The following is a 144179-nucleotide window of genomic DNA, read 5'->3' as shown; positions in this document are numbered from 1 at the left end:
ATGCACGGACTCGCCCAGCAGACTAATCAATGTAACCAGCCACAGGTGGTGGCCAGTGCAGGTGTGACTCTTTTTTTCATTTCAGAGTGGCGGTGAAGCAGGGGGATAGAGGGAATAGAGACAGAGAACGCTAGAGAGTGAGGACACCAACGTCAGGTCGGTGGGAGCAGGGAACGCTGAACGCAAGAGGCTGCAGGCCTCATCCACCACTGAAGTTTGGGCCTGCCACTTCGGCTTCTGGGAGCGGAGGATCCAGAGACACCAAATCCTTGGGAGAGACCTGGGCTGGGTTTATCTTTTAATTGTTTTATTATAATAAATCATGTGTACATTGTCTGTAGGACTCGTGTTTTTTTAACTCGACTCACCCTGATTTTTAACTAAGAACCTGTGTTTGGTTTTTTTAGAGTCCTAGCCTCACAAACCTAAGTGGCGTTGTCAGCTTCTTAACTAAACATCTTTTTAATCAATTCTAACTATTTTACACTCCTATTAACCCCCCGCTACACACGTACATTTCTCTTGAGCTGGCTGATTTCTTCATTCGCTCTCCTCAGCTGATCTTCTGACTCCAACAGTTTTTCATTGGTCCCGTCGGCTGCTTTTCTGCTGTTCTCCAGCTGACAGAGAGACAGACAGACAGACATTTCACATAATATTCTGGTAAAATAACTTGTGACTTAAAAACAAACCTAAATTAAAAAAGGTAAGCAAATGAACCTGGGTCTGTAGCTTTTTCACTTCTTCTTCAGTTTCCTTTCTTTTCTTCTCCTCCTCCTTGAACTTGTTCTCCCACTGGAGGGAAACAGAGATCAGATTTAGTTTTATTCAGTACTCAGGATGTAAACTGAGCTCTGATTGGCTGAAGGTTTATTATCTGTTAATAATGTGTCATATATGTGCTTGTGTTTGCTTTGAGCACATTCATACTGTAAATATATCATGTGAATACAAGCTGTAACAATCAGAGCTGTTCTTAACTGATGGATTTAAAGTGTGAGCAACAAATGAATGTCATATAAAGACGATACACAAAGATTGATGAGGGAGGAAACATGAAGCTCAGTGATTCTGATCACCTGATCATTCAGCTCTGTCAGACACAAAGTGTAAACTCTACAGGAGGACTACAGGAGCACTTTTCACTACAGGAAACAGCTTTAACATGTTCATGCTGCTTCTTCATTCTCATCACAACTATATCAGAAGTTTAAAGTCGTTATTCAATTAAATGAGCTAAAATAAAATAAAGTCATAAATATGAGATTTTAGACAAAAAACAGTGAAATGGTGGAAAATCTTCAGTTGAAACAAAAATCATCATCAATAAGAGACAAACCTCTGTTATCTTGTCCTGCAGCTTCTGTCGCTCTTCCTCACTCCTCTTCTTCTCCTCTGTGAGCTCGTTGACTTCAGCTTTCAGACCATCAACCTGAGAGTAGAGAGAAGATCCAGACAGAAGACGAGAGAGCGTCTCTCTTATTAAAGGATGTCAGTCAGAATCAACAATAAGACAGGCCAGGACGCTCATTTGACTTCAAGTAGAACAGAGAGGTGAAATAGTGATGGTGATGAAAAGCAGCAGCAGTTTGTAGATGAATCACAGTCTCAGTTGTGTGTGATTAAAGTGATCAGTGATCAGCAGAACATGTTCCAGTTGTTAGTGTGCAGCAGATCATCTCCTGAGGGAAATATCTGTCTCTGTGTTCACCAGTTAGTCTCTAACTGTGTCTGTCTGCTGTTTGCTGCTGAGCAGGTGGTGAACAGTGGCTCTTTATGCATTCTGCTCTGAAACTGCTGAAAACTACATCTGATATTGTTGTATTGTTGATAATATTGTGGTGTTGGTGTAAAGTAACTTGTGATTGTAAAGATGTAATGTATGGTCATGGATCAGTAGTGAGAATGTGTGGATCAACACAGGAGGAGCAGCTCCTCAGGTCCAGACTCTGCTGTCCACTTCATCTGAAGGAGAACAATCCTTCCTCTGAGGACAACAATGTCAACATGTTGTCCACAGAAGACAGACGCTTTGAAAGAGGAGGGAAACAATCCATCTGTGTCCAACTGGAACATGTCTTTAATCAGAGGAGGTGGCCTCAGACATTACTGATCACCCACCTACAATGCTGTACTGAGTTCTCTCCCCACACAGTTGAACAGCCATTCACACCTGGGCTCACCTAGAACTACAAACCCACATGAAGACCAAGGCCCCGTTCACACCGCAAGTCTTAATGCTCAATTCAGATTTTTTGCTCAGATCCGGTTTTTTGTTTGGCTGTTCACATTACCTTTTAAAATGTGGCCTATATCAGATTCCAGTGTGAACTGTTTGCGGTTTCGAACTGACACGCATGCGCAAAAGAGCAATAACAATGACATCAGATGCAGCATGCTGTTGCACTAAAGTTGGTGAGGTTATGGAGGAAGCAAGCATTTTTGTATTTATTTCAAAATGTTTGTGTAATGGCAGCCATAACATTAATGAGCAGGTGCTGAGGAGGAGAAGAATGAAGAGAAAGAGAGCAAAATTGGCTATTTTGGCCTTTTGCTGGGTATGGCTGCAAATTCACTACAGAAGTCTGTGTGGATGCGGAGACGAAGCCAGGAGTGGTGGGAATGTGATGTGAAAATCTTCACAGAGATGCTGTTTTTTGAACATTTTCGGGTGTCGAGGGCAACTTTTGATTATCTCTGTCAGTGCCTCTCCTCAAGACTCCTACGGCAGGACACTCAGTTTAGGCAACCCATCTCCGTGCGGAAACATGTAGGAGTTGGGCTGTATTGGCTGGCAATGGGGATCAGTTACCACACAATGGGTAACCTGTTAAATTTTACTGTCTGTACTCGCTGGCGCATAATTGTGACAAATGTCGATGTAGATTGACGTAAAAATCGCATCAAATCCGCCTTGGTTGTTCACACTGCGGCCGCATTGAAAACAATCAGACCTGGGTCTGATTCAGGACCACATACTGAAGTGGTCTAAGTCTGATTTGAAAAAATCAGATATGGGCAAGATTTGAGTGTTCACACTACTTCTGAAGAAGTTTGACCTGGTCACTTGACCCCCGAAAAAAATCAGATTTGGGCCACTTTTGCCTGCAGTCTGAACAGGGTCCAAGTTGGGTCAAAAACCCACAAGTGGCCCTAACAACTCTGAAAGTCAGAGCTCACATGTTTCCTCAGTAGTGAACACAGTGTGTTTGTGTGTGTGTGTGTAAGTGATGGGGTCAGTTTTACATGTTGTGTTACTTTGTTTGTTTTGATTGTGATTTGTTATGTCGCATGTTGTGTTTTGTGTTTTTACAGTTTTTTGATTTGCATGTAGTTCTTTTTACAAACTGACCCTGAACTATGCACGGACTCGCCCAGCAGACTAATCAATGTAACCAGCCACAGGTGGTGGCCAGTGCAGGTGTGACTCTTTTTTTCATTTCAGAGTGGCGGTGAAGCAGGGGGATAGAGGGAATAGAGACAGAGAACGCTAGAGAGTGAGGACACCAACGTCAGGTCGGTGGGAGCAGGGAACGCTGAACGCAAGAGGCTGCAGGCCTCATCCACCACTGAAGTTTGGGCCTGCCACTTCGGCTTCTGGGAGCGGAGGATCCAGAGACACCAAATCCTTGGGAGAGACCTGGGCTGGGTTTATCTTTTAATTGTTTTATTATGATAAATCATGTGTACATTGTCTGTAGGACTCGTGTTTTTTTAACTCGACTCACCCTGATTTTTAACTAAGAACCTGTGTTTGTTTTTCTTAGAGTCCTAGCCTCACAAACCTAAGTGGCGTTGTCAGCTTCTTAACTAAACATTTTTTTAATCATTTTTACCTATTTTACATTCTTATTAACCACCCGCGTCACACGTACATTTCTCTTGAGCTGGCTGGTTTCTTCATTCACTCTCCTCAGCTGATCATCTGACTCCAACAGTTTTTCATTGGTCCCGTCGGCTGCTTTTCTGCTGTTCTCCAGCTGACAGAGAGACAGACAGACAGACAGACGGACAGACAGAAATTTCACATAATATTCTGGTCTTGATGTAAAATAACTTCTGACTTAAAAACACACCTAAATTAAAAAAAAAAAAAGGTAAAGAAATGAACCTCAGTCTGTAGCTTCTTCACTTCTTTCCCTCTTTTCTTCTCCTCCTCCTTGAACTTTTTCTCCCACTGGAGGGAAACAGAGATCAGATTTAGTTTTATTCAGTACTCAGGATGTAAACTGAGCTCTGATTGGCTGAAGGTTTATTATCTGTTAATAATGTGTCATATATGTGCTTGTGTTTGCTTTGAGCACATTCATACTGTAAATATATCATGTGAATACAAGCTGTAACAATCAGAGCTGTTCTTAACTGAAATATCTGTCTCTGTGTTCACCAGTTAGTCTCTAACTGTGTCTGTCTGCTGTTTGCTGCTGAGCAGGTGGTGAACAGTGGCTCTTTATACATTCTGCTCTGAAACTGATGAAAACTACATCTGATATTGTTGTATTGTTGATAATATTGTGGTGTTGGTGTAAAGTAACTTGTGATTGTAAAGATGTAATGTATGGTCATGGATCAGTAGTGAGAATGTGTGGATCAACACAGGAGGAGCAGCTCCTCAGGTCCAGACTCTGCTGTCCACTTCATCTGAAGGAGAACAATCCTTCCTCTGAGGACAACAATGTCAACATGTTGTCCACAGAAGACAGACGCTTTGAAAGAGGAGGGAAACAATCCATCTGTGTCCAACTGGAGCCACCAGTGATAATGTGTAACTATATGTTAATGTGCACACAATGAATTACACCTTCAATCCTCCTCAAGAGTAAAACAAACAAACATAAAAAAGTAAAATAAAACTATTTTCTTTCTTTAGTTTGGTCCTGATCTTAAACATTCTGGTTTTGGACTTCACTCCTGCTTTGGACACGACCTGATTTATCTGCACTCCTGTTGTGATATTTGTCTTTTCACTTTTTATTATAAACTGAACAAATATTAAAGCTGTGAGACATTTCAGAAGTGAGGACTTGATATTCATTATATTTTTTACACAATCAGTCCAATGTAAAGCTCTGATTAATTCTGCAAAAAAATAAAATATCTCTATTGTAGTTTTCCGTGGTACATTCATAGTGATTAAATTAAAGTGATTAACCTGGTCAGTCTTCTCCTGCAGCTCCTGGTTCTTCCTCTGAACTTCTTCCTCTCTCCTCTGCTTCTCCTCCTGGAGCTGAGTGAAGACACAGTGTTTCATTAAGACAACAAGGAAACACAACAACAGTGACAGACAGGGGCGGTTCTGGAGGGGGGCAACAGGGGCCAGTGCCCCCGTAACTCTGAGTCTGGACCCCCCTGTGGCCCCCCTGACAGGGAGTCTGCATCAATAATACAATGACAGATTTCTTGCAATGATTTTGTTCTGAAGGGAAAGGCAGAAATAAAGTGTCTCAGCAGTTTACTACACAATCAAAATTGCTGAAATTGTAAACACTGCTATGTCTGAATGAGGGATTTATCCTTTTTTCTGGGTTGTCTGTGCCCCCTAACAAAAAAGCCGGCCCCAACCTGGCCCCCCTATTAAAACTGGTCTAGAACCACCACTGGTGACAGACGGACAGCTTTGTACAGTTACACACTGGTGTTCATCAGAACCAGCAGATAGAAACACTCAGTGATGAAAACCATCATGGTCTCATTTTGACAGATCTGAAGGAGGATTAAAATAAATCAGGTAGGAGGGTGAAAATAAAAGTTCTGTGAAGAATATAAATCCAAACCTCCCTCATCTTCTTCTGCAGCTCCCCCTTGAACCTCTTCTTGGTAACAAGCGGCCACTTGGGTTGAAAGAGAAGAACAGATAAAAATTAATGACAGAGTAGAGATGTTCTTTGTTTTCTTAAAAATGGCTTTTTATGTATACTATCACACAAGCAATATCTGTTTTTTATGAATCTATTTTTCTTCAGTATTATTTTAATCATCTGATTTTATTTGGTTTGACCAGTAAAACAGCCAGTGAACCAGCTCCATGAAGCTTTTTACTCTCTGCTCTTTGTGTGACCAAGAATCTTTGAACTGAACTGAACAAAATGATTCAGGTGAACTGTGATTTTCTCTCTACAGCAGTCCAGCACACTCAAAACTGGACTTTCACATATTGACTGTGAATCCTCTTTACTGGACCAAAACCATCAGAGACACAGCAACTCACTTCACTCTGTTCTTTCAGCTATGAATATAACACAGGTAGAGATATTTGGAAGTTGAATGTTGTGTTATAGTTTGAGAGAGTCTGCAGTGATTCATACTGGTGACAGGAAACACATTTTTTCATTTCAGGTCTTATTTTTGTCTTCAGCCATTTCAAGACCCCTGACACCAAAAGATGTACAAGAGAATAAGAAATTCAAATTCTCCAGGGGACAATTTCTTAAATTTTTTCCCCTGGATTTTCTGTCTTATCTCTTTATTTTTATTTTTTAAATTTCTATTCTCCACTGGTTAACTTTCATCCTAATCCCTCTGTCTGCCTGAAGTGTGGCTTCTTAAACAGGGAAACGAGGCTCTGTATTAAAATATGACCAAATATACTGAATGTCTGATTGTCCCACCATCAATTAAAGCTGTCATAGTTGCTGCAGATCCTGTTTCTGGATGTAAATATATTGTATCCCCCTTACTTATAACTGTGTTTTTCCGCCTATTGCTTTTTATTTTTGCTTGCCTTTTCCCTTGTACAACACCTCCATTGGCTTCCTTACCTTTGTCATGAGCACCTCACCATCTTGGTTCATCTCTCCTATATCAGTTTCATCCCTGTGGCTCCTCTTGGTTTCTGAGTACAAATAAAGTCAGTAAGATTAAAACATAAAAGACATTTACTTGACTTGGGAATGTTTCACAGCAAAAGAGGCTGTCAGTCTAAAATCATGTTATAAAGAAAAGACTTGTGGCAATTTGACTGATTGAATTGAATAAAGACAAACTACCATTTATCAGCACTGTAACCAGTGGAATATGAATATGTTGTTCAAAATAAAGATAATAACAAGACAATAACACAAATCACATTCACTTTCCCACATAAAACTTGTGGAGCTTGACATTGACAAATAAATATAGTCAACTTGTGACTTACTGGTTTTCTTTTGTCTCCACACATAAAAGCCAAGAATCAGAATAACCAGGATGCAAACAGCCAAACTAACAGACAAACCAGCTGTGGTAGAAGAAGAACTGGACTGAACCGCAAAGAAATCATCTGAAATGATAAAACACAGAATAACATGACAGTTTAAGAAAATGGGACTTCAGATATTTGAAACTAAAAGAGTGATCACATCATGAAAGTAATAACGTGTACCTGGAACATGTATGAGTGTCTCTCTGATCTGGTTGGTGCTGTTCTGTTGGACTCTACAGGTGAAGCTGTTGCTGTGTCTCTTCTCCACAGTCACTCTGCTGCTGACAGTATAGAGGTCATCAGGACCTCTGACTGTCTCTGTAGGTCCAGCAGAGAGGAGGTTTCCCTCACCGTCCAGCCAGAACACCTCAGGTTCTGGATACCAGCCTGAAGACTTACACTGTAGAACCACTCTGCTGCTGTTTTTGGTTTTCTGGACAACAGGTGAGGAGGCAGCACCTGAAGACCAGACAAGAACAACCTACAGTCACATTTATGTCCTCGTGTTCATAGTTACAATGATGGCAGCAACAGAGGAAGTCAGGTGACGTGACAGAGACACATTTAAACCAAGTCTGAAGCTTCCATTAGTTTCTCAAAAGATGCTGATTGGTTCATCTGCTGTGTGTTTGGCCACCAGCACACAGCTTGAAGCCAGGTGATCTCCGAAACACATCAGCCGCTCAGGGTAGCCACCATCAACCATCTGTAGTAGTTTTTATATTGAAAATTCAGCAAGAGCAAGACATCTCCTCTCACCTACAACGAGCTGAACAACATGGTCTTTGTCCAGAGCTGGAATGAAACATCTGTATCGTCCCTCGTCAGATATTCTCACTCTGGGGAGTTTCAGTGAAATGTTTCCGCGCTTCAGTTCCTCAGTGAACACTGATGTTCTTCCCTCGTACAGTGGATGTTTTTTACTCTCTAGTTCCACTCCATCACGCCACACATAGACAAAACTGGGCTCCAGGTCGGGTCTCGTCCACTCCACTGTCATACCAAAAGCATCCATGACAGGGTCCAGGAAGCTCTGCAGAACGACGTCCTTACCGACTGTTGCCACGATTGGCCGAGTCGGACCGATGACATGAGTCTGACCTGGAAAGAAAACAGGCTTTTTATTTTAATTTCTGCAGCAAATGCAGATTACACTTGTTTAAGGGGGCAACATCAGAAATGTTTAATTCACCTCTACATGAGTGTATCAGGACGAGGAGCACCAGGACAGTGAAGGCACCAAACTGAAAGTTCAGGGCCGGACTGAGTCTCACATGAATCATCCTGGCGTTCTGAAAATAGAAATAAAACAAAAGGAAATGTTTATCAGAATGACGACACAGAAACAGTTTTAATTCACATGAATGATCCGGCTTTTCAACAGCTAAAACAAATTCATCGAACACCTGTTTTGTCAGGTTGATACTAACTTTCCTACTTTAATAAGTTTTACTTATTCATATGTTGCTTGTGCTTTTAACTTTGTGCTGTCATATATTGTTGTATTGTTGTTTTGCGACAAATCAGACTTAATCATCATCGGCCCCAAATCCCTCATCAAACACACACAAACAACTACTGCCTCACCACAGACACCACCACCCTCTCCACCTCCCCACACAGTCGCAACCTCGGAGTCATTTTTGACAACAATCTCTCTTTTCAACAACACATAAATCAAATCACCAAAACTGCTTCCACCTCAAAAACACAGCCCGTCTCCGTCCATCACTCTCCTTCTCTGCTACAGAAACCCTGATCCACACCTTCATCACTTCCAGAATTGACTACTGCAACAGCATCCTCTTTGGCACACCATCCAAACTCCTCAATAAACTTCAATACGTCCAGAACTCTGCTGCCCGCCTGCTCACCCACACCCACACCCGTGACCACATCACCCCTGTCCTCCAGAAGCTCCACTGGCTCCCCATCCCTCAGTGGATTCAATTCAAAATACTCCTCCTCACTCACAAAGCCCTCCACAACCAAGCACCCCCCTACCTTACCAATCTGCTCCACCGCCATAACCCGTCCCGCACCCTCCGTTCCTCCGATGCAAATTTCCTCACTCCACCTCACAGAACTAAGCACTGAACCCGGGGTGACAGAGCCTTCTCAGTTGCTGCCCCCTCCCTCTGGAAGTCCCTCCTCAAACACATCAGAGACTGTACAGAACTCAATACTTTCAAAACACTCACCAAAACTCACCGCTTTAATGTATAACCTGTTTCTTTACTTTCTATTTTACATGTGTTGTTTTTATACTTCTGTTTTAACCTGTAAAGTTTCTTTGAGTACCTGAAAAGCGTTATATAAAATAAATGTATTATTATTGTTGTTTACTGTCAACTGTGTTATTAGTGTTTTGTTGTGTTGTTTCTTATCTGTTGTCATCTTTATGTTCCTATTCTGTTTATTTGTTCTGCGTTGTGTTCGTTTCTTTGTTTGTTGTCACATTTTTGCACCTCATCTGTTGAAGTTGTGCTCTCGACATCACTGAGAAGGAGGCTCAATGATTTTACGAGATTTAGATAAAGGTTGGGTGAATGAATGACATTTGCTTTTAGATATCACTATTATGGTTCTAATTGTCCTTTATTGCTTTTATTCTTTTATTGATTCCTATTATTCATTTATTTATTTGTTCCCTCTTTTCCTTTTTTTCTCTGATCATTCCTGTTGTGTCACTGTTATTCCTGTCCCTTGTAGTTAATCATATTGAGTTTTTGTGTTTATACATTTTCTGTTCTGCCTTCTTGTTTTAACTTCACCTCAGACGACTCTTCCTTGTGTTAGTCTTGTCTTGACTACTGTTTATTCTGTAATATTGTCTTCCTTCCTCTGTTCCAAAAAATATAGAAATAAAGTTTATTATTCAAAGTAAACAACAGAGGGGTTTAATAACGTTTTCATTGTTCTTCTAATAACATTTAAAACCCTCAGCTTCGGGTTTCACATCACAATCATCAGCTGTCTGATATTAATATCCATAACCCTCCTCAGTGTGTAACAGCTGACCTGCAGCGCCCTCTGCTGGTCGTTCACTCACACGTCACCTTCATGTCAGCAGGTGAATTCAACTGGAACGAGGCTGGTGTGTGAATCCAAACACACTGAGTAATTTGATGCCCTAGGCAGATCTTAGCCAGCGCCCTCCTGCATCGCAGTCAGTTTCACAATCAATTTTCATACCCTCACAGAAACTGCATGTATGTATTCAAGATTTTATTTCTTTTAAAAATATCACACCAAATAAAAACTGAGGAAAGAAACAAGTGATGAAAATACAATATAAATAAGACATTGTGCAAACATATTATCTCTCAGCCTCAGAGTGTCGTCTCTCACTTATCTATTGTCAGCCGCTTTGCAAAACAACCTCCAACTCCTTCCATGTTGCCATGTGGGTATTGTGCTCCTGACTATCTTCATGAACCTTCAGCTAGTGACTTGCATTGTTCCAGTCCTTTAGTCCTTCATTATTAAGTCTGTATTCTTTTGGAGAAAACATTTGGCAGCAGAAGCAGTGCAAGCTGTCATTTCTGTTTGAATACATCAGCCAGCTTCTTTTGATTTGTTCAGCATTGACTGAGACTCTGTTACAAAAGTCATGTTGACACTCTCCCATCTTTGTTTTTGGGAAATGTGTAACTGCTTTTTTATTTGAACTGGTCCTCTGTGAACTAACTCTCATCTCAGGTCTGTTGGTGCCTTTAGTCCTGATGCTGTGTCACTGGGCTGCTGCTGGTGAAATATGTTAAAGTGCATCTGAAGAGAGAATAGAAGTATATGTGACCACTGCATGTTATATATTAATTCATTTAAAAAACTAAAAAACCCGAAAAACAGACGCTTGGAGTGTGCTATACATAGACTAATATGAATGATATGGGAAAGCTAAGGTGTGGAATATTAACAGTAATAGACTTTAACTGCATTTTAACACAGATGTAAACTTTAACAAACAAACAACACAATAAACCAAAGGTTTAGAACTAAGTTACCCTATTACAGAGGGGAAAAAACTAATGGAAAACTAATAGCATTTAACTGACTTACAAGCAGGAAAGACACCTGTAATAACACCTGAACAGGTCTAATGTTAACTTTCCAAAAGTCCCTGATGAATTGAAGGTGGACTAACATTAACACATTGACTCAGCTATGTATTGATTATTAAACGATGCTGCTATCGTCCGAAGTAAGCTAGCAAGCTAACACTCTGCTCCCACAACGATGTAGTTAACCTTTAAACTATTCATTTCCTTACGCTTCATCACATTGACGTGACTGTACCTGTATCTTCTTCACGTCTTCCTCTTCTTTCCTTTTTTTCCTTCACTGGGTGGCAGATGCTTTCAGTCTTTTGGACCTTGTGGTTTGGACCTACAGTATCATTAATCTCTCTGGGTCTTGGGGTCTCTGTCCGGTCAGATTCAGGCAGCTCGCCTCTCGACCCGCCCCCCTCACAGAGGACAGGTACAGACCCCGCCCCCCTCACAGAGGACAGGTACAGACCCCGCCCCCCTCACAGACGACAGGTACAGTGCACTGAGCCAGGAACCAGAAAAAAGGCTTCTGCGTAATTTAATAGTCTTTGCTATGACGTTATGTTGTGTGCTTATACAAAATAACAGTACTATTGGCACTGGTAATTATTATTTTTTTTTTATATATCACCTCCCCCCCCCCCCCCCCCCCCCCCCCGTTTTCGGCGCCCCCCTTGGATGACGGCGCCCGCATTTGCATATCGCCTATGCGCAGGACCGGCTCTGAATCCAAACGTGACTTTGACTTTACTGTCCAACACTTGTACAGTTAGATAAAAAAACAAAAAAAAAAAACAGAATCACTCAGAGTCCTTCACTGCGTCTTTTCACTCAGTCTCACTTCACTTTCACTTTCACTTTCGATCGTGACACATCACATCATCACAGCATCACTGGCACAATATCACAATATCGCATGAACAGATGTGATACCACATCACATTCATCATGTGAGTAAAAGGTGAAGATGAAAGTGATCTTACCTGCAGCCTCTGAACACATACAGTACTCAGTGTGTAACCATGAAAACGTGTCCACACCTGTTTGTCCCCTGCAGGACTCACTGCACTGTGTGAACGGAGGGGAGGTGGGGAGGGGCTCTGATCTGTGGTCAGCTGATAGAAACGAGTCAGTGTTGCTTTAAGAACACATGATCAGGATGTTCACTGTGTTCATGTGATTAATGTGAGGAAACAAGAGCAGCTTCAACACAGCAGATCACAGAGAGAGAGACTTCTGATATCACACTGTAATGTCGTCAGTGATGATTTATGAAACATCTGAGAGATTCTTCTTCTTCTTCTTCTTTTTCTTCTTCTTTCTTCCTCTACAAACAGCGCCGTCGCTCCCACCACGTGCAACTGATGGGGCACTGAAAACATCATTATGAAAAATCCTCATAGTCATAATAATTTTAATGCCGATATTATTTCACTATATATTACGCACATTTTAGGCATGTATATCACAAAACAGGCAGAACAGCAGATATATATAATTAATAAAAAAGTAAAGATGGTGCCCCCCCAATAAAAAAAACCACACACACTCATGTTCCCAGCTCCCTGTGGGTGCCCCTCCTCTATCTCAGGGGTCTGTTGGATTGCACCTGACTAAGTTTGACAGCAGCTTCTTTGGAAATGGCCCCGAAAACACAGCAGGAGCAGAGACAAGAAAGAAGAAGCTGTGAGATGATGTCCGCGCATCACTTGCTGGTAAGTCCATGTTTAATCATTCATGTGCTGCTAATGTGATGGTTTTCCCAGCATACACCTCAAACTGGCTGACGTTATTGTGACGTTAGCAAACTCAAATATATTAGAACTTATGGTCAGGCTAAATTGAGATTTTACTGTTAAACATTAACTATGCATTTTACAAGTGACTGACGCCAGCCAGCTGTTACTTTACTTTAGATATTGAGCAGTACTTTATGGTTTATTTTGACGTGACAGTGGTCAATACTTTCCCAGTAACAGTTAGCAGTCAGTGCACAAGGTAGGCTAAGAATTCCTCTCGCTTCAGATCATTTGTTACTGTGTAGCACACGGGTGCAGATCCTGGGGGGAACACGTCAATTTCTGAGAAACATGAAGTGTCCCTGTGAGGGACCAGCGCGGTCTCCCCACGAAAAGGGGATCAGGGCAAGCCAGACTCAGATGGTGGAAGTGGAAAACAGAGCCAGCAAGCGTCAAGTGCCAAAAAAAACCAGGCTTTTTATTTTACCCAAAAATAACCCAGTAAACAAACATACATACATACATACTTTGAGGACAACGTCAGGCAAACCAAAAATGGCCGGAACATAGCCTCACACCAGGCTACTTCCACTCAGAGCCCCAGAGAGCTGAATGAAGCTCCTTTAAATATGGCAGCCTGCTAAGCCCAATTGGGGCAAACCATCAATGAGGGGGAACACCAAAACCATAGTGGTCCACCCCTGACCTTATATACATAAATATATCCCACAACAATCAATACCAAATCCCCTTGTGACACAGACAATATTTCACCTGACAAACAACAATCTCTGCATAATGATCACACAAGCCAATATACAATAACAAAACAAACACCCCTGAGCGACATGGGCTATGCCCCCCTTGCCCCTCGCTCGATAAAGACCGCCCCTGCAGCGGCGCGCGCTTCCGCCGAGGAGCAGTGGATCCAGACCGGGAGTGGAGGTGAATATGCTGAGTGTATGTGAATGGATGCAGGACCAGAGTTTTTACCAGTGAACAGATGAAGTGCGGGACGAGTAGTGGGTACCTCACTACACGGCAGGATGATAGAGAAGAGTGAAAAACTGTCACAGGTGAGTTGTAGGTGTGATGAATGCGAGCCGCAGCGCACTGCGTTCCCGACGCCGGTCCTGACTCACGCCACATACGATAACCCCACGCGGCCCAATACACACATATCATTACCGTACACATCAACATAACATTCTCAAAGAGCCCTTCGCATCATATGCGGGAGTGTGTGCGGGTGTAGGAGTGTGCGTGTATGTGTGTACAAAGGTCCGAGAAAAGTCTCTCTTCGCTCCCTCGTGGGCCACGCCACACATCGGCGTTTCCCCCGAGGAGACCGTGAGAAGGGGGGGGGGGGGGTGCTCACCTTCTCACAGTCCCCCCCCAATAGAAATACCATAAAGTATTCAAAATTGAACAAATGTATTTTTAGACTTCACCTTCCTCACATTTTAGATTCACTTCAAAGAAGAAATGATTGAAATGGTCAAACAAATAATGCTTGACAGATATATTTCTGACTATCTCTGCTCTCCTCCACTACAATGCAAATGAATGGGTAGTTTCTTACATTATCTTATATGTTACATATTGTGCTCTTAGAACTGTTTTTTTTTTATAACTGTTTACCAGCATAACTGGCATTGTAAAAACAATGAGGACTTACTTATGAACGAAATTACTTAAATCATTACACACTGTCCCTTTAAAATTATGATTTACTAATATAACAGTTAACCTCTCCGCACCCACCCGCCCGCCGACGGGCGATTTCAGATAAATGACTGTATGTCTACACTGCGCAGTGACGTATCCCGCTTCAACTTTCATCAATATGGACATACTATACGTCGTTAGAAAGGGGAGAATCTCCGCAATTCATTCATCCAGTTGATTTTGCAGAAATCATGAGCACCAAACCATAAATCATTGATATTCACCAGCATGGTAAACGTGAGACACAAGAAACACACGGCGACTCCCTACCTTTGAAGCGGCCGTAAAGCCATAATATGTGTCCATTCCTCAATTATCTATATTCCAGTTGTCCGTAAGAATCCACTGATCAAAAGCATAAAAATGGTTTTTCATAAAATTATTCCAGCTTGTGAATATCGTCCTGTAAAGTCCATTTGTTTACCGTCTGCCAACTATGTCCGGCAAATAAAGTTCATACTTTACCGGCCGCACCGAAATGTTTTCTAGTTCCTGTATGGTGATGTTGGGTATGCTTGTTTTCATCACTTTGCTGGCTACAAAATAAAAGTGTCCCCATCTTTTTCTGTTCAGTTTTCACCCCAGCAGAGCCCCTGAAGTAGATTGAGCGCTGCCTGTTTGAAGGACCAATAGACTTTGTTTACTGTTTTTCGCTGCCTTAGTATAGGAATAGCGTATTGGCTATCGACATGTCAATCACTCAGGCTTCTAGCCAATTATTTTACCTTTCTAATGAGGGCAGGCGTGCCCAGGTCAGGTATTTATGAGCCGAGGGGTTTCCGTGCGTCTGGCGACTTGTGGGCGGATTTTACGCAGCAGACGCATGGTGAAGAGACGCAGCAGACGCATGGTGAAGAGACGCAGCAAACATTTACATTTCTTCGTCGGCATTTTCATAGTTTACAATGGCGAAAGCCAGGAAGAAATCCAAATATATCCGAGAAGATGACCAGGAATGGACTATAGCATCATCTGATGAGAGTCAAGACAGTGAGTATGACTCTGAGAGAGAGGAGATGTTCGCTCAGGGACTTGACGACATCTTAGATCGGTGAGTAACGTTATCTTTGATCATGTTTTATTTATTTATTTAGCCATGAGTGAAATTTGAATGAAAGTTAGTGGGTGGGGTTTTTTTTATGATTACAGTGAACAGTACAGTATACATTAGCATGTCACAAATGATGCTAAATGGTTAGCGCCCCAGGGCCTAATTAGCCTTGCTAAGCCTAGCAAACTAGCTAGCTACTCAACTACTCAACTAAAGTTATGTAATCCTTGTAATCCTATTCTATAATGTCAGGGTTTTCCCTGCCATTATACGGCTTAGGCACCGTCCCCAGACGGTGGAACAGCGGCGCTATACCGCTAGGTCAGCGGCGCTATACTCCGCGCGTGACGGTGACGAGCGTCCGTCCGTCCCCCGGCTGACGGCGATGAGCGTCCGTCCGTCCCCCGGCTGACGGAGTTGGTGACCGTCTGTCCGTGTCTCTTCCCCCCCCCCCCCGGACAGACGTCGACGAGCGTTCGCGAGCGCACCCCCCCCCCCCCACGGACAGACGGTGCGCTGGGGTTTCTGGGGAGAACCCTGAATGTAATTCATTTTGGCCCTCTAATTCCCTTTTATTTAGATGTTTTTTTTATCAAGCTTGTAAACAAATTGAACTAGATCTTTTTCACTGACCAGACACTGGGAATATTCCCCCAATTCAATTATTCTGTTTATGTACAGTTATTTCCCTGAAGTTTCTGTGTAATATTTATAATATCATATCCGTGTTTATTTGTTTCCTATGTAAATAACACCCCATTGAAATGCATTTATATATTCTGTCATTATATTTGGTAACATTTGTGCATTGCATTGTGTTTTGTAGGTCACAGTCTGACAGTGACGTGGATTGGGAGCCTCAAAGTAGGACACTCAGAAGCCAAACCCCATCTCCTGCTGAGGGTGGTCGGCAGAAGCGGCAACGATCCTCCTCTGCATCCACCAGTGCTACCTCCCCCGCTGCATCTTTCACTGCCCCCTCTGGCTCAGGGGACGCTGCAGCTTCTACACCAACTGCTGGACGTTCCCGTGCTGCCAGACGTGCCCGGGGGAGGGGCAGAAGAGGAGGATCCTCCAGAGCACCTAGCTCCCACACGGAGGAACAACAGTGGCATGATGTGGGGGATGACGACGTTGAGCCTGCTCAAGTTGCCTTCATGCCGGTGAGACAGCCCGGACCACAGCAGGAGACCAGAGTGGCAACCAGTCCACTGCAGTTTTTCAGACTGTTTTTCACCGACGCAGTGCTTGGGACTTTGATGGCAAACACTAATGCCTATGGAGCAAAGAGGCATGAAGGGAAAAAAGAGGTCTGGCATAACATTGGCGTAGATGACATTTTTTCTTACCTTGCCATGGTAATATACATGGGGATGGTCAAGTGCCCTACGCTGGTGGATTACTGGAAAGGGTCCCGCCTCTATAGCCTTCCATTCCCCCCCTCTGTGATGTCCCGAAATAAATTTCTCAGGATTTCTCGTGCTCTCCACATGAGTGACATCACAGCAGATGAGGAGAATACAGCTAAGAGGGGGACACAAGCTTATGACCGCCTGGGCAAGATCAAGCCCCTTTACAGCCAAATTGTCAAAGCCTGCAAAGCCCACTTCCAGCCAGAGCAACACATTGCAATTGATGAAAGGATGGTTGCATCAAAGGCCAGAATCTCCATAAAGCAGTACATCAGGAACAAGCCCACTAAGTGGGGATACAAACTGTTTGTTTTGGCAGATTCTGGGACTGGCTACACGTGGAATTTTTTTGTTTATGAGGGGAAGTCACCTAGCGCTGGAAAGGGACTGAGCTATGACTCTGTCATGTACCTCATGGACTTTGATTCCCTTGGTACAGGTTATCAGCTTTATGTTGATAACTTTTACACAAGCTCCCAACTTTTTCTGGACCTGCTAAAGAAGAAGACAGGGGCTTGTGGTACCATCCGCACAAACCGGGTTGGTTTCCCCAAGACCACCATCAATGACTTCACCAGGGGCACTCCTCGGGGGACAATCAAGTGGATCAGGGACAGCGAACTCCTTTTTGTGAAATGGATGGACACTAGAGAGGTTGTCATGTGTTCCACCATTCACAAGGCATTCACTGGTGATACAACCCGAAGGAGAGTGAAGACAGCTGGACAGTGGGCGGCGATCGATGTCCCCATTCCAGCACCGGTCAAGGACTATAACCAGCACATGGGGGGGGTTGACCTGTCGGATGCACTCATTGGGTACTACAGTGCCACACACAAGACAATGAAATGGTACAAGACATTGTTCTATCACTTTTTGGACATTGCGGTTGTGAACGCTCACATCCTGTACCAGCAGTGTCAGAGGGGGCAGTCCATGACGCAGAAGGAGTTCCGCCAGGCCCTTATTGAGGAGCTTGCAGACCAAGGACCTGCGTCAACGTCCCAGCCATCCACCTCAAGTTGCACTGCACCCCCAAACCCAGCAGCATCCCACAAGCCGCATTATTTCAAAGAGGGGCATAATGTGGCTAAGCGGGATGCAGGCAGTGTCGGCAGACGCCTTTGCACGCTCTGCCACAAAAAAACACCCGTTGGCTGTTCTACATGTGGTGTTCCCTTGTGTTTTGTTGCCACAAGGGACTGTTACAATGAGTGGCACACAAAACATGGGTTGTAGAATGGCCCACAATGTCCACTTACGTCAGTTATGCCCATGTACAGTTGTATATACTTCATTTTTGTAGATTATTTTGTTTTTTATACATTTCCCTCTACTTTTGCAGGGTTCTCCCCAGACGGTGGAACAGCGGCGCTGCGCCGCTATACTCCGCGCGACGGTGACGAGCGTCCGTCTGTCCCCCGGTTGACGGCTAGGAGCTCCCGGCTGACGGCGATGAGCGTCCATCCGTCCCCCAGCTGACGAAGTTGATGACCGTCTGTCCGTCCGTCCGTGTCTTCCCCCCGGGACTGACGTTGACGAGCGTTCGTTATACATACAGTAATAGTGTATTGATGGATAATAAAATCCTTATTTGAAATTCAGTTCAGTATAGTCTGTCATTTTTGTATAATGGTAACTATTCTGTAGTGTCTTGTCACATGACAATATCTCAATATGGCCACCTAGAAGTGTGTGGAAACCCCTCCAACCACCCATCAAATGAATGTGTGAATAAATTATGTTTTGAATCATGGAGAAAGGTTTTATAGTCACCAAAATGCTTCAGTAATGTTTCCAGTGTCACAGAAGTGAGTAACAGCATTTGGCACAATTTGGCCATTTGGAGACGTTTTGGAGAGGTTCGTGGACGCCAGTGACACCACAAACTAAAACCTCCATAACTCCCATAAGGGTAGGTCTAGCAGTCTAAAATTTCACCCAGGTGTAGTTGACAAGATGAGGAAGGTATGTGCTATATTGCCATATGCCTTACATAAAGCACATCCTAGTTATTGTTATTCAAATATGACCTATTATTTTCGAAGACAAAAAAAATGTTTTAGAGCCATGTTTGAACTGATGTCATTTTGGTTGTGTGTATGGTACATGCTAAATAAACATATTCACAGAAACTAGAGGTTGTCAGCTTTCAAATGGCGTATCATACATCCATCTCGGACTTGTAGTTCTTGTGTTATCAGCTTTTCCATTTGGGTATGCTAAATAGGTGAAGTTACTGAAAATAGGTGGGTGCGAACAGGTTAAGTAGGCAGTGACATGCGCTGTTTGCTGTTTAGGACAAATAAACAAGAAAGTTAAGTACAATAAATGATTCCCTGTGCAGTACTTTTTGAATGATATGGCGAGCCTCTATGAAGTTGTGATTTATGGTGGCATGATATGAGTTGCATGCGGGCAAATTGTGTCTCCCCCAATCCTGACATCGGATCTGCACCCCTGGTGTAGCGTGTGATTTATAGTCTTTAGCCAGACATTCAGCAAAGTTTACCTAGCATAGTGTCATTTGAGAACGCATATTTTCACCTTTGCAATGCATAACAAACCCACCACCATCTTTAGGATTGTCATTCAGTAGGATTCAGCAGAATGTAGGCTACAGTCTCTCACACACATCAGGTGAGGTGTCAGATGTGCAGTGGGACAGAAAATGTCTCTTGATGATGTGAAGTCTGAAGAAGTCAGACTTTTAGTGTTACTGCTACAGCTAGCTTAGCTACAGCTGAATTGACAGAAGCTACATGACAAAATGAACTGGTGTTTCAACTGCATTTATGTCAGGATGCAACAGCATGGACGACATCTGACGGTGAAATAGAAACATGTTTTGTAGTAGACAAAATGCTCTCATAACCATATTTAAGTTGTATTCAGATAAATGGTCAAATAATCTTTAAGATAGTCTTGTGTAAGGTGTATCATTTTGCTGTTATTCCTGCAGGTAAGATATGAATATAAACATTCATTATGAATGATATAAAGCAAACATCCATCCATCCATCCATTTTCATCCGCTTATCCGGGGCCGGGTCGCGGGGGCAGCTGCCTGAGCAGGGACACCCAGACTTCCCTCTCCCCGGATACTGCCTCCAGCTCTTCCGGGAGGACCCCAAGGCGTTCCCAGGCCAGCTGGGCGACATAGTCACACCAGCGTGTCCTGGGTCTTCCTCGGGGTCTCCTCCCGGAGGGACATGCCAGGAACACCTCCCGAGGGAGGCGTCCCGGGGGCATCCGAAACAGATGCCCGAGCCACCTCAGCTGGCTCCTCTCGATGTGGAGGAGCAGCGGCTCTACTCTGAGCTCCTCCCGGGTGACAGAGCTCTTCACCCTATCTCTAAGGGAGCGCCCTGCCACCCTGCGGAGGAAACTCATTTCGGCCGCTTGTATCCGGGATCTTATTCTTTCGGTCATGACCCAAAGTTCATGGCCATAGGTGAGGGTCGGAACGTAGATTGACTGGTAAATCGAGAGCTTCGCCTTTCGGCTCAGCTCTCTCTTCACCACGACGGACCGATACAAAGACCGCATTACTGCGGCCGCTGCACCGATCCGTCTGTCAATCTCACGCTCCATCCTTCCCTCACTCGTGAACAAGACCCCAAGATACTTAAACTCCTCCACTTGAGGCAGGAACTCTCCTCCCACCTGGAGGGAGCAGGCCACCTTTTTCCGGTCGAGAACCATGGCCTCGGATTTGGAGGTGCTGATTCTCATCCCAGCCGCTTCGCACTCGGCTGCAAACCGCCCCAGGACATGCTGGAGGTCCCGGCTCGAAGGAGCCAACAAGACCACATCATCCGCGAAAAGCAGAGATGAGATCCATTGGCTCCCGAACCAGATCCCCTCCGGCCCGTGGCTGCGCCTAGAAATTCTGTCCATAAAAGTAATGAACAGAACCGGTGACAAAGGGCAGCCCTGCCGGAGTCCAACATGTACTGGGAACAGGTCTGACTTACTGCCGGCAATGCGAACCAAGCTCCTGCTCCGGCAGTACAGGGACCGTACGGCCCTTAACAGAGGGCCCCCGACCCCGTACTCCCGGAGCACCCCCCACAGTATGCCACGAGGGACACGGTCGAATGCCTTCTCCAAGTCCACAAAACACATGTGGACTGGTTGGGCAAACTCCCATGAACCCTCGAGCACCCTGCGGAGGGTATAGAGCTGGTCCAGTGTTCCACGGCCAGGACGAAAACCGCATTGTTCCTCCTGGATCCGAGGTTCGACTATCGGCCGAATTCTCCTCTCCAGTACCCTGGAATAGACTTTCCCGGGGAGGCTGAGGAGTGTGATCCCCCGATAGTTGGAACACACCCTCCGGTCCCCCTTTTTAAATAGGGGGACCACCACCCCGGTCTGCCAGTCAAGAGGCACTGTCCCCGACTGCCACGCGATGCTGCAGAGACGTGTCAGCCAAGACAGCCCCACAACATCCAGAGACTTGAGGTACTCAGGGCGGATCTCATCCACCCCCGGTGCTTTGCCACTGAGGAGCTTACGGACTACCTCAGTGACTTCGGCTTGGGTGATGGATGGGTCAACCTCTGAGTCCCCAGCCTCTGCTTCCTCTATGGAAGGCGTGTCAGCGGGATTGAGGAGATCCTCGAAGTATTCCTTCCACCGCCCGACGATGTCCCCAGTTGAGGTCAACAGCTCCCCACCTCCACTGTAAACAGTGTTGGTGGAGGACTGCTTCCCCCTCCTGAGGCGCCGGATGGTTTGCCAGAATTTCTTCGAGGCCGACCGGTAGTCCTCCTCCATGGCCTCCCCGAACTCTTCCCAGACCCGAGTTTTTGCTTCCGAGACTGCCCGTGCTGCCGCACGCTTGGCCTGCCGGTACCCGTCAGCTGCCTCAGGAGTCCCCCGGGCCAGCCAGGCCCGGTAGGACTCCTTCTTCAGCTTGACAGCAACCCTTACTTCCGGGGTCCACCACCGGGTTCGGGGATTGCCGCCGCGACAGGCACCGGAGACCTTACGGCCACAGCTCCGGACAGCCGCGTCAACAATGGAGGTGGAGAACATGGTCCATTCGGACTCAATGTCCCCAGCCTCCCTCGGGATCTGGTCAAAGCTCTCCCGGAGGTGGGAGTTAAAGATCTCCCTGGCAGAGGGTTCTGCCAGACGTTCCCAGCAGACCCTCACGATACGTTTGGGTCTGCCAGGTCTGTCCAGCTTCCTCCCCCGCCAGCGGATCCAACTCACCACCAGGTGGTGATCAGTTGACAGCTCAGCCCCTCTCTTCACCCGAGTGTCCAAGACATACGGCCGGAGGTCAGATGACACGACCACAAAGTCGATCATTGATCTCCGGCCTAGGGTGTCCTGGTGCCACGTGCACATATGGACACCCTTATGCTTGAACATGGTGTTTGTTATGGACAAACTGTGACTAGCACAGAAGTCCAGTAACAAAACACCACTCGGGTTCAGATCGGGGAGGCCGTTCCTCCCAATCACACCCCTCCAGGTAACACTGTCATCGCCCACGTGGGCGTTGAAGTCCCCCAGGAGAACGACGGAGTCCCCGGTTGGAGCACTCTCCAGTACCCCTCCCAGGGACTCCAAGAAGGCCGGGTACTCTGCACCGCTGTTCGGCCCATAAGCCGAGACAACGGTGAGAGTCCTATCCCCGACCCGAAGGCGCAGGGAAACGACCCTCTCGTTCACCGGGGAGAACTCCAACACATGGCGGCTGAGCTGGGGGGCTATAAGCAAGCCCACACCAGCTCGCCGCCTCTCGCCGCGGGCAACTCCAGAGTAGAAGAGAGTCCAGCCTCTCTCAAGGAGTTGGGTTCCAGAGCCCAGGCTGTGCGTGGAGGCGAGCCCGACTATTTCTAGCCGGTACCGCTCAACCTCCCGCACCAGCTCAGGCTCTTTCCCCCCCAGTGAGGTGACATTCCATGTCCCCATGGCTAGAGTCACCATCCGGGGATTGGGCCGCCGGGGCCCCCGCCCACGACCGCCACCCATATCCCTCTGCACCGGCCCCTTCTGAACCCTCCCGCGAGTGGTGAGCCCACGGGAGGGCGGGCCCACGTTGCTCGTTCGGGCTGCGCCCGGCCGGGTCCCGTGGGCAGAGACCCGGCCACCAGGCGCTCGCCTGCGAGCCCCAACCCCAGGCCTGGCTCCAGGGTGGGGCCCCGGTGACGCCGATCCGGGCGACGTGCACGTCCTTGGTCTTGTTATATTCATCAGGGGCGAGTGAACCGATCTTAGTCTGACCCGTCACCTAGGACCTGTTTGCCTTGGGAGACCCTACCAGGGGCATTAAGCCCCGGACAACATAGCTCCTAGGATCATTCGGGTGCTCAAACCCCTCCACCACGATAAGGTGCCGGTTCAAGGAGGAGTACCGGTTCAAGGAGGAGCTAAAGCAAACATTATTGCAATATTGCAACTCCATCTATTATGCTTTTTATGTTAGATTTATCAAATAGTTGATGGACAAGTAATAAAGGGGCAGAGCTGCTTGGCTGCAGGCTTTGTAAATGTTTATAACTGTTTTCGGTATAAGATTCTTTGTTTTAATATTTTGTCTCTTTCTACACTGATCCTTTTTCTTCGTGTTTCTAAATGAATGCAGGGTCAGTGCTGAGATAGTACAAGGAAGAGCAGGTGGCCAAGAGGAAGATACAGATGATGAGCAACCATCTACAAGCAGTTCAGGCACACATCAACTCCAGCTGGCCAGCAGGTCTGTAGAATCCACAACAGTACCAAGCTCTGATCAACCACCTCAACCAGCAGTTTAGGGACAGACACACAGCAGAGAACCACCTCTGAAAGCACAAGTCCTGTCATTGAGAGTCCATCAGCAGGTGGCAATGTAGAGACCTGTATGACCTGTTCTGTGTTCTGTGTTTACAAAGCTGATTTTCCTTTTCGATTTATTGTTCTTGAGTGTTACATTGTGATGCTGCTAATGTGTTATTGGTATTGAGTTATATGTTTGGCAGTAAAAAGTTAAACTGGCAAAAACAAATCATAAAGGAGTTATGCTTAGGGCACCAACATGGCTAACAGCAGCACTGTCTACAAACACTCTGCTCTGATGAAAACTTGTACATAAGAGTCAATCTGGTATTAAATGTACTTCAGTATAAAGTAGACAACACCTATATTTACATGTTTATTATCAGACACAATGTTCAGCTGTTTTCTGATTATTAGCATTTCAATAACATGTATTAACACGTTAATAGGACCATTAGATATGAAATATGGAGCAACGTGTCACATGAACATGAGAATCAAATGTGAATGTAGATCGTTAAAGATCATGTAATGTACAGCAGCTCTGAGAGAGTATAGAGTAGTAGTAGAGTTATAAAGTATATTTATTCATATACACACAAACATTGACATGTGTAATGATGTAATATAATGTGAAATAACTTGAGATAGTTTGAAAGTACAGTTGATGGCACATGACATTATAGAAACAGCGTAAAACGGCTCAATATCAAATATTAGCAGTAAAAAAAATAAAAAGTAGAAGTCAGCTGTGATGTTTGTGTCTTTACCAAGATGGATATTAAACTACAGACGAGAATTAGAGTTCTGACTTTTTCAGAAACCTAAAAACCAAACGGTACCATGACAGCAGCAGCACTGACACAACAGACAGGACTGTTTAACAGCAACACAACTCAAACACAACACATGCAGTCCAGAGTTCAGTCAGAGTCAGACCATGATCACACTGACAAACTGACAAATGTCCACAACTAAACATCTACTGCACTTTACATCCATCTTAATTCTGATTCTTCTGCATCTCCAGCTCCTTTAATTTCATAATTAGAGGACTTCTTTTTCATCTTATTGTTACGTAATCAGTCATTTCAATTAAAAGTCACTGACACATACATTTCCAAATTGAATTGAAGCTTCCTGATGATCAGTTTGTTAGTCAATCTCAGTGTGGAGATTTCTTTCTGAAAAACTGCAACAATGAGAAGTTATTTCAGTGCATCTGCAGCAGCACGGTGGTCAGTATACATGCTGCAGGTGAAGCTACACTGATGATCTGTGGCTCTCCCTCCACACAGGAAATAGCACTTTGTTGTATTGTATGATCCACTAAAAGAATATATAGACTGTTAGCCAGTGACTCCTAAAACAACATATATTGGATTAAAGCATAGCTGCTGCAGGTGTACCATCATTTAATGCTCGGAGACTGATTAGGCTAATAAAATCCTTTAGTTTTGGTTCAAATCACTGCATTACTTATTACTTACTTATATATGATTTCAGTTATGAATGCACCTACATTACATGCATAAACACATAACTTTGCTATGTCAGTAATATATCCATCCCTGAGCTCCTGTGTTGACTTTCCGACTCTTTATACAACATTGCCTGATGTAATAATGACCACAGCCACTGGAGGTTGACCTCAAAGAAGAAATGTCAATATGGTTCGTAATAAGCTGCTTTCAATGTACATGGTTGTTTTTGTGGTGAGGACAGGCTGCTTCATTCACTTATTTCATTCTTTAACCATTTTAAAATATGTGATTTTATCAAAAAGATTTTATGTCATTTTTGCTTTTCAATTTTCAGGTTTATTTTTACTTTTGGCTTTTGGGTTACATTTACATTTATGTTTCACTCATGGTTTTAATGCTCCTCAGGTGTCTTTAATATCTAAATCTGAAAACACACAGAATCATCTTCAGAATCAACAGAACAATTAGTGACAATTAGTCTCCACACAGCGAACTGCAGACTATACAAAGAATTAAAAAATACAACCGTAAATACAAAATATTTTAATTTATGTAAAAACATACATTGAAAAATATGTTATATCTCATTATGCAGAAAAATGCATCAGGTCACTCTAAATTGAAAAGTTGAATTACAAACAATGTAAAACATAAAAAACTTGAATGACATACGTTACTGGCCCGAATATAGGAGGACCCTGATTATAAGACGACCCCTCTCTTCAAGACTAATCTTCAGAAAAAGACTCTGATAACCAGGAATTTGTTTCTCAATAACAAACTCACATACTCCCCTGTCAATCTCTTGGAAGCGGCCGCTTAGAGAACCACAAACCACTTTTCTCTTACTGTCAGCGTTGTCAGACAGTCGTTTTGGACCCACCATCTTCGGACGTTACATTCCGTAACTCCATATTTCTTGGCTGGCTGACAGTTGTTTGGCGCCTCCGCTGCATTGATCACCATTATATTAAAATTAGCATCATAGTTCTGCCTCAGATGTCTGTTAACTTTCCCCACTTTTGATCCACTTTGCCACCAAGACAACTATAAGCATGTGTCAACGGTTAGACCCTGATTATAAGACGACCCCACTTTTTCCACATAATTTTAATCGAAAAAAACCTTGTCCTATATTCGGATCAATATGGTAATTACTGTAAATGTATATTTGTGTTTCAGGACATGAAGTTTTAATATAAATATTAAGTCCAGTAAAAAAAAAGCTCAAACATTTCACATTTTTAATATATATTCAATATTTGAGATTTCACAATGCAATAAGAAAGGCTGTGTCAGGGATATGTTCGCAGGGTTGTCTGCATGTATATGCTGCACATAAAACAACACAGGAGGGACAAACAGAACAACTACTATCAGATAACCACACAGTTTAATATAAGTGCAGTTGGATTCTCTCAGCAACAAGGTTGTCCTCCTGCAGATCTTTCCTTGAAGTCATGATGTCCATGAATGTGGCTGCTGAAGTCTTCCTGCACCGAGGGAAAGAAAACACACCGTTATTCAAAAGTAGCCACTTAATACCACACATGCTATATGCAACTTCATCTCAGATGTATCCAGTTAACAGACAGGTGGACCATGATGTTTGAGTTGGGGGCTGCAACGGTAACTGGTATTGACAACAGTAATGTTCAAAAGATGAATCACTGATATTTTGTTAATAACATTCTGATGATAGTATAACCCAGCTACTCTCTCTTGATGGTAGGTGGCAGCAAAGCACCTTAACACTGGTTGCTGACCGCCATGCAACAGAAAAAGAAGACAAATCTAACAGTGCTGCACAAAATCATGCTGAAACAACATTTATGGTTACATAGACTCTCTCCACCTCCATACACTGACAGAACAAATGATGTTCATCTGACAAAACAAAACAAAACACACAATTAATTACACTGAGATCAATGTGACTGAGAACTTTTTTTCCTTCTAAAGTTTTTTTTATCTACATTTCCATATATTGTGATAATATAGTTTCAAAAGAAAGTGAAATGAAAGCAGCTAAATCAATAAACAATGTTTCAGATATAAAATAAGGAATAAATAGAGAGAACCTCAGTATCATGTTCCATCTGCAGGCTTCTTCACATCTTTCTCAGCATCCTCCTTGAACTTCTCTGAGCTGGAAAAGAGAGATGAACAGAGATGAACAGAGACAACATAAGAGACATTTTGTTTTTCCAGGGCTTCATTTAGTGAAAGCAACAACCTGCTCTGAATGAAAACTAAGTTCTGATTGGCTGGAGGTTGTTATTTATCAACTTTTAATGTGCAAATAGTTTGGCTCAGCTTTAACTTGTTTGCTCGGAGCACATTCATACTGTAAATATAAAAAGTACATTGAAAAGATCTTATTTTTACAATATTAATGTTAGAAAGACATTCCCTGTTACACTTGTTGCAGCTACAGTGGAACTTTAGTCCAGTTTCAGATATTTGGTGTCTCAGATTTGCCCTCATGGTTTGATCATCTGAGTAAAATGTAAAAAGATGAACCTCATCACCTCTCTCTCATTAAGACAATGTGATCAGTACATTAACATCTGAACGAGTTCTCAGCAGTGATGGACTGGATGATGTGAAAGTCTGTTCATGCACAGATAGTTTGGTTCATGTTTTGGATCAGTTCACCTTCAGTGGATTTATAATGAGAACACTGTTGAGTGATAATGAGATTGTTGGTCTTCTTTCTTTCTTGTTCTGCAGCTTCTGTTGCTCCTCTGTCAGCTTCTTGCCATCAGCTAGTTTATCAGGTGGATCAGTGATCAGCAGAACATGTTCCAGTTGTTAGTGTGCAGCAGATCATCTCCTGGGGGTGAACAGTGGCTCTTTATACATTCTGCTCTTAAACTGCTGAAAACTACATCTGATATTGTTGTATTGTTGATAATATTCTGCTGTTGGTGGAAAATAACTACAAACATTTTAAAATCATGATAAAAATAAAGAAATGAACCTCAGTCTGTAGCTTCTTCACTTCTTCTTCAGCTCTCTCTCTTTTCTTCTCCTCCTCCTTGAACTTGTTCTCCCACTGGAGGGAAACAGAGATCAAATTTAGTTTTATTCAGTACTCAGGATGTAAACTGAGCTCTGATTGGCTGAAGGTTTATTATCTGTTAATAATGTGTCATATATATGCTTGTGTTTGCTTTGAGCACATTCATACTGTAATCTCTGATCAGAGTCTAATAAATGTTCAGATGTCTTTCAGCTATTGGTTACAGTGGAGTCCACCATGTCAACCAATTTGCTTTTCAAATTTTAGGCTTGCTTCTAGTATTAACTGTTGAGATACATTTATGTTTCAATCATGGTTTTAATCATCCACAGATGTGAGTTAACAAATTAACTTCATTAATAACATTAATGTGTTATTTGTCTTTTCATGTTGTTCTTGTCTAAATGTAAGTGATTTGATGCACTCTGGTGTGCTGAATGATTGGTTACAGTAACAAAAGTCTGGCCACACAGCAAACATATCAAAGAATGTACAAATGCCATAATACAAACATAATGTGAACATATCTTCTTTATTCGCACTGTTACATTTTCCCAGAGAGAAAAACTTAAAGGACAGGGGTCGCAGGTCAGGACACTAACAAAACAATGCACAAATACAAATAGAAAACATATTTGGAATTTGTTATTTCTTAGCTGTCTTATTTCTCAAAGCAAACAAACATTGTGAAAGATGCACATCAGCTTCTTGAGAGAAATCAACTATTGATTTTGTCTCCACAGTTCTGAAAAAGTAATGTTCTAAAGTGACAGTGTGAACTGCATCACAAATACAAAACAGAATAACAAAAATATCTTCACTGTCAAGAAAAGAAACAACAGCTGTAAACATTTGTGTGTCGTCGCACTTAAAATTACACAAAATGTGAATATTCAGTCCAGTCAGCTGCATCATGTCACATTTTAATTTTACATTTTATATATCAGAATGAAATTTTTGTCTTAATGAACAATGTTTTTTCTTTTTTAAAATATATATTTGTTACAACTTAAAACCAGCATTCCTTTATTGTCCCAGAAACGGGGAAATGTGTTTGCCACAGCAGCCAAAGGTCAGAATATTACAAAAAAACAATAACAATAGTAAAACATAGTAAAAGTATCAAACAATATAATTAAAAAGGTAAAAAAATAGAATAGACAACTCGTAGTGTTTGTAGGACCCAAAAGTGGTCAACGATGCATGCTGGAGTTGAGTGCAAAGAGTTTTTGTGTACTTCCCAAGTTATTTACAGTTGAGTCAGATACTTTGACTGGAAACCTGCAGTTTGTCTTCAGAGCTCCAGGTCCTTCAACACCAGGTCAGCAGGAGGCTTATTCCTGTTGTTTGTCCTGCAGGAGGGAAATTCATTGTCAGATTTCTAGATTTCACCATTATGTATGTAAGCAGAGTAAAATAGTCTATGGTTCCTCATTTACCTTTAAACAAACAAACAAACAAACATATTCTAAAACTTAAAGAGAACCTCGGTTTTGTGCTCATTCTTGAAGGTCTCTAGAGTTTTCTCCCTTTCCGACCGCTCCTCCTGCAGTTTCTTCTCCCACTAAGAGGAAAAAGAGTGATCAAGAGAAACAAGATGAGAGACATTATGTCATAGTTAGTCAGTAATTTAGTTCACATAGTATCCTGGTCTGAAGTTCTGATTGGCTGCAGGTTGTGAGGTTGTGTATTACTGTTTAATGTGCACATAGTGTGGCTCAGGTTAACCCTGTTTGCTGTGTGAAGACATTTATACTGTAAATATATAAAAACAACTGAACTGATGACATCAACATGTAATTAGAAAATAAGACCATTCAACTAAAACATGATGTATAATAAGTCATTCATGTCAGAAGGATTCCACAAAACAGTGTTTACCATGAAAAAGTCCATCAACAAAGTCTGATCTTTATCATCTTCATGTTATCAATAGATTCAACATGAAACTGTTTGTTTTACAGAGATCAGTTTGATCATCTGGTTCTACATGACCAGTATGAAGAAGATACAACAAGTCTGATGAGGGAGGAAACATGAAGCTCAGTGATTCTGATCACCTGATCATTCAGTTCTCTCTGAGCTTCCTCTGACTTCTTCTTCTCATCCTGGAGCTTCTCTTCCAGCTGGAATGGAGGAGAGATGAACTACAATACACTACAATGAACATCTTTATGTGTATATGTTGTTTAAAAAAAGACAAATATTCGATTTTAAGCTAAAAACCAAGAAATTAGTCAAAAATCTTCAGTGGAAACAAAAGTCTTTATCAATAACAGACAAACCTGTTTTATGTTGGTCTGTAGCTTCTGTTGCTTTTCCTCACTCCTCTTCTTCTCCTCTGTGAGGATTTTGACTTTATCTTTCTCATGCTCAACCTGAGAGTAGAGAGAAGATCCAGACAGAAGAAGAGAGAGCGTCTCTCTTATTAAAGGATGTCAGTCAGAATCAACAATAAGACAGGACAGGACGCTCATTTGACTTCAAGTAGAACAGAGAGGTGAAATAGTGATGGTGATGAAAAGCAGCAGCAGTTTGTAGATGAATCACAGTCTCAGTTGTGTGTGATTAAAGTGATCAGTGATCAGCAGAGAGTTCAGTCAGTCTGTCTCACTGTTCTTCCTCATTCACATCAACTGACTGAAGAGTTTCTCTAACAACACTTGATGAGCTTTACACATTATTACTGTGTGTTGCTTCTTTACCCACAACGTCTCTGAAGCTCTGCAGCAGAACATCAACACTGTTAAAACATCGACCACGCGCACAGGAAGTGTTTAAGGGACGATATTAAAACGGTCAAAAGTACAAATATTAAAATCATTGTGACAATATGGAACTAAATAGCTAGCTAGTAACTAAAAGCAAAGTAAACAAATCCCAAAGGCTTCAAATTATTTTAGTTTATAATTAATTGAAAATACTTTGATACTTCATACATTTAAACAATCTTCAGAAATAAAAGCAGTACTGGTGAGACGTAACGTTGGCTATATGCAGCTAAGTCACAGGCAGTGGATGTCAATCAATCTTTCAGTATACATGCCTGTATCACACTAATAATAAATATGAAAACAATAATCTCAATTACATATTTTAATCAAAATATTATTTGTTATTATACCATGGTCTGGGGGAATACTTGATTCTGATTCAAATCAAATCAAATCAACCTTTATTTATATGGCGCTTTTCATACAGAAAAGTATCATAAAGTGCCTTACAGAAATGTACAGACAGCAGAAAAAGAGAAACATCAAATGAAATCAGGAGAAGAAAATTAAAAGAACCCAACCCTCCCACCCCCACGGTCATGCACAGAGACATACACACTCATACACACACTCACACATACGCAGACACCAGCTGTCACTACAGAGACATGGCTTGGCAGCGAGACCTGATTGGCTGCAGGATGTCCATTAATCCCTGATATAAGTAGTTCCAGTCAAAGTGTCTGTTCACTGCTCTAAATTAATGCTTTAGCTGGCGTGTCATGTATTCACATGACAAAAATCTGAATATTTTATTTCCAACAGTGAGTGCAGCCCGTCAGTCCTTCGGTGCCTTATCCTCTGAACACCACAGGGTGGCGACAGTAACATACACGCTGCAGAAAGTTCACTTCCCCTCTAAACTTACTGATACGAAACTTTCTGAGTGAATAATCTCACATCCCGTTCTCTGTTCAGCTCTCTACTTCAGGCTGCTGCCACAGTAACGTTACACACGGCCGATCATTTGTTCTTAAATACTTGATATTGATTTGGGGACAATGACATGTCTGTTTAGCTAGCTAGCCTTATTAGCTAGCATACTGTCGAACTATATTTACTGGTTGTCAATCGTACGCAATGTTATTAACATCGAATAGACAAGTCGTATCTATGATCCGTCCTATTCACTGGAGGAGTGAATGTTTCTGTTGCATAAAAACCTTACGGGAGGGTAATGATTGTTCCAGGTATTAGTCAAACTCTCAGGCAATACCAGGGAAACTTAGTTATGGCTTGTAAACAACGTAATATTTTGATTGCAAAACGCATGAAAATATAAATCAATGGTATTAATTTGTTTCTTTGGCAAGTAACCATGGTACAAGCTAGATAATGCCATTCGAGGCGTCCATAATCAGGAATTAATGGACGACGCGGAGGCCTTAGAACCGTCCAATGCGCAGCGCACACCTCGAATGGCATTATCCCTCACTTACAGGATACACATTGTATTTTGATATTTGTCTGTTCACTTTTATCATGAACTGAACAAATATTAAAGCTGTGAGACATTTAAGAAGTGAGGACAAACGAGGCTGGAGTCAAATCAGAGTAACATGTGGAAGAGACAAAGAGTTGAGTGGACAAGTCATCTGAATTCAAGTCAATAATGATCACATTCACCTCTTTGATCTTGGACTCCAGCTGATCCTTCAGCATCCTCACTTTGCTCTGAGCTTTCTCTTTATCTTGTCTCTCCTTCTTGATCATTTTCATTTCATCTTTCTTTTTCATCTGGGAGTTAAAGAGAGACATGGAGAAAGACTAGATCAGAGACACAATCAGTCCAATGTAAAGCTCTGATCCATTCTGCATTTGAATTTAAAGAGGAACATTAGTGTGTTTAACTGGTAGTTTGGTAGTTTTATGAAAAATACAATGTTTTTAGTGTTGTTTTCTGTGGTACATTCATAGTGATTAAATAAAATTTTGAGCTAAACTGAACAAAATAATTCAGGTGAACTGTGATTTTCACTCAACAGCAGTCCTGCACACTCAAAACTGTAGATACCACAATTCAGTTCACTCTGTTCTTATAACTATCAATATAACAATTTTGTGTTATATAGGTTATCTCTTCTCTTCTTTACTATTGTTAAATCTCCACTGATCTAATTTTATCCTCTGTCCTCTGTCGAGGATACGAGCATACGAGGCTCTGTATAACATATGACCAAATATACTGAATGTCTGATTGTCCCAATATCAAGTAAAATTTGCGCTGTCATAGTTGCTGCAGATCCTGTTTCTCTATACAAATATATTGTATCCCCATTGCTTAAAACTGTGTTTCCGACTATTGCTTTTTATTTACTTGTTTGCCTTTTTCACTGGTACAATACCTTCATTGGCTTCTCTTCCTCTTTTGTGAGCACTTCACCCTTTTGTTTCTTCTCTGCTAAAGAAATAAAAGTCAGTAAATTTAAAGCATAAAAGACATTCACTTGATTTGGGAGTGTTCCACGGCAAATGAGGCAGTCAGTCTAAAATCATGTTATAAAGTAAAGACTTTTGGTAATTTGACTGATTGAATTAAACATAGGCGAGCCACCATTCAATCAGCACAATAACCAGTGTAATATGGATATGTTGTTCAAAAGAAAGATAATTTAACAAAAATCACATCACTTTTCCACATGAAACTTGTGTAGCTTGACATTGACAAATAATATAGTCAACTTGTGACTTACTGCTTTTCTTTTGTCTCCTTACATAAAGGCCAAGAATCAGAATAACCAGGATGCAAACAGCCAAAGTAACAGCCAAAACAACTGTAGTAGAAGAAGAACTGGACAGCACCTCAAAGAAATCCTCTGAAATGATAAAACACAGAATAACATGGCAGTTATAGAAAATGGGACTTCAGATATTTGACACTTAAACAGTGATCACATCATGAAAGTAGCAATGTTTACCTGAAATAAAGATGAGTGTCTCTCTGGTCTGGTTGATGTGGTTCTGTTGGACTCTACAGATGAAGCTGTTGCTGTGTCTCTTCTCCACAGTCACTCTGCTGCTGACAGTATAGAGGTCATCAGGACCTCTGACTGTCTCTGTAGATCCAGCAGAGAGGAGGTTTCCCTCACCATCCAGCCAGAACACCTCAGGTTCTGGATACCAGCTGTTAGAGTCACAGTTTAAAATCACCTCTCCTTTGTTTCTGTCAATCCCTGATAGACTGATGACAGGTACTGATGAAGTATGTAATGCTGATCAAAAGGAGAAGTTTAAAACAGTGGTATGAGTTGAAGGAAAACATTGTTACTTTGGACAAAAATTTACAATGTTGAAACTATTGTCAATAAAATACACACAATTACATTTTTTTTTAAATGTGCAGATTTGTGAAGCTGTTAATTTGAAAGTGTCCTCTTTTATTTTCCTTATCACACTTACCAACAACAAGCCTAACGGAAGACTTTTTATTCATTAGCGGAATGTCACACACATATGTTCCCTGATCAGAAAGTTGTACTTTGGACAGCTTCAGTGAAATGTTTCCTTGCTTCAGTTCATCAGAAAACAGTGATGTCCTTCCTTTGTAGGATGGATTCTTTATATTTACTAGGTCCTGACCAGAACGCCTCACATGGACAAATCTCTGGCCCAGGTCAGGTCTGGTCCACTCTATCGTCTCTGCATTAACGTCCATCGCAGGTTTTAGGTGACATGGCAAAATGATATCATCACCAATTCCTGCCAGTATTGACTGAGGTGGACCAATTAACTGAGAATGACCTGGAAAGAAATAGATGTGTTTATTAATTCCTACAGTAGGAGACAGTTTTCTAAGAATATTTGCCTGAAAAGTAAATTAAAGGTGCAGTATCAGTCATAGCAGAGACTGAATCATCAGTAAGATCACAGTTCTTCCAGATTTATGCACATTTTACCATCAGTTACCAGTCTTTTATTCAATGCAATGCAGCTTTGATAAACACATGCAGGTAACCAAATAACTCAACGTCATCATTTTAAAATTTTAGTTCAGCTTGTCTTTTGTTTCTGTAACCTACCTTCTGGGAGTCCTATGATTGGGTCCTTTGTCGTAGACCTTAATATGAACTGAACAGTCAGAGCCCATCAGACTCTTAGCAGTCTGAGACTTTCAGGAGGAGCTATACAACTTGTGTTATACTCTTAAACTGAGGTGTCAAAGAAGCCACGGTTAAAATGTTCTTTACCTGAGTCATCATGATAGCCTCCAATCTAGTAGATCTGAGTCTACCTCCCAGACAGTGAATCACCACCTAGCGCCCTGGTAGGCTAGCCACCAGCCAACTAGCCTCCTACCTGCTACAGCACCTCAGTCTGCCAGCCACTGGCTTGATGCAATAGAATCTAACAGTTGCATCCAGCCACTTGGCCAGTTAGAAAACACAGTTCCTTTCCTGGTCCTGCTCTGAAACCACCTCTAGGGAAACCCTCCAGAAGGAACTGTTGATCCCCAAAACATCTGTCCAGCTCCTGCTCTTGTTTTCTTGTCTGCTCCCGGTTAACTGTCAGTAACCCAGATGACTCATGCTCTTGATTACCCATTGGACATCCAGTTAACTATCCCTACCGACTTTCAGCTGGTCGCCTCTGAGTCACAGCGACCACAGTTGGCAGATCTCCAGCTGCCCGCCTCCTAATCTGCTGAACATTGATTGCCTTTGGCTCCCCTGCCAACATCGGCTTCCTGACCTGCTGCCCTGCCACCGGCCTCCTGTTCTCAATCCATGTCATCAGACCCCAGCGTTGGTCCCTCCACATTTCAGCTAACCTGCCAGCTTCCTTAGTCTACTCAGCTACATGATCACCCTCCAGAGTGTCTTTGCCCTTTGGCCCTGCCACCCAGTTGCCCTTCAGAGATCATCACTCAGTCCTGCTCTGCAGCTCCTGGGCAGTGTGAACGAGAACTCTGGTTCCTCTTCTTCCAGAGATCTCGAGTTGCCCCCATTTTCCAGCTGTTGGGCAGTCTGTCTGATTGTAGACTTAAAAATGGGCTTTGAACTAAATTCAGTTACCCAGAATTCCTATGCTACTATTGGTCAGGATGACAGACCCCCCACTGACCAGATAGGGTTAGAAACTCCAGTGAAATACACAGTCAAAGTAACAGGAAGCAAGTTAGCACCAAGTTGCTATCCCTGCACAGTGTGGTGCCCTGAGGTGATCTGATATGAATTGAATCTTATAATTTATCCTAATTAATAATTATCCCTGCTAATCATTAATAATTTTTGATAGCCAAATATAACCCAAAACGCATATTAATGTTGCATGAAGTATTGCACATGGTGCCCTATGTGAGGCAATGTACCGTTGGCAATCATAACTGTGCAATATTCATTTCACCATAATTTGAGATTTACATCTGGTCAGAAGTCTTTACATTGAACCCCACTAGTCTACTGCAGGATTAGACATAGATTTGTAACTACTAACAGTTGCACTGTGGTGAGAATTGATACAATAATCGAATTTGTAACCCATTTGATGAACCAAAATCTTTTAAATTATTAACTGCTACGTTGAGCTATTTGCTATTGTCGTATAAATTCAAGTTGAAAGTGTTGGAATTGTAAGAATTTCAGTCAAGCATTCGAATATCTCATATATGATGCATTTTAGTTAAGCTGTCAGCATTTGTTGACTAAGTGTTACCTACCTACTTCTTCTAATTGGTCACTTTATTGGATTGAGGGTCCATCTATCCAACAGGAGAAAGAGGAGTGACCTATCTCCACTCCATCAGTAATAGCTCATCTTCGGTATATTACTTAACTCCGCTGATGCGCGATTTAGAACTTACAGCCTAAAGTTGACAGTATTGTCTCTTCATGCTTATATGGAAACGTATATATTAAGTCAGCTCCGAACCTCTGGCATTAGAGATAAATTCACTTTTATTGCTCCGTAGGGGCCTCATGCCCTAGCTACAACGCACATACAGAGCTGATTAATGGCTCTTGGGGCCCCTGGACATGTAAACACCACACCAGCCACATTTCTTACTTCACCATAATGAAGAACAAACTGTCGCTGTTAAATCTTAGCTCGGAATGTGAAACTGTGCAGACACCTCATGTTAAATAAAACATTTTTTAACCAACATGCTGTCTATTTAATATTGTGAAACAGTGAATGTTGGCCAACCTTTACTCCATCAAGGACTCTAAAACCCTTTGACCATTATAGCTGCTATGGTGATTTTGGTTGTAGTTATTAAGTTAATCATTAATCTGAGCTACAAACTGACAGCTTAGTACTTTTGTGTGGGACTGATTTGGTGAATTGGCTCTATTCCCTCTGTCGAGGGTGGTGTCCTGAGGTGATCTGATGAAAATTGGATCTTATTATTGATCATAATTAATAATTATTATTTATAATTATAATTATTATTATTTTCATTCATTATTATTCATAGCCTAATTTCACCTTAAATGCCTTATTAATGTGACATGAAGCACTACAGTGCTTCACTGAAACAATAGCATTGATTTTGCCTGCAGTGTTTGAATAATTGAAATGCCAGTCAAAGCACTGAACTGCACACTTTACATTTAATGATTAGCTCAATGATCTTACCTCTACAAAAGTGTGTCAGGAGCAGATTTAAAACCAAAACACTGAGCAGGGGTCCAAGCAGTGAAAGAAAGCACAGTCTGTAGATCTGGTGAACCATCCTGCAGCTCTGAAAATGGACCAAGGATACAGTGTTTGAAAAGAAATGCTTTTGAATAGTTATTAAGGTTAAAGAAGTCATTCAGCCATTCATGAGCAGACGTAAAAGGCACACGCCACCTATAAAGTATTCAATCTCCCTTAAGGTGAAGAACTTGTGAGAAAAATGTAAATGATAACACATTTTAAATGTTGAATTCAAAGCAGCACAGATGTCTTGTGTCCTATATCATTGTAGCAATATTATGATTGGGTTGCGTAGGAAAAAAGCACAGAAAATCCTGACATGTTTCTCTCTATAAAGCTACAGTTGGCTCATGTCCTCGTCTCTAAATGGGTTGACAAAATACAGATCAATTGACTCATAGGCTATACATTTAACCACATTACTCTCTTGTAAGCTACATGTGTGGTCTAAATACAGGGCTAGTTTCATTCTAAAAGGGGATAGCGTCTTTCAAAATAGATGTTAAAATATGTAGAACAAGCAAATGTCAATAAAGAAGACGCCATACCTGTAGTATGATGTGTCGGTTACTTCCCCAGACTGCGCGACTGAAGTCTGTAAATCATTTATTAATTCTGTGTTATCAACTAGAAATTGATTAGATTTAATTCAAAACATAATCAACAAATCAACAAGTAAAGTTAATTACATTTCAGATGTATTTATTATAACATTGATTATATTGTATTTATTAATGTATCAGTTAACTTTAAACACAGTATTGTGATTCTGTCTGGTTTCAGTTTGAGTGTCTTTTCAACACACAACTGACCTTTAAGCCTGTTGCCAGGCAACTAATGGCTTGTATAAAACATTGCAGCTGTAAACAAAGAGACCAGGAGAGATAACACTGTTCTTCGGATGGGAGTGGTCATGAGAAATGTGTTAGGTCTATTATCTTCCTGTAGGGGGCAGAACAGGTCTTCTTTGTCAGGTTCAAATTGATTAGATGCTGACTGAAGACTAGCGGCACACACATCCAATTTTAAACTATGTGATGTTAATGCTGACTGTAAAAGCTCTTTATGAAAGTGTTTTTAACTGCATTTTACCTGCAAGCAAAATGTTGGATTGTCTTTCAGCTTTATGTTCTGGTTAGGCACAGCCATTTTTACAATCACCTACTGACAAAATATGTGGCACGGCTTATTTAAAGAAATTGACTTGTGGAGAGATTCACCTACCAGTGCATTATGTATCTGTCCAGAGTGCACAATCAAGCTACCAGTTATGTTGCATCAATGAGTAGTCAACAAGAAACTACTGGCAAGAGGTAAAGGTTGAAGACATGCATGTCTGTCAAGATTCTCAGCCATCACTGTCATTGTATAACCAGTACAAAAACAAAGACTTATGGACGTCCCTTTGCAGTTCATGGCTGGATTCCTTACCCCTACGTCACAAGGCTGCACCACACTGCTGTATGTTAAAGCCACACTGACTTCAGCTTCTATATCAACATCAGAAATAAAGTGAACAGGAAGTGGAAGTTGTCATCTGCGTAACACATGAGCTGTAGTTCAGTCTTATGTTCAGACAGCAGCAAGACACCATGGAGGCTGCAGCGCTCTGCTTCAGACTGTGTGAGTACTGAATCTCATTTTTTTCTGTTTCTGTGTATACAGTATACTGTACAAACTAAAAAAGTATATGGTTGACATAGATTTTGTTTTCTTTGTGTATACAGTAATGCTTGTATTCATTCTGCTGGACACACATGTTCAGAATGGAGGTAAGCAGAATCGAGACGATGCTAAAGATACTGAGGTATCTGGATGGCAACACATTCTGATTTTTGAGTTTACTTAGTGTAGATTGAATGATGACTAATTGTTTCTCCTCATGTGAGTGTAGGAGTGCAGACAGAGTGAGGCTCACAGCTCCAGGGGTCCTAAAGTAGTTTTTCAACTGGTGAAGGCTAAAGGTTAGCAGACGGCAGGCCATCATAAAGTACTAAAACCTAAGGTTGGCCCCGCCAAATGGTGGGAGATGCCCAAACGTTTATGTTCCCATAGAGGGATGGGGAACCCATTTGGGTCATTTTGGGGACAAGACCTACAGTTGACCGCAGCCAGGCCAGATGAGTTATGGGAGAAGAGTAGGGGAACAGGTCAACTCCTCTTTTAGTCTATTGGATAATATACCAAAATGACCAATTAGAAGAAGTGGGTGCATACCAGAAAAGGGTCTCTAAAGGCAGATGCAGGGAGAGAAGAGAAAAGGGTGGCACTTGATAGAACTCCTTAGATCAAGGGCTGATTAGATTTCTGATCGGGCAGAGGGAGAAGCATTTTGGCATTGCTTTTTCCAGATATTTGATAATATCAGAACGCGGCCGCTTCTGAATTGGACTCAAGGTGCTAGATTCTGTTTTAATAAAGATTGCTCCATCATTCCACCCAGCATTGCCTCTGCAGAATTCTTTTATGATCAAACTACATGCCGACACCTTTGAGGAGAGAAGCCCAGAAACTACAATACACATGACAAGCTGATCAAGATCAAGAACATTCTTATTCAGATTCAAATTCTGTCACAAGGTGCATATTAGTCTTGATTTGTCCTGTAATGTATGTTCCTTTTGTAACTTATTCTACTGTCTCTCATTGTCAGATGCAGCTTTTCGTATTGTGTCAAACCGACTGCAGGTCTATGAATACGAGTCCGTCTTTTTTCACTGTGAGGGTCTTGATGGCTCCACTCATTTGAGAGGCATCAGGAACACTGAGGAGTTTATTAAGGTCTGTGATGAAAAGATGTCAGCACTGTTTTGCACTATTCAAAGAGCCTATCCAACAGACAGTGGAGAATACTGGTGTGAGACTGAAGGAGGAGAGAGGAGCAACCATGTCAACATCACTGTCACAGGTATGTTTAAAGCACTTAAATCCATGAGATCATCTCTTTAAATGTTAAAGACAATTTGGGGAGAGCTAGAAGTAAACTGTATTTTCATCAAATTTCAGAAAATGCTACAAATCTTTTGTTTTCCAGCTGGTTCTGTGATCCTGGAGAGTCCTGTCCGCCCTGTGATGGAGGGCAACAATGTGACTCTGAGCTGCAGAGACAAGGTGACCTCTTCCAACCTCACAGCTGAATTCTATAAAGAAGGCGTCCATATTGGGAGCACTTTTACAGGAAAGATGATCATCCACAGTGTCTCAAAGTCTGATGAAGGACAGTACAAGTGTAAGACAGTTGGAGGTGGAGAATCACCAGAGAGCTGGTTGGCTGTCAGAGGTAAAACATGATGCAGTTTAAAGTTAAAGTAGCTAAAATTAGATTAAAATATTGTAGCATGTCTGCAATCTTTCCATCGACTAATTTTTGATAAGGAAAATCAGAGCAAAAACAAACAGCCAAACAGAGTTTCATTTTGTCTTTGCAGCTCTTCACAGTGAGACGTGCCCCTTCTCACATCACTCCTTCTACCTTCTCCTCGTCTTAAGGACTGTTTTCACCATTTTGATGTTGCCTCTGCTGCTGCTGGTGGGACTGCTTCACTGTGGGAAACTCAGAGATACACAGCAGTAACTAAAACTTGTAAAGGACTGATAAATGACCACCACAAAATGTCTTGGAAGCTTGTTTAGTCATTGCAATCCACTGTCAGGCTTTGGTTTTGACACAGTCTCCAAGATTGTTTAACATTTCATCTTCATGTTTTTTTTCCCTTCTACTACAGTTTAAGTTTGGTGTTTAGCTTCTCTGTGCTACGTGTTCAGTCTTGCAGTGGCTGTTTGACTTTCTCACACTTAGACAAGGTTTAAAAACCACAGAGGTACTGACTGACTGATGCATCATCTATTTTTAAAGAGCCTCATGTCAGTTCTCACAGTCAGTAAATGTTCTGTGTTCTGTTTTAGAGTCACAGATGCTGGTGATAATTTGAGCTCCTCAGACACAAACCACACGAGAAAATGTCTGTGTGTCTGTAGACGAGGCGTTCAGGAGGCTCAGTGAAGCTTAAAGGTGAGATGTGTCTCGAATATATATAAGGAAATATAAAGTTAGCCTGTTTAAATATTCATATTAAACCATCTGCTGTGTTACTGCATCAACCATGTTTGTGTTTAGTTTGTTAGTCCCAAAATAGCAGAACACACTGAACTAATAAACTGAAATAATACAGTAAGATGTAACAGGAAGGTAAATGTAGCGAGAGAACAGAGACTTTAGAGACGTAGAGAACGTTGTCATCATTTAGAGTTGTATTTTTCAACTGTTTTCTTTGTTAAAGTTAATTCAATTTCAGAATGAAATGTTGAGCATTAATACTGAAGTGGTTCCTCAATAGGAGGTACACAAAGCCATGTTTTACAAAATAAAGTCAGGAAACTTCCAATAAGAGTTCTGGTCAGTTATTGTGAAGTCAGTGACTGTTTGTCTCAAAATAAGGACATTAGGATAAAAACAGGAACATGAATATTTACCTATTTTTTATTTCTTTTCTTCAGGACTTGGTAATATATAACTGTGGTAGCTTCAGTTTGTTCAATATCTCCATATAGTTCAGGAGAGAATCAGGCAACATATTATTGTTTGAGCTTTACATTTATCATGATTTCTGAATTTGAATCTTAGCGCACCATAAAATCCACTGATGTCTATTAAAAAGAAGCAGCAGCCATCCTTCCACTCAATCTTATCAAAATATCTTCTTAATATTAATAAAGATTAGATAATACACAGATATTGTTTTGTTGAGCAGAAAGTGTGTAAATAAAAAAAGATGTGGCGATCATCAATAACTCATCAAAGAACACAATATGAAAAAATAGAAAAAAACAACACACAGTTAAAACTTCCTTTTACATAACTATCCTATATACATTTCTGTTGTTAAATAAAGTTTAATGTAAATATTTAGTATGGAGGAAATAATGCTGTGACCTCTGGAATCATTATTATCTTTCAGGGGTTATAAACTGAGTTGTATTGAATCGCTCCAGTGTCGCTGATGAGGGAAACCTGCACTGTGTCTGCAGGATTCCAGGACGTCAGCTCCTCCAACACCAGGTCAACGGGACAACGCAGGCTCCGATAATCATGGCACACCACCTGTTAAATGCAAAGTTCACAAACATATGAATTATTATTATTATTATTATTATTATGATTTCCACAAGTTTACTTTATTTCAAATAAAACACAACAGTAGTGAAAGACAGGAAGAGAAAAGTGGAAATTTTATTTATCAAGAAATCAGGAAATGCTCACATTGAAGACTTGTCCAGCTTTGAGGTTGAACGGTTTCCTATATGTGTGTATGATGGGTTTATTGTTGTTGACCTGTATCTTTAAGACCCAGCCTCCCAGCTGTTGGTCCTGCAGGAGGGAAATTGATTGTCAGATGGAGGAAGAGAAAGAAAGACGAGGATAACAAATGAATGTGAGCGAGTGTTAAATCTCTCGTGTTTGTAAATGATTACATTTCACTCTTTATGTGAACATGAGAACATGGATTCATGTTGGTTTGAACACATGTGAAATATTCCTCATACACTTGGTTACAATATTGTTACATCTTATATAAAACTCAATTTTTTTATACACACACATGAACAACTTTACCTCAGTGGATGCGTTTCTGAGCTGGATATGTTTGTCTTGTGGGTCGACCTTAAAGACAACTGCAGGTTCTGTGGTTGAGTTCTGACTGAGCGAGCTGCTGTTCTGTTTCTTGGAGACAACACACATAGATCAGTCATTAAAGAGCAATCAACTTGTATCAATATGTTGCTCATATCCCTGTGTGTGTGTGTGTGTGTGTGTGTGTCCATGAGTCTCAGAACTTCCTCTCAGATTTCTCCAGACAACAAACAGACAGATGGATGTTGATCTTGCAGCAGGAATTGACGGACTGACAGAACTGTGCTGACACACACTTGTTTTTTTCCGTCTGTCATATTACATCAATTTCACAAAAGTTAGGATGCTGTGTAAAACATACAAATTGTTTTAACATATTCTCAGAAAATAGTAAAAAACTAATATATTTAATGTTTCTATTGATTTTAGTACATACATGCTTATTCTGAATTGTTCAAATGTTTCAGACATGTGGGACAGTCATCAAAAGACTGTGAAAATTGTGTTATTCACAGGTGAACAGGTTCATTGTAACAGGTCAGAGGATCATGATTACGAAAGGAGCATCCTACAAAGGCTCAGTCATTCACAAGAAAGGATGGACTGAGGACAAATTCAGGACCGTCCACACCTGTTCATCTGGAAACAGCAAGAACTGATGCAGAGACTCCACGTCTCAGTGGACCAACGGTGTAACTTCATCATTCATGTTTGTGGTAGAACAGTGAGAGACTTCATGTTTTGACTTGTGACTGTCAACGAATTAGACTTATAGAGTGCTTATGAACAGAGAGTGATACATTGCCCGTGTGTGTGTGTACTTGTTTATTTAGCTTGCCGACCTTTTCATTTTGTCGTCCAGGTGAAGGAGAACCTCCATCACTTTCATTGGTTTTCTTGCTCTGTCTGTCAGCTGCTTGTTTTAATTCCTCCAACTAACAGACAGACAAACAGATATTGACTTCAACAGTTATCTGATCATCTTTTCTTTCTCATCATTTGTTTATTACTTTCCTGGGTTTATTCTCTCCCAGCTGATGAACAACAGTGAAGGTACTTCACCTTTTATGTTCTGGTTCTGATCTTAAACACATGTGGTTCTGTTTTGTTTCTAACTCCCTGCTGTAACATGATCTGCTGTGTTTGCACACATTTATATTTCATTTCATTGAGGCATGAAAGGGAACATAACATCAGTCACAAACAGGGTCCGACAGGTTATACAAGCATGTATATTAGAAACATGTGACGAACAATGTAATGAAAACCATCAAGTTCTACTTTAGAGGCTGATTTGTACGTTGCGCTCTGACTTTAAAGTCAGAACAAAAAAAAAAAAATTCACATGTGGCCCTAATCCTCTTCCGTAGATTTGAACAGGGACTTTTAGATTTTTTTTTTGTGGAGAACACAAAGACAAACCTCTGTGATCTTCTTCTGCAGCTTCTCCTGGAACTTCTGCCTCAAAATGAACGGCCACTGTGACTGAACCATGAGACGGGTTAGTGACAAGTAAAGAAATACTGTTTTCTGAAGAAGTCTTGTATTACTGCAAGCATATTGAAGCATGTAGTATGTGTTTTTGATGTTATTGTGTTTGCCATAAATTATTGTTGGTATTTTTATTCTATGCTTGTAACTTTGTTTAGAAATGCTGTATAAATATACATTTGTCTTCTCCTTCTTCCATTAATAATAATGGAATTAATAATGTGACTATACATGCCACAACATGAACTATCAGGAGCATCTCACTGTCTGATTTGTGTGGATTTTGTATTCTAAGTACACTGCGAACATTCAGTCTGTTCAGTGCTGCATAGTTTTTACTTTGTAAGGTTATCTTGGAAAGTTTCTATCTTTATCAGGAAACCTCAGAGTGTATGAATTGTAATCTTATATGAGGACTTACCAGAAAGACAGACTGGATTGGACCAGACTGGACCTGACTGGTTCTGTTTCTTCCAAACTTTGAAGGAAGAGAGAGAAAAAGAGAGACATGTTGTGATTAAAGCTGGAGAACATTCAGTCTGTCCTGCAGCAGCTCTTCATCTGTCAGTGATCACACAGACAGCTCTGTGATTTAAACACAGTGCTGTGTGATTTTACACAATTAGTTTATTTTCTACTCCAGGAAACCACAGTGTGAACACATTGTAATTCTACATGACAGCTTACCCAGGAGGAGGAAGAAGACTGGAATGGACCAGCTGATCTTCTTTCTGCTTGTGAAGGAAGAGAGATCTAAAGAGAGACATGTGTTTAAGGATCGTTGTATTGTAGGGGTGGCTTTAGCTCAGTGGGTAGAGCGGGTCGTCTAGTGATTGGAAGGTCACTGGTTCAAATCCTGGCTGGTAGTGTCCTTGAGCAAGATACTGATGATGGCGCCTTGCATGGCAGCCTCTGCCATCAGTGTATGAATGTGTGTGTGAATGGGTGAATGTGGCATGTAATGCACTTTAAGTAGACTGGAAATGCGCTATAAAATGCAAGACCATTTACCATCTTATGGTGCGTTCCAGTTGTACTCTGGATTTCCGAGCTCTGAGTCGGAACTTTCAACTGGAACGAACCCGAGGTCAGATTTCTGACTCGGAAAGTCGGACATTCAACACAACCCCCGAGTTGACATTTAAAGATGGCTGCCCCGGTAGTAAACAGTCAACTGCTGATGTTACATTGAGAAAAATTTAAATCTACATATGATTGATAAAATTGCAGTTGTTAAGAGCACTCGCCAGTTATTTACTGTTGACCGATCAAACGTTGATCAATACTTTTGTAAACAATGAAATACGTAGAAAGAAAAAAAAAAAGAAAAAATGTGATACCTTCCGCACCTTTGTCTTTCCTCTTCATCCACCGTGTTTGCAGGTTGCAGAAGGACCGTATATTTGTCCAGAAGTCGTTTATATTCAGACAAGGCAAGCGCGACAATAACTTTCTCTTAAATGTGGCCATTTTGTTTCCTCTTCCGTTTTTGGCCGTTGGCTACTTTTTTCCCCGACTTTGTAACTGAAAAGCTGATAACTCGGGTGTGACGTCATTTCCAGCTCTGACTTCCGAGGTAAATGGAATGCAGCATTAAAGAGAAACTCTCGCCAAAATGCAACCTAGGCTTTTTTTGTGTGAATGTAAATGAGTCAAACCTTTGTGTAAAAGGTAGAGGCACTTTTAAGATTTACTGTATTTTTGTTTTCGGGTCAAGCTTATTTTTATTGGGAGTGCTACGGGCACTTTTACTTTTACCGGCCTCCATATTACGTTGCATTCTGAGATCGACACTTCTCGGCTGCCATGATGGCAGCGAGTAAAACAAGCTACTGCTGAGATGAGTTGTTCAAAAACTTGAACAATGTTCTCAATGCTCGTGTTCATGTGTAGAGACCCTGGTGATACTACGAGAAAAGTTTCATGTTGCCCATAGCACTCCCACTTAAAATGAGCTTGACCCAAAAACGAAAATAAGGTCAATCTTAAAAGTGCCTCTTCCGTTGTAATTATGCTTTTACACAAAGGTTTGACTCATATACATTCACAAAAAAAAGCCTCAGCTTGCATTTTGGCGAGAGTTTCACTTTAATAATAATGTGTTTATTACTTCAACCATTAAAAACGACTTCACAGGTTCTCTGTGGAGTTTATATCTCTTGTTGCACAATGGAGCTGTTTTCTATAAGAAAGTCCTTGTTTAGTTTCAATTATCTGTTGATATCTGAATAATCTATTCACTTATAGCTGCACTGCCACTGCATTACAACTGGTTTCAAGCCTAAAAAATTCAAAGCCACTTGAATCTTGAAATCTTAAAAGAATTGATGTCCGCTGCTTGTAAAGACGAGTTAGTAGTGAAGTGAAGATGAGAGCTGTGACCAGCAGCAGCAGCAGACTGAATGAAGATCTGACCTGAGGTCAGTCTGAATCAGCTCTGAAGGTTTCCTTTGGAGATAAAGTCCAGAGCAGACTCAGTCAGTGACTACGAGTCTTTAACTGAACTGAACAAAATGATGAGAATCAGCAAAGTGATTCATGATTTCCACCTCTACAGAGAAGCAGCACACTCACAACTGGACTGTCACACACCGACTCTTCCTCCTGATTAGACACAAATCTACAGAAAGGTTAAGTTACAAACATGAACCTCAAATATGTCGGACTCCAGATCCTCCATCAGGGACTTCAGGCCGATCTCCATCTTCTGAATCTCCTCCTGGAGCTGATGGACTTCAGCCTGCTGCTTTTCAAACTGGAATAAAAGTAGATACACCATATATTTACTGAACTAGTTTGAAGTCAACATTAATAAAAGTGTTGATGTAACTTCTATGAATCTATTTTATCATTTATTGTATTCCCAGCAGACACTGCCCTCCTACAACAGCATCAGTCCTCTCAGCAAGTGTCCCAGAACACAGTGAGGAGACAAGGAGCCCTCTAGAGGCCAGAGGAGGTAAGACAGGAGCAAAGGAGGAACTCAGCTCATGTTAGGGAAAAGTTCTCTGTCAGTGAACAAACGTTTGTTTTAGTCCTGATCTTAAACACATGTGCTTCTAGTTTGTGGCTGAGAAATTCAATGAAATGTATATTTTGAAAAAAGGCGGCCCAGGACAAACAACGTCAAACAACAAATAAAAAAAACAAAGCTTATCATTTTATTTTCTTCCCAAACTATGAAGGGCCGTTAAATTACCTCATCACAGGATAGTTAATGATATTGCTGAGTGAATGACATGTGAGCTAATTGTTTCTATGGATCAAAGAGAATTAAAAAGAGCCTTTGTAAAGTTGTACCTAAAGTTTTTAGTGAGAAACATAAAAAGGTCCGACTATACAACACCTGCTTTTACCAGTGTGTCCACTCAACAGACCTCCAGGAGCAGAAGCTGTTTTAATGTTAATAATAAAGTAACGTTGGAAGTGGAGTTACATCGACCTGTTTCACCTCCTCTCAGCTCAGAGTCAACAATCGAGTGAATCACAGTGATGTGATTAGTTTACAATGAAGTCACAGTGGACGGATCATAAAACAGCAGCAGGAGTCTTACTGACAGAACAGATGATAGATGTGTGCGTCAGGTTCGTCCACTTTGATGGAGACGAACTGAAAGGACTCATCATCCACTGTTTGTTTTCCTCTCAGTAACGAGACAAATCCATGATCGGCAACAACGTAATATAATTGTTTGCCCGACTGACAATAGTGTTTCACATCTTAATACCTGAAAATATATAGATTTGCTGATTTCATGCCGTTAATTTAACAGTCTCGTTACAATTTGTATTGACAGCCTCATTAACAGACCAGAAACATCAGAGCAGATACAATACAAAAGGTCAAAAGATGAACCTCCTTGTTGTTGGACTGCAGTTTCTCTGTCAGTGACTTCAGGTTGGTCTCCTTCTTCTGAATCTCCTCCTGCAGCTGCTGGACTTCAACTTCTTTCTTTTGAAAAAGATTAAAGCGAAAATGAGGAACAATTTATATTGATTGAATTAGTTTGAAGTCAACACTAATAAAAGTGTTGATGTAACTTGTATGACTGTATTTTATCATTCATTTTATTCCCAGCAGACACTGTCCTCCTACAACAGCATCAGTCCTCTCAGCAAGTGTCCCAGAACACAGTGAGGAGACAAGGAGCCCTCTAGAGGCCAGAAGAGGTAAGACAGGAGCAAAGGAGGAAGTCCTGCTTCTAGTTCAGATCTTCTCTCCTGCTTCTTCTATGACACTTGTTTGGTGATTTTCATTTTACGTTTTCTAATAAACATGAATTCATGAATCAAACATGGAAGCTGAAAAACTTTGGAGCAGAAAATGTGCAGCAGTGACACATTTAAGGACAAACATGTTGGATACAGATCAGTGTGTGTGGGTTGAGTAGACATATCAATTCTGTTGTTAATAATATACATTTCTTGTTCTTCACTTCGTTTAATATGCTGTAAATGCAAACATAAAAATAAACCATCAGAGACTTTGAGAAGGAAAAAACATGCCTTGATGAAAAGACGTAGAAAATAAGAAACTACAGCTGAACACATTCACAGAGATTACATTAAAGTGATTAACCTGGTGAGTCTTGCTCTGCAGCTCCTTCTTCAGAAGGTCTTTGTCAGCTTTATCCCTCCTGTCGTGTTCCTCCTGGAGCTGAGATAACAGACATGGTCTTTCTGTCAGGCAGGGGGTTATGGGAAGACTATGGAAAGGGGAAGGTGGACCCAAATGCAGTAACACACGAGAGGCAAGGCGTGGGGAAACAAAAGGCGAGCTTTTATTTAACAAAAGCTGAATTTCACAAAAACCAAGGGAGTCAAAAGGCAAAGTAGCAAATGAAAGCAAGGCAAAATAGCAGCCAAAAACAGGCAGACAAAGTACAAACCAAAAAGCACAAAATTCAAATCAAAAGGCAAAATGCAAAACTCAAATCCAAAAACACATACCGTGGGGAAACAAGGAACAGACAGGAGCAGGCACATGAACTGGAGCATGGACGAGACAGAGGCTGACAATTACAATGACCAGACAAGGAGTGAAGGGAACACAGAGACTAAATACACAGACACTGATGACAAGACGAGGGACAGGTGAGGTGGACCAACAGGTGAGGTAACGAAGGGGAGGAGCACATGAGAACATGAAGGGAACCAAGCAATAGACAGAGGGAGCCAGAGGGAACATAGGAAAATACACAGGAGAACTTAAAGGACACATGAGGGCATGGGAAAACAAGACACAAGACAAGATAAAAGACATAAAACCAGAGTCATGACACTTTCATTGAGACATGTAAGAGAACATGACAACTGAGACTGAAAAACAATGTTGGACAAGTTACACATTCATATATGTGAGAAACATGATGGAAATAATGAAAACCATCATGTTCTACTTTAGTTGGAGGCTGATTTAAAGAAGCAGGTCGGTGGCTGTAAATAAATCTTTAGTGGAGAACACAAAGACAAACCTCTGTGATCTTCTTCTGCAGCTTCTCCTGGAACTTCTGTCTCAACATTTCTGGCCACTTTAAGTGAAACAGAAAGAAGAAAGAGAGATTAGAGAGCAGACCAGAGAGTTACTCTTTAAAAAACAAACATAATTCTATTAAAGCAAACGCATTCCCAATATGCAACATGTGCTTTTAATTATCATTACTGTGATTACCATGAATCCATGTTGTTTTGTTTTTAATTCTGCTTCTAAAGTCTCCTGAAGTCAGTATTGTTCAGTGCTGCACAGTTCAGCTGTGTGACTTCATCTTTTGTATTTACTCTGCTCAATCTTTTATTTTCTATATCAGGAAACATGTGAGCATATTAAAAGCAATCCTACATGATAACTTACCAGAGGGGTGGGGGACTTGGTGGAAGGGATGTGTTTTTTTCGATCCTGTGAAGAAAGAAAGAGATGAAGAGAGACATGTTATCAAAGATAGTTCAGTGATTTATCATGTCAACCAGTAAAAACGTCATGTAAAGGCTCTGTTGAATTTAGAGCTCTCGTTGCACCAATGAGCTGTTTTCTATAAGAAGTCTCTGGGCTCTATCTTAACGATCTGAAACGCAAGTATCATACGAAAAACACAAGTAGCTTTGTGGGCGGATCTCAGGCGCTGTTGCTACCTTGCCGGCGGGATAAATGACTCTTGCGCCTGACGCAAATCTAAAATGGGTTGGTCTGAAGTAGCTACATTAGTCATAGGTGTGGTTTGGGCGTAACGTGCAATTAACCAATCAGAGCGTCATCTCACATTCCCTTTAAAAGCAGGCGCGCTTGTTCCGTGGCGGATTGCTATTATAATGGCGAATTTGCCAGGCGCACGCCAGGAGCGGTTCACAGTCGAGGAGACCGATGTTCTCGTCAGGGCCGTAAAAGACCGAGAAGTGGCATTGTATGGGGATGAGAGAAATCCATCCAAATTAGCTTTGGTTAAACGGGCGTGGGAGGAAATTACCACAATTGTTTCTAAAGTTGGCATCCCCAGGACATCGCACCTGTGCCGCAAGAGCTACAACGACGTCAGAAGTCGGGGGAAGTCCAAGCTTGCTGGCAACAATCGGACACGCTGTATAACTGGAGGTGGATCTGCCTCTACTCAGGACCTGACACCAGCAGAGGACATCACTGCGTCACCCAACCCAATACACCAGCTGTCCAACCCCAAGGTACACTTACAAATCAAGTTCACATACATAGAGATTTCTTGTGAAAATCTTTTTAATCATTATTGACATGAAATAAATATAACACAGCCATACAATAAATCAAAACAATGTAGCGCAGTTTCACAGGAAGAAGACCCTGGCCTCAGGAACAGTGCGCATGGGCCAGCTGAGGAGGTAGCAGTGCAAACACCAAGTCGCAGCAGAGGATCCAGACCGACTACATGCAGTGGCAGCATTGTCAGACTGGAGGACCACCCATTCCTGCAGCTCCAGCAAACCGAGTTTGACATGCAGGAGCGGGAGCTGTCCGGGATGCGGCAAAGTATTAATGCCCGTCTTGACCGGCTGGCGATGTTGCTGCGGCCTCTCAGGCGCATCGCCTCAAGTCTGGAGAGGATTGCTGCAGCCATGGAGCGTGGGCCTCCCCTGACTCCATCTCCATCCGCCCACTCCACTAGGAGCACATTGCGCCTTGCCACTCCTGGACCCTCACGGCTACGGCGGGCGCGTCGCATATCAGAGGGAAAAATAATTAGTTCTTCTGCTTAAATCTTTTCAACTTTTCATTTTCCGTTTGTATTTTTTATTTTTTGTTTATTTACGAACAGTTTGCTTTTTATTTTTCAGTTTGACAAAAATGTAAATAAAGAAATGCCACAAAGACATACTTTCCGATGTTTTGGGCTCACTCTCACTGAATCACAAGGTCATGAATGCATGGTGATATTTTTGCAATGTAGTCCAACATTAGACTGAGATTACTTTGCTTACCTCACTATAGATGATGCAGCTCTTCTGTCAAATAAGCTCTCCTCTCCTGTGCTGCTGCTGGGGTATTTGGGTTAAATGGCATCGGCACATGCAGTTCAACATCACATCTCCTGAAGTCCTGTAATATTTCCTCATTCATGTCATCAACACATCCACGATTCATGGAAATGTGTAAAACACAACATGCCACAAAGAATGCTGCGACTCTTTGAGGACTGTACTGTAAACTGCCTCCTGACTTATCCAAACACCTGAAGCGCATTTCCAGTATGCTGAATGTTCGTTCAATTACACTACGTGTTTCTGTGTGTTTTCGATTATATAGCATTTCACGCACTGTTGCTGGCATAATAAATGGTGTCATCAGCCATGTCTTTAACGGATAGCTGTTGTCCCCTAACAGCCATCCATCCAAGGGGGGATTCCCCTCGAAGATGGCAGGAATGGCAGAGTTTGCCAGTATGATGAGTCGTGGATTGAACCAGGGTAATTCGCAAAGACATGGGTGATTTTACAAGTAGCTTCGCAAATTACTTGTATATTAGTAATATATATGATATATATCAGTGTGTTTTCTGATTGGGCACATAGATACACATGGGTGCAGTCTATAACACAAAGGACACCAGGGAACCCACAATTCGCCAAAACGCCTGCTTCGTTCTTTCCTGGCTGTGAGGTGTGACAGGGAATTATTCCCCAGCATGTCGGACTAGACCTGATGTAACTGCGTGTATAGCCGAACTTATGGCAGATTGCAAAATGCCTCCAATGGTGCTAAGGGGGTGCTGGAACAACCCAGACGTATAGAAATACAGCGCCGCTGTAACTTTCACTGCAACAGGGAGGGCATAGGGACAGGGTGCATCAGTCCCCAGTTCATCTCCCAGGACATGGCAGATATCTGTCACAGTCTGTCGGGTCAGGCGTAGCTTACGCCTACATTCCTCCTCACTGAGGGAGAGATTGGTCTGTCTGGGCCGGTAGACCCTCTCCCTTCCGCGTCTAATTCTTTGTCCTAAGACGTACTCCATCTCACTGTGCAATAGAGAAAAATGTGAGCAAGCGCAACTTAACTGGTAAGTTGAAGAGTAAGGTTTTTAATGAACTTAGATGATGGTAAAGGTGATTTCGCAGTCCTCAGAATTTTGTTTCCTGGTTTCTGACGAACAACCCACTTTTTCAGGTGTCATTATATACCTATGTGTCTTGCGACTATTGGTCAAACAGGTCAGTTTGATCCATCATTACTACAATAAGCCTGAATATTTTGGGTAACTGTGTATGCTAGATTTATGCCTATTTTTTCACATCTTCATAGACACCACAATGATTTCCCTCCTGTGGTAGTATTTTTCCTTGTAATTATGTGTGGTTTGCAAAAATGGGAACTGCTTCCTTGTAGATGAGAGAAGCAAAGTGTATGCACGTTGAGCACATGCTACATTATGGCCAAGCATGCGCCCTTAAAAAAGCATCTGAATAAGCACCACTGACTTTAGTCTAGGTTTTTTCTGGTCTGTTGCAGAATTGTTTTCTGAAGCAGCAAAATAGCACCAGTGAAGGTTTGCGCTGGAACACGCCTCCTCTTTTCGCTGCACCGCCCCCAGGAGCGCAAATTCATTCCCTAATTTAAGGACGTACATCTGTGGAGGGAAAATTCCAATGTGCGCCGAATGCAAAATAGGAATTATACAAGCGCCAGTGTACAAAGTCAATTGTGCTTAGTGCAAGAGCCCTCCTTGAGTTGTTGCTGTCGCGTCTGTTCAGAATGAATTATCTGTGCATTTATGCATAATGAAATCTAATTTGGTCACACTTTGAGTACATTACAACTGGTTTATTACCTTAAGAAATACAAAGTCACTGAACATTTTAAATCTATATCCAGTGCTTGTAAAGAGCAGTTAGTAGGGAAGTGAACATGAGAGCTCTGACCAGCAGCAGACTGAATGAAGATCTGACCTGAGGTCAGACTGAATCAGCTCTGAAGGTTTCCTTTTGGAGATAAAGTCCAGAGCAGACTCAGTCAGTGACTACGAGTCTTTAACTGAACTGAACAAAATGATGAGAATCAGCAAAGTGATTCATGATTTCCAACTTGAGGTGTTTGCACACTTACACATTCAGAGCTAACTTTAATAGTGATAGTTGTTTTCCCTTACTGTGAGGTAAGAGAGATGGCAGATGTGATGTTTACATATCTAGGGGCCCTGGAGCCATTAAACAGCTCTCTGTGTGTGTGCATCGGAGGTTAGCTGGAGGACAGGCTCATATGGAGCAATACAACTGAATTTATCTCTTATGATAGTTGTTTAGAGCTAACTTAAGATATACATTTCGATATAAGCGTGAAGAGACAATCCGGTCCATTTCAGGCTGTAAGTTCCAAGAAGTGACCTCAGCGGAAGTTAGATAATGTATAGGACGAGGCAGACTAACTTCTCTTTCTACTATTGGATAGATGGACCCTCAATCCACCAAAGTGACCAGTTGGAATAAGTGGGACGATGTAGTGTTAGATTTTAAAAAGGAGAAGGGTGGTGGTACTTCGTAGATTTCCAAGATCGAAGGCGATAGGATTTCTGTTAGAGCAGAGGGCAAAGCATTGACCAGAACTTTGTCAGAAATTTGAGGAACCCGGGTAGCAGCCGTGCCTGGACGGATGCTGGCAATGATTACTGATTACATAGATTACTCTAACATTCCACCATCCTTGCCTCCGCAGAATCATTTATCAACATACTACACACCGACACCTTTGATGAAGAAAGCCCAGAAACTACCACCTCTACAGAGAAGCAGCACACTCACAACTGGACTGTCACACACTGACTCTTCCTCCTGATTAGACACAAATCTACAGGAAGGTGAAGTTACAAACATGAACCTCCAATGTGTCGGACTGCAGATCCTCCATCAGGGTCTGCAGGTCAGTCTCCATCTTCTGAATCTGCTCCTGGAGCTGCTGGACTTCAGCTTGCTGCTTTTCAAACTGGGATTAAAGCAAAGAGAGACAATTTATATTTACTGAACTAGAAGCTCAACTCTGCATTTAGTCAGAATTCTGCTTTATGAATTCAGATTGTCTCTGCTGCTCTGATCAAAGAGTTCAGAGCTGCACAAGTTAACTGTTAATGAATCTGATGAAGAAAGTACATGAACAACCAGCAGAGATTCTGCCTGTCTGTCTGTCTTTCCCAAATTAGTGAAAAACCACACAATGACACATGATAAAGACAAACATCATGAGTACCTCTGGTCTGATTCCTGCAGCCTGTCCCTTGTTCAGATCCTTTGTCTGCACTGTTTCATGTGTCATGAGCTGCTGTCTTTCTGTTTCTTCTCCAGTTCCACACTGATCTTTACTTTTGCGACATTTAGAGCGGTCTGCCTTCATTCCTGTAAATAAAATAAAATAAAATACCTTTCTTGAATTTCAGGAAGGTGTCAAAGCATATAAGACATTTTAGACTACAATCAGGTAATGGGTCATAAATGTCCTGTAAGATACTGAAAGTATTTTCCTATCATTATTCTGTATAAAACCTGTCAGACATGTACAAAGACCTTTGATTAATTTCTGACTTACTGAATATGATTTGTCTCCACTTCCACACAAAACAGCCAAGAATCAGAATAACCAGGATGCAAACAACCAAACTAACAACCAAACCAACTGTGGTAGAATAAGAACTGGACTGAACCTCAAAGAAATCATCTGAAATGATAAAACACAGAATAACATGGCAGTTATAGAAAACTGGACCTCAGCTATTTGAAGGCAAAACAGTGATCACATCATTAAAGTAATAATTTTACCTGGAACATGTATGTGTGTCTCTCTGGTCTGGTTGCTGTGGTTCTGTTGGACTCTACAGGTGAAGCTGTTGCTGTGTCTCCTCTCCACAGTCACTCTGCTGCTGACAGTATAGAGGTCATCAGGACCTCTGACTGTCTCTGTAGGTCCAGCAGAGACGAGGTTTCCCTCACCGTCCAGCCAGAACACCTCAGGTTCTGGATACCAGCTGTTAGAGTCACAGTTTAAAATCACCCCTCCTCTGTTTCTGTCAATCCCTGATATACTGATGAGAGGTACTGATGCAGTATGTAATGCTGAGCAAAAAGAGAAGGAAAGGAAGGAAAAGGAAAACATTGATAAACATTGGAGAAAAAATTAACAATATTCATATTATTATCAATACAATGAAACATCATTAAACGATTTGTAAAATGTGCACATTTGTAAAGCATCCGCTTTTATTTTCCTTATCACACATATTGTATTTGGAATCTAAATCATGTCGTTCACATCAACAGCTACTGTATTTGACAACTTACCAACAACAAGCCTAACAGAGGACTTTTTATTCATAAGCGGAATGTCACACACGTATGTTCCCTGATCAGAAAGTTGTACTTTGCACAGTTTCAGTGAAATGTTTCCTTGCTTCAGTTCACCAGGAAACAGTGATGTTCTTCCTTTGTAGGATGGATTCTTTATATTTACGAGGTCCTGACCAGAACGCCTCACATGGACAAATCTCTGCTCCAGGTCAGGTCTGGTCCACTCTATCGTCTCTGCATTAACGTCCATCGCAGGTTTTAGGTGACATGGCAAAATGATCTCATCGCCAATTCCTGTCAGTATTGACCCAGGTTGACCAATTAAGTGAGACTGACCTGGAAAGAAATAGATGTCTTTATCAATTCCAACAGTAGGAGACAGTTTCCAAGAATGTTTGTCTTAAAAGTAAATTAAAAGTGATGTACCAATCATAGCAGTTTTCCATAAATCAATAGTAAAGTGAGTGGGGGAGACATTTTGGCTGGGACTGAATCATCAGTGAGCTCTTCCAGATAGAGGGAAATTTTACAATCGGTGACCAGTTGTTGCAATGCAGCATAAATAAACACATGCAAGGAACCAAATAACTCCATCCGTCATGGTTTTAGAATGTTTGCTCAGCTTACTTTTTACTTCTATAACCGACCAACTCTTTGTGAAAGTGTCCTTTGTCATAAACCTTGATGTGAACAGACCATTCAGGGCCCAGCAGACTCTGAGGAGTCTGAGACTCTGAGAAGGAGTGATATAACGTGTGTTAAACTCTTACAGATATTTAGGGAGATTATAAAAGAGACTGCCACAAAGTGTACAAGGAGATGGCACTGGGAATGGCACACAGGGAAGTGTTGAAGAAACAAAGGTTAACATTGTTTTTGCCTGAGTCAGCATGATAGCCTCCAATGCAGTAGTGCAGTAGTCTACCTACCAGACAGCTATTTCCCCTCTAGCTCCCTAGTAAGCTAGCCACCAGCATTCTAGCCTCCTACCTAATACCGCTCCTCAGTCTGCTAACCACTGTGTAGATGCAGTGGAATCCAACACAAGCATCCAGCCAGTTTGCCAGTTAGAAACTACAGAGGCAACCAGTTCCTTTCCTGGCCCTGGAACCACCTTTAGGGAAACCTCAAGAAGGAATTGTTGAGACACCTGCCCAGCTCCTCCTCTTCACGACTTGTCTGCTCCCTGTCAACCATCAGTAACCCAAATGACTCATTCTCCCGATTACTAATTGGATTTCCAGGTAACCGTCCCTACCGACTTCCAGCTTGAAGTCCCTGAATCACAGCAACCACAGTAGACAGCCCCTGGCAACACCCAGAAAGATCTCCACTTTCCCGCCTTCTGATCTGCCCAACAGCAATCTCCTTTTCCTGGGTTCCAGCAGGCTCTTGCTCCCCTGACTCCGCTGACTCCACTGCCAACATTCCAGCCATTCCAGCTTCCTTATCTGCTGACCTGTCACAGGCCTCCTGTCTTCAAGCCTAGTCACCAGTCCCTGGCATGGTTTTTAGCTAACCTGCCAGCCTCCACAGTCTACTCAGCAACAAAATCAGCCTCCAGACCATCTTTGCTTTGGCCCTGCCTCTCAGATGCCACTCAGAGATCTCCATCTTGTTCCTGCTCTGCGGCTCCTGGGCAATCTGACCAAGAACGTAAGTTCCGCCAAATTTCAGCTGTTGATTGGTCTGCCTGATTTTTCTCTGTGCCTGACTTTCGCTTCTACAACCTACCTGCCCTGAGTTTTGCCTGTGGGTCCTTTTTTAAAACTTAACACTATCATTAACACTATCTCATATCATTTGCAACGGCAAAAACATGTTTAATTACAAAGTAATTTGCCCCTTTGTGCTGTTGGGACCCACAGATGAAATCATTCATTGTGTTTTTCAAATTAGACTGAACTCAGTTTATGTTTTTTTTCACATGTGATATCAGTGAGCGCATGAAGTGAACACCACCATTGTTTCTTTGTGCTCCCCTTTCAGTGAAACAAGTGGCGATCCACCATCTTGGACCTGAGTCCAACCCTCGATCACCCATCTTGTAGTTCCTTTTCATCAGCCATTTTGTTTGTGGTTTTCCTTTGTCCAAACTTGAACCCTAGCCATCATTTTCCTTTTGTTCTTCCACATACACACACATACACACGCACACACAAACGTGTTTTAATCTTTGTGTTAAGTAAAATACTTTTGAGTCTTCATGCTGTCTATTTGATATTGTACAAGAGAGAATGTTTGTAACGTCTACTCTGTCAAAGACTCAAAGATCGTTTGACAATTACTAGCTGTTATGGTAATTTTTGTCATAGGTATTAAGTTATTTATCAATCAGAGTAACAAACTGACTGTTTAGTACTCTTTTATGAGACTGATTTGGTGAATTGGCTTCTTTCCCTTCATCATGGGTGTTGCCCTGAGGTGATCTCATGAAAATTGGATCTTATTACTTCAATAATTATCCCTTATAATCATTAATAATTATTGACAGCCAAATGTAACCTAAAACTCACTTAATGTTGCATGAAGCACTGCATATGGTGCCCAACGTGAGGCGATGCAATGTGCAATGTTAATATCAGCATAATTTGGCCAGTGCTAAAATTTGAGATTCACATCCTGAACCCTTTAGCCAAAAGTGTTTACATTTACCCCACTAGTCTACAACAGGGAGTAGACACTGATTTGGACTTACAACCAGTTACACTATGGTAAGAATTGATTTATCATTCAAATGTATAACCCATTTAATTAACCAAAATCTTTTAGGTTATTGACTGCAGTTCAAGCCATTTGTTATTGTTGCTATAGACTCAAGTTGAATGTGCTCTGTAGAAATTGCAAGAATTTCTACACCTGTATATAGTACTTGTTAGTACGGTACTAGTTAGATTGTGTGTTTTCGTCTTTGTGTTAAAAAAACACTTTTTGAACTCTCATGCTGTCTATTTAAAATCGTAAAGAGTGAATTTTACCAACCTCTACACTGCCAAGGACTCCAAAACAACTCCTGTGACCATTACAGCTGTTATGGTAATATTGGTTGTAGTTATTAAGTGAGTTATAACTCAGAGTGACATATTGACAGTTTAGTACCATTTTGTACTGATTGGTGAATTGGCTATATTTTTCCTTCTTTAAGCGTGGTGCCCTGAGGCGATCTAATGTAAATTGGGGCTTATTATTTATCAGAATCAATAGTTATTCATGATAACCATTAATTATTATTATTGATAAATTTAACCCGATACTCTCATTAATGTTGCATGAAGCACTAAAATGATTCATCGAATCAATGGTATTATTTTTTTTTTCAGAAGAAAAATAATGGTTAATTCAATGGTCGTACCTTTACAAGAGTGTGTCAGGAGCAGAATTAAAACCCAAAAACTGAGCAGGGGTCTGAGCAGTAAAAGAAAGGACAGTCTGTAGATCTGGTGAGGCATCCTGCAGCTCTGAAAATGGACCAAGGATATGGTGTTTGAAAAAAAATGCTTTTGAATGGCTGAATAGGTAAAATTAGTAATTCAGCCATTCATGAGCAGGCATAAAGGAACAGGCCACCTATTAAGTATTTCATCTCTGTGAAGTTGAAGAACTTGTGAGGCAGATTTAAATGATAACAAATTTTAAATGTTGAAATCAAAGTAGCAGCGGCTGAGATGGCCTGTATCCTATACTGATGTAGTAATGTTTTTCTGGTGTTGTGTATGAAAAAAAAGAAATAGCACACAAAATCTTGGCAATTTTCTTTCTATCAAACTATCAAAATAAATGTGTGGACATATATGAAATCATACTTGTTACACCTTTCAACATAGATGGCCCATGTCCTCATCTCTATGTAAGGAACTAAGTAATCCAAACGCTATACATTTAACTACATTTCTCGTTTATAAACTACATACAGGTCTGATTTCATTCTAGAAAGTGACAGTGTATCTAAAATAGAGATTGAAATATGTAGAACAAGCAAACATAAATAAAGAAGAAGACATACCCGTAGTATGGTGTGTTGATTACTTCCCAAAGCTGTGTGATGAGAGTCTGTAAATCATTGATAGATTGTGACCCTGATTCATTCCAGGTTATCAACTACAAATTGATGCATTTGATTGAATTCAACCAGAATCAACAAATTAACAAGCAAAGTCAGCTATATTTCAGATTTACATATGAGCACCATGGCTGAGATGATGTATTTATTAATACATATTAATAGGTTAATCAGTTAACTTTACACACAGGATTGTGATTCTGTCGGGTTTCACTTTGAGTTTCACATCACTGAACTTTGAGCCTGTTGCCAGGCAACTGAAGGCTTGTATAAAACATTACAGCTGTAAACAAAAAGCTCAGGAGAGATAACACTGTTCTTTGGATGTCTTGTCAACTTGTCAAAATGGGGGTGTCATGAGGACTGCTTACTGTAGGGGGCATTACAGGTCTTCTTTATCAGGTTCACATTGATTAGATGCTGATTGAAGACAAGCAGCATACACATCCAATTTTAAACTATGTGATGTTAATGCTGACTGTAAAAGCTCTTCACAAAAGAGTTTGTAACTGCAAGCAAAATGTTAGATTGTCTTTCAGCTTTATGTTCTGGTTAGACACAGCCATTTTCATCAACGACTGACAAAATATGTGTCACTGCTTATTTAAAGCCCCTGTACGGAGTTTTTAACTGGATATAGAAAAGTCTCTGGTTTCTGCTGATGTGTCTCTGTTACCTACAACAGCAAATGAGCCCATCAGCGTGAAGATACGCTTTTTCTAAGTAGTCTAATTCTATACCTCTGAAAGGCATTGGTCGGGTCGGACCACTGACAAAACGATTTACGGCAGTCAGACCGGAACTGACGACATTCAGGATACGGCATAGCTGTTTTGTTGCGACGCTAGCCAGTGCTAACCGAGCTAAAACTTTTGTCATGGCTGATAATGAGACAAAGAAAAGAAAAAGAATTCGAACCGAAGACCAACGAAAGGCCAAGAGGGAATCCGATCGAGCTAGGGCTAGAACACGGATAAACATTGGCGATTCCTTCAAGAGATGGAGAGAGTTGCAGGGCTTGAAGGGAGGGTCGGATCCAGAATTTGCCCGATTCCTCCTCGACAGGTTTGTAAATTTTATTTCATTTATGAAATGTAATGCGGGACGTAGTTTACAGCAATACGTGAATTTATGTTGTTACAACAAAGCTGGCTAACGTTACCACTGGATTAGCTCTAGATACTACACTCGTGAAAACGACAACAAACGTCTTAGATCACGCATCCATTTCAGCTGTGTGTATGCCTCAGCCCTGCCGACCTGCAACGATGCATCGGTAATATCCTCTGTCATTATAAATGATTCAGTCTCTTACTTAGAACAAAACATCCATCACAATCAATGTGACTTTGCTGTAACGCTAGCTCTGTAGCACCGTGGGTAATATATATAGCTGGGAAATTGCAGTGCAACAGCAGCATTACTTTGTTTCACCGGCGGCATATTATATTAAGTAGAAATACAAATAGACACATTACCTCGTCCATATGCACGCTGCAGATAGCTGCTAAAAAAAAAAAAAGAAAAAGTTTTCAAAGCAAGTCCCGTCGTCTTTCCGACGTTTCCAAAACAAATCTACACGCGCCGGCCAGACAAACGCCTTCACGACAGTGGGCGCTAGAGCTCATGGGAAATGCAGTCTCCATTCCGGCAAAACACTACCGCTTTCGTCCAGCGGGGCCGCCAAAATCAACACTAAATGAAAAGTCTGTACAGGGGCTTTAAAGAAATTCACTGGAGGAGAAATAAACCTACCATTACATATTGTATCTGTCCCGTATGCACGTCATGCTTCAAGTTATGTTGCATCAATGATCAAACTACTCACAGGAGGTAAAGGTTGACAATCTTCATGGCTTAGCCATCACGTCATCGTAGAACCAGTACAAAAACAAAGACTTATGGACGTCCCTTTGCAGTTCATGGTTGGATTCCTTACAACTTCGTCATGGGGCTGGACTACACTGCTATATGTTGAAGACTGAGTTCAGCTTCTATATCAACATCAGAAATATAGTGAACAGGAAGAGGAAATTGTCATCTGCGTAACACTTGAGCTGTAGTTCAGTCTGATATTCAGACAGCAGCAAGACAACATGGAGGCTGCAGCTCTCTGCATCAGACTGTGTGAGTACTGACTTTCAGGTTTCTTGTTTCTGTGTATATACAGTATACTGTACAAAGTAAATAAGTATATGGTTGACATAGATTTTGTTTTCTTTGTGTATCCAGTAATGTTTGTATTCATTCTGCTGGACACACACGTTCAGAACGGAGGTAAGCAGAATTGAGACAAAGCTAAATATACACATAACAAGCTGATCAAAATCAAGAACATTCACAATTACATTCATATTCTGTCACAAGGTGCAGATTGGTATTGATTTGTCCTGTAATGTATGTTTCCTTTTGTAACTTATTCTGCTGTCTCTCTGTGTCAGATGCAGCTTTTCGTATCGTGTCAAACCGACTGCAGGTCTATGAATACGAGTCCGTCTTTTTTCACTGTGAGGGTCTTGATGGCTCCACTCAGTTGAAAGGCATCAGGAACACAGAGGAGTTCATTAGGGTGTGCGATGAAAAGATGTCAGTACTGTTTTGCACTATTCAAAGAGCCTATCCAACAGACAGTGGAGAATACTGGTGTGAGACTGAAGGAGGAGAGAGGAGCAACCATGTCAACATCACTGTCACAGGTATGTTTAAAGCACTTAAATCCATGAGATCATCTCTTTAAATGTTAAAGACAATTTGGGGAGAGTTAGAAGTAAATTGTACTTCATCAAATTTCAGAACATGCTACAAATCTTTTGTTTTCCAGCTGGTTCTGTGATCCTGGAGAGTCCTGTCCGCCCTGTGACGGAGGGCAACAATGTGACTCTGAGCTGCAGAAACAAGACGACCTCTTCCAACCTCACAGCTGAATTCTATAAAGAAGGGGTCCATATTGGGAGCACTTTTACAGGAAAGATGATCATCCACAGTGTCTCCAAGTCTGATGAAGGACGGTACAAGTGTAAGACAGTTGGAGGTGGAGAATCACCAGAGAGCTGGTTGGCTGTCAGAGGTAAAACATGACGCAGTTCAATGTTAAAGTAGCTAAAATTGGATTAAGATGTTGTAGTGTGTCTGCAATCTTTCCATCGACTAATTTTTGATAAGGAAAATCAGAGCAAAAAAAACAACAGCCCAATAGAGATTCATTTTGTCTTTGCAGCTCTTCACAGAGAGACGTGTCCCTTCTCACATCACTCATTCTACCTTCTTCTCGTCTTAAGGACTGCTTTCACCATTTTGATGTTGCCTCTGCTGCTGCTTGTGGGACTGCTTCACTGTGGGAAACTCAGAGATACACAGCAGTAACTCAAACTTGTAGTTTGTTTAGTTGCTTAGTTGCTTGTTTAGTCATTGCAATCCACTGTCATGCTTTGGTTTTGATACAATCACCAAGATTGTTTAACATTTCATCTTCATGTTTTTGAATTTTACTATAGTTTAAGTTTGGTGTTTAGCTTCTCTGTGCTACGTGTTCAGTCTTGCAGTGGCTGTTTGACTTTCTCACACTCAGACAAAGTTTAAAAACCACAGAGGTACTGACTGACTGATGCATCGACTATTTTTAAAGAGCCTCATGTCAGTTCTCTCAGTCAGTAAATGTTTTTCTGTGTTCTGTTTTAGAGTCACAGATGCTGGTGATAATTTGAGCTCCTCAGACACAAACCACACGAGAAAATGTCTGTATGTCTGTAGACGAGGCCTTCAGGAGGCTCAGTGGACACAACTAATAGTTTATGGTTTGAGAAGCTTAAAGGTCAGATGTGTCTCGAATGTATATAAGGAAACATAAAGTTAGCCTGTTTAAATATTCACATTAAACCATCTGCTGTGTTACTGTGTCAACCATGTTCGTGTTTTGTTTGTTAGTCCCAAAATAGCAGAACAAACTGAACTAATAAACTGAAATAATACAGTAAGATGTAACAGGAAGGTAAATGTAGTGAGAGAACAGAGACTTTAGAGACGTAGAAAATGTTATAATTATTTTGAGTTGTATTTTTCAACTGTTTTCTTTGTTAAAGTTAATTCAGTTTCAGAATGAAATGTTGAGCATTAATACTGAAGTGGTTCCTCAGTAGGAAGAACACAAAGCCATGTTTTACAAAATAAAGTCAGCAAACTTCCAATAAGAGTTCTGGTCAGTTATTGATTGGGAAGTCAGTGACTGTTTGTCTCAAAATAAGGACATTAGGATAAAAACAGGAACATGAATATTTCCGTATTTTTTTTCTTTTCTTCAGGACTTTACTAATATATAACTGTGGTAGCTTCAGTTTGTTGAATATCTCCATATAATTCAGGAGAGAATCAGGCCAATCAACATGCTATTGTGTGAACGTTACCTTCATCATGATTTCTGAATTTGAATCCTGGTGCACCATAAAATCCACTGATGTTCACTGACATTTATGATTGTTCTCTAAAAAGGAGCAGCGGCCATCCTTCCACTCTACTTTATTAAAATATATTTCTTAGTGTCAATAAAGTTCAGATAATACACAGAATCATATTTGTCTTGTTGAGCAGAAAATGTGTAAATAAAAACAGATGTGGTGATCATCAACAAATCATCAAAGAACACAATATGAGTCAGAGCAAATAGAAAAAACATAACTGACGTTGACAGTCTGGTAAAAAATCCAACATGACTGACCGAATTCTAAACAGACTGAATTACAAATGTGAAACACAATAATAAAACATATCTTTACTGTACTGTGTGTGTGTGTGTGCGTCCGTGCGTCCATGCCTGCGTGTGTGTGTTTCCTCTCAGATTTCTCCAGACAACAAACAGACAGATGGATGTTGATCTTGCAGCAGGAAGTGACAGACTGACAGAACCTGAACTGTTTCACTGCTGACTCAAACACACGTTGGTTTTTCTGTCTGTCATATAACACTCATTCCAAAAAGTTAGGATGCCATGTAAAACATAACTTGTTTTAACATATACTCCAAAAAACGTTAAATCTTAATCTTTCAATTGATTTCTGTACACCATGCTTATTCTGAATTGTTCAAATGTTTCAGACATGTTGGGACAGGAGCAACAAAGACCCTGAAAGTTGTTAAATGCTCCAAAAACTCCAGTTTGGATCCTTCACAGGTGAACAGGCTCATTGTAAAAGGTGAGAGGATCATGATTGGGTATGAAAGGAGCATTCTACAAAGGATCAGTCATTTACAAGAAGGATGGACTGAGGTTTGAAAGCATCTTGAGGACAACATTCAGGACCGTCCACATCTGTTCTTAGAGCAATAAGTGATGCAGGAACTATGCATTTATTTTTCAAAAATGAGACTTAATTTTTTCACTTGAGACTGTCAAATAATTAGTTATAGAGTGCTGGTAAGAACTGACAGTGGCCCATTGTGTGCAGACTTGTTTCTTTCTAACTTGCAGATCTTTTCCGTTTGCACAAAATGAGGAGAAAGGACAGCTTGGAACATTTTTTCAGGTGAACAAACTATGAGATGGCTGAAAACAAATCGATAATAATAATAATAATAATAATAATAATGCATTTTATTTGAAGGCGCCTTTCAAAGCACTCAAGGACACCGCATATAACAACAACAGTACAACATTGGACAAATTAGTGTAAATGCCAATAAATAAGTAAGAAGATGCAATTACATAGTGCCAGGAGCTCTGCACAAAATTCAGATTCCGCAGTCCTCACCATACAGGAAGTCAACCGGGCCGGGTTAGGCAGGGTTGAGCTTCCGGGGGAAGAATAGTGCAATAGAGAATAGGCAAGAGTGTGTGTAGGATTCAGACTCCGCAATGTGTTGATGAAAAGATCTGGAAAAGAAGAAACTACAGCTGAACACATTCACAGAGATTCAACTAAAGTGATTAACCTGGTCAGTCTTGTCCTGCAGTTCCTTCTTCAGAACTTCTCTCTCAGCTACATCCCTCCTGTCGTGTTCTTTCTGGAGCTGAGATAACAGACATGGTCTTACACTGAGACATGTAAGAGAACATGTCTCAACTGTGACTGACAAACAAGGTTGGATAAGTTAAATAAGGATATATATCAGAGACATCTGATAAATAATGTAATGAAAACCATCATGTTCTACATCACTCCAGTTCTTAGATCTTTACACTGGCTTCCTGTCTATCAAAGAATAGATTTCAAAGTCCTGTTGTTGGTTTATAAAGCATTGAATGGTTTCGGGCCAAAATACATTTCTGATCTGCTGCCGTGTTATGAACATCCAGACCTCTGAGATCGTCAGGTACCGGTCTGCTTTCAGTCCCCAGAGTCAGAAGTAAACATGGAGAAGCAGCTTTCAGTTACTATGCACCACATATTTGGAACAAACTCCCTGAAAATTGCAGGTCTGCTCCAACACTCACCTCTTTTAAATCAAGACTTAAAACATTTCTTTTTGCCACTGCTTTTAACTGAAGTCTTTGAACTGCATTATTACTCTGAGTTTTTTTTGTTTTTTGTTTTTTTTTATAATGCAATTTTTAATGTCTTTTAAATGAAATGTTTGTCTTTTAATGTAATTTGTGTGTGCCTGTAAAGCACTTTGAGTTGCCTTGTGTCTGAATTGTGCTATACAAATAAACTTGCCTTGCCTTGCCTTGCCTTTAGTTAGAGGCTGATTTAAAGAAGCAGGTAGGTGGTTGTAAAGATTTTTAGAGTTAAGTTAACACAAAGACAAACCTCTGTGATCTTCTTCTGCAGCTTCTCCTGCAACTGAATCAACATTTCTGGCCACTTTAAGTGAAACAGAAAGAAGAAAGAGAGATTAGAGAGCAGACCAGAGAGTTACTCTTTAAAAAAACAAACATTATTTTTTATTAATTAACTGTTTCTAAAGTCTCCTGAAGTCAGTGTTGTTCAGTGCTGCACAGTTCTGTCTGTCTAAGATTGTTTTGTGTTCAGTCTCTTATTTTCTATAACAGTTAACCTCAGAGTTTCTACAGAACATCACAACTTACCAGAGAGGAAGAAGACTGGACTGGAACAGACTGGTTACTGTGAAACTGGGAAGGAAGAGATGAAGAAAGGCATGTTGTTATTAAAGATAGTTCAGTGATTTATTATGACCATTATTCAGTCAGTAAAATTGTGATTTAAAGGCTCTGTGGAGTTTAGAGCTCTCGTAGCATCATGGAGCTGTTTCTCTATAAGAAGTCTCTGTGTCGTTGAGTTGCTGTCTCAGTTCTCTGTTCAGAGTGAATTATCTGTGCATGTGATCTAATTTGGTTACACTCAGCGTACATTGCAATTGGTTGAATACCTAAATAAATACAAAGCCACAGAACATTTTAAATGTCCGGTGCTTGTAAAGAGCAGTTAGTAGTGAAGTGAAGATGAGAGCTGTGACCAGCAGCAGCAGACTGAATGAAGATCTGACCTGAGGTCAGTCTGAATCAGCTCTGAAGGTTTCCTTTGGAGATAAAGTCCAGAGCAGACTCAGTCAGTGACTACGAGTCTTTAACTGTCAAAGCAACATGCGGAAAATGTTTTCAGAATATTATTAAGGCCTACAATCCTAAAACATTTTTCTAAAATGTTCCTGTTATGTGATATGTTAACAAAGGAAGGAAGTTTTAGTTGTAACATTCTCGGGATGTTTTGGGGGTGTCGGTGAGGTAACATATTGTAGAATGTTCTTCTGTAAAACATTCCGAGAATGTTACATGAAAACAAAGAAAGGACATTCTGAAGCAACATTTAGAAAATGTTTTCAGAATGTTATTAGTTTTACATTATTATTGCTGCCAAAAAGTTAAGTTTTGTCACGATTCCGGATTTGGTGTTGTGTTTTGTTTGAGTTTTCATGCCTCTTGTGCCTTAAAGTTCCCTGTTCTTTTCCTGTGGTCTGCCCTCTGTCTCCCTCTGTCTGTCTGCCTTGTTCCCTCCTGGTCTGCTCCTCTGTGCTCCTCCCCTTCGTTAACCCACCTGGCCTCCTCCCTCCTCTCTCTCCTCACCTGTTCCTCGTCTGGTAATCAGTGTCTGTGTATTTAGTCTGTGTGTTTCCTTCACTCCCTGTCCGGTCATTGTTTGTCTTGCGCTTGGGTCGTCTGCCCCTGCTCACGCCTGTTCCTGTCTCTGTTCCCGTCTCTGTTCCCGTCTCTGTTCCCGTCTCTGTTCCCGTCGGCTTCCCATTCCCTCTGGTATGTGATTTTGCATTTTGCATTCTGATTTGAACTTTGGTTTTTATTTGTACTTTGCCCTTTTTTCCTTTGCACTTTGTTTCACTGTTCAGTTGCTACTTTGTTCTTTCCTCCCTGTTTTGTCTGTTTTGGGTTCGCATTCAGCTTTAGAATAAAGCTAGCTTTTTGTTCATTACTGCTCTTGCCTCTTGTCCCCTGATTTACTGCGTTTGGGTCTAACCCCTTTCCCCTGAGTATCCCCGTTTACCCCAGAACCTGACAAGTTTAAAGTTTAGGCTTAAAGTGCACATATCTGGGGGCCAGTTTTTGTTGATTTCTTTGTCTTTTTGGTTCTAGCAGAATGTCTAGTGGAGAAAGTGCAATTGAAAAAACGTAACCCTAACCCTTGTTTTACCTAAAAGAATATAAATAAATAATTCTGCTGAAGACTTTTGAATATTGATATCAAACTTTTACATGTGTTAATAGTCCAATTCCAATAGTTAAGGAAATGATCATTGATCCTACAGAGGTAATTTTTGTCTTAGAAGTGGGAATGTTGACATAATGTTCTAATGTTTAAATATTTTAATGAAAAGTTACTGCAAAACATTAATAGGTTTTTTTTTTTTTTTTTTTTTTTTCTCAAAGCAACTCTAAAATAGTATCATTCCAAGAACATTAAAAAACTTTAATCTAAAAATGTTTTAAGAACATTTTAAGAAGGTTATCACTAAACATTTTTGTAATGTTTTTAGAGAACATTATCCTCGAACATTCTGGGAACTTAAAACTTCCCGCTGAGAACGTTTTCAAGAACATTCTAGTTAACCTGCTCAAAACATTTTTAGAACAATAAATTGCTAGCTGGGATGACTTTAAGTCATGTGTGTGTGACTAGTTGTCACAGGTAGCGGATGTCAATCAATCTTTCAGTATACTCAATGAAATGTGTCTCTGATGCACATTACAGAGAAAAGATCCACACTTCAAGTTCCCTTTGTGGTAGCATGGTGATAAAGAAAGTCCAATAACGGAAAAGAACTAAATGTTCAGTATTGAGATCATTTCTTTAAAGTCTGATTCCCTCTAACATCAGATTCTTACCGTAACATTAAAATTGTTCCTCTTCTGTGCAGGATTTGAATATATTTTCAATGTGACGCGGTGCTCACTCAACAATATGTTAATGTGCACACACATTAATTACACCATAATTATAATACAATGTATATATTCCATATCAGCCAATCAACCTCAGTTAATAGCTAAATGTATTTTTGTTTTTTTTATTCTCCCTAAACAACAAACAAAAAACAAAAGCAAACACATACAAAAGTGAATAATATTGTGATATTTGTCTTTTCACTTTTTATCATAAACTAAACAAATATTAAAGCTGTGAGACATTTAAGAAGTGAGGACAAACGAGGCTGGAGACAAATCAGAGTAACTTGTGGAAGAGACAAAGAGTTGAGTGGACAAGTCATCTGAATTCATAAAGTTAATGATCACATTCACCTCTTTGTTCTTGGACTCCAGCTGATCCTTCAGCATCCTCACTTCACTCTGAGCTTCCTCTTTATCTCGTCTCTCCTGTTGGAGCTTCCTGATGGTTTCATCTGGGTGTTCCTCCATCTAGTTAAAGAGACATGGTATTAAATTTTTTTTTTACACATTCAGTCTAATGTAAAGCTCTGATTCATTCTGCAAAAATTAAAAAAACATCTATTGTAGTTTTCTGTGGTGCATGATTAAATGAAAGTGATTAACCTTGTCAGTCTTATCCTGAAGTTCCTGGTTCTTCCTCTGAACTTCTTCCTCTCTCCTCTTCTTCTCCTCCTGGAGTTGAGTGAAGACACAGTGTTTCATTAAGACAACAAGGAAACACAGCAACAGTGACAGACAGACAGACAGACAGCTTTGTACAGTTACACACTGGTGTTCATCAGAACCAGCAGATAGAAACACTCAGTGATGAAAACCCTCATGGTCTCATTTTGGAGGAGTCAGACTTGAAGGAGGATTAAAATGAATCAGGTAGGAGATTGAAAATAAAGGTTCTGTGAAGAATACAAATCCAAACCTCCCTGTTCTTCTGCTGCTCCTCCTCCAGGATCTGAACTCTGTTCTCAGCTTCCTCTCTCCTCTGTAGCTCCTCCTTTAACTTCTGCTTCTCCTCCTTTAACTTCTGCTGCTTAAAACGCTGCCACTTGGACTGAAAGAGAAGAACATATAAGAACTAATGACAAGAGAGTAGAGAATTTCTTTGTTTTCTTAAAAATGGCTTCTTCTGAATGGCTTCACATTTCATACATGCAATATCTGTTTTTTTTTTTTTTTTTTTTTTATAAATGTATTTCACTTTAGTATTTTACTCATCTGATTTTATTTGGTTTGACCAGTAAAACTGACGGAATGAAAACCAGGTTGTCTCCTGCTTTCATTCTGCTGAATCTCTGATTTACTACATGAAGAAACTACAGAGAGAATAAATTGTTCTTCTGCATTACAGCTTACCCAAGAGGAGGAAGGCTGTCTGGAAGTTGTTGACAGGGTGTAAAAACCAAGAGATGCATTCTTTGACACTCCCCTCATTAACCTTGACTCTGTTTTTCTTTGTAGAGGGTTCTGCTATGAGAAACAGATGGATCCCCTTGTGTCTCATATGCAGTATATACTAACCATGCCATAGATGAAAGTGATAAAACTTCAAAATGACCTGTCTGCTTAGGCAGCTGAATTATTTGCAATAACTCATGTTTTTATTCTAGGGACCGGGAAGGATAACACAGTACATACTGACTCTCAATATGCATTTAATGTGTCATGATTTAAAACACATTATGGAAAAAAAACCGACTTTTTCTTACTTCAACAGGAAAACCTACTGCTCATAGAAGTCTAATCATTAATTATGATTTTCAGTTGTTTGTACCAGATTTAGAAGACACAGATCAATAATATCATCACTTGAATAAAACCACATGAGTCTCTCCACCGAGTGGTGACATAAAAATACAGCATAGATATTGTAAAAGTATTTGATGCAACTTTTGGTCTTTGTCTGACAAAGAATCAAATCAAATCATTAATGTCTTGAGCCTCTTCAACCTGTTCTTTAGTTGACTTGGTTGTGAAAGTGACTTGGACTCAGTCAGAGAAGCTGAACTGACAACGAACAAGAACGAGGCTGCAAACAAGTGTTTAGAGGAAAAGATGAAAAAACAGAAACCTCTTTGGTTTTGGTGTCTAGTTCCTTCTCTTCAGTCTCCAGCTGCTGCTTCAGATTCTCCACTTCAATTTCAGCTTCCTTCTTCTGCTGTTTTGCCTTTTCGAAACTCTGTATCATAAAACATGTGACTGAACGTACAATACTACTGTATGATACAAATGGTAAAGAAAATGAAGCCTTGTTTTTATACTAAACAAGTGAGAAGTCTCAGCTCTGCATTTAGTCAGAATTCTCTTTATAAATTCAGATTGTCTCTGCTGCTCTGATCAAAGAGTTCAGAGCTGCACAAGTTAACTGTTAATGAATCTGATGAAGAAACACATTAACAACCTGCAGAGAGTCTGTCTGTCTGTCTACCTGTCTGTCTCAGCATTGATCTCACAGTCTAGTTATAAAGTCACTGAGGGATCATTTTTGGTATAATTATATCACAATAACTGACTGTTATTTTTATATGAGGACACATCCGTTGTTGTGTTTAAATCATGCACACTTACCCAAGATAACCGAGAATGTTTGGCTAGTTCAGCTTCTAATGTCTTCACCTGTGAGAGAAGATAAAGTGAGACATGAGAACAACATTGAAGCTTATGAATAATTATACAACATGACAGTTAATGTAAGTACAACAAGTATCTGTATACAGTCAGCTACGTTCAATATGCTGCATGTTAATAAGTTAATAAGGTCACATTGTGTACTTGAACTATCAATCAGAATAAAACGGATGCAGATAAAGAGATGAACCTCTGTGTTCTTGTTTTCCAGATGTTCCTTCAGTCTCTTCATGTTCTCCTCCTTCTTCTTCTCTTCATCCAGCTGCTGCAGATCAGATTGTTTCTTTCTAATCTGGAGGGGCAGAGAGAAGGTTGAGAGACACAATGACAGACATGTTCAGTTCTGAGTTGCAGAGTCCATCAGCACTGCCATCGACCAGAATAAGCACTTGCGACCACCAAGGCATGAAATTTCATTCATGCGAGCTGAAGAACAACTACCCTCCCAACCCAAAGCCAAAACAGGCCTCCTGGGAGCAGCGAAGGACTGGCAGCTAAGGGTGGACCTGGGAAAACAGCTTCGATTCCCTGAAAACATCACGGAAACCAGCCTTAGACCAGACATCGTCCTGCTCTCAGAGTCATCCGAGCAAGTCATTTTGTTGGAGCTAACGGTGCCCTGGGAGGAGAGGATGGAGGAAGCCAGTGAGAGGAAGAGAGAGAAGGCCAGCAACCTGACCTGCATCTTCTGTGAGGAAGAACCCAAACCCAGCTACAAAAAGTCCCAGAGAAACATACCCCCAGGGGAGCCTGAGAGGGGGGGAGAATGAGCACCCCACACGGATGGACAGCCAGGCAACGACCCATGCAAACGGACAACCGACAACGAACGCCGTATGTATATGCGGCAAGAGCTGCAAGAACTCACGGCAAGAGCTCACGGGGTCTGAAGATCCCCCAGACAAAGATGGGATGTTTGGTGAATGCGCAGCCAGAGCAGCGCTCAAGGAACAGCCTCAAAGAGACGCATGAGGAACCAGGCCGGGAATCAACCCACAGTGCCCAGAACCCCCATGCTCCAGAGGATCTTGGTGAGACGCAGGAGGTACCCCACAGAGCCCAGAACCTCCATGCTCAAGATACCCAAGTGCCAGGCATTCTACAACACCAATGACGGGTTAAGTGGCCTCCAGCCAGCAAAGAGAGCAATTGGCGGCAATTTGATGACGATGTTGACGGTATCCTGGAAGCTACCATGATGGGAGAGGCAGACAGGAAACTCCAAACAATGGCAACCATGATCATCAGCATCGCCACTGAAAGGTTTGGTTTAGTAGAGAAGCGGGCTGCCACAAACCAGTACTCCAAATCTCGTGGCCTGTATAAAATATGTGAGACATTTACAAAGAACATGTCATTCTCTGACTTACTGAATATGTTTTGTCTCCACACAAAAAAAGCCAAGAATCAGAATAACCAGGATGCAAACAGCCAAACTAACAGCCAAACCAACTGTGGTAGAAGAAGAACTGGACAGAACCTCAAAGAAATCATCTGAAATGATAAAACACAGAATAACATGACAGTTATACAAAACTGGACCTGCTGTTTGACACTAAAACATCACATCACAAATTTAATAATTTCCTACCTGGAACATGTATCTTTGTCTCTCTGCTCTGGTTGATGTGGTTCTGTTGGACTCTACAGGTGAAGCTGTTGCTGTGTCTCTTCTCCACAGTCACTCTGCTGCTGACAGTATAGAGGTCATCAGTACCTCTGACTGTCTCTGTAGGTCCAGCAGAGAGGAGGTTTCCCTCACCGTCCAGCCAGAACACCTCAGGTTCTGGATACCAGCCTGAAGATGCACACTGGAGAACCACTGCTCCTTTGTTTAGGTCCAGCCCAGATAGACTGATGACCAGTGAGGAAGCAGCACCTGATGATGAACAAAGGTAAAAGTTTATAACAAGTGTCAGTAATACAATCACCAATAGCTAAACATTTGCACAAATCTAAATGTACAACTGTAAATCTAATAACTGAATGTGATGAAACATGTAATCACAGTATCTTTGCCTTTATAATGATTTTCTTTGGACCACTCAGTCTCTCTGACCTTCAGTTTGCTGTTCCTCACCAGCAGATCAGTCTCTAACATGGAACATTGGCTCTTACAACTAACTAACAGTTGATCATGGAGCTGCATGAAGTCAAGTCAGGCACATGAAAACCAGGTGTATGATGTGATACGAGCATACAGAACATCATCTGTGAGAGGAAAACCATCTTTGCTCCACGAGCACGCGGCTGTGAGGAGCACTGGCTTGACCTTTGTGTGTGTGACTGCTGAACACTCACTTATGTTCACAGTCTACGTTCATGAATTTTACTTAAGTCTCTGGAGGGCGCTACAGAATCGACAGCGACTGATATCTTTCCTTTGACTGTCAGTATGAATGTTGAACATAATCTTTGATTGGTTGTTTGTATTTAACTGAAATAGTGGAAGGTGATTACTGCCTCAGTTGCCTCAGAGGACATCACCTTTCAAAAGTTTGCTACCGGCCTTGTATTTTTAAAGTTAGCTTAAACTAGCTGGCTAACCCTCAATGTTAAACACAAATAACTTCAAGGGAAGAGAGACATGGCTTAACACAGCCCTGGTACCATGAGGCGTGTCCTGTTGTCCGAAGCATCATCAGATTTATGTTCAAATATCCACATATATATCGTATCACATGAGCTCGTAAATGGTTAACAGTAAAGCTGATTCACACACCTGCATAAACACTAAATACAGAACCTAATGCAGCCAGTTTGACGATTTATCTGAATTTATCATGATCACATGTCAGCCTGATTGACATGTGGCACTATGTGAGGTACAGGTGGGAACAAAAGATGACACTGATTGGTTTAATTGACATGAGTTTGTACTTCGTGTCTCACTAGATGTCTGGAGTATTCGATTATTAAGTGTTCACTCACCCACAATGAGCTCAATGACAGATCCCGTGTCCAGTTTTGGAATGTAACACTGGTATCTTCCTTCATCAGAAATTTTCACTTTGGACAGTTTCAGTGAAACGTTTCCGTGCTTCAGTTCATCAATGGACACTGATGTTCGTCCTTTGTATGATGGATGTTTGGATTGTAGGAGTTCCTGACCGGAACGCCTCACGTGGACAAATATATCATTCAGGTCAGGTCTTGTCCAATCCAACGTCATGGCAACAACATCAGCCTCAGGTTTCAGGTGACAGGACAAAATGATTTCATCACCAACTGTTGCTACTATTGGCTGAGATGGAACAATTAACTGAGACTGACTTGGAAATAAACACATAAGGTTATTCATTCATGCAGTCTGGACGAGTTAAATTCTCCTCCACCGTATTGTACTCATAGCTGCAGATCCTCAATCTGAAACAAGTTGAAGGTAGATGAAGGACATTAAACAGAAGCCTGGATGAGAGAGAGGTTAGCTGAAGCATCAGCATCACAATTTTATTATATTACCTGGAAAATTAGCATAATATTTCTCCTAGAACCAAAGTGTTCAATAAGCATTAACTTATCCCCACACAGAGGCCTTTTCATGCAAACCTTCAGTCTCTGATAATTCTTTATACGCCCACAATCAATTTAGCTGGTGGCGTTATTCTCTCCTCCAGAGGAAAAGTATTAAAATGATTAAGTACAAAGCCCAAAAGGTCTTTCCAGTATTTTCACCTACTATTAAGTATATTGATATGATTTGTTTTTGTGTTCAATTAAATATATCAAACTCATACATTGAGAGTGCATTAGTGTGTGAGTTACCTGAACATGAGTGTGACAGGAGAAGATGGAAGAACAAAACACTGAGGCGTCTTCTGGGAGAAAAAATGACACAGACTAGTTAGACATTAACATTTCTTTGGAATCTGTATATATATATATATAATATACATTTACAAAATAACTGCTACATCAAAAAGTAATTCCTTAACAAACTAAATAAAATTGTCAAAAGTAAAATTGTTATTCTAAGCAAAGAGGGTCTTCCACAGTCAATACATGGATTGAAGGTTTCTGAGGGGGCAGTGCAAGAAACTCAGAAAATCAGTCGTATCAAAAGCACGATGAGGCAGAGCCAAAGTGACCACACCATCAGAAGATCAATAAATCAAGTTGACTTCACTGAGAGTTAGAAAAGCAGCTTCATCACAGATACATAATTTGCTATATAAATAACACAATAACTAATCAGCAAAAGAAGACTGTCTGTAGTGTCTCAGAGGACGAGGAGTAGTTTCTAAACGACTTCTCAGGATGGAAACAAGGAACAACTATTTGAAAAATACCAGAATGTTATAGTGGATGATACAAAAAAGTAATATTTAATGACTAATCCGAGTTCTAGATTTGTGTCAGTAACAGAAGGGTGAATGTTAGGAGACGGACATGAGAGAGAATGATACCACAGAGATTCACACCCACAGTGGAACATGGTGGTGAGAATACTCAAGTCTGGGGCTGTTTTTAGCACAAAATTGACCCCAGCCTTATCAAAAAGAGCACAATTCTATTCTTCAGGGAGACACGTTACACCCTACTAGAGCTGTAACGGATGGATGCCTCCGCGAAGTCCATTAATTCCTGATAATGGACACCTCGAAGGGCATTATCCCGCTTATACCATGGTTACTTGCCAAAGAAAAGAAATTCAGACCATTCATTTATATTTTCATGTGTATTACAATCAAAATATAAAGTTTTTGACAAGCCATAACTAAGTTTCCCTGGTAACGCCTGAGGGTTTGACTAATACCTGGAACAATCATTACTTTCCTGTAAGATTCTTATACAACAGAGACGTCGTTCACTCCTCCAGCAAACAGGACGGATCATAGATACGACTTGGCAACGGGAGATATTCTATTCCGCTCAGCGATGAGCCAGAAAGCTAACGCTATGCTAGCGAGATACAAAGTCAATAACATTGCATACGGTTTACAAACAGTAAATATAATTTAAGAGTATGCTAGCTAACAAGACCAGTTAGCTAACCAGTAATGTCACTGTCCCCAAATCACTATCAAGATCTTCACGAACAAATGACCGGCCGTCTGTAATATTACTGTGGCCGCAGCCTGAAGCAGAAAGCTGAACAGTGAACGAGATGTGAGATTATTTGCAAATCAGCAAGTTTAGAGGGGAAGTGTACTTTCTGCAGCTTGTGTGTTACAGTCGCCACCCTGTGGTGTTCAGAGGATAAGACACTGAAGGACTGACAGACTGCACTCAGTGTTGGAAATAACATATTCAGATTGGACAAGCCAGCTAGCGCATTGATTTACAGCAGTGAACAAACAATTTGACTGGAACTACTTTATAGGTGTCCGTATATCAGGGGTTGATGGCCACCCTACAGCCAATCAGAATCGAGTATTTCCCCAGACCATTGTATACGTAAGGGATAATGCCTGATGAGGTGTCCATAAACAGGAGTTAATGGACGACGCGGAGGCCTAAGAACCGTCCGACGTGGTTGCCTCCGCATAAGAATCTTACGGGAGAGTAATGAGTTCCAGGTATTAGTCAAACCCTCAGGCGTTACCAGGGAAACAAAGTTATGGCTTGTGAAAAACTTTATATTTTGATTGTAAAACGCATGACAATGTGAATTAATGGTCCAAATTTCTTTTCTTTGGCAAGTGACCAAAGAAAAGAAACTTTCTTTTCTGCGAGTCGGACGGTTCTTAGGCCTCCGCGTCATCCATTAACTCCTGTTTATGGACACCTCGTCGGGCATTATCCCTTTCTTAATGGATGACTAGGGGGCCTAAGAACCGTCTGACGTGGTTGCCTCCGCGAAGTCCATTTTACACAGTGCAAACTTCTTAACAATTCAGAGCAATATTTGGTTCAGTGTCTTATACCCAGGTTAAGCTAACTAAGAGATCTTGAGCCAACTACAGGGTCAGGGATGGTCATCTGTCTTGACTGAGTGTCTGTAACTGAAGGACTGACAGATCATGTTAAAGTGACTGTGACTCTCTCACACTCTCACATCAACATCAGAAATAACTGCACAGGAAGAGGAAGTTCTCACCAACACTCTTCAGCTGTGTTTCAGTAAGACAGTCAGTCAGTCAGCAGGAAGGCAACATGCAGGTCACATCTCTCTGCTTCAGACTGTGTGAGTCTCAGGTTTTCTTCTTTTCTTCTAAATCCTGTAGATCAAACCATCTATGCCTAATGTTTAACTTTGCTCCTGTTTTTATCCAGTGATACTTGAATTTATTCTTCTGGGGACACAAGTTCAGGACAGTTCTACTCAGAAAAGTGGTGAGTGAGAAATAGAAATTCCTAAAACTACACTTTTACATTTACATTTTTGTATCATTATTTCCAACTAAAGGAAAATTGACCTAAACCTTTTAAATCTGTTTGTATTTTGATCTAATCTGATATAAATACCAGTTTTATTTAATGTTATCTTTTTCTTGGTTTCAGATGCAGTTTTTCTTCATATTACTCCAAACAGACAGCAGCACTTTAAATATGAGCCTGTCTCTTTTCATTGTGAGGGGATTGATGGTTCAATTAAATTCAGAGGGAACACGAGTACTAAGGAATCTGGACCAGAATGTAATATTAAGAAGACATCAACAGGGTCTTCCTGCAGAATTGAAAGAGTCTATTCAGTAGACAGTGGAGAATACTGGTGTGAGACTGCAGAGGGAGAGATGAGCAACACTGTAAACATCACTGTCACAGGTATGTTTTTGTATTTCTAAAGTACATCACTAGTATTTGTTAATGACTCATAATAGTAGAAAAAATTACCAATAAATTGTAATTAAGTCATTGACTACCATTCAAAATAGCCTTTCCCTATGAAGAAACCTCTCACACGCTCCATATGAATGCATCGTCAATCTACATTTCCTTGCAATCACAAGTTATACTCAAATCTGCATTATGACTGTTTCCATGCTTTTCTGGATGTATGTTCAGCACATTATGACTGCTGACAGAGTGTTGAAAATACATAGATGGTACTGCACTTACATTATCCTATACCAACCAACATTTCGGGCTCTAAATGGCTATTTAATCACCTTAAAACAAATCAAATCTGTTTTAGTTATAACAGTGTTTGTCTTTTATTGGCAGATACATGTGCATACACTTTCATGAGTTAAGTTATCATGATGTTAAATAATTGTGCAATTCATGCTAATCATCTTGAATCACTGATATCTACTTGTCTTGCAAAGCTTAACAAAATGTAAATTTCTTGTGGAGAAATATCAACGAACATTTGCTTAATATCAATCACTATGCAGATGACACTGCTTTATATGATATAGATAATACAAACACTCATTTGTATTACTATATCTCTATGTCTATATATTACCTGTATTAATTATCCCCCTTCATAACATGTTGTTCAGATGGTCCTGTGATCTTGAGGAGTCCAGTTCTTCCTTTAATGGAGGGAGATGCTGTGACTCTGCACTGCAGAAACAAGACAATTACCTCCAACCTCACAGCTGATTTCTACAAAGATGGCGTCCTCATGGAGAGCAGTCCTACAGGGAAGATGGCCATTAACAGAGTCTCCAAGTCTGATGAAGGCCTCTACAAGTGCAGCATTCCTGGACTTGGAGTGTCACCTGGAAGCTGGTTAGTTGTAAAAGGTAAAACTATAATCTGCATTATTTCAGGTCATAATAACTGTAATTATGTTGAGTATGTCTGCAGTGCCTCCAGAGTGCAACTGACTGTTTATTTCTTCTATTATTAGTTCATTGAAGAAGCAGAACACCATCTCATTATCACTGTCATTGGTGTGTTAATTTGTTATCATATCAGTCATTGTTTGAACTCCATGAGATTATCCCCTTAATGTGTAAGGGATTACATGGATTTCAACCTTTGTAAATCTTGTACTACAATGAGTGTAACAGTGTAAAACAAAAAACTACCCAACCTTTGTTTTCCAGCTGGTTCTGTGACCCCTGAGAGTCCCGTCCTCCCTGTGACTGTAGAGACAGTCACTCTGAACTGTAGAGACCAGAACACCTCCACCAACCTCACAGCTGATGTCCACGAAGGTGTCCTCCTCTTTGGGAGCAGCTCCGAAGGAGAAGTGACCATCCACATTGTGTCCAAGAATCGTGAAGGACTCTACAAGTGTAACATCTCTAATATTAGAGAATCTTTCGCAAGTTGGTTGGCAGACAGAGGTAAAACATTCAAAAATGATTCCATCTAACTGCTAAAATAGATATTTTAAGATTAAAACATTAGCTCAGTATATTTTCAGCATTCCTTAGAGACAACCTGTTACATCCTGCTAATGCTGCTACACTCTTACATCAGATATATTCTCTTGTCCTTACAGAAGAGCCAAGAGAGTCGTGGCCCTACTTGTATGTTATCCTCATCTTAAGGACCATTTTTACCATCTTGTTGGTGCCTCTGCTGCTGCTGCTGGTGGGACTGCTTCACTGTGGGAAACTCAGAGTTACAAACAAATAACTCAAACTCACATACAAGTAACAGACTGATGAATGACCAACACAGAGTCAAAGCTTGTTTACATTTCATCTTTACGTTCTTGACTTTTACTATAGTTTAAGTTTGGTGTTTAGCTTCTCTGTGCTATGTGTTTAGTCTTGCAGTGTCTGTTTGACTTTCTGACGCTCAGACAAGATTTAGAAACCACAGAGGTACTGACTGACTGATGCATCAACTATTTTTACAAAGCCACACGTCAGTTCTCTCAGTTAGTAAATGTTGTTCTGTGTTCTATTTTAGAGTCACATATGCTGGTGATAATTTGAGCTCCTCAGACACAAACCACACGAGAAAATGTCTGTATGTCTGTAGACGAGGCGTTCAGGAGGCTCAGTGGACACAACTAATAGTTTATGGTTTGAGAAGCTTAAAAGGTCAGATGTGTCTCGAATGTATATAAGGAAACATAAAGTCAGCGTGTCTAAATATTCACATTAAACGATCTGCTGTGTTACTGAGTCACCTGTGTTTTGTGTTTTGTCTGTTAGACCGAAAATATCAGAACAAACTGAATTAATAAACTGAAAAAATAAAATAAGAATATAACAGAAAGGTGAACGTAGTGAGAGACCAGAGTCTTCAGAGAAGTAGAGAACATAATTATTCTGAGTTGTATTTTTGAACTGTTTTCTTTGTAAAAGTTCAGTTCTGAGAATGAAAAAAAAATAATAAGAATAATTATATATATTATATATATATATAATTTTTTTTATTACATATTCATGTTTTTATGTATATAATGTACCTTTACCTCTGTATACAATGTACATTGCCGCCTGTATATAATTGACATAGAATACAGTCCTTTCTATATTGTATCTTTCTATTCTATCTAAATATTCTTTAGTATTTTTTAAGGCTTGCACTTATTGTATGTCTGTCTAACTGCTCGATATGGAATTAATAAAAAGTGTAAAGTTTAAAACCTAAAGTTGAGTGATATTTGATTCAATATTCATAAAAAGAATATATATTTTTGATGAAAAAAAGTGATGTGACTTCCTCTTTACTACTTACTAAAATGTGTGTTTTCATTCACATGTACCTAAAAACGGCAACATGCTGCCCTGCAGGACACTTCAGGAGCAACCAATAGGAGTGATTTGTGTTTTTGTGTTTTTAGTGTCAAGAACACTTCGACAGGAGGAGCATTAAGTGGACAGGAAGAGGAAGTTCTCATACGCACTACATAGTTGTTCATCAGCCTGATTCTCAGTCAACAGGAAGACAGCATGGACGTCACAACTCTTCTCTACAGACTGTGTGAGTCTCTGGTTTTCTCCTTATTTCCATATTTTAAATCCTGTAGATCAAACCATCAGTGTCTGATATTTAACTTGGCTCCTGTTTTAATCCAGTAATGACTGAATTTATTCTGCTGGGGACACAAGTTCAGGATAGCTATACTCAGAAAAGTGGTGAGTGAAATGGAAAATCCTCAAGATACCTGTTTTAAATTGTGTGTCTAGTCAACCAATGACTTTTGTTTTCATTTAATTTTTTATATTGTTTCATGTGTCAAACAGTATATTTCCCTGTTCTGAATGTTTCTTTGCAAACACTATCATCTCTTTCTTGGTTTCAGATGCAGATTTTCCTCATATCACTCCAAACAGACTCCAACATTTTCAGTTAAAATCTATCTCTTTTCAATGTAAGATGGGTTTGCTTCGCTTGAGACGGTTCACCAATGCTGCAGACATTGATCCAACATGTATTATTGAGGAGACGCCAACAGGGTCCTCTTGCACAGTTGATAGAGCCTATCCAACAGATAGTGGAGAATACTGGTGTGAGACTAAAGGAGGACAAAGAAGCAACAGTGTCAACATCACTATCACTGGTATGTGTGCTGTATTTCTGAAACCAATACATGTTATACCTGTTTTAAATGTGTCTTACTAACAATCTGTGTTTTTTTAATCGGTATGTCCAGTATCATACTGGATGCTCAACTGATAGAATTGATGACTCTCAGGTCGACCAGGCTGTAAATTAATGTTAGCAACAGATTTTCTTAATGCATATTATTGCAGAATCATGAAAGACCTTGCATTTCATGTTAACCTACATCCTAGTATCTACAGTAGGTCTTGTATCTACCCTCATCTGTCTGCATTTACATGTTTTCAATATGTTGTTCAGCCGGTTCTGTGATCTTGGAGAGTCCTGTTGTTCCCATTTCGGGGGGCAAAAATGTGACTCTGCATTGTAGAAACAAGGAAACTTACCTCCAGGCTGATTTCTACAAAGATGATGTCTTCATGAAGGGAACATGATCATTCACAATGTCAAGAAGTCTGCTGAAGGACTCTACAAGTGCAGCATCCCTGGTGCTGGAAGTTCGAACATCTCTGTCATTGCCATACTAAATTCCCTTAAATCCATTAGATTGTGTTTCGAAATGTTAAAAAACAATGACGAAAAGGATTAAACCGATAATCATCTCAATGTCTAAGTTCCATAAAGTGATTAAACAAGGATATTTCATCAAACTTCAGAAAATGCATCAAAACGTTTGTTTTCCAGCTGATTCTGTGATCCTGGAGAGTCCGGTCCTCCCTGTGATGGAGGGCAACAATGTGACTCTGAGCTGTAGGAAGAAGACGACTTCCTCCAACCTCACAGCTGATTTCTATAAAGATGGACTCCTCATTGGGAGCAGCTCTACAGGAGAGATGATCATCCACAGTGTCTCCAAGTCTGATGAGGGAAACTACAAATGCAGAATGTCTGGAGCTGGAGAATCACCAGAGAGCTGGTTGGCTGTCAGAGGTAATCACTGCACTATTTAATATCAAAATAGCAGAAAAAAATGATTAAAAGATGCAATTTTACCATGCCTGCAGTCTGAAGGCAGCATATCTATTCACTGATCATTTTCTGTGTGTAACATCAACTAATGGCTCTCTAAGAAGCATATCTCCAAATTTCCTTTTGTTCCACAGTAATGCTCTTTAACACAGCCTGTTAGGAACTATTGATGCTGCCATGCTGTTACAGCAGATATATTCTCTTGTCTTTGCAGCTCTTCACAGAGAGACGTGTCCCTCCACGGATCCGTCCTTCTACGTCCTCCTCTTAAGGACCATTTTCACCATTGTGCTGGTGGCTCTGCTGCTGCTGCTGGTGGGACTGCTTCACTGCGGGAAACTCAGAGTTACACACAAATAACTCACACATGTGTACAATTAGCAGACTGATGAATGAACAACACAGAGTATCTTTGAAGCTTGTCTGTTATTACGATCCAACATCAGGCTTATTTGCTGAGTGACCAAGCATCTTTTCTGTCCTGGGAAATCTGGCAGGTCACCAGGATTTATTACATCTCGTCTTCATCTGTTTTTACTTTCATGATATTTTAACTTTGGTGTAAAATGTCTCTGCGTTCTGTGTTCAGTGTTGCAGTGTCTGTTTGACTTTCTCACACTCAGACAAAGTTTAAAAACCACAGAGGTACTGACTGACTGATGCATCGACTATCTTTTCAAAGCCACATGTCAGTTCTCTCAGTCAGTAAATGTTGTTCTGTGTTCTGTTTTAGAGTCACAGATGCTGGTGATAATTTGAGCTCCTCAGACACAAACCACATGAGAAAATGTCTGTATGTATGTAGACGAGGCGTTCAGGAGGCTCAGTGGACACAACTAATAGTTTATGGTTTGAGAAGCTTAAAGGGTCAGATGTGTCTCGTATGTATATAAGGAAACATAAAGTCAGCCTGTCTAAATATTCACATTAAACCATCTGCTGTGTTACTGTGTCACCCGTGTTTTTGTTTAGCCTGTCTGAAAATAACAGAACAAACTGACAACTGAAATAATACAATACAAATATAACAGAGAGGTGAATGTAGTGAGAGGCCAAAGACATAGAGAACATTGTAAATATTTTGAGTTGTATTATTTAACAGTGTTCTTTGTTAAAGTTCAGTTTTAGAATTAATTGTTGGGCAGCAATAGTTGTTCAATAGTAGGAAGTCACAAAACCATTGTAAGCAGTATGTCCATACAGCCATTGTAAAACCTAATTAATCAGAACAGGTAATATGAGAATAATTACTCCTTCTGTTATTATAGTCCATTGGCGCCACCCAGTGGCGTAATTGAGCAAGAGAAGTAAGACATTTTGACGTGCCTGGTGTCAGGAGAGAGAGGAAACAAATGTGAAGCTGATATCTTATTCAGCTAACTGAAATGTGAATCACATGAATGCTACATAGCCGATCGTTTCGTTGTTATGTTCCCGGTAAGCTAGTTCATTAAATCGGACAGACAAGGTTAAGTTCATCTTTTAAATGTTGTAAACATGTATGATTATTGAGATGTACGATATTTCAGTTGTAATGGTGGAGAAACACAAGTGAACTGTTGAAGTGGATAAATAAGTGATTGCTCTGCACGTTTTGTGCAGGCTGTTTTTTGTTGAGACTATTCCCCGGACAGAGCTGTGCTGCTGGAGTCGCCTCCTGATCTTCACCCATCGTCTCCATCTCCTCACTGCTCATTTGATAAAGTCGTGTTCAAGAAGAAGAAGAACCTGCAGATTTCTAGATTTAGTAAAGTCACAGTTCTGTATGTCAGCAGAGTTCAGCCTGTCTGTCTGTCATTCCTCTTTCACCTTCAGATGACTCAAACACAAGAGAAACAAGATGAGAGATGTTTTGTCATGTTTTGTCACTAATTTAGTTCACATGATATCCTGGTCTGAATGAAAACTGAGTTCTGATTGGCTGCAGGTTGTGATGTATTACTGTTTAATGTGCGCATAGTGTGGCTCAGGTTAAGCCTGTTTGCTCTGTGAGCACATTTATAATGTACATATATAAAAACAGCTGAACTGCTGATATCAACATGTAATTAGAAAATAAGACTGTTAAACTAAAACATGATGTATGATAAGTCATTCATGTCAGGAGATGAATCACAGTCTCAGTTCCCCGGACAGAGCTGTGCTGCTGGAGTCGCCTCCTGATCTTCACCCATCATCTCCATCTCCTCATCATCTCCATCTCCTCATCATCTCCATCTCCTCATCATCTTCATCCTCCATTCACATCACTCCCGCCTGCTTCATCCCCTTCCATCCTTGTGGAAATCAGGAGGGACAGTTTTCTCTTCTTAGGTCGGTGGTAGGATCTCTATTTCACTCAAACAAAAAGGATTTATGAAGGTGTCTGGTTCACCTAAAGGCTAACTTGATATTGGAACACACTTGTGTGTTTATTTGTTTTTATTGACAGACAATTCATTCTGAAATCTTTGTTATGTTTGTTGTTGGTTGAATCACAGCATTTCATAAGTGTGTGAAGTACACTGGGTTTGAGCCATACAGCCAGATATGCTACATTTGTTGCATCATTGAATTGGTTACAGTGGTTTAAATGGTTCAAGTCCAACAGGTGTATAACCTTAATGATTCCTGTAACAAAATAGAGGTGTGTTGCCATAACTGAATGGAACATATGAACAGTTATTGTTCTACAGACAGGAAATAAAATGAGAGCAAATAATACACTACAGTTAAACACAACAGTACTTGGTTGTTGGTGTGAGTTATTGTTAAAGTATCTGTACTTCAGTGTTTCATCATGCACCAGTCTCCTCTTAGAACTAAGACACTCAGATCCAGCCTTTAAACTTGTCTGCTGGGGCCAAGTGGGTTACAAAATAAATAAAGTCAGCAAACTTCCAATAAGAGTTTTGATAAGTTATTATGAAGTCAGTGAACGTTTCTCTAAAAATAAGGACACAAGGATACAAATTGGAACATAAAGATTTAACATAACTTTCTTTTCTTCAAACTGATATTTTAGTCCCAGTTTTTTTTTTTTTTTTTTTTTTTAAAGAAGGGCTTTATTAATATAACTGTGGTAGAGTAGCATAGCTTCAGTTTGTTGAATATCTCCATATAGTTCAGGAGAGAATCAGTCAACATATTGTGTGAACGTTACATTCATCATGATTTCTGAATTTGAATCCTGGTGCACCATAAAATCCACTGATGTTCACTGACATTTATGAAAAACATATATTTACTGTTCAGAAGATCCAGAATACACTTCCTGTTTCATAACTACCTTATATACATTTGTGTTGTAAAATAAAGTTGAATCTAAATTTTCAGCTTGTTGACTTTATTTTATTCTGTATAACAACTGAATATGTTTAATATGTCACAAGAGAAAAGTGTAATAATGTGTGATTGAATATGAATAACAAAGGTTACTGTGTGTTGTTTCCAGGTGAGACAGTGATGTGATGTCATGTTTACTGCATTCCAAGCAGGAAGATGTGAGTCCTGATGTTCCAGATGTTTCATGTCTTCAGTCTGCTGGAGTTCAGCACTGTTTCCCCTCAGAGGGAATCTTTGTGTTTATGATGCTTCATTTCTCTGATGGCTCTGATCTCTAACAGAGGAGACGCTCGCACTTCATATGGAGGAAATAATGCTGTCACATCTGGACTCATTATTATCTTTCATTAAATACGATATAAGTTATATTGAATCTCTCCAGGATGGCTGATGAGGGAGACCTGCAGGATGTCTGTACAGCTCCACAGCTTCAGGTCCTCCAACACCAGCTGAGCACGAAGATAAGTCCTGTCACAACTACAGCAACCCACCTGTAACACAGATATAAAAGATTATCATTATTATTATTATTGTTGTTGTTGTTAATTCAAATGGAACACATCACCAGTCGTGAAATAAAGGAGAAAGTCAATTTAACAACATTTATCAAGAAATCAAGACTCACAGTGAAAACTTGTTCAGCCTTGAGGTTGAATGAGTCCTTAAATGTGTGTTTGATGGGTTCTTCGTTGTTGAGCTGTATCTTTAAGACCCAGCCTCCCAGCTGTTGGTCCTGCAGGAGGGAAATTGATTGTCAGATGGAGGAAGAGAAAGAAAGAGGAGAGAACAAATGAATGTGAGCGAGTGTTAAATCTCTGGTGTTTATAAATGATTACATTTCACTCTTTATGTGAACATGAGAACATGGATTCATGTTGGTTTGAACACATGTGAAATATTCCTCATACACTTGGTTACAATATATAAAACTCATAATTTTTTTATCCTCACATGAACATCATTACCTTAGTGGATGTGTTAATGAGTTGGAAATATTTGCCCTGTGAGTTGACCTTAAAGACAACTGCAGGTCCTGTCGTTGAGTTCTGACTGAGCGAGCTGCTGTTCTGTTTCTGGGAGACAACACACATAGATCAGTCATTAAAGATCAATCAACTTATATCAATATGTCGCTCACATCCCTGTGTGTGTGTGTGTGTGTGTGTGTGTGTGTGATTTCTCCAGACAACAAACAGACAGATGGATGTTGATCTTACAGCAGGAAGTGACAGACTGACAGAACCTGAACTGTTTCACTGCTGACTGACTTTATAATACTTGTTGACATCTAATCAATTCAAAACAGCACAAAGACAACAATGTTTTACACTCTCATAAACTTGTGTTTATTCTGAATTTGATGTCAGCAACACATTTCAGACCTGTTGGGACACACACACATTATTATTGTATTGTTATTGTAGTTTTGTCTAATTTAACATAAGCTGTAAGTCTAATGTTATTTAATGTTTCTTCTCAGAACTGACTGAACAGAACAGTTTGTAAATCTCAATCAGATGAATGAGAAATATACATTCAACCATTAGTTTTCTATGAACAAGTCTCTTGGAACATGATTCGTTATGTTGGTTTTGTAACAAGACATAAAGGCTGAACTGAGGAGGATTTATTTGTTTCTTTTCCTCTCTAAGCTGATGAACAACAGTGAGAGTACTTCACCTTTAAAGTTCTGGTTCTGATCTTAAACACATGTGGTTCTGTTTTGGTTCTAACTCCCTGCTGTCACATGATCTGCTGTGTTTGCTCACCTTTATATTTCCTTTCATTGAGACATGAAAGGGAACATAACATCAGTCACAAACAGGGTCGGACAGGTTACACAAGCATGTATATCAGAAACATGTGACAAATAATGTAATGAAAACCATCATGTTGTAGTTTAGTTGGAGGCTGATTTAAAGAAGCAGGTCGGTGGCTGTAAAGAAATCTTTAGTGGAGAACACAAAGACAAACCTCTGTGATCTTCTCCTGCAGCTTCTCCTGGAACTTCTGTCTCAACATTTCTGGCCACTTTGACTGAAACAGAAAGAAGAAAGAGAGATAAGATTCAAGATTCAAGAGGAGTTTATTGTCATTCCAGCCATATACACAGTGCAATGAAATAACGTTTCCCAAGAAACAAACAGTGCAAACAAGCAAACAACAACAGAGAGCAGACCAGAGAGTTCATCTTTAAAAAACAAACATTATTTTATTCATTCAGGCACATTTCCAGCATGTATCATGTACTTTTTATTATTGTTACTGTAATTATGATGAGTCAGTTTTAATTGTAATTTTGTTTCCCTTGTGTGTTATGTTTCATTGTGTGTCATGACGTGTTTGTCCTGACTGGATGTTTGTGGTTGGAGGTTGTGATCAGCAGTGAGAACAGTCCTGCAGCAGCTGTCCTTCTGTCAGTCACTCTACAGGAAGTCACTGTTGTTCACTGCTGCACACTTCTGTCTGTCTGTGGCAGCTTATCTGGGCTACTTTATATCTAGATCAGGAAACATCAGAGTGTGTGAACTGTAATCCTGTATGACCACTTACCAGAGGGACAGACTGGACTGGACCAGACTGGACCTGACTGGTTCTGTTTCCTCCAGACTGAGAATGAATAGAGAGATAAAGAGAGACATGTTGTGATTAAAGCTGGAGAACATTCAGTCTGTCCTGCAGCAGCTCTTCATCTGTCACTGATCACACAGAAAGCTCTGTGACTAAAACACAGTGCTGTTTGATTTTACACTATTAGTTTATTTTCTACTCCAGGAAACCAACAATTGTAATTCTACATGACAGCTTACCAGAGGGAAAGACCGGACTGTATCAGCTGATCTTCTTCCTGGTTGTGAAGTTAGAGAGATCTAAAGAGAGACAAGTTTTTATTGAGGATCTTAATAAAAATGTGTTTATTCCTTCAACCATTAAAAAGACTTGACAGGAAAGTCCTTGTTTTGTTTCAATTATCTGTCAATTTCTGAATAATGTATTCACATATGGCTACAGTGTGACTACATTACAACTGGTTTAAAGCCTAAAAAATACACAGAAATCTTGGAATTTTAAAATGATTAATGTCTGCTGCTTGTAAAGATCAGTTAGTAGTGAAGTGAAGATGAGAGCTGTGACCAGCAGCAGCAGACTGAATGAAGATCTGACCTGAGGTCAGTCTGAATCAGCTCTGAAGGTTTCCTTTGGAGATAAAGTCCAGAGCAGACTCAGTCAGTGACTACGAGTCTTTAACTGAACTGAACAAAATGATGAGAATCAGCAAAGTGATTCATGATTTCCACCTCTACAGAGAAGCAGCACACTCACAACTGGACTGTCACACACCGACTCTTCCTCCTGATTAGACGAGGAAATCTCAAGAGTAAACAACAGCAACATAAACCTTCAAGTTGTCAGAGTCCAGATCCTTCATCAGGGTCTGCAGGTCGGTCTCCATCTTCTGAATCTCTTCCTTGAGCTGCTTGACTTCAGTTTGTTTCTTTTGAAAAAGTGATTAAAGCGAAAATGAGGAACAATTTATATTCATTCAACTAGTTTGAAGTCAACATTGATAAAAGTGTTGATGTAACTTGTATGACTGTATTTTATCATGTATTTAATTCCCAGCAGACACTGTCCTCCTACAACAGCATCAGTCCTCTCAGCAAGTGTCCCAGAACACAGTGAGGAGACAAGGAGCCCTCTAGAGGCCAGAGGAGGTAAGACAGGAGCAAAGGAGGAAGTCCTGCTTCTAGTTCAGATCTTCTCTCCTGCTTCTTCTATGACATCTGTTTGGTTATTTTCATTTGACATCTTCTAATAAACATGACTTCATGAATCAAACATGGAAGCTGAACTCTTTGGAGCAGAAAATGTGCAGCAGTGACACATTTAAGGACAAACATGTTGGATACAGATCAGTGTGTGTGGGTTGAGTAGACGTGTCAGTTCTGTAGTTAATAATATATATTTATTGTTCTTCACTTCATTTAATATGTTGTAAATGTAAACATGAACATAAACCATCAGAGACTTTGAGAAGGAAAAAACAAAATGAGGAGAAAATAAGGACGACTTGTAAAATCTGTTCAGGGGCACAAACAGTTAGACAGCTGAAAACAAATTAATGTGATGAAAAGACGTAGAAAAGAAGAAACTGAACAGCCGATCCACCTCAGTTAGAGCAAAACGTCTTTTTGTTGTTTTATTCTCTCCCAGCAACAAAAATAACAACAAACAAAAAACTAAAGCAGACAAACAAATACAAAAAATAATATTGTGATATTTGTTATTTCACCTTTCATCCTAAACTGAACAAATGTTAAAGCTGTGAGACATTTAAGAAGTGAGGACAAACGAGGCTGGAGACAAATCAGAGTAACATGTGGAAGAGACAAAGAGTTGAGTGGACAAGTCATCTGAATTCATAAAGTTAATAATGATCACATTCACCTCTTTGTTCTTGGACTCCAGCTGATCATTCAGCATCTTCACTTCACTCTGAGCTTCCTCTTTATCTCGTCTCTCCTTCCTGATGGTTTCATCTTTGCTTCCAATCTGGGAGTTAAAGAGAGACATGAAGAAAGACTAGATCAGAGACACAATCAGTCCAATGTAAAGCTCTGATTCATTCTGCAAAAAATTAAATATATCTATTGTAGTTTTCTGTGGTACATTAATAGTGATTAATTAAAGTGATTAACCTGGTCAGTCTTCTCCTGCAGCTCCTGGTTCTTCCTCTGAACTTCTTCCTCAGCTTCCTCTCTGCTCTTCTTCTCCTCCTGGAGCTGAGTGAAGACACAGTGTTTCATTAAGACAACAAGGAAACACAACAACAGTGACAGACAGACAGACAGACAGACAGACAGACAGACAGCTTTGTACAGTTACACACTGGTGTTCACCAGAACCAGCAGATAGAAACACTCAGTGATGAAAACCATCATGGTCTCATTTTGACAGATCTGAAGGAGGATTAAAATGAATCAGGTAGGAGGCTGAAAATAAAAGATCTGTGAAGAATATAAATCCAAACCTCTCTGTTCTTCTTCTGCAGCTCCTCCTCCAGGATCTGAACTCTGTTCTCAGCTTCCTCTCTGCTCTGCTTCTCCTCATTTAACTCCTGCCTGGTAACAAGCGGCCACTTGGACTGAAAGAGAAGTACAGATAAAACATAATGACAAGAGAATGAAGATTGTTGTTGTGAAACGCATTTTTTTATGAATACTTACACATTTTAAACATGCAATGTCTGTTTTTTTATCATTCTATTTTCATTAGTATTATTGTAATCATCTGATTGTATTGGCCTCAGTGTCTCCTGACATGTTTCAATCCTGTTTCAAACGTGTACAGCACTTTGTTACATTGTTTAGAAGTGCTGTTTGAAAAAAAAAAAAGTATTATCATCATTTCATTAAATGAGAGTTTGACTGTTGTTGATTATGGATTTTTCGTCCAAATGAGAAAACTCAGCTGTTCCTGTGGTTGGAAGTTTCACAGTTTGACCAGTAAAACTGACAGAATGAAAACCAGTTTGTCTCGTGTTTTTACTTAATTATGCTTGTGCATAACTGGCCAATCAGAGCCTGGCTACTGATTACATGTGTTACCCTACATGAGGCCATGAAGACTGATAACTATCATCCTTTCTCCTTCAGCAAATTATTAGAATATCGGTTTCTCCTATGATGGAGTCACAGTCAACAAGTTAGTCAGTGAATAATGACCTCATGTCCTGACCTCATCACATCCACCAGTCCACATCATACCTCAGACTAGACTACACAAAGAAGTGTGTCCTAAAGCCACCACCCTGTCTGGACTGTCTCTGTCTCCACCTTTTTTCATTTAGGGTCCTAGTTTTGTCTTCAGCCATTTCAAAACCCCTGACATCAAATTCTCCAGGAGACCATTTCTTACAAGTTTCCCCCTTGCTTTTCTTCTGTGATTTACTTTTATCCTAATCCCTCTGTCCACCTGAAGTGTGGCTTCTTTAACAGGGAAACGAGGCTCTGTATTAAAATTTGACCAAATATACTGAATGTCTGATTGTCCCAACATCAATTAAAGTTTGTGCTGTCATAGTTGCTGCAGATCCTGTTTCTGGATGTAAATATATTGTATCCCCCTTACTTATAACCGTTTTTCCGACTATTGCTTTTTATTTTTGCTTGCCTTTTCCATTGTGCAACACCTCCATTGGCCTCCTTACCTTTGTCATGAGCACCTCACTCTCTTGGTTCTTCTCTCCTTCATCATATTCATCACTGTAGCTCCTTTTGGTCTCTGAGTACAAATAAAGTCAGTAAGATTAAAGCATAAAAGACATTTACTTGACTTGGAAATGTTGGACAGCAAAAGAGGCAGTCAGTCTAAAATCATGTTATAAAGTAAAGACTTGTGGCAATTTGACTGATTGAATTAAACGTAGACAAACTACCATTTATCAACACTGTAACCAGTGGAATATGGATATGTTGTTCAAAAGAAAGATCATTTACACAATAACACAAATCACATCACTTTTCCACATGAAACTTGTGTAGCTTGACATTGACAAATAAATATAGTTAACTGTGACTTACTGATTTTCTTTAATCTCCACACAAAAAAGCCAAGAATCAGAATAACCAGGATGCAAACAGCCAAACTAACAGACAAACCAACTGTGGTAGAAGAAGAACTGGACTGAACCTCAAAGAAATCCTCTGAAATGATAAAAAATAGAATAATATGACAGTTATACAAAACTGGACCTGCTGTTGGAAGGAAAAACAGCGATCACATCAGGAACGGACTGGCCATTGGGCAATGTGGGCAAATGCCACTGCGGCCGCCTGGTGATGCGGCCGCATCACAAATAAATAAATAAATAATTAAATGAATAAACATAAAGCGGCGGCTGCATCAATAGGCGGCCGCGGCCGCAAATCAATAAATAGGCTAAATAAATAAATAAAGTGGTGCGGCTGCGTCTAAAGGCGGCTGCAAATCAGTAAATTAACAAATAAAAATAATAATAAATAAAGCGGAGCTGATGGCGGCTGACAAGTCTCAGAGCGATCCCAAGCTCGTTTCTCCCGGCTATTTCATGCGTCATTCAAGTTTTTAAGCCAAATTCTCCAAATACTGCACAGTGAGTTTCGATGTGACCTAATCACTACTTACATGCCACATACAAGTCTCTATATCACAGTCATGGTTACCTTCTACAGTCACAAACTTTTAGATCACTCTGCATTGTTTTGTAGCGAAATGTCTTATTCAGATGTTCAAAAACGTGCATGGTTTGAAATAAAACAAATCTACCTGCATTTTTTATTTGAAAAGTTGTTTGCAAAAGTTAAAATGAAGCAATGCCTTCTGGGAATTTCAAGACTGAATCGAGTGGACCGTCTGAGTGTGGTTGTTGGAAGTTGGAAGTTGACTGAGTTTAAGCTAGCAAAAAAAATGAATCGAGGTATCAAGCGACACAAGGGGGGAGCGGAGAAAAGAGAGAAATCTCAGAGAGCACTGTAGGTTGACGATGAAAAATGCTGCAAACCGACTGATTTGTTTTTAAAATCAAGTGCAGCTTCAGCTAGCACTAGTGCTAATACTGTTAGCATTAATGTTAGCGACACAGCTTAGCCAGCACAGCAGGGAGAAAGACAGGACAGTGAGGAATGGATGACTGCGTGACGGTAAGACATGTTTGTATTATGGAGCAACTGGCTCTTATGATTTATTAATGTGTTTTATGTATTTGGGTGTAGTTGTTTGGGAATTTACGTTTACTATCACCGGGGTTATCAAAAGGGCCTGTTCTTTAGATGCATCAAAAATTGCGCATGCGCGTGGGCGCGCGCACCCCCCTTCTGTGGGCCGCTGGTGGGTGAAAATGCCAGGGCCGTTTTTTGTTCCCAGTCCGTCACTGGATCACATCATGAAAGTAATAATGTTCACCTGGAACATGTATGTGTGTCTCTCTGGTCTGGTTGGTGCTGTTCTGTTGGACTCTACAGGTGAAGCTGTTGCTGTGTCTCTTCTCCACAGTCACTCTGCTGCTGACAGTATAGAGGTCATCAGGACCTCTGACTGTCTCTGTAGGTCCAGCAGAGAGGAGGTTTCCCTCACCGTCCAGCCAGAACACCTCAGGTTCTGGATACCAGCCTGAAGACTCACACTGCAGAACTACTGCTCCTTTGTTTCTATCAAGCCCAGATAGACTGATGGATGGTGAGGAAGCAGCACCTGATGATGAACAAAGGTAACCTTTTATAACAGGTGTCAGTAAGACAATCATCAATAGTTAAACATTTGCACAAATCTAAATGTACAACTGTAAATCTAATAACTGAATGTGATGAAACATGTAATCACAGTATCTTTGCCTTTATAATGACTTTCTTTGGACCACTCAGTCTCTCTGACCTTCAGTTTGCTGTTTCTCACCAGCAGATCAGTCTCTAACATGGAACATTGGCTCTTATCTGACCAACAAACAGTTCATCTCTAACCTGATCATGGAGCTGCATGAAGTCAAGTCAGGCACATGAAAACCAGGAGTATGATGTGATACGAGTGTACAGAACATCATCTTTGAGAGGAAAACCATCTTTGCTCCACGAGCACGTGGCTGTGAGGAGCACTGGCTTGACCTTTGTGTGTGTGACTGCTGAACACTCACTTATGTTCACAGTCTACGTTCATGAATTTTACTTAAGTCTCTGGAGGGCGCTACAGAATCGACAGCGACTGATATCTTTCCTTTGTCAGTATGAATGTTGAACATAATCTTTGATTGGTTGTTTGTCTTTAACTGAAATAGTGGAAGGTGATTACTGCCTCAGTTGCCTCAGAGGACATCACCTTTCAAAAGTTTGCTGCTTGCCTTGAAGTTAGCTTAGCTGGCTAACCCTCAATGTTAAACACATATAACTTCAAGGGAAGAGAGACATTATGGCTTAACACAGCCCTGGTACCATGAGGCGTGTCCTGTTGTCCAAAGCATCATCTGATTTATGTTCAAATATCTACATATATATCGTATCACTTAAGCTTGTAAATGGTCAACAGTAAAGCTGATTCACACACCTGCATAAACACTAAATACAGAACATAATGCAGCCAGTTTGACGATTCATCTGAATATATCATGATCACATGTCAGCCTGATTGACATGTGGTGCTGTGTGAGGTACAGGTGGATCTGGCTTTTAAAGGGAATGACACTGATTGGTTTAATTGACATGAGTTTGTACTTTGTGTCTCACTAGATGTCCGGAGTATTCAATTATTAAGTGTTCACTCACCCACAATGAGCTCAATGACAGATCCCGTGTCCAGTTTTGGAATGTAACACTGGTATCTTCCAGCATCAGAAGGTTTCACTTTGGACAGTTTCAGTGAAACATTTCCGTGCTTCAGTTCATCAATGGACACTGAAGTTCGTCCTTTGTATGATGGATGTTTGGATCGTAGGAGTTCCTGACCAGAACGCCTCACGTGGATAAATATATGATTCAGGTCAGGTCTTGTCCACTCCAACGTCATGGCAACAACATCAGCCTCAGGTTTCAGGTGACAGGGCAAAATGATGTCATCACCAACTGTTGCTACTATTGGCTGAGATGGAGCAATTAACTGAGACTGACCTGGAAAGAAACACATATGGTTATTCATTCTTGCAGTCTGGATGAGTTAAATTCGCCTCCACTGTACTGTACTCATAGCTGCAGATCCTCAATCTAAAACAAGTTGAAGGTAGATGAAGGACATTAAACAGAAGCCTGGATGAGAGAGAGGTTAGCTGAAGCATCAATGTCACAATTTTGTCATATTACCTGGAAAATTTGCATGATATTTCTCCCAGAATCAAAGTGTTCAATAAGCATTAACTTATCCCCACACAGAGGCCTTTTCATGCAAACCTTCAGTCTCTGATAGTTCTTTATACGCCCACAATCAATTCAGCTAGTGATGTTATTCTCACCTTCAGAGGAAAAGTGTTAAAATTATCAAAGTACAAAGCCCAAAAGGTCTTTCCAGCACTTTCACCTACTTCTGAGTATATTGATATGATTTGTTTTTGTTTTCAGTTAAACATATTAAACTCTTACATTGAGTGTGTATTAGTGTGTGAGTTACCTGAACATGAGTGTGATAGCAGAAGATGTAAGAACAAAACACTGAGGCATCTGAATGAATATCGAAGGTCATTCTTCTGGGGAAAAAATCACACAGACTAGTTAGACATTAACATTGATTTTGCTGCTACATTAAAAAGTAAATCCTCTGCAAACTAAATAAAATTGTCAAAAGTCAAATTGTTATTCTAAGCAAAGAGGGTCTTCCACATTGCCATAACATGGATTGAAGGTTTCTGAGGGGGCAGTGCAAGAAACTCAGAAAATCAGTCGTATCAAAAGCATGATCAGGCAGAGCCAAAGTGACCACACCATCAGAAGATCAATACATCAAGCCGAGTTCAATGATAGACAGAAAGCAGCTTCATCACAGAATTTGCTAAATAAACAACACAAGACTCAAATCAGCAAAAGAAGACTGTCTTGCAGTGTCTCAGAGGACAAGAAGTTTCTAAACCACTTGTCAGGAATTTTTTAGAATTTCTAGAAGTTCTAGATTTCTGTCAGTAACAGAAGGAGACAACCAGGAGACAGAGTGATACCACAGAGCTCCACCCACATCCACACCCACGTTACAGACACGTTACACCCTATTAGGGCTGTAACAATACACCAAACTCACCATTCGGCTTGTATCACGATGTTTGACCCACAGTTCAACACAAACAATGATTTCATTTTTTATTTTTATTTACCATTTTATTAATGTGACATTTCAATAACTTCTGTATATGATACTTGTCTGATCGTATCAGAGGCTGAGTATTGGCAAACTGAACCAGTGTGAATAGATGAGCCGGCTGCGTATATGGAAGGCGTGTCTATCAGATGGTCTGATAACTGCACAGGTCCTTCAGTCAACTAAATAAAGAGAACTGTTCCACAAAGCAACGCTACAGAACCAAACTAGGGTAGCGTAGTAACTGTATCTGTCCTTTGCAACGAGGAAAAAAATAGAGCAGCTGTACGTGGAGAAGGGTCCTTCCTCCCGTCTGTCCTACGGACTCCTTGCACATTTCTGCCTGAAAATCAGCATCTGTCACAGGCAAAAAACTTTAAGTGAAAATAAACCACTGCGACCGTCAGCCCTCCGGACTGAGACTTCAGTGAACTTTCCCCCAGAAACAGCCTCCGTCCCCACGAGTGACAGAGTCAGACAGCGTCCTGTTTACTGATGGCGATTATGAAATAATGTAATTTAGAGCGAAAAACTTAACTTTGTCATTTTCCAGGATGTTTGGTGGGTCAGGATCTCAATCACAACACATTTTAACAGCATTCATATTATTATAAAGTGTATGTGACTTTAGATTGACAGGGGGGACACCAGGAAAACACACCAACATCATCATCTTGACGTGTACCGTCACGTCTCCTTAGGAGCCGCAGCGCCGGCTTTCTGTGTGAATTACACAACGGCTCATCTTTACTCCAGCGGTGCTTCGCTCTGTGTGAACAACCAACACCGGAGAATTGGCGAACCACCGCTGTGGTGTTAATGCAGCATCTCTGTGTGAATGGGGCTACTTATAGCTCGTAGGGCTGGATCTGGACTGGAAGATGTGTTGCGATTCTGCCTTCCCACACCGCGAGACAGGTTTGTGGATCTGAGTGTCGCAGTTTTGGTGCCAATACGTGTATTGGTACAGCCCTACACCTTACAGTATATACATATATGTTGTGAAGCATCATAATGAGCCCAAACACACATCAAAGCTTTGACACAACCACTTGAAGACCTTCAGTGCATGCTGTCATTGAACCAAATACTGAGACATTCTTCAAGTTGGAGGTATCTTGGTCTCAGTCTTTTGGAGCCACTATATCAAAACATTTTCATACATATTTAACAGACAGTCTACCACCTGTAAGAACATGGTCAGTGACAGTATATCTCATTACTAATGATTCAAAGTCAAAACTTAAAAAATAATGACAACAACATGTACTGTAGTTTAACTTTCACTTTTGACAACACGGACGTCATGCGGGCTTACAGAGTATTACTACAGACCTCACAACTCTAAATTTAGACTGGTAAAGAGATTACAAAAAGATGTAAAGTGATTTACTATTGTGGAACACAAGTTAGTTGAAAAGGAATATAATAGCCCAAAGGAAATGTAGCAGACGACGTACCTGCCGCATGATGTCGGTTACTTTATAAGAGTGCACAGCCCAAGTCCATAAATCATTGACAGGCTGTGACTTTATCTCACTATTTTATCAACTGCAAAGTGCTCATGTATTGCATGTACTATTTGAACATGTATTTTATTTTTTCACATTCTTTTTTTTTTGTAGAATGAGATCCACGTCAAGTATCCAAACAACATTTTTAAGAAAGCCTTCATTTTTGGCAAAATCATTAGTTAATATTTAAAATGTGCATCAATGTAATGTCATTATTATAAAATAATTATCTTTAAAAATTAAAGCTGACTAAAGCTCATGTTCAAACATATTAATTAAAAAATAAAACCAACTGAACTATTAACACTGTATGGTCATTGGCTCTACTTTCCTAAGTTCAGTCTAACTTTTATGGCTCTATAACAATGGTTGAACTTTGAGCCTGATGTCAGGTAATCACCAGTATAAGATTATCAAAGTCACCAGTTGTATCATAAATTTAAGGAGGCAGGTGTTCCCCAAGACAGTTCCAGCTTTTTTTGCAGAGGTCAGAAATGTGTACTTTCTGGTTTTCATCGTATTATTTCTAATTACCAAAGCCAAAACATCCGGTGGCCCTGAGGGCTAAAACACAACAACATTTTACAACACAAAGCATAATTTTACAGAATTCAACATTTCACTACTTCATCAATGTTGTGTAAAGTTTTGTTTAGACTGTCAGGACCAAACATAAGTCTTTTATTCAGTTTTTCTATTATCCTGCTTTGTACCATTTTTCACTGTGTGCAATGAAATTAGAGCCATTTGGTTTGACATGTTTCATTCATTCCCCAACAGCAGTCTTGGCAACACACCTCTCTTGCTCTCTGTTCAACTTTTTGATTCATCATGCTCTACAACGACATCCTGTGGCCAGAAGTTGTCATTGCAGTTCCATTAGTAAGGTAATACCTGAAGGATCATTGTGCATGACCTATAGTTTACATAGAGTTTAGTGACTAAACCTGATTGTCTTTTAAAGTGTGATCTACCCAGAGTATTACAGTGTGTTTTACTTGTTACTGAGTATTTATTCTACATTAAAGGACTACTACTGTTTCCTCAGTTAATCTGACTGGATCTTTGTACTGAATACTTTCATCATCACTGGGAGCATTTATGTTTAGCTGAGTTGCCAAAAAGCTTCATGGCATTCCTGCAGAAGCGAAATTATAGGATGCATTTACACAGTGCAAGCTTCCAAACAATTCAGAACAATATGTGGTTTAGTGTTTTACACAAGGACTCAGCCACCCCAGTTTAAGCTAACTAAGGGATCTTGAGCCAACTACAGGGTCAGGGATGGTCATCTGTCTTGACTGAGTGTCTGTATCTGAAGGACTGACAGATCATGTTAAAGTTACTGTGACTCTCTCACACTCTCACATCAACATCAGAAATAACTGCACAGGAAGAGGAAATTCTCACCAACACTGTTCAGCTGTGTTTCAGTCAGACAGTCAGTCAGTCAGCAGGAAGGCAACATGCAGGTCACATCTCTCTGCTTCAGACTGTGTGAGTCTCAGGATTTCTTCTCTTCCTCTAAGTTTTAAATCCTGGAGTTGAATGTTAAGGTTTTAGATCAAACCATCTGTGTCTGATGTTTTACTTTACTCCTGTTTTTATCCAGTGATGCTTGAATTCATTCTTCTGGGGACACAAGTTCAGGACAGTTCTACTCAGAAAAGTGGTGAGTGAGAAATGGAAATTCCTAAAACTTTTACATTTACATTTTTTTATCATTAATTCCAACTAAAGGAAAATTGACCTAAACCTTTAAAATGTGTTTGTATTTTTGATCTAATCAGATATAAATACCAGTTTTATTTAATGTTATCTTTTTCTTGGTTTCAGATGCAGTTTTTCTTCGTATTACTCCAAACAGACAACAGCACTTTAAATATGAGCCCGTCTCTTTTCATTGTGAGGGGATTGATGGTTCGACTCAACTGAAAGAGAACACGAGTGCTAAGGAATCTGATCCAGAATGTGATATGAAGAGAACGTCAACAGGGTCTTCCTGCACTATTGACAGAGTCTATTCAGAGGACAGTGGAGAATACTGGTGTGAGACTGCGAGAGGAGAGAGGAGCAACACTGTCAACATCACCATAACTGGTATGATTCTGTATTTCTAAAGTACATCACTAGTATTAGTAAATGACTCATAATAGTAGAAAAAAATACCAAGAAATTGTAATTAAGTCATTGACGACAATTCAAAATAGCCTTCCCCTATGAAGAAACCTCTCACACGCTCCATATGAATGCATCGTCAATCTACATTTCCTTGCAATCACAAGTTATCCTCAAATCTGGATTATGACTGTGTCAATTCTCTTCTGGATGTATGTTCAGCACATTATGACTGCTGACAGAGTGTTGAAAATACATAGATAGTACGATACTTGCATTATCCTACCAACCAACATTTCAGGCTCTGAATGGCTACTTGATCACCTTAAAACAATTCAAATTGTTTTAGGTGTAACAGTGTGTGTCTTGTATTGGCATATATGTGTGCATACACTTCCATTTGTTAAATGATTGTGTAATTCATGCTAATCATCTTGAATCACTGATATCTACTTATCTTGCTAAGGTTAACAAAATGTATGTGTCTTGTGGAGAAATATAGAGGAACATTTGCCTAATATCAATCACTACGCAGATGACACTGCTCTATGTGGCTAATTGTTTTATTATATCTGTATATCTACATATTATATGTCTAAATTATCCCCCCTTTTTAACATGTTGTTCAGATGGTCCTGTGATCTTGAGGAGTCCAGTTCTTCCTTTAATGGAGGGAGATGCTGTGACTCTGCACTGCAGAAACAAGACAACTACCTCCAACCTCACAGCTGATTTCTACAAAGATGGCGTCCTCATGGAGAGCAGTGCTACAGGGAAGATGACCATTAACAGAGTCTCCAAGTCTGATGAAGGCCTCTACAAGTGCAGAATCCCTGGACTTGGAGTGTCACCTGATAGCTGGTTGATTGTTAAATGTAAAACTATAATCTGCATTATTTCAGGTCATAATAACTGTAATTATGTTGAGTATGTCTGCAGTGCCTCCAGACCACAACTGACTGTTTATTTCTTCTTCTATTAGTTCTTTCAAAAAGCAGAACACCATCTCATTATCACTGTCATTGGTGTGTTAATTTGTTATCATATCAGTCGAAATCCATGAGATATCCCCTGAATGTGTAAGAATATATAGAGAGACATAATTAAAATAAGGGATTACATGGATTTCAACCTTTGTAAATCTTGGACCACAATGAGTGTAACAGTGTAAAAAGAAAATACCCAACATTTGTTTTCCAGCTGGTTCTGTGACCCCTGAGAGTCCCGTCCTCCCTGTGACTGTAGAGACAGTCACTCTGAACTGTAGAGATCAGAACACCTCCACCAACCTCACAGCTGATGTCCACAAAGGTGTCCTCCTCTTTGGGAGCAGCTCCGAAAGAGAAGTTACCATCCACATTGTGTCCAAGTCTGATGAAGGACTCTACAAATGTAACATCTCTAATGTTAGAGAATCTCTCGCGAGCTGGTTGGCAGACAGAGGTAAAACATTCAAATGATTCAAACAGCATAAATCGATATTTTAAGATTAGAACATCAGCTCAGTATATTTTCAGCATTCCTTAGAGACAACCTGTTACATCCTGCTAATGCTGCTACGCTCTAACATCAGATATATTCTCTTGTCCTTACAGGAGAGCCAAGAGAGACGTGGCCCTACTTGTATGTCGTCCTCCTCTTAAGGACTGTTTTTACCATTTTGCTGGTGGCTCTGCTGCTGCTGCTGGTGGGACTGCTTCACTGTGGGAAACTCAGAGTTACATACAAATAACTCAAACTCATATACAAGTAACAGACTGATGAATGACCAACACAGAGTCTATGCTCGTTTTACATTTCATCTTCACGTTTTTTACTTTCACCATAGTTTAAGTTTGGTGTTTAGCTTCTCTGTGCTACGTGTTCAGTCTTGCAGTGGCTGTTTAACTTTCTCACACTCAGACAAGGTTTAAAAACCACAGAGGTACTGACTGACTGATGCATCGACTATTTTTAAAGAGCCTCATGTCAGTTCTCTCAGTGAGTAAATGTTGTTCTGTGTTCTGTTTTAGAGACACAGATGCTGGTGATAATTTGAGCTCCTCAGACACAAACCACACGAGAAAATGTGTGTATGTCTGTAGACGAGGCGTTCAGGAGGCTCAGAGGACACAACTAATAGTTTATGGTTTGAGAAGCTTAAAGGTCAGATGTGTCTCGAATGTATATAAGGAAACACAAAGTCAGCCTGTCTAAATATTCACATTAAACCATCTGCTGTGTTACTGCATCATCTGTGTTTGGTGTTTTGTCTGTTAGACCCAAAATATCAGAACAAATTGAATTAATAAACTGAAAAAATAAAATAAGAATATAACAGAAAGGTGAACGTAGTGAGAGATCAGAGTCTTCAGAGAAGTAGAGAACATAATTATTCTGAGTTGTATTTTTGAACTGTTTTCTTCTAAAAAGTTCAGTTCTGAGAATGAAAATAATAATAATAGTAATAATTATATATATATATATATATATATATATATATATATATATATATATATATATATATATATATATATATATATATTGTTTTATTACATATTCATGTTTTTATGTATATAATTCACCATTACCTCTGTATACAATGCACATTGCCGCCTGTATATAATTGACATAGAATACAGTCCTTTCTATATTGTATCTTTCTATTCTATCTAAATATTCTTTAGGCAAGGCAAGGCAAGGCAAGGCAAGTTTATTTGTATAGCACAATTCAGACACAAGGCAACTCAAAGTGCTTTACAGGCACACACAAATTACATTAAAAGACATAAACATTTCATTTAAAAGACATTAAAAATTGCATTAAAAAAATAAAATAATAATAATAATAATAATGATGAAAAATTAATAAAAATAGCATTTTAAGACCAGTAAAAACATTAAGAGACAAACATCAAAATAAGTAGGCTAAAATAGAAAAGCTTTAAAAGAAACAAGACTGTAGAGTCAGAGTAATAATGTAGTTCAAAGACTTGAATTGCTTCAGTGAAAAGCAGTGGCAAAAAGAAATGTTTTAAGTCTTGATTTAAAAGAGGTGAGTGTTGGAGCAGACCTGCAATTGTCAGGGAGTTTGTTCCAAATATGTGGCGCATAGTAACTGAAAGCTGCTTCTCCATGTTTACTTCTGACTCTGGGGACTGAAAGCAGACCGGTACCTGACGATCTCAGAGGTCTGGATGGTTCATAACGTGGCAGCAGATCAGAAATGTATTTTGGCCCGAAACCATTCAATGCTTTATAAACCAACAACAGGATTTTGAAATCTATTCTTTGATAGACAGGAAGCCAGTGTAAAGATCTAAGAACTGGAGTGATGTGATCTACTTTTTTGGTTCTTGTTAGGACTCGAGCAGCAGCGTTCTGAATCAGCTGCAGCTGTCTGATGGAGTTTTTAGGGAGTCCTGTAAGGACACCATTACAGTAGTCGAGTCTGCTGAAGATAAATGCGTGAACAAGTTTCTCCAAATCCTGCCGAGACATAAGCCCTCTTATCCTGGATATATTCTTAAGGTAATAGTAGGCTGACTTTGTAACTGTCTTAATATGGCTGCTGAAATTCATGTCTGAGTCCATAGTCACACCAAGGTTTCTGACTTGGTCTGTAGTTTTCAACATTACAGACTGAAGCTGAGCAGAGACTTTAAGTCGTTCTTCCTTGGATCCAAAAACAATTATTTCAGTCTTATCTTTGTTTAACTGAAGAAAATTCTGACACATCCAATCATTGATTTGTTCAATGCATCTACTCAGGGTATGTATGGGATTATAGTCCCCTGGTGATATGGTTATGTAAATGTGTGTGTCATCTGCATAACTATGGTAGCAAATTTTATTGTTTTCCATTATTTGAGCTAGAGGGAGCATGTAAATGTTGAATAGTAGAGGCCCCAGAATGGAGCCCTGGGGTACTCCGCTTGTCATTTTCATCCGTTCAGATGTGTAGTCACCAATAGACACAAAGTAATCTCTCTCATTTAGATAAGATTTAAACCACTTTAGTGTTGTACCAGAGAGTCCAACCCAGTTTTCCAGTCGGTCCAGTAGTATATTATGGTCGACTGTGTCAAACGCAGCACTGAGATCCAGTAATACTAAGACTGAGATTTTTCCGCTGTCTGTGTTTGAATGAATGTCGTTGAAGACCTTAACGAGGGCCGTCTCAGTGCTGTGATGTGGTCGAAATCCTGATTGGAAAACATCAAAACAGCCATTTATTATTAAGTAATTGTTCAGCTGTTGAAAGACAGCTTTTTCAATTATTTTACTTAAAATTGGGAGGTTTGAAATGGGCCTATAGTTATTCATTACTGATGTGTCTAGAGTTCTCTTCTTCAGGAGTGGTTTAATGACTGCAGTTTTAATGGCTTGGGGGAAGACACCTGAGAGAAGAGACATGTTAACAATCTGTGGCAGGTCTGAAATCATGCAGTCTGAAACTTTTTTGAAGAACCCTGCTGGTAAAATATCCAGGCTGCAGGAGGAAGACTTCAAATGCTGTATAATGTCTTGCAGGTATTTGTCATTAATTGGATCAAATTGTGTCAGGGTATTAGAGTTGGGTTTAGGTGGACAAAACGACAACACACCTCCAGTACCTGGTAGAGTGGCACTGACCGCTTGTCTAATGTTCTGAATTTTGGCAGTGAAGAATGATGCAAATTCATTACAGGCCCTGGTAGACAGATGTTCAGCTGCTACTGGCACAGGAGGGTTTGTTAACCTGTCGACAGTAGCAAACAAGGCATGAGCATTATTTTTGTTCTTGGTGATAATGTCTGAGAAGAAGGACTGCCTTGACTTTTTTAATTCTAAATTAAAAATGTACAGTCTCTCTTTATAAATGTCAAAATGAACCTGGAGATTTGTTTTTCGCCACCTGCGCTCAGCTTTTCGACATTCCCTTTTTTCCATCTTGACAAGCGTGACGTTTCTCCAAGGAGATTTTTTCTTACCAGAGACCACCTTCACTTTAGTGGGTGCAATGGCATTCATGACATTTGTAATTTTGGAATTGAAATGAAGTACAAGGTCATTGACAGAGAACCTAGAGAGGGGTGGTGTGGAAGAGAAAGCATCAATGAATATGTCACCAGTGTTTTCAGTGATGTATCGCTTTGAGACAACCTGAGTTTGAACATTTGTGTGCACTGATATATCACTCTCAAAGAAAACACAGTAATGGTCAGAGAGAGCAACATCAGATACCAGAACCTTAGAAATGTTCAGACCCTTTGAGATAACTAAGTCCAGGATGTGGCCCCTGTTGTGTGTGGGTTGTGTCACATGCTGAGTGAGTCCAAAGTTATCAAGGACATAGCACAGTTCTTTAGTCCATCTGTCCTCAGGCTTGTCGACATGGATGTTAAAGTCACCAACAATTAACACACAATCAAAGTCAGTGCAGATAAGAGACAGTAACTCAACAAGGTCATCAAAGAAATATGTGCAGTATTTAGGTGGCCTGTAGATGTTTAGATATATAGCTCGAGAAGATGAGTTTACCTGAAGAGCAACATATTCAAAAGAAGTAAAACTTCCATAAAACATCTGTTTGCATTTGAGTAACTCATTAAACAGAATACTTACACCTCCTTATTTATGCATTCTAGTTTCACTTATGAAAGAGAAATTTGGAGGACTTGATTCAATGTGAACAGCTGCACTGTTATCCTGGTCTAACCAAGTTTCAGTTAAAAACATAAAAGTAAGATTGTGTTTGATGATAAAGTCATGTATTAAAAAAAGATCTTCCTGCCAGAGATCTGATGTTTAATAGAGCTACAGTTACAGTATCAAAACCAACTGTACAATTTTTTGCTACAGTTAGTGGCTGACGAGGAATGGGAGCGAAATTGAATGGATTGGCACATTTAGTCCCACATTTCCTGTTTCCCAACAAATTCACAATTTTTCTATTACCTGTAAGCACAGGAATTGAGGAGGCAGACTGAACTCCAAGGGGCCCTGGCTTTTCTTGGGGGAAAACAGTAGTGATATCAACTTCGTAGCCCGGACCCGGCACATATCAGTAAGCGTTAATTGTACTGTCAGCATGGACTGTAGAGGCCGAAGATTATTCAGAGGGGGTGGAGGGGCACGATGACGTTTTGACGATGGTGGTTTCAAGCGTGGTAGATTTGGGCGGGGTGTTAGTCTGAGTCCAACATTGACCAGCTTTTTCATCTCATCCATGAAATCGAGGAGGGGGGAAGAGGGGGAGAGGCTGAGGCTTGCTGGAAAGGGGGGAGAGTTGGTTGGGGTTGGTGGAGAGTGGATGTTCCCTCTTGTTGCGACTGGGGGGGGACTCCTCCTTGCGGGGCGAAGATGGCAGCAAGGACTCCTCCTCCTGGCACAGCTGACTTGTCTGTTCGAAGCTTATCTCAGGCACAAGTATTTCTCCTTCCAAGGGCTGTATTATCAGTTGTTTTAGTTTGTTTTGCCTGGTGTCCTTGAAGGGAGGAACTGGTGTGTGGTGCACTGAGTAGAATATGTTGGAGGTTAACAACCTTACTCCTGACTTGTTAAGGCAGAATCCATCTGCCTTAAAGAGATGTCTGCGTTCCCAGAAAATGTTAAAATTGTAAATCAAGTTCACCGATTGAGCGGCACATGTAGCTTTGAGCCATCTGTTCAACATCAACAATCTGCTGAATCTCTCATCACCTCTAAGGACAGTTGGTAGAGGGCCACTGACAAACACCACAGTATCGAGAGATCTCACTTTGTTCAACAGATCAGTGAAGTCTTGTTTCAATACCTCAGATTGTTGTTTCACAACATCACAGGCCCCTGTGTGTAAGATGAGAGATTTCACTGTTGGATGTTCAGCGACAATGTCCCGAATTTTTTCTGAGACGTCAGAGACCATATCGTTGGTAAAACAGTGTACTTTGGTGTTCTTCTTGCTGCAAAAGCTGTTTACCTCCTTCACAGCAACATCACCCACAATCAGTGTTTGTGGTCCAGTCAGCTCGTTCTGTGGTCTTTTACTTTTGGATTTGGTCTCATTGTTCATTGACGGAGAGCTTGCACGGTCTTGATAAAGTGGAGCAAATCTGTTCTCCAGTTGTATTTTTGTTATTTGGGTAGGTTTGCTCTTACTTTTTGTTTTCACTGTTGTCCACGGTTGTTTCCTCTTTGGTACGGGTGTTGAGGAGGCACTCTTTTCAGAGGAAAGTGCAGGCCAACCAGTTGCATAACAGATCTCAGGACGCTGGGCTCTGCCTGTTACTTGTTCTCCCAAAAATGATTTATCTTCAGGCTTTGCTCCAAGAGTATTCCAGCAGGGATGATTGTTCCTGGGCTTTTTATCCAGTCCCCTGAACTCCTGTTTTGTCGAGTCATTGTCGGGGCTAATAAGCCGTGTGTTAGCAGGCTCTTGTCTGCTGTTTTGATTCCATGGGAGAGTAGTTTCGTTCCCAGATAGTCTATTCACTTCCACATTTACTTCTATCCGGTGGATCTTGGTTTCCAGCTCAGCAATTTTCTGTAGGATGCTCTGAAGGTTCAGGTTAACAAGAGGCATTTTGGTTGTTCAGAAGGTTAGCCCTTCATTGCCAATTCTCACATAACATACCTCATCAGCCCATTCACAGTTCACATGCACAGTCCTAGAGCCTGTTACCTTGAGCATGGTGTTCACGTGAACGTGCATGGAGCGCGCATGAACAGTTAATGGCAGGATGCGCTGAACCAATCAGAGACCTCCGCAGCACTGCGCGAAGTGTCTGGTGCGAGCCGATGAAGAAAGTTTTATTCACAGCGGCAGTCCTGGATTTAATTCGTTCATCCCAGCAGTTTGGACTTTATTTTACCTGCAGCTGCGTTTTCTGGACTCTTGCTTCTCCCTTTTTGTTGATTGCTCCGTCTTGTGCGTCCTTGAGAGTGTGAGTAACAAGTTATCATTCTGTTACTGTTCTTAATTATATCCTCAGTGTTATTTGGCAGTTTAAATCATAGCACTGTACTGTGTTTGTGCATTGGTCAAATGATGCCTGATAATATTGTTATGTTGATTAATGGTGTATGCTGTGGGTTCAGGTGTTGTTTAGTTATGTCACGGCAGTGTAGTGAGAGTGCCGATTTGGCCATTAAGGGATCGTTGCACATTTATTTGTTCCACCCTCTGTGCACACTATGCCAGTGACATAGATACCTTTCTGAGCTAAGAAGTTGATTTTGTTGACAGCCCCTTAAATTTATAAACCCTCAAATCCTGTCATTTATTCATCCCCTTTTCTGTTTTCACTGAATTACTTTATTTGCATTGTCTAATTTATGTCAGTCTGTTTCTGTGTATCATTAAGATTGCATGATGATTAATATGCACATTTATGTTTATTTATCTCTTTATTGTAGTAACCACACACACAGACAATATCAGCAAAGGAGTTTATTCAGCAATAAATGAGGGGCATCTCAATGAGAGTGTGTGTGAATTGGATTCATTAACCCATCAACATCATTCCTGTTCTGTCCTGTCCTGAGAGTGCAGCTAAATTCTTGAGATCAGTGCCTTCTGATTTATTTATCTATTATTGATAGGTCCCAAGTTTGGTCTTCAGTTAGCCAACACCTATTTTATATTGGTGCTAGTTAGCTTTAGCTGCTAATAGGCTTGTGCTACTTCGAAGGCCTCGTTCTGAAAGTACGGAGTTCGGAAGAAAAATTTTTTAAAAAGTGAAATAAGGCAGCAGCAGTCAGTTAATTCTTGTCCCAGTGGTTTGTGAATATCCAGGAGTTGCTGCCTGTAATCTTTCAGTGAAGAAAAATAATAACAGTGGAAAAGATAGCAAGCAGAAGCGAGAGCAAGCAGAAAAGCATCTGCACCCAAGCAGATACAGGAAGTATTAAAAATGACTTTAGTATTTTTTAAGGCTTGCACTTATTGTATGTCTGTCTAACTGCTCGATATGGAATTAATAAAAGTGTAAAGTTTAAAGCCTAAAGTCGAGTGATATTTGATTCAATATTCATACAGAGAATATATATTTTTGATGAAAAAAAGTGATGTGACTTCCTCTTTACTACTTACTAAAATGTGTGTTTTCATTCACATGTACCTAAAAACGGCAACATGCTGCCCTGCAGGAAACTTCAAGAGCAACCAATAGGAGTGATTTGTGTTTTTGTGTCTTTTGTGTCAAGAACACTTCGACAGGAGGAGCATTAAGTGGACAGGAAGAGGAAGTTCTCAGCTACATACTACATAGTTGTTCTTCAATCTGATGCTCATTCGACAGGAAGACAGCATGGACGTCACAACTCTTCTCTACGGACTGTGTGAGTCTCTGGTTTTTTTATTTCTACGTCATAAATCTTGTAGATCAAACCATCGATGTCTGATATTTAACTTTGCTCCTGTTTTAATCAAGTGATGATTGAATTTATTCTGCTGGGGACACAAGTTCAGGATAGCTATACTAAGAAAAGTGGTGAGTGAGAAAATCTTCAAAATACCTATTTTTAATTTAGCATATAACCGACCAATTACTTTTTTTTTAATTATTTTTTTTATCTTGTTTCATGTGTCAAACAGTATATTTCCCTGTTCTGAATGTTTCCTTGAAAACACTATCATCTCTTTCTTGGTTTCAGATGCAGCTCTCCTTGTTATCTCTCCAAACAGGCTGCAACACTTTCAATTCGAATCTGTTTCTTTTGAATGTGGGGGGATGGACAGTTCAGCTCAATTGAAAAGGATAAAGAATGGTAAAGACATTGATACAGAATGTGGTTCTATCAAGAAGATATCAACAGGGTCCTCTTGCACAATTTACAGAGCCTATCCAACAGATAGTGGAGAATACTGGTGTGAGACTGAAGGAGGACAAAGAAGCAACAGTGTCAACATCACTGTCACTGGTATGTGTGTTGTATTTCTGAAACCAATACATGTTGTACCTATTTTGAATGTGTCTTACTATCTGTGGTTTTTGATCCAGTGTGTCCAGTATCATACTGGATGCTCAACTGATAGAATTGATGACTCTCAGGTCAACCAGGCTGTAAATTAATGTTAGCAACAGATTTTCTTGATGCATATTATTGCAGAATCATGAAAGACCTTGCATTTCATGTTTAGCCTACATTCTAGTATCTACAGTATGTCTTGTATCTGCTGTTTCTACCCTCATCTGTCTGCATTTACATGTTTTCAATATGTTGTTCAGCCGGTTCTGTGATCTTGGAGAGTCCTGTTGTTCCTATTTTGGAGGGCAAAAATGTGACTCTGCACTGTAGAAACAAGACAACCTACCTCAAGGCTTATTTCTACAAAAATGACATCCTCATGGAGAGCACTTCTGCGGAAAAAAGGATCATTGATAATGTTAAACTGTCTGATGAAGGACTCTACATGTGCAGCATCCCTGGTGTTGGAGAATCACCAGGAAGCTGGCTGTTTGTCAGAGGTAAAACAATGCACTGTTTTGATTAAAAAGCAGCGCACCAAATCTAACATCTCTGTCATTGCCATATTAAATTCCCTTAAACCCATTAGATTGTGTTTCGAAATGTTAAAAAACAATGAAGAAAAATATTAAACCGATAATCATCTCAATGTCTGAGTTCCATAAAGTGATTAAACAAGGATATTTCATCAAACTTCAGAAAATGCATCAAAACGTTTTCCAGCCGATTCTGTGATCCTGGAGAGTCCGGTCCTCCCTGTGATGGACGGCAACAATGTGACTCTGAGCTGCAGAAAAAAGACGACTTCCTCCAACCTCACAACTGATTTCTATAAAGATGGTCTCCTCATTGGGAGCAGCTCTACAGGAGAGATGATCATCCACAGTGTCTCCAAGTCTGATGAAGGAAACTACAAATGCAGAATATCTGGAGCTGGAGAATCACCAGAGAGCTGGCTGGCTGTCAGAGGTAAGTCACTGCACTATTTAATATCAAAATAGCAGAAAAAAATGAATAAAGGATGCAATGTTACCATGGCTGCAGTCTGAAGGCAGTGTATCTATTCACTGATCATTTTCTCTTAGTGTTACATCAACTAATGGCTCTCTAAGAAGCATATCTCCAAATGTCCTTTTGTTCCACAGTAAAGCTCTTTAACACAGCCTGTTAGGAACTATTGATGCTGCCATGCTGTTACCAAATATTCTCTTATCTTTGCAGCTCTTCACAGAGAGACGTGTCCCTCCACGGATCCGTCCTTCTACGTCCTCCTCTTAAGGACCATTTTCACCATTGTACTGGTGGCTCTGCTGCTGCTGCTGGTGGGACTGCTGCACTGTGGGAAACTCACAGTTACACACAAATAACTCACACATGTGTACAATTAACAGACTGATGAATGACCAACACAGAGTAACTATGAAGCTTGTTTGTTATTACGATCCAACATCAGGCTTATTTGCTGAGTGACCAAGCATATTTTCTGTCCTGGGAAATCTGGCAGGTCACCAGGATTTATTACATTTCATTTTCAACTGTTTTTACTTTTAGGATATTTTAACTTTGGCATAAAAACACCTCCGTATTCTGTGCTCAGTCTTGCAGTGGCTGTTTGACTTTCTCACACTCAGACAAGGTTTAAAAACCACAGAGGTACTGACCGACTGATGCATCGACTATTTTTACAAAGCCACATGTCAGTTCTCTCAGTCAGTAAATGTTGTTCTGTGTTCTGTTTTAGAGTCACAGATGCTGGTGATAATTTGAGCTCCTCAGACACAAACCACATGAGAAAATGTCTGTATGTCTGTAGATGAGGCTTTCAGGAGGGTCAGTGGACACAACTAATAGTTTATGGTTTGAGAAGCTTAAAGGTCAGATGTGTCTCGAATGTATATAAGGAAATGTAAAGTCAGCCTGTCTAAATATTCACATTAAACCATCTGCTGTGTTACTGTGTCAACCATGTTTGTGTTTAACCTGTCTGAAAATAACAGAACAAACTGACAACTGGAATAATACAATACAAATATAACAAAAAGGTGAATGTAGGGAGAGACCAAAGATTTCAAAGATGCAGAGAACATTGTAAATATTTTGAGTTGTATTTTTCAACAGTTTTCTTTGTTAAAGTTCAGTTTTAGAATTAATTGTTGGGCAGTAATAGTTGTTCAATAGTAGGAAGTACACAAAGCCATTGTAACCAGTATGTCTATACAGCCATTGTAAAACCTTATTAATCAGAACAGGTAATATCAGAATAATTACTCCTTCTGTTATCATAGTTCATTGGCGCCACCTAGTGGCGTAATTGAGCAAGAGAAGTTAGACATTTTGACGTGCCTGGTGTCAGGAGAGAGAGGAAACAAATGTGAAGCTGATATCTTATTCAGCTAACTGAAATGTGAATCCCATGAATGCTACATAGCCGATTGTTTCGTTGTTATGTTCCCGGTAAGCTGGTTCATTAAATCGGACAGACAAGGTTAAGTTCATCTTTGAAATGTTGTAATGATTATTGAGATGTTCGATATTTTAGTTGTAATGGTGGAGAAACACAAGTGAACTGTTGAAGTGGATAAATAAGTGATTGCTCTGCACGTTTTGTGCAGGCTGGTTTTTTGTTGAGACTATTTCCTGGACAGAGCTGTGCTGCTGGAGTCACCTCCTGATCTTCACCCATCATCTCCATCTCCTCATCATCTCCATCTCCTCATCATCTCCATCTCCTCTTCATCTTCATCCTCCATTCACTTTACTCCCGCCTGCTTCATCCCCTTCCATCCTTGTGGAAATCAGGAGGGACAGTTTTCTCTTCTTAGGTTGGTGGTAGGAACTCCATTTCACTCAAACAAAAAGGATTTCTGAAGGTGTCTGATACACCTGAAGACTGACTTGATATTGGAACACACTTGTGTGTTTATTTGTTTTCATTGACAGACAATTCATTCTGAAATCTTTGTTATGTTTGTTGTTGGTTGAATCACAGCATTTCATAAGTGTGTGAAGTACACTGGGTTTGAGACATAAAGCCAGAAATGCTACATCTGTTGCATGAATTGGCTACAGTGGTTTAAATGGTTCAAGTCCAACAGGTGTATAACCTGAATGATTCCTGTAACAAAATAGAGGTGTGTTGCCATAACTGAATGGAACATATGAACAGTTATTGTTCTACAGACAGGAAATAAAATGAGAGCAAATAATACACTACAGTTAAACACAACAGTACTTGGTCGTTGGTGTGAGTTATTGTTAAAGTATCTGTACTTCAGTGTTTCATCATGCACCAGTCTCCTCTTAGAACAGAGACACTCAGATCCAGCCTTTAAACTTGTCTACCGGGGCCAAGTGGGTTACAAAATAAATAAAGTCAGCAAACTTCCAATAAGAGTTTTGATAAGTTATTATGAAGTCAGTGAACGTTTCTCTCACAATAAGGACACAAGGATTCAAACAGGAACATAAATATTTAACATAACTTTTCTTTTCTTCAAACTGACATTTTACAGTCCCTGATTTTTCTTTTTTTTTTTTTTTAAAGAAGGGCTTTATTGATATATATAACTGTGGTAGCTTAGCATAGCTTCAGTTTGTTCAATATATATCTCCATATAGTTCAGGAGAGAATCAGGCAACATATTATTGTGTGAACGTTACATTCATCGTGATTTCTGAATTTGAATCCTGGTGCATCATAAAATCCACTGATGTTCACTGACATTTATGATCATTCACTAAAAACAAGCAGCAGCCGTCCTTCAACTCTGTTTTATTAGAATATCTTTCTTAGTATTAATACAGTTCAGATAATACACAGAATTATATTTGTTTTGTTTGAACAGAAAACGTGTTCATAAAAAAGATGTAATGACACTAGTGAACAAAACTGAATTACAAATGTGAAACACAACAATAAAACATATCTTTACTGTTCAGAAGATCCAGAATACACTTGCTGTTTCATAACTAAGTTTAATATAAATATTCAGCTTGTTGACTTTATTTTATTCTTTATAACAAGTGAATATGTTTAATATGTCACAAGAGAAAAGTGTAATAATGTGTGATTGAATATGAATAACAAAGGTTACTGTCTGTTGTTTCCAGGTGAGACAGTGATGTGATGTCATGTTTACTGCATTCCAAGCAGGAAGATGTGAGTCCTGATGTTCCAGATGTTTCATGTCTTCAGTCTGCTGGAGTTCAGCACTGTTTCCCCTCAGAGGGAATCTTTGTGTTTATGATGCTTCATTTCTCTGATGCTCTGATCTCTAACAGAGGAGACGCTCGCACTTCATATGGAGGAAATAATGCTGTCACATCTGGACTCATTATTATCTTTCAGGGGTTATGATCTAAGTCATATTGAATCTCTCCAGGATGGCTGATGAGGGAGACCTGTAGGGTGTCTGTATGTCTCCAGGACTTCAGGTCCTCCAACACCAGCTGAGCACAAGGAAAACTCCTGTCATAACTACAGCAACCCACCTGTGACACAGATATACAAGATTAATAATTATCATTATTTTTGTTATAATAATAATTATTATTATTTCCTTAAGTTGACTTTTAATTCAAATGGAACACATCAACAGTAGTGAAAGAAAAGAGAACGAAAAGTGCCAATTTAACAACAAAAGTTGAGAAATCAAGACTCACAGTGAAAACTTGTTCAGCCTTGAGGTTGAATGAGTCCTCAAATGTGTGTTTGATGGATTCTTCATTGTTGACCTGTATCTTTAAGTTCCAGCCTCCCAGCTGTTGGTCCTGCAGGAGGGAAATTGATTGTCAGATGGAGGAAGAGAAAGAAAGAGGAGAGAACAAATGAATGTGAGCGAGTGTTAAATCTCTGGTGTTTATAAATGATTACATTTCACTCTTTATGTGAACATGAGAACATGGATTCATGTTGGTTTGAACACATGTGAAATATTCCTCATACACTTGGTTACAATATTGTTACATCTTATATAAAACTCATTAATTATTTATCCACACATGAACAATGTTACCTCAGAGGATGTGTTTCTGAGTTGGAAATATCTGTCCCATTTGTCGACCTTAAAGACAACTGCAGGTTTTCTGGTTGAGTTCCGACTGAGCGAGCTGCTGTTCTGTTTCTGGGAGACAACACACACAGATCAGTTATTAAAGATCAATCAACTTATATCAATATGTTGCTCATATCCCTGTGTGTGTGTGTGTGTGTGTGTGTGTGTGTGTGTGTGTGTGTGTGTGTGTGTGTGTGTGATTTCTCCAGACAACAAACAGACAGATGGATGTTGATCTTACAGCAGGAAGTGACGGACTGACAGAAGCTGAACTGTTTCACTGCTGACTCAAACACACTTTATTTTAGACGGTTGTCTGTCATACAACTCTGATTCCATAGAGGCTGTGACACTGTGTAACACATAAAAAAGTCATATGAAACTTGTGAGAAATTACATAGTTGTCCTTTTAGTAATCAGTGTGCTGTGAAGAACAGTATCAGGATGTGAGAGGAGGAGGGGAGAAAGACTTACGCCTGAGGTGTGATGAGATGACATTTACTGTCCTAATGAAACATCAAAGGGTCACTGTCCTGGGAAAAGCAGGATCAACCCAAACCTCAGGGGGTCATTGTTCTGGGAGGAGATGATTAACTAACTACCTCTCTGTTTTGAACTTGAATCAGTAATATTTGGAGAACGGGAGAGAACATTTTTGTCTTCCCTCCATACGGCATTTTATTAAAGATTGATTCATCACACTGCGTCTAAAATTCTTCAGTGGCTTAGCAACTCTCTACTTTACAAGGAGAATTTCCACAACAAACTCCAGTTCTCAGCAGAAGAATAAGAAGAAGAATAATAAAAGTAACTTCATCAATCATGTTTGTAGGGCTTGACCTTCTTTGCTGCAGTGTAGCTACGATTATTATTATGTTATTCCGGTTTCCTGTTATGTCTGTCAATCAATTAGTTACAGCAAATGGAGACTGTGTGTGAGTGCGTGCGTGTGTGTGTGTTGTCAGAAAGTTGAGATCCATACACTCCTGCCAAACACAAATACAATTATAATGGACATTAAAATTAATTAACACAAATATAAGTAATAACTTTGCCATACTTACAGTAAAAGATGTTCAGCTCTGATCGAAACTAATGTTAAGTTTAAAAGCTTAATCAAGGAAATGTTAAATCAGTAGAGAAACTGGGAAGTTTAGAGGCCAAGGAGAAGTGTTGCAAGACTGTAGTGAAGTGACTGAAGTGTCACACCTCAGAATCACAGACTAAGAGTGTTCTTCCACTCGCTCAAGCCTTGAAGAAACACCTGCGACAGAGTATGTAAGCAGCCTAAACATCGCAGAAAGTACAAAGTGAGGTAAGATAAGATAAGTGTGCAAAATATCTTAAAGGTTACTCTAGCCTAACAATTTGAAACAGTCCTCTAGGGTTTACCAAAAGCCCTTAAAATCAAACCTAGCACCATACCAGGTGCACAGATCATTTAGAGGAGAGCTGCCATAACGGGCATGGCTGGTGGCCGTATCTGACTCAAGGGCTATTCATGTCAGAGGCCAGACCAGAGGAAGCAGGGAAGACGTTCAGATTCAGGCAGTTAGAAGCTAGGCAAGTCTCCTCACCACCAGCTTAAGAAATCCCTATTTAAATCTGATTTTAAAGTCACCTCTTGTAGGTTTTAGGATCTGACCGTTTATAATGGAGAGCTGGTCGAGTGCCTCCTAGACAGGTGTAAAGCTCGGGGTCTAACAGTGTGTGTACTTGTTTCTTAAGCTTGCAGACCTCTTCATTTGGTTGTCCAGGTGGAGGAAAGTGATCACTGCTGTCACTGGTTGACATTTGACATTTCGTGTCAGCTGCTTCGTTTTCCTCGGGCTAAAAGACAGAATCAGACACAAATAGACAAGAAAACATATTTAACAGTTGTTTCGCATTCATACCTTTTTTTCACCTTTCCCTAATTTTAAGAACACTTCTTAAAGATATGTTATATTATGTTATAACATATGTTATGTTATTATGTTATTATATGTTATATAAGTCTTCTGATGAACATGGCACATTATTTTCAGTGTAAACCTGGTGAATATTTTTTCTTTCCTTCATCCCGAACACATCTGTTTACATTTCTCTTCATCTAACAGGGAGTTTGACCTCTAACAAACATAAATAATGTAACTGTGTAGAATATTATAGTCTGTGCATGACTTTTAGGCAATCTAATTAATTTATATCTATTCATAAATATCCATTATAACTAATTAAACCTGATTAATTTCTTATTTAGTTTATTTAGAAAATACATTTATTTAGAAAATAAACTAAATTGGAAATTAGTTTATTGAGAAAATGTTTTATGCTCGCTTATGTATTTTGCCTCACAGGTCGTTCTTTGTCTTGTGATGAAGCTCAGAGACGAGTGCAAGAGTTACAATGCTGCTTTATGTTTGTTTGCAGTAAACAGTCAACTCCCAGCGCGCGCGCTACATTATTACACATTAAAATAATGATAATCATAATGATGATAATAATAATGATAATAATAATAATGATAATACATTGAATACATTTAAAGGGAAGTTAATTGATTTAAAGGTAGAAAACAGACACAGGATGTATTTGGGAGGAAACAATATTAAATATGATTAGAATATTAACTTCTCTGTTTTTTTTGTCCAGCTCTGTTTGCAGCTTCTGCTTCTCGTCTTTGAGCGTCTTGAAATCAGCTGTCAGACTGATCATCTGATCGGACGGAGAAGATGAAAACAGCAGATGAGAGACCTCCTCTTCTTTACTAAAGTCACAGCGCTGTATGGAAGCACAAATAATAATAATGATATAATTATTTTCTCTTCTTCTCTTAGCTTCTGTTCCAGCTGTAATGGCGGAGAGATGAAGAGACATTTTAACTATATAATACAAACACTCCATCATCACTGAATGAGTTCTCTGCTGATGATGTGATGATGTGATGAAACTGTGTTCACTCACAGAGAGTTCTGTTCATGTTAAATCAGTTCAGCTTCAGTAGATTCACACTGTAAACTCTACAGGAGGACTACAGGAGCACTTTTCACTACAGGAAACATCATAAATTAAGGTGCTTCTTGATTCGAATGAAAATTACAAATGTGAAAAGTTAATGTTGTATAAAATAAAGACATAAATATTTGATTTTAAGCTAAAAACAGAGAAGTAAGGGGCAAAGTTTTTGTCAGTGAATTTATAGGACTTGTAAAAAAACAGTTTTGGCTGCATAGATGATGTGGCTGTTTGACAGGTTTCAGGAGCTGGATTATTAATGCAAGGATGTGGTGAACACAGAATGGTGAGACATGACATCTGGTTTGGATTTTGAAGTGTGTTGGTGTAAATACACAAATATTTGAAACAACTGAACATGTGCAGAGGTGATTGTAGTTGCTTTTTAGCAGTTTAGAGTTGTTTTAATGTGATATAATGAAGTAAAATATTAAACAGCTGTGATATCATGATGCTGAGTCACTGCTCAAGTCAAAGGCTGCAGATTCATCACATCTGTGAACTGAAGCGTTTCCTACTCCGTATCTATTTTATTTAAACTCATCCACTGGTTGTACACTGGGTAACTGAAGCTGTTCAGCTGCTTTTTAAAATATTTCTACATGTTTTCTTTTGGTCCTAAACAGAAAAGTTAACTTAGCAGCAGAGTGACTTCACATCTGGAAACAGACATGTTTGCTCTCTAAAAACATCGACCCAGGAACTCTACAGTCACACTGCAGTTACTGCTACTTTATGTTTCTGTCTGCAAAATGAACCAGTCTGGTCTCAAGACCTTTTTTACTGGACCTGTTTCTGGAAGTGACTTGGACTGAGACAGAGAAGTAGAAGTCTGGAAACATTGTTTAAAAGGAAAAGTTGTGAGAAAACAAGTGAGAAGTCTCAGCTCTGTAATTAGTTAGATTTATGCTTTATAATTTCAGATTGTCTCTGCTGCTCTGATCAAAGAGTTCAAAGCTGCACAAGTTAACTGTTAATGAATCTGATGAAGAAAATACATGAACAACCAGCAGAGAGTCTGTCTGTCTGTCTGTCTGTCTGTCACTTACCATAGAGGAGGACGGCTCTGGAGCAGCTCCACTACTTTGCAACTGAGAAGGATGAGAGCAGGTGATGGTATTAATATTATCCTGACAAACAGTTTATCAACATGAATTATGTCATATTTTCAACATGACATTCAAAAAGTCCTCTTTGCAAATGTGTTTTGCTTCATTTCAACATAAACCTTCTCATTGTTGGACTCCTGCTCCTCCATCATGGTCTGCAGGTTGGTCTCCATCTCCTGATTCTCCTCCTGGAGCTGCTGGACTTCAGCTTGTTTGTTATCAATCTGTGAGGAAGGAGAAGATGAGAGACAACATGAGTCACATTATTTATTATTAATGCATATTTAACTGAATTACAATGTGATAACAGTGAAAGAGAAACAGTCAAACCTGTGTAATGGTTTTATTTCTACATCTTATTGAAGCTGCTGCTGAAAGACCAACAAGTCTGAAGTAAGTAACTATTTCATTGACACAACTATGATGACCAGTGCAAAGCTTGTGCATTGCTCAAGGGCACCTCAGTGGTGGTGATGAGTAGAGCAACACTGCCTTTAACCTTCCCCACCCAGACCGATCCTGCTGGCCCGGGGATTTGATCAGACACCCTCAATACTCTCACCTTTAGGACACCACTGCTAGACTGGAAAAAAACTACTTTTTAACAGTAATTTGTAATGATTTAAGCAGGGAAAGAGGAATGATGTTGTCCTGATGATGATGTATTGTTTCTGTAAAGACAAACCTGATGGATGAAACCACCTGCTTGTGTCTCGACTGTCTTACTGTTCAAACTGGAAATAGCTGCAACAATGGTTCTTGAGACTTTGACCCTCTTCAGTCTGTTCTTTACTTGAGGAAAGAAGATAAAAATAGAAACCTGTTTGGTTTTGGTAGCTAATTCCTTCTCTGAAGTCTCTAACTGCTTCTTCAGGTTCTCCACTTCAGTTTCAGCTTCCTTCTTCTTCTGCTGCTCCTTCTTAGTCTAGATCATATAAAGACATTTGACTGAACATTTTCTTTGAGGACACATCAGAGTGTGTTAATGTTAAAAATCATGAGCACTTACCCAAGAGAACCAGTGTTTGACTACTGCAGATTGAAACGTCTTCACCTGTGAGGGAAGCTATAGTGAGACATGAGAACAACATTAAAGCTTTAAAAACATTAAAGAAAAATAATAATTATACAACATGACACAGTTAATCTAAGTACAACATATATCTTCATATGCAGTCAAATTTATATGCAGCATGTTACTAAACAGAACTACAAAGATTAAACAGCAGAAATGATGACACGTCTCAATAGATGCAGATGAAGATGAAGGTAAAATGATTCAAACAGAGAAGTGAAAACAAACAAGCAGGAGGCTGGAAACAATTGTTTAAAAGGAAACATTGTAGGGAAACAAGTGAGAAGCTCTGTATTTAAATGTACAGATGTTCAAATTCAGATCTTCTCTGCTCCTCTGACAAGTTAACTGTTAATAAATCTGATGGAGAACATATCTGAACAACCAGCAGAGAGTCTGTATGAAGAAGATACAACAAGTCTGACGAGGGAGGAAACATGAAGCTCAGTGATTCTGATCACCTGATCATTCAGCTCTCTCTGATCTCTCTCTGACTCCTTCTTCTCATCCTGCAGCTTCTGTTCCAGCTGTAATGGAGGAGAGATGAACTATGATGCACTGCACTACAATGAGCATCTTTATGTGTATATGTTGTTAAAAAATGACATCAATATTTGATTTTAAGCTAAAAACCAAGAAACAAGAAACAAAAAACTTCAATGGAAACAAAAGTCTTTATCTTTAAGAGACAGACCTGTTTTATGTTGGTCTGTAGCTTCTTTCGCTCCTTCTCACTCCTCTTCTTCTCCTCTGTGAGCTTGTTGACTTCATCTTTCAGTCCATCAACCTGAGAGTAGAGAGAAGATCCAGACAGAAGAAGAGAGATCGCTCTCTTAGTAAAGGATGTCAGTCAGAATCAACAATAAGACAGGACAGGACGCTCATTTGACTTCAAGTAGAACAGAGAGGTGAAATAGTGATGGTGATGAAAAGCAGCAGCAGTTTGTAGATGAATCACAGTCTCAGTTGTGTGTGATTAAAGTGATCAGTGATCAGCAGAGAGTTCAGTCAGTCTGTCTCACTGTTCTTCCTCATTCACATCAACTGACTGAAGAGTTTCTCTAACAACACTTGATGAGCTTTACACATTATTACTGTGTGTTGGTGAGAACAATAATCACTATTAAATCATCTGTTAAAGATTATTTGTTATTACAGGATACACACTGTGTTGTGATATTTGTCTTTTCACTTTGATCATAAACTGAACAAATGTTAAAGCTGTGAGACATTTAAGAAGTGAGGACAAACGAGGCTGGAGACAAATCAGAGTAACATGTGGAAGAGACAAAGAGTTGAGTGGACAAGTCATCTGAATTCATAAAGTTAATAATGATCACATTCACCTCTTTGTTCTTGGACTCCAGCTGATCCTTCAGCATCCTCACTTCACTCTGAGCTTCCTCTTTATCTCGTCTCTCCTTCCTGATGGTTTCATCTTTGTTTCCAATCTGAGAGTTAAAGAGAGACATGGAGAAAGACTAGATCAGAGACACAATCAGTCCAATGTAAAGCTCTGATTCATTCTGCAAAAAATAATATATATCTATTGTAGTTTTCTGTGGTACATTCATAGTGATTAATTAAAGTGATTAACCTGGTCAGTCTTCTCCTGCAGCTCCTGGTTCTTCCTCTGAACTTCTCCCTCTCTGCTCTTCTTCTCCTCCTGGAGCTGAGTGAAGACACAGTGTTTCATTAAGACAACAAGGAAACACAGCAACAGTGACAGACAGACAGACAGACATTTCACATAATATTCTGGTCTTGGTGTAAAATAACTTCTGATTTGAAAACTCAGCAAAATTAAAAATAAGATAAAAAGAAAGAAACTAACCTCTGTGTTTAGGTCCTTCACTTCTTTCTCTCTTTCCTTCTCCTCCTTGAACTTGTTCTCCCACTGGAGGGAAACAGAGATCAGATTTAGTTTGATTCAGTACTCAGGATGTAACCTGAGCTCTGATTGGCTGAAGGTTTATTATCTGTTAATAATGTGTCATATATGTGCTTGTGTTTGCTTTGAGCACATTCATACTGTAAATATATCATGTGAATACAAGCTGTAACAATCAGAGCTGTTCTTAACTGATGGATTTAAAGTGTGAGCAACAAATGAATGTCATATAAAGACGATACACAAAGATTGATGAGGGAGGAAACATGAAGCTCACTGATTCTGATCACCTGATCATTCAGAGGAATGGAATTTGAAAGGGGGAAATGTTTTTCTCTAGATCACATATTCGAGGTCATTAAAGGGATAAAACACTGAAATATTCCAAACAATGAGGAACTAAAGGCAAAATCAACCAAACTCAATGGCTTCAATTTAACAGCCTCAAACATAGACATGCTGATATTCTTTGATAAGAACGTGACCATATCTCAGTACCTTAAATAGAACCTTAAGATCATTTCTTTTCAGTTTTAAACACTCTGCATCACGTATCTATGAGACCATTAAAATGGTTCCTCTCCTCAGATTTAAATCTATATTTTACTGTAACGGCATGTTCAGTATGCAAATCTGTGCCAAACAACATGAACATTTAAGTTTCATTAAGTAGTAATAATAGTAATTATGATTTACAGTTGTTTGTAAGAGACTTAGAGGACACAATGAATGTGCATGTGTGAATCCAGAGGGCTCAGACAAGTTTTTGTCAGTGAATTTTAGGACTTGTAAAAAAACAGTTTTGGCTGCATAGATGATGTGGCTGTTTAACGGGTTTCAGGAGCTGGATTATTAATGCAAGGATGTGGTGAACACAACATGGTGAGACATGACATCTGGTTTGTATTTTGGAGTTTGTTGGTGTAAATTACACAAATATTTGAAACAACTGAACATGTGCAGAGGTGATTGTAGTTGCTTTTTAGCAGTTTAGAGTTGTTTTAATGTGATATAATGAAGTAAAATATTAACCAGCTGTGATGTCATGATGCTGAGTCACTCCTCAAGTCAAAGGCTGCAGATTCATCACAGCTTTTCTTACAGAGTGCAGCAGCTGCAGACACACTGTGATTATCAGTGCTAACAATCTGTACATCAGAACAGGTTAACCTGATTATTTATTGAAATGCTTAAGTTGTTGTTTGTTAGGTTTTTTTCCTGAACAGAAAAAAGACTGTAAACAAATGTTTAAAAAGGAAAAGTTGTAAGAAAACAGGTGAGAAAGCTCAACTCTGTATTTATTCAAAATTCTGTTTTACAGTATACATTCAGATTGTCTCTGCTTCTTTGATCAAAGAGTTCAGAGCTGCACAAGTTAACTGTTAATGAATCTGATGAAGAAAATACATGAACAACCTGCAGAGAGTCTGTCTGTCTGTCTGTCTGTCTGTCTGTCTGTCTGTCTTTCACTTACTTTAGAGGATGAAGGCTGGACTGGAGCAGCTCCACTACTTTCCAACTGGGAAGGATGAGAGCAGGTGATGATATTAATATTAACATGCAGATGTTTTTAGAAATAGTTTTTTCTTTGCCATCTTTGTAATCTTTGCAAATGTGTTTTGCTTCATTTCAACATAGAAACATAAACCTTCTCATTGTTGGACTCCTGCTCCTCCATCATGGTCTGCAGGTTGGTCTCCATCTCCTGAATCTCCTCCTGGAGCTGCTGGACTTCAACTTGTTTGTCCTCAATCTGTGAGGGAGGGGAAGATGAGACACAACATGAGTCACATTATTTATTATTAAGGCATATTTAAGTGAATTACAATGTGATAACACTGAAAGAGAAACAGTCAAACCTATGTAATGGTTTTATTTCTACATCTTATTGAAGCTTCTGTTTAAAGACCAACAAGTCTGAAGTAAGTAACTATTTCATTCAACTATTTCAACACTGCCTTTCACTTTCCCCACCCAGACTGATCCTGCTGGCCCGGGGATTTGATCAGACACCCTCGCTTCTCTGACCTTTAGGACACCACTTGATGTGGAGGAAGGAATGATGTTGCCCTGCTGAGAGGCGTCTTTCGTTGCATCATCATATAATGGAGGTAAAAACTGTAGATAACTATGATGTAATGACACTGTATTTGTTTATGTAAAGACAAACCTGATGGATGAAACCACCTGCTTGTGTCTCGACTGTCTTACTGTTCAAACTGGAAATAGCTGCATCAATGGTTCTTGAGACTTTGACCCTCTTCAGCCTGTTCTTTACTTGAGGAAAGAAGATAAAAATAGAAACCTGTTTGGTTTTGGTAGCTAATTCCTTCTCTTCAGTCTCCAGCTGCTTCAACAGGTTCTCCACTTCTGTTTCAGTGTCCTCCTTCTTCTTCTTCTGCTGCTCCTTTTTAGAACTCTGGATCATATAAAAACAGGTGACTAAATGTTTTCTTTGAGGACACATCAGAGTGTGTTACTGTATTTAAATCATGATCACTCACTGAAGGGAACCAAGAATGTTTGGCTAGTGCAGCTCCTAACATCTCCACCTGTGAGAGAAGAGAAAGTGAGACATGAGAACAACATTGAAGCTTATGAATAACTATACAACATGACACATTTAATCTAAGTACAACAAGTATCTTTGTATACAGTCAGATACATTTAATATGCAGCATCTTACTAAATAGAACTACAGAAGGTTGACATGTACATAGATTAAACAGCAGAAATGATGACACGTCTCAATATATGCAGATGAAGATGAAGAGATGAACCTCTGTCTTCTTGTTCTCCAGCTGTTTCTTCAGTCTCTCCACGTTCTCCTCCTTCCTCTGCTTCTCTTCATCCAGCTGCTGCAGATCAGATCGTTTCTTTTCAAGCTGGAGGGACAGAGAGAAGGTTGAGAGACACAATGACAGACATGTTCAGTTGTTATCATTTCAAATGTTACTTTACAAATTGTCGATAACATCCGTCTGGCTGCGTGTAGATCTGGTTTTGGAAGGCCTTTGTTTTTAATAGACCTGCACAAACTCCTGAACGTTAAGGCCCCCACACACCGCTCAGACGTCCAACTGCCTTATCCGACCACTCTGTTGCCTCTCGTCTGACCCGTTCGGCACAAAAGTTGCATTGAACACACCGCTTCGACGTGCTGCCAGCTCAACAGTAGCGTGTACGTTCTGCGCTCTAGTAAAGACGCTAGACTAGAGGTTTATGCACGCAACTCTCTTTACTTTCGATCAAAATGAAACTTAACTATTTCAGACAAAAACAGCTGCATACTAAACATGCAGCGAGGCATTACTAAATGAACACAGATTAATTCGACCTGAATGGACATAATAACAGCTAGTCTCATGCCAGTACTCCAAAACATGAAAACAAGAAATGACGGAACGGAGTGCATAGAAAACCAATGCGCACACAGTATTCCGCCTCTCCCACACACCGCGCTGATTCGCCAGCACACCAATCAGAACGGCCATTCAGCTGGCACACCGCCAATCAGAGAATCCAATGGCTCAGACGTCCGACTCCTCAGACTTCGCATGCTCAGTCGGATCCGACAACGTCCGCGCGGCTCCGAAAGCTTCCGACAGAGCTGAACACACCAAACATATTTGTTCCCAACCTCGTCCGAGTCTCTCCAAATGCTTCAGAGGTCCAACGGTTGGGCCGGAGTGTGGGGGCCTTTAGACATTGTTACACTGTGGATGTCATGAAGAATGTGACTCAGATTGATATCAAAGATGAACCTCGGTATTCTTGGACTCCAACTCCTCTTTGCTGGTCTTCAGTTTTGTCTCAGCTTCCTCCCTCTGCTGCTGGTCCTCCTGGAGAGAGATGACCAGAGACAAGACCAACACATTTTATTAGGAAAGGTAAGTGATGATAACACAAAGTGACACATTCATATGTACCTCTGGTTTGATTCTTGCAGCTTTTCCCTTCTTCAATTCCTTCATTTTCATGAGTGGCTTACTTTCTGTTTCTTCTTCAATAACACAATGATCTTTAGAGCTTCTCTTGGTCTCTGTGTAAAAATAAAAGTAGTAAAATTAAAGAACAAACGACATTAACTTGTGTTTGAGAAAGCTATACAGACCAATGAGACACTTGGTAAAAATATGCTATAAAGATAAGACACCTGTCACTTTCAAGATACATACAGTAGATAAATGCAAGTAGACAAACCAATACATTTAATTAGGGCTGTCAAACAATTATTTTTTTTTATCGCGATTAATCACATTTTGTCCATAGTTAACTTGCGATTAATCGCAAATTAATCGCAATTTTTTTTGGCACATTTTTAGTTCTAAATGTACCTTAATGTGTTTTTTCATGTTCTTAATACTTTTAACAACATAAGAAAGGGCAAATATGCTTGCATTATGAACATTTTTATTCAACACTTCAAATCATGCAGGAAAGGCCTTTTTTGTTGTCTGCTTTTGGCGTGGGGGGCTCTCTGCATCTGCCTTGTGTTTGGTTTGCAAGTGATATTTGAGACTCAATGTTCATTGGTAACTCATTTCATGTCGACAGTACGTGCAGATAAATTTTGTCCGATGCCCAAACCATATGGTAGTGTTCATCGTAAATTATCAAATAATAGCCGGGTTTCAATTAACCGCAGATGTATATTTTGGTAAATATCCAAATAAATGTTTTTTTTTTTTTTTTTTTAATTAAGGAAGAAGACGTGACCACTGACACTGCACGTTTTTCTTCTTCGCCTTTTTCACGCAGTGTGCTGCTTTATGTCAGTCAGTATCACACTGATGATCACCATGGCTCCGGTGCTGCAAAAAAATAAAAAGTACGACTTGAAATTCCAACTTTCTGTCCTGATATGCAGAGGAAAACTCGGGAGAAGCAGCTGCTAGATGTTTCTCTGTCGACCCCAAGAGAGGGAGAGATGAAAAAATCAAACAGAGCTTGAGCGTCTGTCCGAGGAGGACAGCAGCAGGGCCAGGCTGCCTGCTGGAGGGAGGAAGAAGGCTGCGAGGAGCCTGAGATAAACATGCAGGGATGAATTATCATCAAACGGGCACGACAGGAGAGAGTGTCCCGCAAAATGATCAGGACGATGGAGAAACAAATGTCCGCCACCGTGAGTGACAGCAGAGATGAGGAGTTTGCAGCGAGTGCTGGTTGGCTGAATCGTTTCCTCCGCCGCAACAACTTCACTTGCAGAAGGATGCTGGAGAATTCACAGAGAAGCTGGAGAAGTTTGTGACATTTTCATACCTCATTTTTTTGTGAGGAAGGAATTAAACGCCTGTCCCAAATTGCCGCCTGGTCTGTTAGGTGATTGAAACAAATAAACGCCCCGGCTATTATTTGGTATTTTATGGTAAGTCCTTTCTCAATTTCCTCACTTTTCAGTCCACCGTGTTTTTCCCAAACCGCCAACCCTGCTGCATCTTCTTCTGATTCCCTGTTTTATTCTTCTGCCACCCTCTGTATCAATACTACAGATGCCACTGACAGCCATAAATCATACAATGCGCGTTTTTTTTTATTTTTATACCGCGCGTTAAAAAAATTAAAGGCGTTAAGAGGACGTTGCGTTAACGCGTTATTAACTCGTTAAGTTTTACAGCCCTACATTTAATAAAACACAATGACCTTAAAATGATGTTATATTAGGAAATTACACTATTTTCCATAAAACGAGTGAGAATAACTCACCCAAACTGAAATAAATATCTGATTTACTGTAGTTCCACACAATGAATCCGCCAAGAATCAGAATAACCAGGATGCAAACAGCCAAACCAGCAGCCAGACCAACTGTGGCAGAATAACAGGACTGGATCTCAAAGAAATTATCTGAAATGATAAAACACAGAATAACGTGACCCCAGATTTTTAAAATTGGGATCATGTAAAAAACCTAGTTTACCTGCTGTATAGATCTGTGCCTCTCTGGTCTGGTTGATGTGATTCTGTTGGACTCTACAGGTGAAGCTGTTGCTGTGTCTCTTCTCCACAGTCACTCTGCTGCTGACAGTATAGAGGTCATCAGGACCTCTGACTGTCTCTGTAGGTCCAGCAGAGAGGAGGTTTCCCTCACCGTCCAGCCAGAACACCTCAGGTTCTGGATACCAGCCTGTAGACTTACACTGTAGAACTACTGCTCCTTTGTTTCTGTTAATCTCTGATACACTGATGACCAGTGAGGAAGCAGCACCTGGTGATGAACAAAGGTAAAGGTTTATAACAGGTGTCAGTAATACAATCACAAATATTTAAACTGTAAATCTAATAACTGAATATGATGAAACATGTAATCACAGTATCTTTGCCTTTATAATGATTTTCTTTGGACCACTCAGTCTCTCTGACCTTCAGTTTGCTGTTTCTCACCAGCAGATCATCTCTAACATGGAACATTGGCTCTTATCTCACCAACTAACAGTTGATCATGGAGCTGCATGAAGTCAAGTCAGGCACATGAAAACCAGGTGCATGATGTGATACGAGTGTACAGAACATCATCTGTGAGAGGAAAACCATCTTTGCTCCACGAGCACACGACTGTGAGGAGCACTGTGTGTGCAACTGCTTAACACTCTCTTGTGCTCCACGGTCTATGCCCACTTGTCAAATTAACATTTGAGTCTTTGGAAGGCGCCATTGAAATTGACAGCGACTGATATCTTTCCTTTGACTGATCACTATGAATGCTGACCATCTTTACATTGACTGTTTGGTTTTAACTGACACAGTAGAAGGTGATTTTTCTCTCCTGAGAGAACAACATCACCTTGTAAAAGTTTGGCACAGGCCTCATATTATTGGAGTTAGCTGAAACTAGCAGGCTAGCCCTCAACATTACACACATATAACATCAAGGGAAGAGGGACTAGACATCCTGGTTTAATGCAGCCCTGGTACTATCAGGTGTGTCCCATTGTCCAAAGCATCACAATTTTTGATGTACATATTATCTACAGTTTAGCTCAGCCTAACTGACATATGACATTTGTTCTGTTTAACAAGCCAAAGTGGAGTTGGATATGCTCTGAATGCACTATGAACTTTAGCACAAGCACTACAGATATTTAATCTATGGCACACAGTGTGTGTCCACTTACCCACGATAAGCTCAATGACAGATTCTGTGTCCAGTTTCGGAATGTAGCATTTGTATCTTCCTCCATCAGAAGGTTTCACTTTGGACAGTTTCAGTGAAACGTTTCCGTGCTTCAGTTCATCGATGGACACTGATGTTCGTCCTTTGTATGATGGATGTTGGATACGTACGATATCCTGACCGGCACGCTTCACGTGGACAAATATATCATTCAGGTCAGGTCTTGTCCACTCCAACGTCATGGCAACAACATCAGCCTCAGGTTCCAGGTGACAGGGCAAAATGATGTCATCACCAACTGTTGCTACTATAGGCTGAGATGGAGCAATTAACTGAGACTGACCTGGAAAGAAACATATGGTTATTCATTCTTGCAGTCTGGACGAGTTTAATTCTCCTCCACTGTGCTGTACTCATAGCTGCAGATCCTCAATTTGAAACAATTTGAGTGTCAATAAAGGACATTGAACAGAAACCTAGCTGAATCATAAACATCACAATTTCTTAGGTCATACCTGGAAAATGAGCATAATATATCGCCTACAACCAAAGTGTTCAGTTAGCTTTAACTTCATCACACAGAAGCCTTTTCATCTCTGATGGCACTTTATACGCCCACAATCAACTCAACTGGGGACATTATTCTCACCTTCAGAGGAAAAGTGTTTGAATAATTAACGTACCAAAGCCCAAACGGTCTTTACAGCACTTTCTCATACTATTTAGTATAATGATATGATTTGTTATTGTGTTCAATTAAACTGATGTGAATTAAACTGTTACACTGAGAGTACATTTGTGTGTGAGTTACCTGAACACAAGTGTGCTAGGAGGAGATGGAAGAACAAAACACTGAGGGGTCTGAGTGGAGACTGGAGTCCATTTCCCTGGGTAAAAGAACCAACATAGCAAGACTAGGTCAATAATAAAGTGATTCTGAGCAAATTAAATGAAATTGTCAAAAGTCAATTGTTATTGAGTAAAGAGGGGCCGAAGGTTTCTGAAAGGCATGGAACTTTGAAACTTGATCAGTTGTATCTTAAGCATGACCAAAAGTGACCACACCATCAGAAGATCAGTATATCAAGCTGAGTTCAATAATAGACAGAAAGCAGCTTCATCACAGATACAGAATTTGCTAAATAAACAACACAAGACTCCAGTCAGCAAAAGAAGGCTGTCCTGTAGAGTCTCAGAGGACGAGTAGCAGTTTATAAAACATTTCTCAGGATGGAAACAAGGAGAAACACTTAGAGGGGCTTAGAGATACCAGAATTTCACAGGGGGATGATTGAAAAAGTATTTTTTACTGATGAATACAGGTTATAGATTTCTTTCAGTAACACAAGGGTTTATGTAAAGAGCTGAGCAGGAAAAAGGATGATACCACAGTGTTTCAAAGCCTCAGTGAAATACGGTGGTGGGAATATATAATAATAAGTCTAGGGCTGTTTTTGTACTCCTGCACAGAACTGACTCCAGACAGATTTGTACTTCAGCATGATAGTGAGCCTAAACAAAACTCAAAGCTTCCACACAACTACTGAAATAACAAGTGCATGCTGTCATTAAAGTAAAATTAAATTATACCAGATACTGAAATGTATGGACAAAGAAAATAAAAGTAACTTGGTCTCAGACAGTTGGACCAGCCCATACACTATATATATATTTCCATACACATTTTACATCTACAACTGTGAAAACACCTTCACTGACAATAAATAATGACAACAACATGTACTACAGTTTAACTTTCACTTTTGAAAACACGGACGTCATGCAGACTTACAGAGTATTACTACAGACCCCACAACTCTAAATGAAGACTGGTAAAGAGATCTGTGAAGTAACATAGTGTTGTAGAATACATAGTTGAAATAAGATAAAACAGAAATATATAGAAAATAGATAAAAAAGCAAACAAATGTAGAAGACGACGTACCTGCTGCATGATGTCGGTTACTCTATCAGACTATACAGCCTGAGTCTGTAAATCATTGACAGGCTGTGACTTTATCTCTCTCTAGTTTATCAACTAGTGCTCATGTATTTTATTTTTTCATATTTTTTGTTCAACAAGATTCACTATTCAAACAACATTATTAAGAAAGCCTTCATGGTTGGCAGAATCATTAGTTAATATTCAAAATGTGCACCAAATGTAAATGCACAAATTGTGTCATTATTCCAAACATTATTTAAGACTGAAGATGACTAAATCTTATATTCAAACATCATAATAAAAAAAGTAAAATAAGACAGACTATAAACTCTGTATGGTAACTGGCTCTCCTTTCCTGAGCTCAGTCTAACCTTTAGTGTCTATGGCAATGGTTGAACTTTAAGCCTGTTGTCAGGTAATCACCACCAGTATAAGAGTACACAGCCGCAGTTAAAACCACCTGTTGTATCAGCAATTTAAGGAGGCAGATGTTCCTGGAGAAGCTTCCAGCTTATTTGCAGAAGTCAGAAAATGTACATTTTCTGGTTTTCATTGAATTATTAATAAACAACAAAGCCAAAACACAAGGTGGCTCTTAGGGACAAAACACAACAACATTTCACTGCTTTATCATTGTTGTCAAACATTGTGTTTAAACTAGGGCTGTTAATCGCGCGTTAACGCAACATCCTTTTAACGCCGTTAATTATTTTAACGCGCAATTAACGCTCGGCATTAAAAACTAAAAAAAGGAACGCGCATTGTTTGATTTACGGCCATTGGTGGCACCTGTAGTCTTGATCCAGAGGGTGGCAGAAGAATAAGAAAGGGAATCAGAAGAAGAAGAAGCAGGGTTGGCGTTCGGGAAAAACACGGTGGACTGAAAAGCAAAAGTGAAAGTAAATGGAAAAAGGACAAATTCACTTTCAAAACACTGCCGGATGGTTCGGTCGATAGGACAAAAGTTATCTGCACGTACTGTCGACATGAAATGAGTTACCACTGAAGTACGTCGAATCTCAAATATCATTTGCAAGCCAAACACAGCAGATGTAGAGAGCCCACCGCCCCCTCACCAAAAGCAGACATCACTATGTTTTGATCCCATTTAGGGTGAGGGGATATTTTTTGAGCCTTTTATTTTCCTGCATGATTTAAAGTGTTGAAAAAACATTTTCATAAAGCAAGCATATTTGCCCTTTCTTATGTTGTTAAAAGTATTAAGAACATGAAAAAAATACATTAAGGTACATTTAGAACAGAAAGAAATGTGCCCAAAAAAATTGCGATTCATTTGCGATTAATCGCGAGTTAACTATGGACAAAATGCGATTAATCGCGATTTAAAAAACTAATCGTTTGACAGCCCTAGTTTAAGCTGGCAAGGCCTACGTACATCAGTCTTTTATTCAGTTTTTCTATTATCCTCGTTTGGACAGTAGTTTTTCACTGTGTGCATGTGCAGCATTAATGCAAAGTACCTGACTGAAATAAGAGCCATTTTGTTTGACATGATTCATTCATTCATTTACCTCTTGCCTTTGTTAATTGTGGTGCTTTAGGCAGTTACTGTGTACACTCCTCCATTCAGATTATACTATCAGTAGTTTTGTGGACACGCCTCTCTTCTCCTCTGTTCTACTTTTTGATTCATCATCCTCACAAGGACATCATGTGGCCAGAAGTTGTCATAGACGTTCCATTATGAACTTAATCATTATGCATGACCTATAGTTTACATAGTTTAGTGATTAATCCTGACTGTCTTTTAAAATGTTGCCCTAAGCAGAGTTTTACATTCTGTTTTACTTGTTATTGAGTATTTATTCTACATTGAAGGGGACTACTACTGTTTCCTGAGTTAATCTGACTGGATCCGTGTTTTTCATCATCACTGGGAGGATTTAAGTTTAGCTCAGTTGCAAAATTGCTTCCTGGGATTCTTGCAGAAGCTGAAGTTACAGGGTGCAATTATGATTTAATCCAACGCAATTCATAATCAGACTTCACTCACACAACAATGGCACCAACCTGCCATGCACATCAATTCAGAGCAATATGTGGTTTAGTGTCTTACACCCAGGTTAAGTTTACTAAGGCAGTGGTTCCCAACCTGGGTGGCGCGCCCCTCCTAGGGGGGCGCACAACTTTGTCTGTTCTGTGGTTATGAGGTTAAAGTTATATTTGTGCAACCCGCTGAGGTCGAATGACGCACCGGTGCGTCAAAATCATGTGACCTATTTAAGATGACGTAGCAGCAAGACGGAGCCTCAGTGAGTCTCGGTCTGACTTATGTTTGGAGCAGCCTTCAAGCTGTGTACCAGTTTTTAAATTGTGTTGATAGGCCAAGTAAAACCGGACTTATGATAAATAATGTACGGCACGCTTTTTCGTTAACATTACGTTTGGTGCGCGTTTGGTGCAGGAAGAATGCTTGGACACGGACCTCTCTCACGAAATTGTCGGCAAGCAGGAAAAGTTTGCGAGTGAAAAAACACGTTCCTATTGGTGGAAAAAGGCACCACACCAGCCAAACACAAAATGACATGGCAAGACACGTGATTTGATTGCTGAGGGACAGGAAGAAGTTGTGGAGGGACCGACAGTGACGGTGAGAGAGTTGAGAGATGTGTGTCAAAATGAAAAAATAACTGTACAGTCACACATGTGAAGTTGTGCTGAAAATAATGACACCAAACAAGGCAAGGTAAATAGTTTTTAAGGTGAAATATAATGGTAAAATCAAAAATAGTAAAAATGACCAATTATACCCTGGACTGCATAAAATCCCAGTAACACACCCAATCAAAACTCTCTATAATCCAAATTGAAATATATTTCTTGGTCCACATTTAAATTCATTAAGCTATTTTTTACCAACACCCCTATGAGGTAGGCTCTCTGGTAGGCCTGTTCTGGTCGTGTGTGTGTTTGTGTGTGATACACCTGATGACACAAAAAGGAAGAAATGTATCTATATACATTGTAAAACTAGGAGAATATAGCTGTTGTTTATTTTTGCAAATAAAAGTTTCTAATTAATCACTTTATTCTTTTAGTGTATGCGGGTTGGGGAGCCTGGCTTGTCTTGGACACAGGCAAGGGGGGCTTCAAGGAAAAAAGGTTGGGAACCACTGATCGAAGGGATCTGTGAGCCACCTGCAGGAGCAGGGATGATCATTTCTCTTGAGTGAGTGTCTGTAACTGAAGGACTGACAGATCATGTTAAAGTGACTGTGACTCTCTCACACTCTCACATCAACATCAGAAATAACTGCACAGGAAGAGGAAGTTCTAACCAACATGCTTAAACTGTGTTTCAGTCTGACAGTCAGTCAGCAGGAAGGCAACATGCAGGTCACATCTCTCTGCTTCAGACTGTGTGAGTCTCAGGTTTTCTTCTTTTCTTCTAAGTGTTAAATCCTAAAGTTGAATGTTAAGGTTTTTAGATCAAACCATCCATGTCCCATATTTAACTTTGCTCCTGTTTAATACAGTGATGTTCAAATTTATTCTTCTGGGGACAGAAGTTCAGGACAGTTCTACTCAGAAAAGTGGTGAGTGAGAAACAGAAATGACCAGAATATATTTTACAAGAAGTTGGCAGTTTATTCTGCCAAAATTCTGAGACACTTTGATTTCACTGATCTTGTTTCATCTGTATTTACTAAAGACGTCATCAGATTCCTATTCTGAATATTTCTTTACAGACACTATCACCTTTTCCTTGGTTTCAGATGCAGTTTTGCTTCGTATCGCTCCAAACAGACAGCAGTACTTCAAATATGAAGCTGTTACTTTTCATTGTGAGGGGATTAATGGTTCAATTAAATTCAGAGGGAACACGAGTACTAAGGAATCTGGACCAGAATGTAATATTAAGAAGACATCAACAGGGTCTTCCTGCAGAATTGATAGAGTCTATTCAGTGGATAGTGGAGAATACTGGTGTGAGACTGCAGAGGGAGAGAGGAGCAACACTGTCAACATCACCATAACTGGTATGATTCTGATGTGTTTTTATAACCAACACATATTGTCACACTTTTCAATTTGTATATATCTTGAAGGTATCTAATCCAGCATACAGTAACATACTGGACACTCAACTGATATTCAATATTCTCAGATCAACTAGACTGTAAATTCACATAATCAACATATTATTTGATTGTGTTTTTCTTTTTTTTTTCTTGTCTTTACAGAATCATGGAAAAATATGTAGATTTTTAAAAAAAATGCTCAGTCATTACAACTTAATGCAGCTTTGCGAAATATAACATGTGGTTTGAATCCATCTCTGTGCAGATGATGCACGACTATATTTTGACATTTTTGTATTTAATGTATTTGTCTTTGACGTTCTCCATTCTGTGAATGTCTCCACCTCCTACATGTCATGCTTAGCCTATATTCTCGTATCTGCATCTTGTATCTGCAATTTTTCAACAATTCTCCCCCAATTCTCCCCAGTCTTATATTGTGTGTAACAGAAAACACAGGCTAATATAACATTTTTGTCATCATGTTGTCCAGATGGTTCTGTGATCTTGGAGAGTCCTCTTCTACCTATTTGGGAGGGCAAAAATGTGGCTCTGCACTGTAGAAACAAGACAACCTACCTCAAGGCTTATTTCTACAAAAATGACGTCCTAATGGAGAGCATTTCTGCGGAAAAAATTACCATTAATAATGTTAAACTGTCTGATGAAGGACTCTACAAGTGCAACATTCCTGGTGTTGGAGAATCACCTGGAAGCTGGCTGGCTGTCAAAGGTGAGACATGACAGTGTTACAAAACAGCACAATGAGGATATTTTGCAGGTTGTATGGTCAGGATGGGTGATGATGATACACAGTGATGATACTGTGGCCTAAGAAAAATCTAGTTTTTTGAAGCTTGGTAGAAATCTAGAAATGTTGCACAACACATGCCAGTGTGACCATCTGTGCTAATGTGATTTGTAGTTGAAAAGTGAACCCACACATTCAAAGCACTGTTCATCACCTGAGCTCACTTCACTTTATCAACATCATGTTTATAGGGTTTGTTACAGCAAATCCTGTTTCTGTCACCCTTACACCCCCTCATAACGAGACCCTTCAAAATGACTCCGACTCCCCTCATGTGCTCATCCTGCTGTTGGTTGCTGTCACCATTGTGATGATGGTTCTGGTGCTGCTGGTGATGGGATTTCTTCATCTTAGGAAACACAGAGGTATGTAAAAGGAGCTGCCACACTATAACATGTTTATTGAAAACAGCTGCTCAACACTAAAACAAGTCAATAAAGCAGAAAGAACTTACTTCATATTAGGTTATATCATGTTGAAGAATTTTTCTGCCTATGAGCTCTCAGAATATCATCTTCATATTGTTGCTTATGTACATTTTAAAGTCACCTTATTTTTTTGTTTACTTTTTCACTTTTCCTATATTTTTACATGCTCTGTCACTCAGTTTAACACTGAAGGAATTGTTACACTGGATTTTAGAGAACATTCTGCTCTGTCAGATTAATCTTTGAACTCCTTTTATTTTCTTGGCTGTTATGCTTTCTTATCAGTTTCCTCAAAGACACCGAGAGCAGCATCACACTCAACAGAGGACACTCATCCTGGTGAGTGCACCATATACATGATATGTGTGTGTGTATAATACTAACATATCTATACACACACACACACACACACACACACACAGACACACACACACACACCTACAAACACACATACACACACACACCTACACACACATTGTTATAACAATATACATTTCTTGCATGTGCATGTTTATATGTACACACATATGTCTATTTAATTATGTGTGTATAAGTGTTGAAAATGTATTGTTCTCCATTTATGCATAACATTTGTAGGTGTCTACCTGTTGACCTTCTTTAAATCTTTTTCTGTCTTTTCACAGACATTATCTTTTCTGTTTCAGTGTCTGGGGATGTTGTTGTAGATGATCCAGATGGTGTGACGTATGCAGTCGTCGTCACAAAACAGAGGACGAACACAGGTTCACTTGACTTCATGTTGACCTTAATGACGAGAGTTGCTTTGTGTCGCAGTCCTCCATTTTGACTGTTGTGGTTGAGCTGCTGTTACCAGAAAAGATTGAGACGTGCTCCACAGCAGCACAGATGAATTATTTTTGAGTCCTCTCAGTGTGTACATGGTGTTTAGTTTTAGACACAGCTGACGCTGCTGATAATTTGAGCCTCCACCTTGAGACAAACCACAGCAGAAACCCACAGAGAGCAGGAGGCGAGTGGGCCCCTCATCGCTGTATACTGTTAGTATTTAAAATTAGCTTAGTTCATCTGTCAGTCTTACTGTTGGTTTCTCTGCTTCAGATGAGGATGAGTCCTCGCACCAACTCATCTACTCTGCTGTGACCATAAGTAAGCCCCCGAAAGCTCCTGAACCTGGTTCGTATCTGATGAGAAAGATGTTGTCAATTTAAAACATTACACATATTTTCTAAAAATCTCTCTGCACAGTTAAGTGATGCACCAAACTCTTCATCTAGAGCAGTGACAGAGCTGTGACATGTTATCTTCATACTAATACTTCATCACAGAAACAAAGTACATTTTGTTTTAGTGTCAAGCTGTCAAGTGACAGAGCAGCTTCTTTACCTTAATTCATCTTCAGCACTCCTCTATTAAAAATAATCCAATCTGGGCAGATTTGAACCAGAACCAGTGACACCAGTGATTCAGAGAAACACCCCAAAACAGCAACACAAGAACAACTCTGCACATTGTCTCACTTACTGCTGGAATATTTATTTATTCACAACATTTTAGTGTGTGTATACTTTTACATTATTATATTCTTACCTGTCTCATATTCAGGTGTGCAGGTTTGCCGCTTCTTTATTTTCACCTGTAAAAAAAAAGAAGGTTAAACAAAGCTAATAAATAGCAATTACTCAATATTTTCTGATTCTTTCATGACAGTCAAAAAATGAAAAGGAATAATCCTCACAGTTTGTTCATATATTTCTTTTGGAAATATTTTTGGCAGATTGTAATATTCCCTGAATCCCTGAAATGAAAACATCTTCTTTTTTCTTCAGCAGAACCGGGATCATCCAGCTCCACAGGGACCCTGAATACCACAGCAGCCACAGACCCAAATTCAATTGAGTCAGATGTTCTGTATTCTGCTGTCCACATGGTAAGACTGATGGGAATTCTAGCCTCCAACAGCACCATTCTCTGAATTTGACCGATCTCCCTTTCTCAGGCTTCTTGAGCTCCATGTAGTTTTGTGTCTATGAATGATCAGCCAGGCAACTGGCTTTGGAACTCAACAAGTCTGTAAGTATGCACTTGAAAAAGTAAATCTGGATACAGCCATCCATAAACATTCTCTTTAAAGTTCCTGAACTGTGTGTTTGACTTCATTAGTCAATTATTCAATTATTTAGTCCTCTTAACAATATGTGTTTCCTCTATGATTACCATGATCTCATTTTACACAAAATTAGATTTGGTTGATTTGAGTTATACATCACAGGTGTGTAACCTAAAAATGTCTTCTCATGCTCAGCATCTTTTATGAATTGAAAACCATTAACCATTGGAAGACTTAATTCAAGATAATGTTTATATGAGGGTGCAGGTGTCATGGTGTACAGTGAAGTTTTGTACTTATGTTTTTGTTTAGGTCATGTGATTACATCCAAGCAGGTACCATTCAGTTAAAATGACCTGAGATATGGCTGAAACCTCAGAGAAAAGCTGAGAAAGTGAACACTCGGTTTATTATATTTCTACCACAATTATACTTTCTGTGTTTCTGTCTCACAGGCCAAAAAGACACCTGAGTGAAGAAGAGAGGAGAGACTGATCTGTTGTGTTCATGTCTGTAGGAGAAGAAGTAACTAATAATAATTGTAATAATTTGTTGTTAATTTGTATTTGTATATATATTTTTTTATGAAAGTTATTACAAAATATCATCACTTTAACAAAAACCTGGAATCCAAGATTATTTTACATACATGAAGCTTTTGCATATTACAGTGTTGCATTATTGTTTTGTGTATTGTCTTTGACAAAAATAAATGTAACAATCATGTACACTTGCAATTTGTGGAACCTTAAATTGAATTCAAAACTTTGATATATTTTATATTAAAAAAGAATGTAAATCGTTTTCCCCACAGTTAAACCACACGGCTCTATCTGATCTGTCTGTTCACATGTGTGAAGACGCTGTTCATGAGAACAGACAGTCTGCTGCTCACACTGTGGTCAACCGCCACATGATACTTTTACACTGGTTTGACCTGAAGCAACTGAAATAAGTTTACAGCCACACCGATGCACTCTGTCAGACTAATGGATAGGACATTATATTTTCCCCAGCTGATTGTTATTTGCATTTTTGAATAAGTCGGTGAGCACAACAAAAGGTATTTGCTGCATTTGAATGTAGTGAAAAGGTTAACACTTGTAAACTATGCTTATTGCAAAAAAGTAAATGTAATGTTTACTCTGACTCTGCCCGCTGCAGGAAAAGTGCACACCTGCCGACACAGAAAATGCATATATAGATGTATATGTATGAATATGTAATTATTTTGAATGCTGAGAAGGCTTAGGTTAAATTGGAGTGCTGCTGGTAATGTTGGGTACTATGTGCCTTGTGTTAATAGGTTAATAATCCTAGTCAGCTATGTTGACCATTTTACATAAGAAATGAAATAATTGATATTCACAGTGAGCTTTCTTTGAGATAACAACACTTTAGAATGGTATACATTGACTTGAAAATATTACAAAACATAGAATAACAGCAACAACAAAACAAAAATAAATTGTTAAGAAGATCCTGCAGACGGCTTTGATGTAACTATTGTCAATGAACATTTGTGTTGCACCCCACCAAATTTCAAACAAATCATGTTATGAACAGATTAATATGCCACAAAAAGAAACAGAATAATATTTGATTCAATATTCTCACAAAAAAATACATTTTATGTGTGTTTTCATTCACACACTTTGACGACAGGAGGAGCATTAAGTGGACAGGAAGAGGAAGTTCTCAGCCTCATACTACATAGTTGTTCATCAGTCTGACACTCAGTCAACAGGAAGACAGCATGGAGGTCACAACACTCCTCCACAGACTGTGTGAGTCTCAGGTTTTCTCCTTATTTCCACATTTTAAATCCTGTAGATCAAACCATCGATGTCTGATATTTAACTTTGCTCCTGTTTTGATCCAGTGATGTTGGAATTTATTCTGCTGGGGACACAAGTTCAGGATAGCTATACTCAGCAAAGTGGTGAGTGAGAAATAGAAAATCTTCAAGATACCTAATATTGTTATTTTTTCATATAACCAACCAATTTTTGTTATTTTGTTGTTATCTTGTTTCATGTGTCAAACAATATATTTCCTTGTTCTGAATGTTTCCTTGAAAACACTATCGTCTCTTTCTTGCGCTCAGATGCACCGTTCCTTCGCATCACTCCAAACAGACTGCAGCACTTTCAATTCAAATCTGTTTCTTTTGAATGTGGGGGGATGGACAGTTCAGCTCAATTGAAAAGGATAAAGAGTGGTGAAGACATTGGTGCAGAATGTGATACTATCAAGAAGATGCCAACAGGGTCCTCCTGCACAGTTGATAGAGCCTATCCAACAGATAATGGAGAATACTGGTGTGAGACTGAAGGAGGACAAAGAAGCAACAGTGTCAACATCACTGTCACTGGTAGGTTTGTTGTATTTTTAATACCACAACACATTGTATCAATTTGGAATCCATTTGAATTGTCTGAGGTTTCTCAACCAGACTGTACATTCATGATTTTATTCTACTGTGTATTTTTACAGAACTACACACAACTATGTTAATTAGTTTCTCATTTCTAAAAACAACAAAACATGGTTGTGTGGCGTTTAAACTTAAATATAATAAAATCACTGATATATTATGGTACAGATGTGTGTGAATCATTGGTCTGGGATGTCTCTGTAAAAACATTGCAGCTATCTGCTGACAAAAATAGCAGCAGTTGTAAATCCGAGACAACGCTGCTTGTAACTCGAGTTATTCTGTAACAACCAGCTTCTGAGGTTTTAAAATGTGTCCTAAATTTAGTTATTTGCTATTATTAAATGTTTTTACTTTATAACTGTGTTTTCAGAAAGGTGCTTTATAAATAAAATGGATACTATTATAACTTAAACACTAGTGAACAAATGTAATAATTACTTTAAATTTAGAATATATATGACTGTTTCGATTTGGCTTTTGTTCCCAGATACTTGTACAAACGCAGATTCTTGCATACACTGAAAAAAGTGTAACATGCAGTTGTTCATTCAAACTAATAACTGCCATTTAAAACAGGATAAAATTACTGATTTGATTGTGAAACTCATTCTTTTTGCATTTAGAGACATCAAGTTTGATTTATACTGAAATAAATATATGTCCAAAGGACCCAAAACAAAGTTTTTGGTTTCTCTCAATTTGTTTTTTTTTCTTCATGACCTGCAGGTAATATTTTTAGTTTGAGTCGAATGTGAATTGTGCATGCACATTGCACACTGCACGATCAGAGCACATGTCAAGTCTCGTAGCTCTCTTTCAGCATGCTGGCCAAGACGCATCATTTGACATCGCGGATATCGTTTACTTAAGTAGCAAAACAGTTGTTGATAATTAAAGTTTTAGTGTTCTAGTCCAGGATTACTCACATATTGACCAGACAATATCTGCCCTCTTTTAGATTAGGCAGTCAGCCTTCATTTGTTTTAGTGTTAAATATGTTGCATATAGTTCATATGTTAAAGATGAATACATTTAATCAATACAAGTATCTGTTGGCCAAGTGTCTTGTTACGCCCCTTGTGGACTGTGGCACAAAGACTCTTGGGTATTCTGTTGTATTTGGTGTAATTATGGTTTGTGAACGTTTGTGAGTAAGATGTGTAAGACAGTTGCAGGTTAATCACATCCTTGTTCTGTGGTTAAATTGTGTTGCGTTAACAAAGATGATAAAATGTTGGTACCGTGAGTGAAGGGGTGTTTGCCGGGAGAGACTTTCCGTACTGTTTCACAGCTTGAGAATTTCTGGCTGGAGCTTGCTGGATTATACCCTGTGTACCTCTTGTTGTTGAACTGCTATAGTCTTTTTGGTTTAG

The 144179-nt window shown here is 39.9% G+C and overlaps 4 protein-coding genes and 1 long non-coding RNA gene across 5 annotated transcripts in view; 1 reads left to right on the top strand and 4 right to left on the bottom strand.

Moving 5' to 3' along the window:
- LOC115589790 (butyrophilin subfamily 3 member A2-like) overlaps positions 1-12534 on the bottom strand; it is a 58566-nt gene extending 46032 nt beyond the window's left edge. Inside the window, exons 1-4 of the mRNA XM_030430946.1 lie at positions 12216-12534; positions 8373-8472; positions 7940-8281; positions 7361-7639 (exon numbers count right to left, since the gene is read on the bottom strand). Coding sequence (XP_030286806.1) covers positions 7361-7639; positions 7940-8281; positions 8373-8463 — 712 coding nt within the window. The 5' untranslated portion in view covers positions 8464-8472; positions 12216-12534. The remainder of the gene's footprint in view (positions 1-7360; positions 7640-7939; positions 8282-8372; positions 8473-12215) is intronic.
- A 17196-nt stretch (positions 12535-29730) lies between these two features.
- LOC115589866 (uncharacterized protein PFB0765w) lies at positions 29731-32884 on the bottom strand. Its single transcript, XM_030431053.1, has 5 exons — positions 32846-32884; positions 30731-30823; positions 30506-30571; positions 29932-30009; positions 29731-29797 (listed from the first exon to the last, which is right to left on the bottom strand). Exons 1-5 carry the CDS (start codon positions 32879-32881, stop codon positions 29780-29782), a joined length of 291 nt encoding a protein of 96 aa, XP_030286913.1. The 5' UTR covers positions 32882-32884; the 3' UTR covers positions 29731-29779.
- A 6675-nt stretch (positions 32885-39559) lies between these two features.
- On the top strand, positions 39560-41790 carry LOC115590467 (low affinity immunoglobulin gamma Fc region receptor III-like). Its single transcript, XM_030431831.1, has 4 exons — positions 39560-39630; positions 40512-40766; positions 40893-41138; positions 41765-41790. Exons 1-4 carry the CDS (start codon positions 39588-39590, stop codon positions 41788-41790), a joined length of 570 nt encoding a protein of 189 aa, XP_030287691.1. The 5' UTR covers positions 39560-39587.
- A 530-nt stretch (positions 41791-42320) lies between these two features.
- On the bottom strand, positions 42321-90914 carry LOC115590466 (lamin-A-like). Its single transcript, XM_030431830.1, has 14 exons — positions 90861-90914; positions 90271-90330; positions 90014-90070; positions 89435-89497; positions 49561-49638; positions 48838-48933; positions 47632-47736; positions 45669-45734; positions 45403-45459; positions 44913-44975; positions 44333-44425; positions 43473-43580; positions 43119-43226; positions 42321-42959 (listed from the first exon to the last, which is right to left on the bottom strand). Exons 1-14 carry the CDS (start codon positions 90912-90914, stop codon positions 42813-42815), a joined length of 1155 nt encoding a protein of 384 aa, XP_030287690.1. The 3' UTR covers positions 42321-42812.
- Positions 90915-115567: 24653 nt separating this feature from the next.
- LOC115589892 (uncharacterized) lies at positions 115568-116569 on the bottom strand. Its single transcript, XR_003985629.1, has 2 exons — positions 116473-116569; positions 115568-116301 (listed from the first exon to the last, which is right to left on the bottom strand). It is a non-coding gene; the product is annotated as an uncharacterized LOC115589892 (long non-coding RNA).
- Between the last annotated feature and the right edge of the window lie 27610 nt (positions 116570-144179).

Source organism: Sparus aurata, chromosome 10 (assembly GCF_900880675.1).
Source record: "Sparus aurata chromosome 10, fSpaAur1.1, whole genome shotgun sequence".
NCBI lineage: Eukaryota > Metazoa > Chordata > Actinopteri > Spariformes > Sparidae > Sparus > Sparus aurata.
This window is presented reverse-complemented; position numbering and strand designations above follow the sequence as displayed.

Bases quoted from the DNA above. Each gene is read 5' to 3' on its own strand.
- LOC115589866 (XM_030431053.1), bottom strand. From the start codon at position 32,881: ATGCTGAAGGATCAGCTGGAGTCCAAGATCAAAGAG. The intron at 30,572-30,730 runs GTTTGTCTGTTA...CCTCCATTCCAG, and splicing joins TACAGACCAACATAAAACAG to CTGGAAGAGAAGCTCCAGGA. The intron at 30,010-30,505 runs GTGATCAGAATC...TTTTCCTCTTAG, and splicing joins AGAGAGAACTGAATGATCAG to TGGGAGAAGAAACTGCAGGA.
- LOC115590467 (XM_030431831.1), top strand. From the start codon at position 39,588: ATGCTTGTATTCATTCTGCTGGACACACATGTTCAGAATGGAG. The intron at 39,631-40,511 runs GTAAGCAGAATC...TCTCATTGTCAG, and splicing joins CACACATGTTCAGAATGGAG to ATGCAGCTTTTCGTATTGTG. The intron at 40,767-40,892 runs GTATGTTTAAAG...TTTGTTTTCCAG, and splicing joins TGTCAACATCACTGTCACAG to CTGGTTCTGTGATCCTGGAG.
- LOC115590466 (XM_030431830.1), bottom strand. From the start codon at position 90,914: ATGGAGACCGACCTGCAGACCCTGATGAAGGATCTGGACTCTGACAAC. The intron at 49,639-89,434 runs GTTTGTCTTTGT...CTGTTATCTCAG, and splicing joins TGCAGGAGAAGATCACAGAG to CTCCAGGAGGAACACGACAG. The intron at 42,960-43,118 runs GTGAGCATTTCC...TGCATTTAACAG, and splicing joins AAGCTGGACAAGTCTTCAAT to GTGGTGTGCCATGATTATCG.